The sequence below is a fragment of the Arachis hypogaea genome, chromosome 19 (assembly GCF_003086295.3).
Source record: "Arachis hypogaea cultivar Tifrunner chromosome 19, arahy.Tifrunner.gnm2.J5K5, whole genome shotgun sequence".
In the NCBI taxonomy this organism is placed as follows: domain Eukaryota; kingdom Viridiplantae; phylum Streptophyta; class Magnoliopsida; order Fabales; family Fabaceae; genus Arachis; species Arachis hypogaea.
The window spans coordinates 15748982-15891107 of record NC_092054.1 but is presented as its reverse complement, the minus strand read 5'-3'; the positions used below and the strand labels follow the sequence as shown (position 1 = coordinate 15891107).

The window sequence follows — 142126 nt, the reverse complement described above, 5'->3', positions numbered from 1 at the left end:
GATGCTCAAACAGCACAGGGAACTAAGCATGTCCATTCATCGTACGATAGAGAATAACGAGGAGGCCGGTATCAGACCAAGCAAAACCTACCAATCATTTGTTGCGGCTGCCGGGGGCCACCGCGAGTTAAATTTTATCGAAAAGGACGTGAGGAATTACATTACCAGGGAAGTGCGGAATGTTTCTGAACAAGAAGATGCAAAGGAATTCGGGAAATATTTGTTAAGAATGAAAGAGAAGAATCCGAATTTCTTTTTTGAGCTCGAACTCGAGGAGGATCAATCGATTAAGCTGGCTTTTTGGGCCGATGCAAGAAGCAGAGCTGCCTTTGAGTATTTCGGAGACGTCATTTCATTCGACACCACCTATAATACAAACAGGTAACAAACTGCCCCTGTTTATGATGCTAAATTAATTTATTTTTACGAATCCGCAGCAGAGGTGTATATTGGCTGTTTCATTGGGTGTATACGAAGCATTTGTTGGGGTGTACCTAATGATTTTGCATTCTGGACTATGGTAATTTGTTTCAGGTATAATTTGGTCTGTGGTTCTTTTGTCGGGGTGAATCACCACGGTCAGTCAACACTTCTCGGATGCTCTTTGATGAAGAACGAAGAAATTGAATCATTCAAATGGTTATTTCAATGCTGGCTTCGTTGCATGGGAGGAAACGCTCCGAAAGGGTTTCTCACCGATCAGTGTGCATCAATGAAAAGGGCTTTAGAGGCCTGTATGCCAACAACAGTTCATCGTTGGTGTATTTGGCACATCATGAAGAAGATTCCAAGCAAATTAAACGGGTACAAGGGACATGCTGATATCGAACAAGAAATGAGCCAAGTTATTTGGAACTCTCACAGCAAAGACTCATTCGATAGGAATTGGAATGATTTTCTGCTGAATTTTGGTCTTGCGGACAACAAGTGGCTTTCAGGTAATGTCTTTTTAAAATCTGCAGCAGAGGTGTATATTGCATGTCCCCTCGGGTGTATTTATAGTCTATGTTTGGGTGTATTATGCAGATCTGTACGAACACCGTCACATATGGGTTCCTATCTATCTGGATCACCACTTCTGGGCAGGGATGAGAAGCACACAAAGGAGCGAGAGTATGCATTCATTTTTTAACAAGTATATCACCCAGAACAGCTCGTTTATTCAGTTCGTCAAACAATACGATAATTGCCTCAGAAGCAGGGAGCAAGCAGAGAGAGAATCAGATGCTGCAGATTTTCATACGGTCATACCGTGTGCAACCAAATCCTCCATTGAAGCTCAGTTTCAAGATGCGTACACTCATGCAAAGTTTAGGGAAGTCCAAGCGCAACTCAGAGGAAAGGCGAATTGCATCACCAGATTAAAGAATTCCGCTCTAGGCTATTCAGTATATGAAGTCGGAGAACAAGTTTCCAGCTCAATATTCAACAAGTTCGTGGTTACTTACGACTCAGTTGCAGCCAAAGTAAAATGCCAATGCTTATTATTCGAGTCGAGAGGGATACTGTGCCGTCACGCACTAAGCGTGTTAAGCTTCGAACAAGTAAGCCAAGTGTCCCCTAGATATATACTGGAACGATGGAGCAAGAAGGTAAAGAGGCGACATACACACATCAAGAGCAGCCACGACGAGCCACTGATGGAGCCAAGAAGCAAGAGGTTCGACCAATTGGTTTTTCGTTCGCAAAATATTTGCGAATTTGCATCCGAATCGGAGGAGCTGACTGCAATTCTGCACCGTGCGTACGATAACGTCATTGCCGAGATGGAATCTTTAAAAGCCAAAAGGAAGGGGACATCTTCTTTATCCCACGAAAACGCCAACTTGGAATCCGTTAACGAGCTTCAAAGCACGCCAAGGATTCGAACAAGAGGACGTCCAAAAAATAGGCTAGGTTCAAAGTTGGACAAACAGATCACAAATGCCACAAAGAAGAAGAAGACGAGAGTTTTAAGCGAGGTAAAAGTAATGTTCTTTAAATTTGTGGCGATTGAGTTTATTTTTCTCGTTAATAGTTTAGCTAATGTGTGAGTGTTATATTCAGATAAACCTGTTTGATGCTGCATCAGCGGTGCATTCAAATTCCAGCCAATATCAAGCACACGTTATGAATTATCAGTTCAGGGTACTAGGAGCAGGGGATAACTCTTTGGGTGTATAGTTTTAGAGAATATGGGTGTAAAAGAACTGTTCTTTTGGGTGTATTTTTGTTCATTGACAATTTACATATAGATATATATATAGATACATATAGAACAAAAGCTGTAAAAATTCGCAGGTTATGGGTGTATATTTGATTTGATGTTTTTCTTCATATTTTAGTACATGTAATTCATACATTTTAAATACAGCACAGATAGTTTGGGTGTATATTTTATGCAATCTTGGGTGTATTATTAGGCCTGCGTTGGGTGTAACAGTTTACAATTTGCGTTTATATATGTCTTGATTTTTTCCTTCATATTTTACCACCTGTAATACAGCTTTTGAATACAACACAGACAGTTTAACAGCACAGATAGTTTAACTATGGAAAAAAATATACATGCAATAGAAGTTGTTGATAAATGGCAAATATTTACATCATTTGTTCAATTTACAAACTACCCAGCAGTTGGATTACGCAGTTTCTATATCAGCAGAATTTATCTGACAAAACGGACTCAATAATACAGAGGATGGCTTCGACAGCCTTATAGCACTACTCTCTCTAATTGCCCGATCTCTCTGTTTATTCATCTCACTGAATAGTATCCGGGAAGCATACTCCACTCTATAGTGGTCCACCTCCTCCTACAATTAAAAAGTATATTCTGTTTAAACAGCAATATTAATTCAGTAAAGTAATACAGAGTTATATAGTTCTAAAGACAGTTACCTGTTTCCAATTATCCCATTTATACTTCTCCTTTTTAATGTTTTCCGGCTCAATTAACTCAAGCCACTTCATAACGTAGATAGCGCAGTAATAGCTGAAAACGAAGAAAATAGATTACAAATCTCATTTAGGAAAGTTTAATGTTCAGAGTCACAAATTTATACCTTGTTTTTTGGCCTGATATTGTAACATATGATGCTTTAATTTCCTTCTCCTTCTCGTCTTTCTCCAGAGGTTCCCCGCCGGCATATGCTCTCAATCTTGAAAATACATATCCCTTAAATACCAAAACAAATCAGTAATACACCCGAATGAATGCACAAGATACACCCAACTGAATGGACAACATACACCCAACACAACTAACGAAATAGACTTATCTATTAAAGTAAAGAAGACAGAGGCAACTTACAATGAATTTATTAATCTACTTTCTCTCTTCGCTTGGAGCTTTTTTGTGTAGCGGGTCAAGTATATGACATTTCCGCTTCGTTGTATTTATCAGCCATAACCACCAATGCCCCGAGTGGCAAACAGGTGCAAAAATCTGAAGGATTGCCACATTTCAACAGTGCGTTATTTTATTTGGCATATAAGTAAATAAGCGTACTAACAAATTTAGCAAACAAAAACTTACATATGGATGTGAAGTTAATTTTTTTCTATCTATGAAGGGAATAAAACTCGGTTAGCCTTCCACTCTGAATTCCTTATTCGTTTTCGGTGATATGAATTCCCAATTTGGGTGATCCAAAAGTGCCATGCTCTGCAAGAATTGCGAAACAAGAAATGAAATACTGAAAATACACAACTTACACCCAATCGAACGTAAAAAATACACCCAATTCAATACAAAAAATGCACCCAAAGTTCGTAGAAGTAACACTTACCACAATATCGGGGAGGAGACAGTATATTTGTTCTTGAAACCTCTTTTCATTTTTCTGGTTGAGGATGAGGCAGATGGCAGATACAATCTAGAAATATATGCCGAAATCAATTTTACATTAATAAACATTGCAGTTGACTTTGGTGTAAAAACATTAATGTTATTCTAATATTACCTGAGATTCTATATCACTTTTTGCCTGGAGGGATGCAAGGTGCATACTCATCAAAATGTATTCATCTTGGGCAATGAGAGTGCACATCTCCTCATACTCGTTAGTATTGCCATCTGTGTCTTCCTTCAGTCTCGTCCCCCAGATGTAGCACTTTTGTTTCATATCATCCGTAATCTAATTTATTGCCCCAGGAGTTTCAAACTTCGCAGAACTTTCTCCCCCAGTCTCCCTCTGAATTTGTGGACTTTTGTTTTTTCCCTTCGCCGCACTGCTTGCTATTTTTTGGACCAAATCGTCCAATTATTCTAGCAAATTTGCAGTTTCAAGAGATTTTGCCCTTTTTGTCTCCTGCGTTGACGCCCCCTCCTGGCTTGAATCAGTCAATCCAAGGCTGAATGATGGCACCCCTGGATCTGTTTTAGGAACATAGGTTGCTGTCTGTGCCATCATCAACAGGGCAGCAGCGTCTTCTGCGGCTGGATGACTGCGTCATCATGTATAAGAATAAGAATAAGAATAAGAATATACAGATGATAAGCAAAGATTGATTTTAGTCTGATGAACTTACATTTTAGTTGGAGCTGGGGGAATCGTGGGTGTGGTCTCTTGAAGTTGTTTGGGAGTTTCAGGAGTGCTGCACAGTTACAAAAAATTAATCATGGCGTAAAAAAAACTAATCATGAACAATATACACCCAAACTGTTAGCAAATATACACCCAAACTCTAAACAAATATACACCTAATACTATTTCTTACGTTTCTGTAGTCCCTTCAATCTGTAGCATAGGGGTTGGTTCAAAATCTGTCTCAGTAAAATATGAAATATTTAAAATCTGTCACCTTTTTCAAAATACATAATAACTAAATAACACATTTTTCAAACAAGATATGAAATATTTAAAAATAAAAGTTCTCACCTTTAATCAAAGAAATCACAGTTGTTGGATGATCAATTACTGCCAACTATTTCCATCATGAAAAAGCTTCCGCAACCTAATCAATGCACCAAATTAAAAGACAAATCCAATTAGACAATTTCTAAAAAAAAGAACAATTTAACCTGTCATCAACGTCGGACTTAATAGAACAAAAACACTACAGGAAACGAGCTCTCGCCGTATTATACATGAATAAAAAGGCATGACTTTATTGGATAAATCAATTAAATCCCAAAAATTATCATTAACGCTGTCAAATTTACTAAAAAAAATACAAAACTAACGCTAAATTTCATATTCTAATTGATAACTTATATAGTATCAAATGCTTAAAGGCTACTAGTACAAGGATGAGCAAGTTCTTTGACTTTTATAGTTATAAGTTATGACTTCACTTTTTATTTTTTTAACAACAGCAGAAATATTCATCATACACAGCCACATATATATATATATATATATATATATATATATATATATATATATATATATATATATATATATATCAACGGACTAAGAAAGAGTAAGAGTCGAAGAGAAAGAAAGAAAAAGGTAGAATGGGACAGTACGAACCTCACAACTTACATGAAAGATATGGCGATGGATGTGAGAACACAGAACGGCGCTGCAGATCTCACAAGAATGTTTTAGGGTTTGTTAAAGTCTTCATTAAGTTGCTTTTATAGCTGGTGGAGTGGAGGATAAAATTGGAATAATAAAATGCTGTAAAAAGATAAAATTAAAAAATAAAATTATCCATTTTTTACCCATGATATTTTTAATTGAATAGCATGCCTAAAATGATATTTAAATTTTGAGTATATACTCATTTTGGTTCTCAAAAAATTTCAAACTGAATACTTTAGTCCCTAACTAAAATTAATTACTCGATTGGTTCCTAACAATTAATTCCGTCAGTCACTTAGGTTCTTTACTCCGTTAACTCTAACGGAGAACAAAATAATCCCTGACAACTCTGATAGGGGACAAAATGGTCACTGACAACTCTAACAAGGGACAAAATGATCCCTGACCCCTTTATTCGAAAACGACACTGTTCTTCCCCAATTTTTATCATATCTCGCATAATCCTAACATTCATACTCTCCTTCTTTATCTTCACAGTCTTTTTTTCCATCTTTTCCTTCCTCCTCTTTAACTCCAAGATTAAGCTATGGTATAATTGTCACACGTATCGCACCTATTTCAACATATCATGAACCACACACTTCCTAAATCTCTGCACTTCACCCACCAAAAGCATCCACTTCCACGTCTTCGATAACATCACCTCCAACCCCGACACGTCCACGACATCCTCAAGACCAAGTTCCACAACTACTCCAAGAACACGCCTTTCTCCACTCTCCAGCAAGCAATATAGATTGTTGGACATTAGGACATCATGAGAAGATTCTCCTTCGACATCATATGCAAATTCTCATTTGAAATAGACACTGAGTGCTTCATTCATTCTTTTCCAGAGTCCAAGTTGGCAGACAGCTTTGACCTCGCATCCAAGCTATCAGTACAACGAGCAAAGTCGTCGTTGCCGCTCATATGGAAACTGAAGCGATTACTGAACATTGGTTCAGAGAAGAAGCTAAAGGAAGCGATCAAAGTGGTGGACAATGTGGTCATGGAGATGATAGGGCAGAGGAAGAGGGAGATGACAACGACAACGACGGGTTTTAACAAATCAGACTTGCTGTCTAGATTCATGGGATCCATCGAAGACGATAACTAGTTGAGAGACATAGACATTAGTTTCCTGAGTATGAATTAGTTGAGAACAAGTTGAGGATTTTTTTCTTGTGAACATTAAATTTATAGAGTGTGCATTGTGTAGTTTGAAGTTACAGTGTTAGACTGCTAGTGTTATGCGAGATATGATAAAAATTGGGAGAGAACAGTGTCGTTTTCGAATAGAGGAGATCATGAACCATTTTGTCCCCTGTTAAAGTTGTCGGGGACTATTTTGTCCTCCGTTAGAGTTAACGGAGTAAAGGACTTAAGTGACTGACGGAATTAATTGTTAGGGACCAATCGAGTAATTAATTTTAGTTAGGGACTAAAGTGTCCAGTCTGAAATTCTTTGAGGACCAAAATGAATATATACTCTTAAATTTTTGACACTTATTTAATTAGATTAATAAAATAATTATTAAATTAATAAATTAGATAATTATCCTAAAAGTTAACACTAATAACAATATAACAATATAATATAAAAAAAATTTTAATAATTATTTTTATAATATCAATATTTAAGTAATTTTAATTATTATTTTTAATTAATATTATATATTTTATAATTGAGATTAACACTTAAAATCACTAAAACAATAGACAGTAGTAATAAAACGGTTAAAATTCTTTCTTATACTATATAACACTATCATAGTAAGAGTAAGAAACATTATGTATTAGTACTAGGGTCTCAACTGCACATCTCTTGTATTGTTTTCTATTTTTATATGATCATGTAACTTGTTAAATTAAATTTTGAAAATATGTAAATATAACTGATAAGAAAAGTAAGCACCCAAAAAATGGCTTAATAGTAGTGAATTTGTAGCTGAAATATATCCTATGATTTATTATTTGTGTAATTTTTTACTTAAAATTCAAAATTTGGAAAAAAAAATAAAAAACTTGAAAATCTAATTTTTTTTATTAATGGACTTAAAAATGATTAAAAAAATAATTATTTCATAGCAATATAAATTAGAGTAGTGAATTCTATTACACAAACACAGAAAAACAATTTTTGTATAGAAATACAAATTTAATATTTATAAAAATCATTATTCTATTATGACAAATTTTATTAATCTATTATGAAATATTTGATGATTTTTATTACTAATTAATATATATAGGAAAAATTATTTGAAGCATTATATATAAATATATATATTGATTGATTTTATAACTAAATTTTTATATTTACGGAATATCTTTGTAAAACAATAGCATATAATAGGATTTGGGAAAAAAAAGAGTATTGAATAAATATAAGTTAGATGTTGACATAAAAATATGTTAAATGAGTTAGGTGAGGATAGATAACACCTAATAATTAAAGCTACGTTTGGAAGAGAAATTGAAACTGAAAGACAGAAACTAAATTAAATATTTGTATTATGTTTGGTATAAAATATACAGAATTAAATTATATCTCAATATCCTGTTTAATTTAAGATAAATACAATTGTAAAAATAAACAAAATTACTAAAGTACTTTTTTTTCCTTCTCCTTTCTCCTCTTCTTTTATTTTTTTCTCCTAAAATTTCTTGGTTGTTAACTTGTTATTAACATCCTTCAGTTTTTAAATATTTTCCATTAAAATAAAGTAAAAGGCATAGAAGAGATAGTTAAGACAACACAATTCAAATGCCTTTTGTTCAAATTCTAATATATCTAAAAGGTCTCAATCCATCACTACCGCCAGATGGAATCCTTGAATCAATGATCAAACACATATTATACCCACTTATATTCCACTATTTGTGTTGTTCTTGGTGGCGTTCATAGCTTTCTCAACCCTTCATATAGCATTCACCAAATCTATGATAACAAGCTGATATAATTTTTCACGCAAAAAAAAAAAAAAAGAAAAAAAAAAGAAAAAACAATGTAGGTTCTTATTGAAGTCATAAAATGATCTTATTGAAGTCATAAAATGAAAGGCTTCTCATAGTTGATGAAGGTCACCCAAATATCTGGGAAAAAGGAATAGACAACAAAGAAGAAGAGGAGGGCTGGAGGGGAAAGAAAACCAAAAGCAAAGAAGAAGAATGAGAATGAGGATAATTTTGGAAATAAATATTATTAAGACTTCAGTCTCCTGTATCTCTAAAATATTAAAAGTCTCTACCACCAAGCACAATAATGAGTCTAAGGGCCAGTTTGACTAAACTTCTTAAATAAGTTCTTTTGAAAAAAGAGTTTAAAATATAAGGACTTTTATTAATATTAACTTTTAAATAAGTTATTTTGAGTTTGGAAAGTTATTATGGAAGTCATTGTTTTAAAATTATACATTAAATAAAAGTGATAAAATAGCTTTTGAAAATAGGAGAAGTCATATTTTTTAACTTTTTCAAAAACTCTTAAATAACTTTTTGAAAAGTTAAAAGTTTATCTAAAAATTTGTACCAAACATATTAATGTAATTTTTTATAAGTCAAAAGTTGAAAAAAGTAACTTTTTGTCCAAACGGGCTCTAAATCTTCCAATCAGAGCCTCTGAAAACAAACACTAACAATTGCTACGTAAGAGTCTATGTGTATCTGCAATGCACCTTTCATCATAAATCAAATCCATACAATCCTAACAAAAAAGCTACCAAAATTTTTTAAACCCCTTTTTCTAATTCTAATTTTATTCCTAAATCCAATCCATTTCTAACCTTTGGTAAACTCCACTCTACTGCCACAAAGCGATAAATTTTGCTTGACTCTCGATGCCATGTGAGAAGAAAGAAAAACACGAAGAGTCTAGACTACATGATGAAGATTAGTTTATACAAGCATGATGAAATATATGCATATAAATTACATTATATATACAATTAATTATCATATCATTAACTGATTCAATAATATCCTAAATACACTTAATGAAAGAAGCTAACAACCTTGAACTGCTATTACTGTATTCCTTCTCAGTTCTCACCCAATTATGCAGTTGAAGTGCCAGCAGAATCTTTCATCATGCAGTTGAACTGATTCATGCTCTGCTGCAAATGACAATACAGTCGACAAGAGCTCCTTTCTAGATGGTAGCTGTTCTGAAGATGAAGGAGAAACCAGACGCATAAATGGCAACCATATTGCTGCGGGAATTTGACAAGAATCAGATGCCCCTCTTGCCTCTTGGACTGGTTTACTTACGTTGTTATCCACATGAGAGCTACCTTGTAAACCAGTTGAAGCATATCATTCATTGAAGCTTTCCCTGTAAAAACTCAATTTTATACTTTCTGCCGCGGATTGATTTTTACCAGAAATCTCACTGGAGACTAAATCAGTCTGTGGTACCCTTCCTTTTGTTGCATCTTTTAAGGTTGAACTAGTATGATCAAGCAAACTGAAACTTATATTCTGGAGCAGATCAATACTATTTTCCCCATTTACAAGGGAGTTAATAGAACTCTTAAAACTGCACACAGGATCTTTCCCAAAAGCAAGAAAGTTAATTCCCTTTGGAATTTCCACCAAGGTTTGATTTGTTCCAGATGTACTATGTACTTTGGTCAGAAGAGGATGAACCAACTTTGGTCGTGCCTTCCTTTGGCGTAGTAGGAGAAGGCAACAATAGCTTTGCAACATCGACGGAGCTAACTCCTTTAGATGCAAGCTTAAGCTGTTTCTGTACCGTGTTTGTTGCTTTATGTTCCGAATTGATGTCAGAATGAACTCTTGGAGGAATGATCAAATGGTTTTGTTGGATAGAACTACAGCCATGAATGTTAGGTGGCATGTTGGAATTTGTGTTTCCTGAAAAGTGTGGAGATTTCATTCCTAGGTTGTGAACCCTTGAAGGTGTAGCAAAATCTTCTTTTGGCTGGTAACTGGATCAATAAAGCCCATTTTAAGTGAGAATAATTAAAATTATAATAATACACATACATGCATCTGAAAATACCGATTGATAACTATTGAGATTCAAAAACGAGAAAGGCTTTTAAAATGCGTGTTTCAACTTTCAACTACATAGGAGAGGCTAAATTACATAGACACTAAGTATTAAACAATGAAATATATATGAACATACAATTTCACTAAAAACATAATGCAAGAACCTTGGGAGGAGTTTAAGAGTAATCTTAAACGGGACTGTCCCTCTATTTAGGCCGTTCCTTGTTTTGTTTGTTTTGTTTTTCTTTGTTTAATTTATTTCAGTCACCAAAAAAAAATAATGCAAGAAACCACAAACACACAGAATAGAAGTAGTATAGTATCATCCAGATGAGCCTAGAATCTCAGATCACAGTTGAAGAGAAGATAGAGGGGAACTAGAAACAAGCAAAGGGAAACAGGGCACTCAATTCTCCCACTTCCTGATTCTGCTTAATTACAAAACTGTCCCTGAACTTCTTGTGCCTGTATACCTGCTGCCCTTTGGGAAATTTTCCTCAAAGCTAACACATAATGCACAACCTAATTATCCTAATTATATATGCTAACAAAAACCTTTGTATTTGGATTGAAATCACAAGCATTTTACAGGAAGAGATATAGGGTGGATGTGGTATCTGGTGCGAAAAAAAGCATGCATTCACCTCTAACACAAAAACCTCCCTCCGAACACAAAGCTAACACAAGGATACTTGAAGAGTTGATGATCAAAAGGGCAGTCATCCCCTTTCATGCAGGAGTGACAAGCGAAAAAGGAGCATGGCTGCAATTTCAAAATCAATATGGTTCAACAGCAGTTAGAAAGTCTAGTTCACAGGATATTTCTCAAATCCTGAAATGTCTTGATGACACTTATAGATAAGAAAAGTACCTTTGATTTGGTAGAAGGCACTGAATCATGTGAAAAATGGCACATTGTCACCCTGCCAAATTTTTGTATCAGATGAAGCAAAGGATGCAAAAATAATATGATAATTTTGAATATAAAAATATAGCATGTATTGCATAAATTACAAAAATATACTACTTATAAAATAATGACATAGGCATGCTAATGCACAAATTTACAAGGGTTCATGTCAATTCATGTCAATTCATGTCACATAAAAGAAATACTGGAAATGAGGAAATTTTACAGAATTTCTAACTTAACTTTCTAATATAGAAATCTTGTGTAATACCCTAACTACCAAAGCTCACGCTTCCGGCTGCGCGCCTTTGATAGCTCGGACATTACGACGACTTTTACATTATTTAATACTAAAATATGAGCCTGTTTAAAACTTTAACCGCAATACCGCTCCCAAAAATTCTTTCGTTCAATAACGTACATCCATAAATACCATTCAACTTACAACAACTCATAAAGAGTACATCCATATATATATACATAAATATATATAAATAATATTACAACATAATCCAATACAATTCCTATCCCTCTTACAGAATATATCAAGATAAAGGCGAGGGTACAGTAAACCATAACTAAAACAATACAGAGCATCACAACAACAATTAAATAAGCTCTTCGTAGCTTCTACGCCCATATCCTGAAAGGGGAAAAATGTAGGGGGGTGAGAACATCATCCTCGAAAGGGTTCTCAGTAGAGGGTTTTTAGGAATTACTGTAATAGGATACATGAAGATAATCGCACCAGTGATTCATAACCGTCTTATGCCTCTTTTCAAAAACAACGGTTTACAATGAAAGCAAAGTCGGAAATCTTTCAGAAAGAAGAACCGTTCAATTCTCAAAAACTCAAAAGCCTTTCAAAACGGTTTATCTAAGCGAAACCAAAATAGCCATTCATATTTTATTCCAAACCAGAAACACAAGACCGAAATCAACCATCAGTTCATCTCATTCCAACCACGGCCCTAGGCCCAAACAATCCAACCAACAACCAATCACCACAATCCAACAGAGTCCCAGATGCAAACACAGATAGGAAGTTCAAGCACAAACAAACAGTTATTACAAGTAGAACAGTTAGCAATTAATCACATAGGCAAACCAAGTATAATATGCACACCCAACCAATGTCACACAAATGCATATGATGCATGCCTGTCCCTAGTGGCTGATGATATCATCTGTCGGTTATAGAGCCAACCCGACAAGTCCTGGTAGCTAACCATTGGACTGTCCCTCTGTCGTGCATCCCCAACTCGAGTTATACTCATCATAAACTTGATCATAATCATGATCCATATCTATCACCCTCACTGGTGAATATTTATCCATCACCATCACTGGTGAATATTTATGGGGGCGAGCTCATCCGGGCCTTTCACAGTGCCCGGCCACACTTACGACATAGGGTCAACCGAGTATCAAGTCTCGACCTGGAGCACGTGGTGGCTAGCCACTGCTACTACCCAGGGAAACTCGTATCTCAGATAGTGGAAGTGCAACATTCACATTTATCAATGATTCAGCATAAACATGCATTCAATCTCATCCATGGACCAACATCCATCTCAGCCATCCAGCTCACGGTTCAGTCCAGAACCAGCCAATATTCATATCATACACAGCCATTCCGGCTCACGGTTCAATCCAAAACCAACCAATATGTATAATCATACACAGCCATTCCGGCTCACAACAAAACAACACTTCCACCATTCAACATCATTAAATTCATAAAGTCGGCATTTAAGCCATAAATTATTTTCTCAATTCATTTCACTTTGAAATCGAGTTTCAACTCTTTTCAGCCTTGGCTTTAAAGATCTCATTTCTCAAATCATCTTAGGCTCATAAGCCACTTTTACTCAAGGTAAATTCCCCTTTGAAAACAATGCCACTCTCGGCATCCTCTTTCCAAACTTCCATAACCATGGCAAGTTAAAGATTTATTTTGAAACATTCAAAATCATCCATTCAACAATGGGATTTTATAACAAAGTTTCTCGACAGAGTCCCAAGTCTTTAGGGGAGAATAACATATCTCATTTCACCAAATTCATTTAAAATCATTAAAACATTGGCTTTCTGATTTGAGTAAAAAAATAGGATCTAAGCCAAACCGAGTCACGTAATTTTTACTTCTTTCAAAACCATTTCCTTTACTTAAACAAAACCGGCTTCAATTCCATAATTAAATCTGAAGCGTTTCAAACTGATAAGAGAATCATTTTTGTTGTGTTAAACTAGAGTTCAAAAGATACTTTGAATCTTATTTAAAACGTCAAAATAATGAGGCTCATCAATCGAAATCCAATTCCTTTTAAAATCACGAAAACTCTCCCAAGGGACAATCTTTGTGTTTAATAGAGAAAAACATAAACCCGTTTTACCCTTTAAAACAGCCTCAAAGCAAAATTCTCTTTCAAATGACTTGTACCCAAAGACATACTGTTCTTCTTGGAAAATAAGGATAAATCATGATTCTCTTTTCAATAATTCTTTCAAAGCATAACTTCATTGCTTCCTTAATTGTTCTAAGTAAAGGTAATAAAGAAGCCATAATTTCACAATCCTCAAAATAGATAGGAAAGGCATTAAACTCAAAATTCCCCAATTAACATTTCAAATAAGGACTCGGATTCTATAGAAATTTCGGCAGCACCTCCCCTAAAACTTGGACTTTAGCCACCCGGTTCGGGTCCCAACTAAACCGTTTCTCATTCCTTTTCAACAGCTCAAAACCAGAAATCAATTCAAAAGCAAGCTAAATCCAACAGTCGCCTCAGTGGCTTATCTCAAGAAAAACCATTTCAAAAATCAACTCAACATCAACCGATTTAACTCATTTCTAAAGCTTTAAAGAATCGGTTCAGCAATAAATCATTTATCAAAACCAAATCAATTAAAGCAACCCAGGCTGAATTTCAAGAGTATTCTATCTTCCACATCATCAAAATAATTGACTCAATTCAAACCAATCCCCAACGGATTAAACTCATTTCAAATCTTTAAAGAATCAACTTCAAACATTACATTTCACAAGCCACACAACAATTCGGCCAAACCAACATCCATAGTCATTCGAGTCAATCAAATAATACATAAGGCAGATACAATCACCAAATACACAATATCTCACATCAGTACCCATATGTAATAATTCCAATAATAAACTATAGTTTTTGGAAAGCGCCCCTACCTCGAAACGCAAATCCATAACCCAAAAGTCTCATAGAGTCCTTTCTGCCTTAACCCGAGATCAACAATCAAAATTCCGGCAGCCAAAACCTCTGTTCCAAGCCACTTTCGCAACAGTCTCAACAACTCTAATCGCAACATACAACAACCGAAACTCAATCTTATAGCAATTAATGCCATAAACCTCAGCGTGAGATTACAGGACAGTAACGAAAGGGCTTTCAAATCGAAACGCTTACCGAACCGAAGAAGGAACGGCTAAACCGGAACAGCGGCGGTCTCCGAACCGGTTCGGCAGCAGCCCGGCAGCCACCTCAAGTAGTAGCGGTGACCAGACTCCGGCAATGGCGCCTGGAACCCACATACAGAGACGTTAAAGCTTCCAGAATCTTAAACGAATGAAGACCGAATTCAAAAACCCTTACCGGAAGAGTTTTCCGGCGACGGCAGCGAGGTTTTCCGGCGGCCAGGCACGGCGGCGCGACTCAACACAACCAGGCAAAGCGGCGGCAACCTCCAGCAACTCCGACACACCCCCATGATCGGCGACAAGGCTCCTGACAGCTGCTGGGCGCAGCGGCAGGGACAACTCCGCGACGGTTCTTCTCTGGCGCGACTCTCCTTCTCTGACTCTCTCCCTTTCTCCAACGATGGTGGGTCTCCGGCGACAACACCAGCCACAACAAGGACGGCAGAGCAAGTGCGACTGGCGATGGCGCGGTTGGAGGCCACAGCGCGTACGGTGGCGACGTGCGGTAGAGGTGACGGCGACGCGACGCGACGGCAGCTGCGAGTCCCTCTCTGCACGACGCTGACGGCACACCTCTCTTCCTTCGAGTCGGGTCTGACGGCGGACTCCAAGGCGGTGGCAGGGAACTCGACGTGTTCGGCCTCCACGGCGACAACGGTGAGGAACCAGTGATGACAGGCCGGAGGACGGCTGGACGACGACGCAGATGAAGCTCCCTCTCTCTCTCTCTGTGTATCGGTTCGGCGGCGACGGCAGTGGAGAAGCCCACCGGTGCCAGCGCCCCTCCCCCTTCTCTTCTCTTCCCTGCCGCACTCAGTCTCCCCTTCCCTCTGCAGTTTCTTCTCTTTTGTTCAAGAAGAAAGGAAAGCAGCGCGTGCTACTGCTGCTGGTGAGGGTGCATTGTGGGTGCTTGGCTGGGTCTTGGGGGGAAACGGGTCAGGTTAGGGTTTTAGGGTTTCATCTTGAAAATTAGGGTTAAGGGCATTATGGTAATTTCACATAAAATTGGAAATAATATAGTAATTGAAACCCAAATTAAGTCCAACACTAATTGTATATAGGAAATACAATTTGCTCATCAATTTCATAAATTATTTTTCATAAAATGCCCAAATCAAGATAATTAGAAATAATATAATTAAACCCCTTTATTTTTCTAAAGTAGCAGTATTAATATTTAAAATATTACTTATCTAGTCCAAATCATATAAAATCCTTATTATTTCACAACTACCAACTTTATAATATAATTATAGAAAATAATCCAATAATTATCAAATTGGATAATAAATCATAACTTGTCTCAAATTCAATAAATCACAATCTGCCTTAATTATCTTTAATAAAATAATTTCTGAAATTAAGGCTATAAATAACCATATGATTTTGAGACTTGATCATAATAAGACTTTTCAAAAGTTCTGGGTCTTACATCTTGCATAACAAAACATCTATTTCATCATAGGATTTTGTTATCATGTTCTTGTAATGTGTTTACCATTAGTCCTAAATATAAATGAACTTCGAGCAAGTCACCGTGTTATAAGAAATGAATATTTCAATTACCATCTAGGATCACAATTAATTATAGTATCAAAACACAAATATAAAATTTTCTCATGCTCTCATGCGAAGTTCGACAGTAAAATATGGAAAAAAAATAAAGAATGAAAGTGGAAACAACTTTATGCTAGTATAAGGGGGAAAAACATTTAATAGTTGCACAACAAACCTCATAGCATCTTCCAACAAGAAAATAGCGACAATAAGAGATAGTTTTTTGTTTCTGTTGTACTAGAGACAACTTCAACCTTTTTAACACAAAGTTGTTTGTTCTTTTCTGCCCGTTTTTCCGCTTTTTTCCTATATAATGAAGTTCAAAAAAGAATGGGATCAGTCACATATTAAAAAAACAGGTTTATGAATTATTCTATCCAAATAATGTAAAATTGACTAACATTGAGGTGACATAAAAGGATGGAAACTCAATATATCAGAAGAATACCTTCTTTTTCGCTTTCTTTTCCATAGAACCAAGGCTTTTCCTTACCGCTGAATGACGAGAAGACATGTGAGGTATAACTCTCTTAATATCTTTTAAAATTTCATCATCAAGGGAACGAGAAGACCCACGAGAGAATATGGATAGAGTGCCACTTGAACCAAAATGCAATCCTTAAGACTTCAAGATAATTCGATAGATCCATTATTCTACAGTCAATATTAAACTGAATAAAATGACAAAAACAATGTCAAAATCATTTTGTCAATAAACTGAAACTAACATGTAAATCTAACCGTAAGTATCAAAGTACGAAACATCATTTAATTAGATTGACATTATACTAAGATAAAAACATGTTATGCAAAGAAACAAAATAACACATTTTTCAAATAAAATATGAAATATTTAAAAATATGATAAATTATTGACAAAATAACACATTTTTCAAATAAAATATGAAATATTTAAAAATAAAAGTTCTCACCCTTAATCAAAGAAATCACAGTTGTTGGATGATCAATTATTGACAATCATTTCCATCATGAAAAAGCTTCCACAACCTAATCTATGCACCAAATTAAAAGACAAATCCAATTAGACCATTTCTAAATACAAAAAGAACATCCTAACCAGTCAAAAACGTCGGGCTTAATAGAACAAAGTCAGGAAAATCAACAAACACTACAGGAAACGGGCTCTCGACGTATTATACATTAATAAAAAAGGTATGACTTTACTGGATAAATCAATTAAATCCCAAAAATTATCATTAACGCTGTCAAATTTACTAAAAAAATACAAAACTAACGCTAAATTTCATATTCTAATTGATAACTTATATAATATCAAATGCTTGAAGGCTACTACTACAAGGATGAGCAAGTTCTTTGACTTATAAATTATGACTTCACTTTTTATTTTTTAACAACAGGAATATTCATCATACACAGCCAAATATATATATATATATATATATATATATATATATATATATATACAACAACAATTACATAGTACGGCAACACAGTGAAACCTAATCTACAAGATAAAGTGCGACATTCAGTTTCTTTTTCTTTTTAAAAATACAAAACACACTCAAAGGACACAATATCAATGGACTAAAACAGTAAGAGTCGAAGAGAAAGAAAGGGAAAGGTAGAATGGGACGGTACGAACCTCACAACTTACATGGAAGATATGGCAATGGATGTGAGAACACAGAACGGCGCTGCAGATCTCACAAGAATGTCTTAGGATTTGTTAAAGTCTTTATTAAGTTGCTTTTATAGCTGGAGGTAAGGTAAGGGTGTACATGGTCAGTGAAGCATGCTTCGCTTTGATTCGGATTAGATCTTAAATAATAATTAGGTGTTTGAGATTTTTATTTGGTCTTAGATATAATAAAATTATATTTTTGGGTCGCACTAAAATCGAATCTAAATCGGTGGAGTTCGGATCTTATAAATTTTTACGTCAAACAAATTTTGCTGTACTTATAAAAAAAAATATACTTATAATCGAGAAGTTAATATCCATATTTGTATTTAAATTTATTTATAAATTCTAATTTCATACTTCTTTAATCTATTTTCTAATTCAATAAGTGTAATTAAAAATAAAACAATAAACTTATAATTAATATAACATAATATTAGAATCAATTTAAACTTTAAAGTATATATACCATTTTTAATCCCCTTAGGATACATATGGATTGGATGAAGCTGGATTTGCCTTGATTCGGACTTGGTTTTAAATGATACCCGAGTCTATCTTTGAGACTCTTACCCGATCCTAGACCCCGTAAAATCATACCAAATTAGCTCTTAAAGTATTTGGATTCGGACCGGACCGGATCATGTACACACCCCGAGCTGGAGGAGTGGAGGTAGGGATGGCAACATGTACTTTATGCGCAGGTACCCATCCAACCTGCACCTTATATATGTATATGTTATATACTTATATAAAAATATGTTTCAAGTGGATGTTGAATCAAGGATCTCTCACTAAATGCAAAATATCCTTAGCCACTAAAAGAAAATGATTAATTGATAATTTAATACGCTTTTCTTTTACATAAAAAAATTAGTTTTATTTTAAATTATCATCGAGTTATATAATAATATTACATCTTTTTTGTCAATTGCAGGTAGGGGTGTTCATGGTTCAGTTTTTTCATAAACTGAACTGAAACTGCACTAAACCATTTTAAATGGTTTAGAAAATGAACCAAACTATTTTGTCAAATAAGAAACTGGTTTTAAACCAGTTTATAATACAATGCACCAGTTTTGATGGTTTCAGTGGCTAAGAAAAGGGGGGTTGAATCTTAGCCCCCTTTTCTGGTTGCTAACACTTGCTGAACTCAGAGGAGACTTTTCTGTTTTGGCTCGTCTCTGGACACGAGACTTTTTCTTTTATCTCGTCCCTAGCCACGAGACTTTTTGTTTTGTCTCGTCACTTGGCACGAGACATTTTTAGTTTTTGCTCCTGTGCAGTAGAAAACAGAAATGGAGTAGGAGAGAAAAAAGATTACACCCAGATATATCCTGGTTCAGCTGCTAAGTACAGTGCAGCCTACATCCAGTCTCCATCACAACAATGATGGAATTTCACTATAATCAACTTGATTACAAACTGTAAAGTGCTAACCCAACTTACAAGGGGATTCCCACAGAATCATGAAACACAACATAGATGAACAAAGGAACTCTAAGACATCTATGGCTTTTTCTTTTAATTTTGCACTCTCTGCCTTTTTCAGCTCTATGGCTTTTTCATACAAACCTCACTGTTTGCCTTTTTCCATGAGACTCAAGACATGACAAAATTAAACAGAAAAATACTAAACAGAATACATTGAAGGAGAAGAGAAAACTGTTAGCTCAGGTAGCTCTGAGAACACTGTGCCTTGCACTCTCAAATTTTCTCATTGCTCCAAACAGTGGTTGTTCACCCTTAATATAGAAGAGGGAAGCCTCCACTTATTGAAGCCAACAACCGAACCAACTTCTTCCTCCTTCAACTATCAGAACCGGTTCGGCCACATAGAGAGAGAAGAGATAACCATGCAAAACCCAACATGCAATTACCTCTAGTCCTTTCTTGATCATCACCCTTCATCAATTCGAGCTCTCCATCCTTGGCTTGCTCTCCAAGATGGATTTCTGGCCCTTGATGCTTCATGATGATGATGACTTCATCTGCTTCAATCTCTGCCTCAACCATCACTTTGCCACTCTAGCTACTTCCTGTGGTGGTTGAGTAGAATCAAAGACAAGCCATGCTTCAAGAATCTCCCTTGCTGGCCGAATCTTTACCTTCCATTTTTGAGCATGAAGAACTCAAGATAACCTCACCAAATCTAACCTCATTTGGTGTGTATCTTAGCCACAGCTCATTTTTATTTTAGTATGTTTTCTTGCCATCATTAGCTTGATGGTCTTGATGCATGCAGCTTCTTCTTTTTCTTTGTAGATGAACATAGCTTCCATTGTTTCCTGGACAATGACCGAAAAGAAGAGAAGCAAATAGAGAAAGAAGAAAGAGAAAAGAAAAGCTATGAGTGTTATGATAGATAAATTAATTTAGGTGCATTTCTCCATGCTTGTGTAGTAGCGTGTAAGCTACCATTAATTGCCATCATATTACTTGACTTTTTCTCTTTCATATTTCCAAGGACTGCATTAACTTTTCTTTATAAAATTTGAATTCCATAATAAGTTAATGTGTGAAGTCTGTTGGAAGCATACAACCAAAATTCAATGAGTTGGGTTTTCATCATTGTGCCCCAATTCCATTTTTTTTCTTTCGGACCATGCATGCAAAACAAATTGGACTTGTGATACTATTTAAATTCTGGCCCAATAGTAACATTTGCTTTCCTGATGAATTTTTGGATCAAGCATTGAACACATAGGAAAGCTTTCTTTGGGCTTGCTGTATTTCATTTATTTTCGGCCCAATAAAACCTGCACAACAAAATTAATTTAATTAACACATCAATCAAGATTAGCCTAATAATTTTGCTGTTAATAATGTTTGATCATCATCAATTTAGTTTAGAGTTTTCCAAACTCATCAAGTTTAAACCAGTTCAAAAAAATAAAACCAGTTTTAATTGAAAAAACCAGTTTAAACTGGTTTATAGGCTAAAACTAGTTTTAACTTTTAACATATATAAAATTAGTTTTTACATTTTCTCTCTCCCCCTCTCTCTCTCACTCTCTCTCTTCTTCTCTCCCTCTCTCTCCCCCTTTCTATCTCACTCTCTCTCTCTCTCTCTCTTCTTTCCCTCTCTCCCCCTCCTCTCTCTCCCCTTCTCTCCCTCTCTCTCTCCTTCCCCTCTTCCTCTCTCTCTCTTCTTCTCTCCCTCTCTCCCCCTCCTTTCTCTCTCTCCCTCCTCTTCCCCTTTTTCTTTTCTCTCTCCCCCTTCTCTCTCTTTCTCTCTCTCTATCCCTCTTCTCCTTTCCTCTCCCCCTCCTCTCTCTCTTTCTTTCTCTCTCTCTCTCTCTCTCTCTCTCTCTCTCTCTCTTAACATATATAAAATTAGATTTTACATTCTCTTTCTTCTCCTCTCTCTCTCCCTCCCTCTCTCTCCTTCCTCTTTATCTCTCTCTCCCTCCTCTCTATCTATCTCTCTTTCTTTCTCTCTCTCCCTTCTCTCCCCCCTCTCTCTCTCCTCTTTTCTCCCTCTCTCTTTCTCTACCTTTCTCTCTCTCCTTCCCCTCTCACTCTTCCTCTTCTCTCTCTCTCTCTCTCTCTCTCTCTCTCTCCCTCTTTCTCCCCTTCCCCTCTCTTTGTATGCCTCTTTCTCCCCCTTTCCTTTTCTTTCTCTCCCCCTCTCTTCTTATCTTCCTCTCTCTTCCCATCCTCTCTCTCTCTCTCTCTCCCCTGCCCCTCTTTCTCCTCCTCCCCTTTCTTTCTCTCTCCCTTTTCTCCCTTTATCCCTTTCTCTCATTCTCTCTCCCCTATCCCTCCTCCTCTCTATCTCTCTCTCCCTCTTTCTCCTTCCCTCTTCCCCTCCTCTCTCTCTCTACCTCTCTCTTTCTCTCTCACTTTCTCTCCTTTCCTCTTCCCCTCCCCTCCCTCTCTCCCTCTCTCTTTCTCTCTGTCTCTCTCACTTTCTCTCCCTCTCTCTCTTGCGCTCTTTTTCCCCCTCCCTTCTCTCTCTTTCTCTCTCCTCCTCCTCCTCTCTCTCTCTTTTTCCTATCTCTCCTCTCCTATTTTTTCTCTTTTTTTCTCTCCCTCATTCTCTCTCTTATTTTATAGAAAAGAGGGGGGAGAGAGAAGAGGGATATAGAGTGAGAGAAGGTTGAAAGAGAAAGAGAAAAGAGAGAAAAGAAGGGAAGAAAGAGGAGAGAGAGAGAGAGAGAGGAGGAGAAGAAAGAGAGAGAAGAGGAGAGAGAAAGAAGGGAAGGGGGAGAGAGAAAGAGAGAAAAGGGAAAAAGGAGAGATAGAGAAAGAGAAAGAGAAAGAGAAAGAGAGAAGGGAGGGAGAGAGAGAGAGAGGAAGGAGAGGAGAGAGAGAGAGAGAGAGAGAGAGAGAGAGAGAGAAAGAAGGGGGAAGGGACGGAGAGAGAGAGAGAGAGAGAGAGAAAAGGGGAAAAAGAGTGGAGCGAGGGAGAGGGGAGAAAAAGGAAAGAGAGGGGGAGAGAGCGAGAGGAAAAAGAGAGAGAGGAGGGGAAGAAAGAGAATAAGGAGAGAGAGAGAGGAAGAAAGAGGGAGAGAGAGAGAGAGAGAAGGGGAGAGCGTGAAAAAGGAGGGGGAGAGAGAGAAGAGAGAAGGGAGAGGAGAGAGAGAGAGAGAGAGAGAGAGAGAGAGAGATGGGAGGGGGAGAAAGAGGAGGGAGAGGAGAGAGAGAAAGAAAGGGGAAGAGAGAGGAGAGGGAGAAAGAGGAGGAGAGAGAGAGAGGAAGAGAGACGGAAAAGGAGAGGGAGAGAGAGAGAGAGAGAGAGAGAGAGAGAGAGAGAGAGAGAGACGGAAAGGAGAGAGAGAGGGAGAGAGATGGGGGAGCAAGAGAGAGACGAAGAGAGATGGGAGGGGGAGAGAGGAGGGAGAGGAGAGAGAGAGAGGAGAGAGAAAGGAAGAGAGACGGAGAGAGAGAGAGAGAGAGGAGAGAAGGAAGAAATGGAAAAGAGAGAGAGAAGGGAGAGAGGGGGGAGAAAGAGGAGAGAGAGAGAGGAAGGGGAGAGAGAAAGTGAAGGGAGAGAGAGAAAGAGTATGTAAAAATTAATTTTAGAGTTTAAATAAAATCAATTTTAATTTGGTTTAAAACTAAACTGAACCATAAAAACTGGTTTTTAATAAACTGGTTTTCATAAAAACTATGGTTTCAGTTCAGTTTTTTATTTAAAAAAACTGGTTTATTTAAAACAGTTTCAGTTCAGTTTCAATTCAGTTCAATGAAACCAGTTTTTTTGCACACCCCTAATTGCAGGTAGAGTCGGGTACCTGTGGATAGGGTTAGATACCCGCGGGTTAAGAATGATAAAGTTAGGGTTGGGATATTTTCAACTTACGGGTAGGATATAGTTGCGTTTATATAAAAATCCAAGGCTCTGAGAATCGGACCGATCATTGAACCGTTTTAATTACTGATTTATTGGTTCATTGATTAAATTGGTCCAACTGTGATTCAACAAAAAAAATATTTTAAAATAAAATAATAAATAAATTACAAATAAACATCCTAATATAACAGGCACACGCACAACTCGCTTTTTATTTCTTCATAAAATATTAATGCAAACCATGAAGAAATATGGCTAAAATGTAAGCTCATTTGAGGGTAGAAATATATCTTGGTATTGAGTTTTGTGTCTCCACTTCAACTCATTCCACCATCTTTGTTCACCCCTAATGGATCTTAAGTTTTTTTTTTATCCTTGCAAAATGGTAAAGATTTCAACAAGTGGCACCTGTATATATTTATGGCCAATGCTACCATGCTGAACATCAAATTTTTCAACATGTATGGAAATGAGGTGGATACTTCTTATGAAGGATGCGTGCTCGTGTTGATATGATAGAAGGAGACAGGGACTGAGTGGCAGTAATAGCACACAGGAATTTGTCCAGTATTATGAGGTAATTAGATGAAAAAGCTTGTTTAAATTAAGTGCTTAATTATTTACCTAATTTTGAAAAGAGTTGGGTTGGTAATTTTTTATGAAGTTGAGCTTTTTTTGCTAAATACATGAATTGGGCTGATATTGTATGGAAATGATCCAAATTAACTTATACTCTTATATAAAATAAATAACTTAGCTGTGTGCCGAAAAAAAGAAAAAAAAACTTAGCTCATAAATTCTAGAGGGAAAAAACGACTTACTTGATAAATTATTGTTTAATAATCAGTGGTAACATTATATTCAAATAAATTAAATAATTTATTCTTCAAAATATTAATCTGTTAACAATGATTTATTTCAGTTAACCAAATAGTAACATTGTCACTCATTTAAGTAAACAAGATCTAATTTAATTTATTTTTAAATCACAAAATCAATTTTTTTTACGGTATTTATTTTTAAGTAATTTAATTTATAGTCAATATTTTCAATTTAACGTTAATATTCACTAATTTAATAAAGTAAATATTTTTTTAATAACCAAATACACATCACTAACAATATAAGCATATTACATGCTATCCCGTCCCACCAAGCAATGGAGACATAGGCTGTATAGAGTCAGAGGATATGCAGTCCGTGTTAGAGAAGGGAATTTATGTGGTTAGAGTTATTCATCCCTAATGATGATGATTATGATGTTGGGTTTTTTGGTGTAGGCCAAGCAAATGGATTTTGTTATGATGTGGGATGGGCTTTATGGTTCGATTTTTCGGTAGTTAAAATTATGAGTAAAATTTTTTGTGAGTTGGATAGAAAAGAAAAATTTTGGTCAAAATGATTGATAATTATAAAAGTAAAAAACTAAAATACAATGGTAGTTGCTAGTAATTGGTTAATTTAGGAAGGAAAATATATAAGCCAATTCCAAAAAAAAATGAAAAGAAAATATGTAACAAAAAAAACTTAGTCAGGAAAATTATGATTAGAATTTAGAATGTTGTTCAGAGTCAGTGTAAATTTGATAATTTGAAAGTTGATAAGATTTAAGGATTTAAAAAATTAGAAAATGATAACTTTGATTTAAAGAAAGAATTATTTCAATTAAAATATAAGTAGATGTTTATTAAACCAAGTAGAAAAGATAAAAAAAGTATCTACCTATTTTTAGAGACGATAACAATAGTTGCCATTGTTAAGTATGAGTTAATATTTTTTTAATTTATAATTAAAAAATCCTTGAAGAAGTTATGGTTGTTGTCCGTGTATTTTTGTGTATTCTTATATACTGTTTATATATTTATATATTATCTGGAGATGGTGATAATGGATTAAAAAGCGGAATTGAAAAAACTTAAAGCAGAGTTTGCCGCGGGGTTAGGGGAACTATATAAAATTTATAGAGTTTGCCGGAGAATAGGCGAAGTTGCCAATTTTTATAGAGTTTGTCGGGAGTTCGGCAAACTTGCTTAAATGCCAGGAAAAAAGAAAATCGTATTTAAGGAATTAAAGTTCAGAAATCATGTTGGGAAAAATAATACCCTTTTTTCATTTAAAAAAAAAATCCCCTAGGATATGCATTTGATTAAGCAAAATGTAACGCTCAACACAAGACACACCTGGCAAGTGATTTGTGATCATATTTTGCAAAGGCCGTTTGTACCGTGTTGTAGCCCTTATATTTCAGCAGGTGATAAACTGAGCTGGCGGCATCATCTAGTAGACGCGTATTGATATACTCCGCACGTCCGCCGTTCTCCTTTGCGGCCTACTTATGCTTGAGACTGCATATGGTGCTTGATGCTCCTCACCGTGCTTGACGCCGTCAAACTGAGCACAGACAGCAGGGATGGTTGGTGCAGCTAGAGATTGTACTGGAGCGACGAGTAGAGGCTGAACGAACTACAGAAGGGAAGTCCGAATAGGATGGGAGGCAGAAGGACGAACAGGCACACTTTAAGCGGACCTACTGAAGCTACCATCATGGGAAGTAGCTGATGGGTTCAGAGAAGTGTGTTCTGTTAATCCACGTCGAAGGGGCAGCTGACCTCCGTGTACGAAGTACAAGAACGACCGACGAATTACTTGAAGGTTGAGAAGGTTGGCCGGCTAAGAGAGCTTATCCGAAAAATACCTGTTGGCGGTCTTCTGGACGGAGCAGACAATTTTTTGTGCAAAGAAGTTACGGCAGTTAATTCGGTCAGACGTGTTGTGAAAGAATTACCTTTTTGTAACCTTCAATTCTAATATACGGTTTCATTCTGTCTAATTTGTATTTACTTGTAGTGATCAATTATGTCGTTGTTAAGACAATTATATTTTGATTTCACAATAATTATGTTCGTATCCTGACCCGACACCTATGCGCAGGTCCAAGTAGGATAAAAAATTCCGAATCCATAAGTTGGGCTCCCCACGTAATCGACCTCCCTCCAAGAAATTGGACCCGACACAAAGTCCACCCTAAGGAAGTTGGAGACGAAGGTTAGCTGGCAAATAAGACTTATTCAAATAAATAGCTGCCCCTAAAATCTCCCAACCCACTTCCAGGAGTCATATCTCAACTTTCCTTAGATAAAGGGACGGTTATCCTCCTTAAAAGGTGGAGCTTCTCCAAAGGTGTTTATTGAATCACCACTATGAATACACTGACACCACTCAAGTATCTCTAAGTTGCAATATTCTCCAAACTTAGTAAGGGTCTTTCTCGTTCAGACGATTGGCCCATGAAGAAGGAGTCGAGCCCACTATTCTCCGGTCACCCATCGTAAGAAGTTATATAGTCTCATTTTGTTCGGTGTGGATAATTACATTACATTACCCGCAGTAGTGGTATTTTCCAACAAATACTTATACTATTTAATAGTGAAACCGATGTAAACTAATTAAGAAATTATTAAAATTTAACAATGATAGTTATTTCATTATAAAAAGAAATTAAAAATATGTATCCCAGCCTAAATATAACAAAATATATTTTATGCTTCAACCATTTTATTTAATATGCAGTCTGATATTCTCAAAATATTATAAAAAAAATGTATTTTAAAGTTAACTTTAAACCGGTTATTATTTTTGTTTTGTAGTTTTGTAGCCAGATGTATAAGATAATGGTGCTGAAAATCGAATTGGACCGAGCGGTTCAATCCGGTTAACGGAAAACTAGTCAACCAACCGATCCGAGTAAGCATAAAGACCGCATGGCAAAAACCCTGTTATAATACTTCTTTCACATATTATTATTATTATTATTGTTGGGACTAAGCCCACAGAGGAATACAGCATCCCACTCTATTCTTCTTGATGGAATAACACGGCTTCAAAAAAAATATTGGGCTTCAAATCAAAATGGCCCAAACATTTAACCACATTAATTAACATAATTTACTACCTAATTTATTTATTCACTTTTACAACTGAAAGCCTATTGTCTCTCTGCTTCGTTCAGAATTGTTGTTTCTTGGGAAACATCTTTACACGCGTCCAATACCCATCTACTCCACGTTATTTCAGCATGAAAAGAAAATTCTTCCTTTCATCACCGTAGCACTGCCCTATATTTATTTGCTCTAGAGAAGACCATCTCAATGTCATGTTTATAGTTACAAATCTGAGTCTTGACAAGTTAGCTAGCAGTAGTACCTCATTTTGGAAGAACATCCTCATCGGTCTTTGTGACTGGAATAAGTTCTTTTAATTTAAAGCAATTATGAAATTTCAATTTCTGAGATATATTGAATAGTCCCATTGTAAAAAATAGTTCTTAAAAAGGGACAATTTTTCAATGTCAAAACCTTTAATTCAAAAAGAAATCCAGGATTTAAAGGATCTCGAAGCACACAATTCAGTTTAAGCAATTTGTTTAACAGTAACAAAAGTTAAAAAACAGTAACAAATAATCACCCTAAACCCTAAAATCAATAAATCTATCAACAAAAATTAAAAAATAGTAGATTCAGAAATTAAAAAACAACAACAATAACATAACAAAACCATTTTTATCAATAATTTTAACAACACAACTTATCAATGATTATTCAAAAATTAGAAATTCAGAACAGAGTATAAATGATACATTACAGGGCCACATTACATGTGTTTTGTGCATAAAATTTGATTGTGACCATCTTAGAGTCAGAATTATTGTTCACATTACAAGACACTATTATATTATTCTGATTTGAAACTTTGTTATTGTCAGCTACTCCGCATTCTACAAATAGATGCAATTGCAAGATACTATGGACTAGAAAAAGGATAAATAATTAACTTACAGTGGTCATATCACTCGAATACATGTAAAAAAAAAAACACATAAAACAGTAATACAGCAAAACGCAAAATAGCAATTCTCTCGTGAGTTCTCTCTCCCTCTAGTTCTGATTCCCGACACGGCACCGGTGGCATCCCCTTCCCCCTCTTCTTCTTTTTCCTCATCTTCCCTTCCTCCTTTTCCTTCCCCCTTCCTCCTCTTCCTTTCTCTCCCCCGCATTCTTTCCTTTTTTTTTTAATTTTATAATATTTTTATTAGGGATAATTTAGTAATAAAATTAAAAATTTTATTAAAAAGAACGATTTTAATACCAAATGAAATGTTGAAGACGATTTTAAATCCAAAATAAACATCAGGGACGAATTCGATTTTGACCTTAAACCTTAAGGATCAAAACAATACTTAATAAATATATTTTTCTAAATTAGTATAATTATGCATTATTCATTAAATGCTAATTATAATATAATAATTATAATAAAAATATTTCTAAAATAAATTTAGAAGAGATAATAGTACTTTCATTTTGGAGAAAAAATAATTCATAAAAAATTAAAACCTCACTTTCATTAGTTGATAATGCATTAAATATTAATTTTATTTAATTATAATAAAAATAATTTTCTAAATTAATATAATCATGCATTATTCATTAAATGCTAATTGTAATATAATTATAATATAATTATAATAAAAATATTTTTTTTAAATAAATTTAAAAGAGAGAATAGTACTTTCATTTGAGAGGAAAAAAGAGTTTATGAAAAATTGACATCTCACTTTTATTAATTAGAGAAAAAACTCAATTTTAATATATTAAATGGATTGAGATCAACAATTAAAATCGCTCAAATAATAATATTCCAAGAACAGTTAAAATTCTTCCTTATACTATAAAACACTATCATAGTAAGAGTAAGAAACATTATGTATTAGTACTAGTGTCTCAACTACACATCTCTTGGATCGTTTTCTATTTTTGTGGGATCATGTAACTTGTTCAATTAAATTTTGAAAATATGTAAATATAACTAATAAAAAAATTAAGCACCCAAAAAATGGCTTAATGTAGCGTATTTGTAGCTGGAATATAAATATCCTATGTTTTATTACGTGTGTAATTTTTTACTCAAAATTCAAAATTTGAAAAAAAAATAGAAAACTTTAAAATCTTTTTTTTAATTAATAGACTTAAAAATCATTAAAACAATAATTGTTTCATAGCAATATAAAGTAGAGTAGTGAATTCTATTACACAAACACAGAAAAATAATTTTCGTATAGAAATACATATTTTAATATTTATAAAAAAAATTTCTATTATGACAAATTTTATTAATCTATTATGAAATATTTGATAATTTTTAGTACTAATTAATATATAGGATAAATTATTTGAAGCATCATATATAAATATGTATTGACTGATTTTATAACTAAATTTTTATATTTATGGAATATCTTTGCAAAATAATAGCATTTAATAGGATTTGGGAAAAAAAAGAGTATTGAATAAATATAAGTTAGATGTTGATATAGAAATAGGTTAAATGAGTTAATTGAGGATATATAACACCTAATAACTAAAATTGTATTTGGACCAGAGACAAACATCAAAGAGACAGTGACCAAATTAAATCATTGTATTATATTTGATATAAAATATACAAAACTAAATATGTCCCAATAACCGATTTAATTTAAAATAAATACACAGACAAAAACAAATAAATTATTTGAATATTTTTTTCTTTTTCCATTTTTCTCTTCCTTTTTTTTCTCCAAAAATTCCTTGATTGTTATTAACATCCTTCAATTTTTAAGTATTTTCCATTAAAATAAAATAAAGGGCATAGAAGAGCTGGTTATAACAACACAATTTAAATGTCTTTTGTCCCAATTCTAATAAATCTAAAAGGTCCCAATCCATCACTACGATCACTACGACCACATGCACTATATTTGAATCAATGATCAAACACATATTATGCCCATCATAAATCTTTCATTTTCAATAAGCGACTAAAGGACGGAATTAAACACATAAGCAAGTTCGAACAAATAAAAAAAAAAAAGATTCCCATGAGTACAGTCTCTAATCAAAATAGAAATGTCTAAAAATAAGTATGACGAAAAATCCGACGCATCCTAACTAATTTCGTCGAAGAAATTCTCATCCTTGCATTATATCCTATCTTTTTGTTGGGATCCTTCTAACACTTTCGCAAGGTGAAGATCTGGTTCTGATGTGTGGTGAACTAAGATCTGACGGGGTGTTTTAGTAAGGAAACAGGGCACGTACTCCACCTTTGGACTTTTGCGAAAGGTCAATTTTTTTCTCTAAATCCTCTTCTATGCTATAGCTGCTGGAATCTTATTCCTCTGTCTTAGAATCTAACTTGAAGTAGACCACCTTGGTGGCCGTTTCTTGGGTGCTGAAGTGTTCGCATATAAAAAAGTTATAACAGACAGTTAGAGGCCTTTTCCTACGAAGTCTCGACCTAAGTAGATAGTTTGGAGCACGGTAGTAGCGATCGTAACTATCCACGCATCTTTTTTAGGATCATATTTGGAAGTCACCCTCGTGGGAGCTGCGTCGTCTCTATGCGTGCGCTGTGTCATGCTCTTCTAAAAATAGTATGGAAAAGAAAATGGATGAGAACTTAAAAAATCTCGATTAGAGTGCTAGGTGACACTTCTATATCTATCCTTAGCCCACTTATAGAATTTTAAAAATATAGCATGGTATGCATATATAAAAGAAAATAATAACATAATCAATATAGATAAGCCAAACAGAGGAATAATAGCTTATGGACACTCAACATAATTACAACTTAAGCTGGATGCAACTTTGGAATTAATAATACAAACAAACTTTTCCTTTATACTTTTTCTTTCTTAACTTTTAACTTTTATGGAAGGTATTGAGCTCAAACTGGTATAAAAGATGAGAGTCTCCTTCCTTTACCGAAAGTTTTTATTCCAAATATTTTGGTGATCACATTTCTTTACGGAAGGATTATATCGATATCTTGTTTTTGGATATCACCTTCCTTTACCAAACTCAATTTACAAATATGGTTGTTTAGGTATACACAAGAAGAAAATCATGCAAGAAGATATATATATATATATATAGGGGCATGTGAAATAATGATACAATATTAATGATAATGATACTATAATTATATGGCACAAGATAAACATGTACTCTCTAATTAAGGAGATATTAATAATATAATGACACAAGTTAAAAAAATTATATAGTATCATATTTTTAATGCACATAATAAAAATAAAGCATATTAATAATCGAACAAAGTTTATAGAAAGGTATGTATTCTTGATTTAAATGACTTGTAGGGTAATAATAACAATTATAGAAATAGCATTCATCATGAAACTACAAAAATATGCATGCGCTATTGATCAAAAAGTCTTAAATAATGATGGATTTGCGTATGGGAGAAACTTGGATGATAAACATAATACAAACAGTGGCGGAGCTTGAAACAAAATTTTGGGGGGAGCCAGATAGAAGATAATTGTCAAGATGCTTTTGATATGGACTCCGTTTAAGATAAGCTCGTCTAACCCCATCTCTCTTATTTGGGTGATATTGCCAAATTTAAAGCCGTTTTCCAGAGTCTTGTTCCAAAGAATTAAGGTCAAACTCATCAGATGCAACTCTTTGAACTTTTGGAGGTTGTATCTCACTTTTTTCGTGATTTATTAAAATAGAAAAACTATCTACAGGTGTTGATATTGTAAAAGTTATATGTTCTCCTTCTTAAATATTAGCCTTCCTCTTAAAAAATGCATCAATTTTTTGATTTTTCATGATTATTTTATATAAAAATTTGAATATATATCCTGTAAAATATGTAAAAAAAAGTTAGAATGATAAATATTAAAATTTATAATATTTATTGAATTTTTTTAATCAATTTATACAAATACAATAATATCAATACTTATTGAATATTCTAATATTTTTTATGATATAAAAAATTAAATTAGATAAACAGTAAAATGTAAAATATAAAATGTAAAATAATACTAAATTACATAAATAAAAAATACCTAATATTTTATATTTGAACTCAAAGGTAGAGAAAGTGTTGCTTATTGAATAGATAAGAACTGCGAAATACGAATACACTTAGTTAAGTCCAAATCTGACATGTTTTGAATATTTAAAACTAAAAATTATTGTGCAATAAAAATAAAAGATGAAGATTGAACTTTGGTATTTTAAGTCATAGCAAAGTATTTGAGACAGTTGAACTAATTTTTTATTTTTTGAAAAAATATTACTAATTTTTTTACCAAAAGTGACCCCTCTTTGTCTTAACTAAGCTCCGCCCATGAATACAAACGTGTAAGAAAAAGAAAAAAGGGGAATAATACCATAAAACACATAATCATGATAAAAGTATAAGAGCATTATATAGCAGCAATATAGATGATAAATAATAAAATAGATCATAACGCATGCCAAGCATACAAGTAACAAAACATAATTCCCTACTTTTTTTTAATTCCTCTTTATTGATTATGAGATTGACTCTTGTGTTTGAACACAGAATATTTTTGTAGAAAAAGAAGGAGAAAGATTAGTGTTTGAGATGGGCAATCTTCTACCTATCGGTGTACCTTTATTTATATACTTCTAGTAGTAGGTGTAACTGAGGTATTTTAAATTCAAAAGAACAGTTGTTAGATTCCTATCCATAAATTTAAAATTTTAAGTCTATCTCCTTAACTGGTTAAGTCTATCTCCTTAACTGGTTTTTAAATTTCAAATTGAATTTTCTAGAAATGGTGAGAATTACAAGTCTCGTGTACGAGGGTTGCCATGCAGTTGCCATCTTACATATCGAATCACGACTCTGTGCCTAAGATGATAACACGACATATAACTATAGAACGCCACAAAAAAAATATTTTGCTAAACTAACTAAACTATTATTTTCATTTCAACTGGTGAGCCAAATAAGTTTTTGACGTTTCGGTGCTACAAACGTGTCCCGCATACCGAATTTGTACCCGTGAATGAGTCACTAACACAGAAAAAAATTCTAAAAAACTTCTATCTAATGTAGAAGGTAAGAGTGTGTCGATTTTTCTGGTTCAGATATTTAAAAAAAAAAATCAAAAAGGGAGGACTGAGACGGGCAAATAAGAGAGAGGTAAAAAGAGGACAAAGGTGACAGAAAAAAATGAATAAGATAGGTAGCGTTTGTTTGCCGACAAAGACCAAGAGACAGAGACAGAGAGACAGATACCAAGAGACAGAGACAGAAATTCAATTTAGTATTGTGTTTGGTGTAAAATTGTACAAGACTGATTTATCTCTCAGTATCCTGTTTGGTTTAAAATAAAAATAGAGACTAAAATTTTAAAATTACAAAAATGCCCTTTATTTTAATTAAGGGCCCTAACCCCCAAATCTAATTTCATTTTTTTGTCAGCAAGCAACCCTAACCTCCTTTATCCTCTCCTCTACCCTTTCTCCTTTCCTTTCCGGTGAAGGAATCTTCCACCGCCGGTAGCACCTCCAAGGGTCCGAACGACGACGGCGCATCTCCATCAGTTCACGTTCGTGGCACTAGTTGCTCTCCAAAGTTTGTGACTTTGCTGCCGTTTGCGTGCCTGTGGTTTGCGTTGCCACCGTTGCCACCGTTTTGGAGCTGTTTTTCTGATCTCCGTTCTTTCTCTCTTAGCGGATATGGTATCTTTTGTCAATTTATCTTATTTACTTGTTAATTTTATGAAGTTCAAAATTGATAATTTCGTATAGCATTTTTGAATCCCTGATTTTCTGATTTGTGAATCCCTTATTTTTGATTTGTGAATCCCTCATTTCTATTTAGGGAACCATAAATCATTAAAAAAAAAAGAAGTTACCAAGTTGCAGTTACTCTTTGTTACTTGACCTGAGGTGTTAAATTTGTTCTCCTAAACTTGATGTGCATGTTATCGCTATAGAGATCAAAGGTGCAAGTTGTTTTGGTTATTGTTACCACACCAACCTCCTAATGCCACCGGATAATAATATATCCATTGACATCATCATGCATACTACTACTAATTCCTTGAAGAATGTTCTAAGTATTTGCTTGACTATGGTTAATGGTAATTAATGCTAATGGATCTTTTTGAGAAGCATTGATCTTTTCAACGAACCTGCTGATGATCAATCTTCAATAAGAAGAGAGCAAAGGAAGCCATTGCTTGAAGACACTTCATATAAAGCCTAGTTTCTGATCCATTTTGTAGTGTTAGTAATATTGTGCTCAAACAGTTGTATATCCCATATATGTGTATTATCTTTGAACATCCACATTGTTCCTTGAAGAGGGAAAAATTGGTGACATCCACGTTTGATACTCTGTTGCTGAAGATGAGGGTACTGATGGCCTCACCTTTGTATCAAATCAGATTGAATGGTATTACTAGATCAAGTCACCCTTTTCAAATGTTTTTCCATGTAAATTATTGTGCAACTATTGTAATTGTAAAATGTTCGAATGTAAAGATGTGATAACTCAGCAATTTAAGTTGTAGTGTGACCTTTGAATTGAATAGGCAAGCGACACATTGTGTAAATTTTTTTTAAATATAAAATGAGTACATGTTTCAGTATGTGTATACACTTATTTTTAGTCAAATTCGCATGTATGATGCAATTTATTGCTGAAGAAAGTTGTTTTATGTTGTGATAATATTGCAACATGAGTCACTTAGTTTAAGTCATTTACTCGAAAGGGATGAAAAGAGATTTAAGCATAAATGGGTTGGGTATGTGTCATTCTTCTCAATTGTAACTTAGTATATATTCTTTTAAAATTTGAAGGTATTCTCAATTTATCTACTATTCATGCTTTGGCATTTAACTGTTTTGCTTTCCCTTTCTTACTCAGTACTATGTTCAATTAATTGGGTTATAGATCGTAATAAGACCAAGTGTTTTCTCCATATTAGGAGACCTAAAGTTAGAATGAATTAAAGACCTGTTGCTGAAGATTCTGCAAAAGTTAGTTGTGATAGCTGAAATAGTTAATCTAGTTTAGTTAAATCATTTCTGAGAAGTTAGTTAGATGGCCATGGGAGTTATGACACCAAAAATACAGACCATGGGAGTTAGGATACCAAAAATATTGTACTAAGCCAACAAAACTTACTCGATACAGACCAAAATAAAGGCAATACCACACTACTAAAAATATTGTACTAAGCCAACAAAACCTATTCAATACAGACCAAGATAAAGACAATACCAAAATATACAGCCAAATGTATACCAAATATAAGTTTGTACGTTAAATCATGTAAAATATAACCATCTCAAAATAAGCTATCCCTATAGTGAAAAACTTAATACCTTAAGCCAAATCTATATAACAAGTGTCGATCAACAGTCAACTTCAGATAATGGAACGCACAAGGATAATTTTCTGTGAATCTGACAAACCCCAGAAGTGTGCATACACATTCGGACTCTCAGCAAACTTCAAAATTGCCTTCACCACCTCTTCATCATCGAACCCAAGCTGTGTAAGTTTCTCACCGACCTTAAACTTCTCGTTCACACCAACAATGGCATCAGCACGTAGTTGGGCATTCTTCCTTTGGTTAGCGGAAGATTGCTGGATATGATCAGCCATCCTCTCTAAAACATCAGCTTGCTTTCTCTTCCTCCTATATCGCTTTGTGCTTCCTCCACTTGCACCAGCTTCAGAATGTGAGGCTTGTCCTTGCACTGCTGGCCCTCCATCTTATAAACATCACCATTTCTTGTTAGTGTAATTAAAAGGGTACCAAATACTTATATGATAATATCGGTTTTCCTCTCTCGTTTCATATACTGAAAGTGACTTTTTCAGATACTTTAAGCACATCAAACTCTACCAAAAGGCAAAAAAGAAGGAGAAAAAAGAGGAGATGAGAAGTACATAAACAATTTGGGTTTAAATTGAGAAGAACATGAAGCACATAAACAATTTGGGTTCTTTAACTCTATTTGCAATGGGGTTTTAGTATCTTCGTTTAATTCCTTTTCCCACTTTAAAGCATTTGATCCTGTGCGCAAATTACTATATCCCATTTCATTTTCTAGCATTTTCATATATTTTAAATTCCTAATCATGTCATAAAATAATCTTACTGTTTAAAATGATAAATTTGTTTCCACTATTTTAAGAGAAAAAGAGATAGATTAATCATTTCAATGTAAAATTCGTACATATATGAAAGAGGATTAATATACACTCTTTTCCAAATAATGAAAAAACTAGTTTATTTGTTAAGAATATATTCAAATTTTGTGAGACTATGATTCTCCTACTGTTTATATGATTAGAAACTTCAATTGCCATATAGCAAATATTACTCATGAATTGGGAATCTTGGTTTATATGTTAATTGTTAAAAGGTAAAATACCAAACTTGCATTGCTAGATGCAAAATCCTTCTTCTTACTCTGCCTTCATAGCAAATTCTGTTCTCAAGTATACATGTGTCCACACTTGCATGATTAAAGCATATATTAACTAGTACATATTCCTACTTGGGGAGAATTACAATTTACTACCTTATACACACTTCTAGATTAGCAAATAACATTTTATCTTTACGTCTTAGTAGTAAACACTCGCATAAAAGATTTTAAAGAAATAGTAAATATACATTTTTCCCCTTGCTTTAAAAATAAGCTTGTTGTAAAAGAACATTTTCCTATTTTTAGGTGACTGTATCCAGAGTTACACATTCAAAATAAACACTGCAAATCTTATGTCTAGGATATGTACTGATTCCCAATAAAATTCAAAATACTGATTTCCCCTCTTCTTTAAACCTGATTAAGCACTCTATCAAGTACAACTTATGTTTTATAAAAATATATATACATGAATTTAGTTAGCCATTTTTACATAAAAAAGCAGCAATTGCTTTATCAGACTATGATTCGCAAACTATGAGAAGCCTTAATAAGGTCTAGAAACGAATCAGCTTTATGCATGAAAATTTTCACAAGTGCAGTGTAATAGAATAAACCAAGGTAACTAATAACAGTTTGCTTGCAAGTTTGTACTACATATTCAATCATACATTACTCTTCCAATTGAGTTAGGCTAATGAGAGCTTTGTGTAGACATGGAACAATAGTAGTCGCAGACATGAAAAAATTGGAAAAAAAAGTATAATCCAGAATGAAATCAATAAATAGATGTAGTTAGGCTAATGAATTGAGTAATGATCCAATTAGTGACACATAAAAGGAAGTAAACATCATAAACTCATTAAGTATAAAGCTGAAATAAATGGATTATGTTAGGTCACGAACAAATTCACAACAGGGCAAAGAATTTCTTTAACTTCAATGCTACTACTTCACACCATTAACAAAAATAATTACAAACCAAGCAAAGAGGTTCTGAGTACAAATACACCTTTCAAATACAAACAAATTTGATTTAAGCATTACAAAAATAATGGTTAAATCCACAGATCAAATTGATTATCACAAGAAGAGAAAAGTCCCAATGCTAGGTAACGAACAAATCCAAAGATTAGGGCACGACGGAAAAGATGAAAGGAATCAGTAAATTAAACAACATTTGTATAAAACTAACCTGGTTCAGAGCAGTTCGAACGAGGAATTGATGGTTGAGGTGGACAGCAATCGGAGAGAGGCGGCAGCTTCGTTCTTCGATTTTCTTGTGAAGGAGAAAAGGAGGAGATGAGAAGATGGAGGCTACGAAGATGAACTCGCAAGCGGCAAATCACTTACCTAGCGGTGGCGAGGCCAGTGGCGACACGGTGGCTGTTTTTGAAGAAGAATGAGAAGATCAATCACTAGGGTTGATCAAGAAGCCCTGGTTTACATAAGGGTAATTTTGAAATTATAAAATTAGAATGGGGTAATTTAGGTACAAATTATAATTAAAATTTCTGTTCCCGTCTTTAAATTTTTCTGTCTCTAGTGTCCCTACTTTTTGGAAGTATTGAAATACTGAAATTTTGAAGACAGAGACAAAAATTTAAGTAACAGTCTCTAGCTCAACAAACATAATACTGAGTCTCTATCTTTCAGTCTCAGTTCTAATCTCTGCAAACAAACGCTACCATAGAGACAGAAGAGCCCAAAGACAGACGACAAAAGGAACACAACTCAAATCCACATTAACAAAAAAATGTAGATAATTAATCTGCAATAAGTATAAATAAGTAGCCATAATACAATTGTTAAGTTATAAAAGAACCAGCAACGATCAACTAAATAAATAACCAAAACAACGTCAAAATCATTTTGTCAATAAACTAAAACTAACATGTAAATCTAGTAGTAGGTATCAAAGTCTGAAATATCATTCAATTAGATCGACATTAATACTAAGATAAACCACATGCTATTCAAAGAAACAAAATACATAATAACTAAATAACACATTTTTCAAACAAGATATGAAATATTTAAAAATAAAAGTTCTCACCTTTAATCAAAGAAATCACAGTTGTTTGGATGATCAATTATTGCCAACTATTTCCATCATGAAAAAGCTTCCGCAACCTAATCTATGCACCAAATTAAAAGACAAATCCAATTAGCCAATTTCTAAAAACAAAATGAACATTCTAACCTATCATCAACGTCGGGCTTAATAGAACAAAAACACTAAAGGAAACGAGCTCTCCACGTATTATACATGAATAAAAGGTATGACTTTATTGAATAAAACGAGCTCTCCTATCTTCATCCTCGTCGAAATCCTCTATCTCATCCTCCTCATCGTCGTCCTCATCCTCGTTCTTATCGTCCGATTCATCCACTAGATACCCATCAGTCTCTTGTTCAGGTGTGTTATCGTTTTCTTCAATAAGACCCATTGAAACACGATTAGAATTTTGACTATTAAGCATCCCCACGACTACCGTCATTCCTACTAGAGTCAACAGATACAAACCCTCAAAAAGCACCGGACGAAGTGCGACACGAATGCCTTGCATCCAATGAATATCCACCTGCCATAAAGTAATCAGGCTGCTGAGCATATTGTGATTGTCCTGCATCTGCAGCCATGAATCCAAGCAACTGGCTAAAAGAACCTCCTCCTGGATCAAACTGTGGCATACCCCAATGCTACTGATGTATTGGGTACGATTGGATAAACTGTGTTTGAGATACATACATATTGGCTTGAGGACATAGGTTGTTCCTGTGAAAGTGGATTCGGAAGTGGAGGGGATGGTGGAGGTGACTGTGGCTCCTGCTCTTGATTGTCAACATCCATATCCTAATTACCCTCATCATTCTCTTAAACAACAAGGCTAGACAAATTCAAACGGTCCCCAAATTTTGCCCGATACCAGTCCTTGTAAGTATCCAAGGTACCCTGTGAAGGCACGGAAAGCTCAGAACGTGATTATACCTATTTATCCACTGCATCACCTAGAATGAATGAGTCGGGGCCGTGATCCAGTTAAGATTCTTAGGACCAATGACGACTTCTCCGTGTGCCTTGTCTAGATTCTGTTCTTGATGAGGAACTACCTGAAAACACACATGACCTTCCTGAAGATCATCTAAGGCCTTCCTAAAGTGAGCAAGCGTAAGATATCTATAGCGACGGTCTCTACGCTCCCAATTACGCCACCTAACATGACTTATTTCATTAACACAATTGAATTCTAAATAATAAGATACGGGTTGACTGTAAGATAATATTACCTGTTTGCAAGCGGAAAACTGCGGGATTCCCTAGGAAGCGGCGCTAGATATGGCAGGCGGATCCAAGCCCAACCAAATAGAAATGTTAGCAGACCATCGATCTCTTTACAATCATAACGAGATGCCTTACATAACGCCTTGTATAGATGTACCAAGCATGCCAATCTCCAACTGTACTGTCCAATACTCCCAAAATTACAAAGCAGTGGTAGATACTTACAATGCACACCTGCGTCAGACTTGTCCCCAAACAAGATCGTTCCAATCAACAACATAATGTGGCACTTCACGTACCTCTACATGCCGACTTACTAGGTGCCACTCCAAACTGGTGTAAACACTCCGCCTCCAAGGCTTCAAAACTACTCATTGTCATCCCTGTGACTAGAAGACCGTCCGTTGGAAGACCAAGAATTATTGCCACATCTTCAAGCGTCACAGCACATTCACCAATCAAAAGGTGAAAGGTATGTGTATCTGGATGCCACCTTTCGATTAGAGCATTCACCAGTGCTTTCTGACATTGGACTACTCCAATCTGAGATGCATGATAAAAAACAATTTTTGTAAGTGCCCCTCCACCCTTTCATTGTATCGATCCGGTGGAACTGAGTAATCACATGTCAACATCCTTAAATTCTACAAAAACAAAACAAATTATTATTAGTCAACTCGTTAATCTGTTTCCTAATTATAACATATACTAGTAACTATGTACTAACCCACCAATTTATTAAGTCTCATTAATAAAAGATCTTTTACAGTAACTCAACAACATATTGATTGAAACCACACAATTATCATAAATTATTTTAACAAAACCAATTAAAACAAATCCTTTTAACTTCTAAATTAACTTACTAATCCTAAAAATTATTCATAACTATTAACACTAACAACTAATACATAATTCCAATTCTTATTAAACTAAGAACGCTCCTATTTAATTAACAATTCTAGCTTAGTTGTCTATTAATTCACGGTAACACAAAAAAATATTATAATATCTAAAATTATAATCTCTAAAATTAATTATAAAATTCAATTAACTTCTTACTATTTTTACATATAATTCTAAATTTTAAAAAAAATCATTATTCTGTTTAAATTCTTAAATTCAATTTCTAACAATAATAATAATAATTAACTTCCTAACAATAATGATTATAATTATAAAAAACTAGAAAAATTAAAAAAAAATAACATAATCATTTACATTCTTAAGTTTAATTTCTAACAACAATAATAACAATTAACTTCCTAACAATAATAATTATAATTATAAAAAACAAAAAAATTTCCAAAAAAAGAAAATATAATCTAGTAAAAATAATAATAATCATTTACATTCCTAAATTCAATTCTAACAACAATAATAATAATTAACTTCTTAACTATGATAATTATAATTATAACAAACTAAAAAAATTCCAAAAAAAAGATAACATAATCAGATAAAAATAATAACAACCATTTACACTCCTAAACTCAATTCTAACAACAATTAAAAAAATAATTAACTTCCTAATAATAGCAATTATAATTAAAAAATTCCAAAAAAAATATAATGTAATCTCGCCTAAACCAATAATAAACATTCTAAGTTCTCACAACAATAATAATAATAAACTTCCCAATAATAATAATTTTAATTATAAAATATTAAAAAAATTTTAAAAAACTTACATATTTTAAATGACTAAAATAATGTATGATATGAAGTTCAGGACGATCAACATCTCTACATTTTTTTTGGCATTTTGAACTTACTTTCATCATGCAAAGCAAGATCCAGAACGAGTAAGAAAGAAGAAAAAGCAGTGGTTCTTCTTTGGGGGAATGGAGTAAAAGTGAAAACAGATGTTGGGTATGAATTAATGTTGAAAAAAAGTGCACCTTTGGGGGAGTCACTTGCGGGCGACGGAGCCACTAACCGCATGGTCCGTTTCCCATATATAATTCGGACCGTCTGAAAAAGCTGACTCAAAATGCATGGTCCGATTTCTTCCTTACCTGACACCACATACAGGTAAAGCTCCCCCTCCTCTATAACCGAGTCCAACACAACTTTGCCCTCCATATAGAAATTAAAAAGCGGTAAGTTTCTGGCATTTCGATGCCACAAACATGTCCCGTATACCGAATCTGTACCGTGAATGAGTCACTAAAACAGAAAAATATTCTAAAAAACTTCTATCTAATGTAGAAAGTAAGTGTGTGTCGATTTTTTTGGTTCAGGTATTTAAAAAAAATCAAAAAGGGAGGACTGAGACAGGCAGATAGGAGAGAGGTAGAAAGAGGCCAAAGGTGACAGAAAAAAATGAATAAAATAAAGACAGAAGAGCCCAAAGACAGACGAAAAAAGAAACACAACTCAAATTCACATAGACTCAAATCCACATTGACCAAAAAATATAGATAATTAATCTGCAATAAGTATAAATAATTGGCGATAATACAATTATTAAGTTATAAAAGAACAAGCGACGTTCAACTAAATAAATGACCAAAACAACATCAAAATCATTTTGTCAATAAACTGAAACTAACATATAAATCTAATAGTAAGTATCAAAGTCTGAAACATCATTCAATTAGAATGACATTATACTAAGATAAACAACATGCTATTCAACTAAATAACACATTTTTCAAACAAGATATGAAATATTTAAAAATAAAAGTTCTCACCTTTAATCAAAGAAATCACAGTTGTTGGATGATCAATTATTGCCAACTATTTCCATCATGAAAAAGCTTCCGCAATCTAATCTATGCACCAAATTAAAAGACAAATCCAATTAGACAATTTCTAAAAATAAAAAGAACATTCTAACCTGTCATCAACGTCGGGCTTAATAGAACAAAAACACTACAGGAAACGAGCTCTCCACGTGTTATACATGAATAAAAAGGTATGACTTTATTGGATAAATCAATTAAATCCCAAAAATTATCATTAACGCTGTCAAATTTACTAAAAAAAAAATACAAAACTAACGCTAAATTTCATATTCTAGTTGATAACTTATATAGTATCAAATGCTTGAAGGCTACTACTACAAGGATGAGCAAGTTCTTTGACTTTTATAGTTATAAGTTATGACTTACACTTTTTATTTTTTTAACAACAACAGGAATATTCATCATACATAGTAAAATATATATATAGAGACACAATATCAATGGACTAAGAAACAGTAAGAGTCGAAGAGAAAGAAAGAAAAAGGTAGAATGAGACACTGGGACAGTACAAACCTCACAACTTACATGAAAGATATGGCAATGGATAATGGATGGGAGAACACAGAATGGCGCTGCAGATCTCACAAGAATGTCTTAGGGTTTGTTAAAGTCTTCATTAAGTTGCTTTTATAGCTGGTGGAGTGGAGGATAAAATTGGAATTATAAAATACTGTAAAAGATAAAATTAAAAAATAAAATTATCCATTTTTTTACCCCTGATATTTTTAATCCGCGTAAGCGGATATTTAAATTTTTTATATTTATTTAATTAAATTAATAAAATAACTACTAAATTAATAAATTAGTTAATTATCCTAAAAGTTAACACTAATAACAGTATAACAATATAATATAAAAAAAATTTCATAAATATTTCTATAATATCAATATTTAAGTAATTTTAATTATTATTTTTAATTAATATTATATATTTTATAATTGAGATCAACACTTAAAATCACTAAAACAATAGACAATAGTAATAATATTTTAAGAACAGTTAAAATTCTTTCTTATACTATATAACACTATCATAGTAAGAATAAGAAACATTATGTATTAGTATTAGGGTCTCAACTGCACATCTCTTGTATCGTTTTCTATTTTTGTATCATCATGTAACTTGTTAAATTAAATTTTGAAAATATGTAAATATAACTGATAAGAAAAGTAAGCACCCAAAAAATGGCTTAATAGTAGTGAATTTGTAGCTGAAATATAAATATCCTATGATTTATTATTTGTGTAATTTTTTACTTAAAATTCAAAATTTGGAAAAAAAATTAAAAACTTGAAAATCTTATTTTTTTATTAATGGACTTAAAAATCATTAAAAAAATAATTATTTCATAGCAATATAAATTAGAGTAGTGAATTCTATTACACAAACACAGAATAACAACTTTTGTATAGAAATACAAATTTAATATTTATAAAAATCATTATTCTATTATGACAAATTTTATTAATCTATTATGAAATATTTGATGATTTTTATTACTAATTAATATATAGGAAAAATTATTTGAAGCATCATATATAAATATATATATATTGACTGATTTTATAACTAAATTTTTATATTTATGGAATATCTTTGTAAAACAATAGCATATAATAGGATTTGGGAAAAAAAGAGTATTGAATAAATATAAGTTAGATGTTGACATAGAAATAGGTTAAATGAGTTAGGTGAGGATAGATAACACCTAATAATTTAAGCTGCGTTTGGAAGAGAAATTGAAACTGAAAGATAGAAATCAAAAGACAGAGACTAAATTAAATATTTGTATTATGTTTGGTATAAAATATACAGAATTAAATTATATCTCAATATCCTGTTTAATTTAAGATAAATACAATTGTAAAAATAAACAAAATTACTAAAATACTTTTTTTTTTTTTCTTTCTCCTTTCTCCTCTTCTTTTATTTTTTTTCTCCTAAAATTTCTTGGTTGTTAACTTGTTATTAACATCCTTCAATTTTTAAATATTTTCCATTAAAATAAAGTAAAGGGCATAGAAGAGCTAGTTAAGACAACACAATTCAAATGCCTTTTGTTCAAATTCTAATAAATCTAAAAGGTCTCAATCCATCACTACCGCCAGATGGAATCCTTGAATCAATGATCAAACATATATTATACCCACTTATATTCCACTATGTGTTGTTCTTGGTGGCGTTCATAGCTTTCTCAACCCTTCATAGTGAGTATAGCATTCACCAAATCTATGATAACAAGTTGATATAATTTTTTCACGCAAAAAAAAAAAAAAAAAAAACAATGTAGGTTCTTATTGAAGTCATAAAATGAAAGGCTTCTCATAGTTGATGAAGGTCACCCAAATATCTGGGAAAAAGGAATAGACAACAAAGAAGAAGAGAAGGGCTGGAGGGGAAAGAAAACCAAAAGCAACCAAGAAGAATGAGAATGAGGATAATTTTGGAAATAAATATTATTAAGACTTCAGTCTCCTATATCTCTAAAATATTAAAGAGGTTGAAATTTTAGTTTCAGGTCTCTACCACCAACAACAATAATGAGTCTAAATCTTCCAGCTTTGAAAACAAACACTAACAATTGCTACGTAAGAGTCTAAGTGTATCTGCAATGCACCTTTCATCATAAATCAAATCCTAACAAAAACACTACCAAAATTTTTAAACCCCTTTTTCTAATTCTAATTTTATTCCTAAATCCAATCCATTTCTAACCTTTGGTCAACTCCACTCTACTGCCACAAAGCGATAAATTTTGCTTTTGACTCTCGATGCCATGTGAGAAGAAAGAAAAACACGAAGAGTCTAGACTACATGATGAAGATTAGTTTATACAAGCATGATGAAATATATGCATATAAATTACATTATATATAGAATTAATTATCATATCATTAACTGATTCAATAATATCCTAAATACACTTAATGAAAGAAGCTAACAACCTTGAACTGCTATTACTGTATTCCTTCTCAGTTCTCACCCAATTATGCAGTTGAAGTGCCAGCAGAATCTTTCATCTTGATAACTGATTCATGCTCTGCTGCAAATGACAATACAGTCGACAAGAGCTCCTTTCTAGATGGTAGCTGTTCTGAAGATGAAGGAGAAACCAGACGCATAAATGGCAACCGTATTGCTGCGGGAATTTGACAAGAATCAGATGCCCCTCTTGCCTCTTGGACTGGTTTACTTTCGTTGTTATCCACATGAGAACTACCTTGTAAACCAGTTGAAGCATCATTCATTGAAGTTTTCCCTGGAAAACTCAATTTTATACTTTATGCCGCAGATTGATTTTTACCAGAAATCTCACTGGAGATTAAATCAGTCTGTGGTACCCTTCCTTTTGTTGCATCTTTTAAGGTTGAACAAGTATGATCAAGCAAACTGAAACTTATATTATGGAGCAGATCAATACTATTTTCCCCATTTACAAGGGAGTTAATAAAACTCTTAAAACTGCACACAGGATCTTTCCCAAAAGCAAGAAAGTTAATTCCCTTTGAAATCCTAGCTGGCAATTTCTTTGGAATTTCCACCAAAGTTTGATTTGTTCCAGATGTACTATGTACTTTGGTCAGAAGAGGATGAGCCAACTTTGGTCGTGCCTTCCTTTGGCGTAGTAGGAGAAGGCAACGATAGCTTTGCAACATCAACGGAGCTAACTCCTTTAGATGCAAGCTTAAGCTGTTTCTGTACCATGTTTGTTGCTTTATGTTCCGAATTGATGTCAAGATGAACTCTTGGAGGAATGATCAAATGGTTTTGTTGGATAGAACCACAGCCATGAATGTTAGGTGGCATGTTGGAATTTGTGTTTCCTAAAAAGTGTGGAGATTTCATTCCTAGGTTGTGAACCCTTGAAGGTGTAGCAAAATCTTCTTTTGGCTGGTGACCGGATCAATAAAGCCCATTTTAAGTGAGAATAATTAAAATTATAATAATACACATACATGCATCTGGAAATACCGATTGATAACTATTGAGATTCAAAAACGAGAAAGGCTTTTAAAATGCGTGTTTCAACTTTCAACTACATAGGAGAGGCTAAATTACATAGTATCATCCAGACTGATGAGTCTAGAATCTCAAATCACAGTTGAAGAGAAGATAGAGGAGAAATAGAAACAAGCAAAGGGAAACAGGGCACTCAATTCTCCTACTTCCTGATTCTGCTTAATTACAAAACTGTCCCTGAACCTCTTGCGTCTGTATACCTGCTGCCCTTAGGGAAATTTTCCTCAAAGCTAACACATAATGCACAACCTAATTATCCTAATTATATATGCTAACAAAAACCTTTGTATTTGGATTGAAATCACAAGCACAGGAAGAGATATAGGGTGGATGTGGTACCTGGTGCGAAAACAAGCATACATTCACCTCTAACACAAAAACCTCCGGACACAAAGCTAACACAAGGATACTTGGAGAGTTGATGATCAAAAGGGCAGTCATCCCCTTTCATGCAGGAGTGACGAACGAAAAAGGAGCATGGCTGCAATTTCAAAATCAATATCGTTCAACAGCAGTTAGGAAACAAGCATGCATCACCTCTGACACAAAAACCTCCGGACACAAAGTTAACACAAGGAAACTTGGAGAGTTGATGATTAAAAGGGCAGTCATCCCCTTTCATGCAGGAGTGACGAGGGAAAAAGGAGCATGGCTGCAATTTCAAAATCAATATCGTTCAACAGCAGTTATAAAGTCTAGTTCACAGGATATTTTGATGAAAAATCAATAGATAGTAACTTAAAGATAAGAAAAGTACCTTTGATTTGGTAAAAGGCACTGAATCATGTGAAAAATGGCACTTGTCACCCTGCCAAATTTTTGTATCAGATGAAGCAAAGGATGCAAAAATAATATGATAATTTTGAATATAAAAATATAGCATGTATTGCATAAATTACAAAAATATACTACCTATAAAACAATGACACAGTCATGCTACTGCACAAATTTACAAGGGTTCATGTCAATTCATGTCACATAAAAGAAATACTGGAAATGAGGAAATTTTACAGAATTTCTAACTTAACTTTCTAATATAGAAATCTTGCATAACAAAACATCTATTTCATCATAGGATTTTGTTATCATGTTCTTGTCATGTGTTTACCATTAGTCCCAAATATAAATGAACTTCGAGCAGGTCACCATGTTATAAGAAATGAATATTTCAATTACCATCTAGGATCACAGTTAATTATAGTATCAAAACACAAATATAAAATTTTCTCATGCTCTCATGTAAAGTTCGACAGTAAAATATGGAAAAAAAAAGAATGAAAGTGGAAACAACTCTATGCAAGTATAAGGGGGAAAAACATTTAAACCTCATAGCATCTTCCAACAAGAAAATAGCGACGACAATAAGAGATAGTTTTTTGTTTCTGTTGTACTAGAGACAACTTCAACCTTTTTAACACCAAGTTATTTGTTCTTTTTTGCCGGTTTTTCCGCTTTTTTCCTATATAATGAAGTTCAAGAAAGAATGGGATCGGTCACATATTAAAAAAACAGGTTTATGAATTATTCTATACAAATAATGTAAAATTGATTAACATTGAGGTGACATAAAAGGATGGAAACTCAATATATCATAAGAATACCTTCTTTTTCGCTTTCTTTTCCGCAGAACTAGGGCTTTTCCTTACCGCTGAATCAAAGGGGAATGAGAAGACATGTGAGGCATAACTCTCTTAATATCTTCTAAAATTTCATCATCAAGGGAACGAGAAGACCCACGAGAGAATATGGATGGAGTGCCATTTGAACCAAAATGCAATCCTTGAGACATCAAGATAATTCGATGGATCCATTCTTCTACGGTCAATATTAAACCGAATAAAATGACAAAAACAATGTCAAAATCATTTTGTCAATAAACTGAAACTAACATGTAAATCTAACCGTAAGTATCAAAGTACGAAACATCATTTAATTAGATTGACATTATACTAAGATAAAAACATGTTATGCAAAGAAACAAAATAAAAGAATATCTAAATAACACATTTTTCAAATAAGATATGAAATATTTAAAAATAACAGTTCTCACCTTTAATCAAAGAAATCACAGTTGTTGGATGATCAATTATTGACAACCATTTCCATGACGAACACAACCTAATCTATGCACCAAATTAAAAGACAAATCCAATTAGACAATTTCTAAAAACAAAAAGAACATCCTAACCAGTCAAAAACGTCGGGCTTAATAGAACAAAGTCAGGAAAATCAACAAACACTACAGGAAACGAGCTCTCCACGTATTATACATGAATAAAAAAGGTATGACTTTACTGGATAAATCAATTAAATCCCAGAAATTATCATTAACGCTGTCAAATTTACTGAAAAAAATACAAAACTAACGCTAAATTTCATATTCTAATTGATAACTTATATAATCAAATGCTTGAAGGCTACTACTACAAGGATGAGCAAGTTCTTTGACTTATAAGTTATGACTCCACTTTTTATTTTTTAACAACAGGAATATTCATCATACACAGCCAAATATATATATATATATATACAACAACAATTACATAGTACGGCAACACAGTGAAACCTAATCTACAAGATAAAGTGCGACATTCAGTTTCTTTTTCTTTTTGAAAATACAAAACGCACTCAAAGGACACAATATCAATGGACTAAAACAGTAAGAGTCGAAGAGAAAGAAAGGGAAAGGTAGAATGGGACGGTACGAACCTCACAACTTACATGGAAGATATGGCAATGGATGTGAGAACACAGAACGGCGCTGCAGATCTCACAAGAAATGTCTTAGAGCTGGAGGTAAGGTAAGGGTGTACATGGTCGAGTGAAGTTGACTTCGCCTGATTCGGACTTGATGTTAAATAATTAGGTGTTTGAGATTTTTATTTGGTTTTAGATATAATAAAATTATATTTTTAGGTCTTACTAAAATCGAATCTAAATGAGTGGAGTTCGGATTTTGATAAATTTAATTTTGATGTAGTTATTTATTAAAAAAATATATTTATTATTGAGAAGTTAATATTTATATTTGAATTTGAATTTGTCCATAAATTTTAATTTCATATTTTTTTGATTTATTTTCTAATTTAATAAGTGTAATTAAAAATAAAACAATAAACTTATAATTAATATAACATAATATTGAAATTAATTTAAAGTATATATACCATTTTTAATTCTTTTAGAATACATATGAGTCAGATAAAGGTGGATTTGCCTTGATCTGGACTTAGTCTTAAATGATAACCGAGTCTATTTTTGATACTTTTACTCAATTCTAGACCTCGTAAAATCATACCAAATTAGCTTTTAAAGTGTTTGAATTTGGACTGAACCGGACCATATACACACCCCGAGCTGGAGGAGTGGAGGTAGGGGTGGCAACATGTACCTTACGCACAGGTACCCATCCAACCTACACCTTATATATGTATATGTTATATACTTATATAAAAATATGTTTCAAGTGGATGTTGAATCAAGGATCTCTCATTAAATGCAAAATATCTTTAGCTACTAAAAGAAAAATCATTAATTGATAATTTAATACGTTTTTCTTTTACATAAAAATTAGTTTTATTTTAAATTATTATCAAGTTATATAATAATGTTACATCTTTTTGGTCAATTGCAAGTAGAGTCGGGTACCTGCAGATATGGTTAGATACCCGCAAGTTAAGAATGACAGGGTTAGGGTTGGAATATTTTCAACTTACGGGTATAATAGGGTTGCGTTTATTTAAAATTTAAGATTCTAAAAATCAGACCGATTATCAAACCGCTTTAGTCACTGATTTATTAGTTCATTGATCCAATTGGTCCAACAATGATTCAACAAAAAGATCATTTTAAAATAAAATAATAAATAAATTACAAATAAATATTCTAATACAACATGCACACGCACGACTCGCTTTTTATTTCTTCATAAAACATTAATGCAAATCATGAAAAAATATGGCTAAAATGTAAACTCATTCAAGGGTAAAAATATATCTTGGATTGACTCATTTCACCATTCTTGTTGACCCCCTAATGGATCTTAAGTTTGTTTCCTTAGACCATCTCAATGTTATGTCTATAAAACAGGAGCGAAGCTACCTATAAAATAGGGGAGGTAGTGACCCTCCTAAAAGAAAAAAATTTGTTTACAAATATAATAAAAAATAAAAGAATGCCTCCCATCCCAAAAATAATATCTAATCTTTTCCTCTTTTAAAAAATGTATGATTGTCCCTAATTCTTATTCAATACAACAAAGAATAATTAAAAACTTGTGTTATTTAGGCTATAGGTCATATACTTAGTTAAAAAAAATCTTAATTTATATTAGAAATAAAAATTTAAAAGGGCAGCAACAACAAACCAACAAATTACTTCTTCTATTCTTCCCTTTTTTTTTTAATTAGAAAACAAAACATCATTCGATATTTTTATTATTATTACAACTTATAAAATAATAAGTAGTCTTTGGTCTTCGATTATTATCTCTCATTTTTTTTATAAGTTATTTTTTTATTTGTTTTTTTTGAATAATTTATATATTTATTTATTTATCTAGTTTATAATCTTATAATATTAATTTAGGTTTTAAAAAAAATTGAAGATGATGATCATGTAATTATAATGCTATTCTTGTATTATTTTTAATTTTTCTCGTATTAATTGTTTGTGACATTGATATTATTGATTTACAAAAAATAAAATAAATTGAGTTTAGTTAAGTTGCATAAAATTTATCTTATTATCTATGTAAATTCTCAATAATAGATGACTTTGAATCAAAGAAAAAACGTCGAGTTCAATTGTGTATTTAAATTACAAATTTTAACTTATTTCAGCTCTAATAATATTATTATTATTTTTTTCATTGCATAAGTTATTGTTGTGATTTAAATTATTTACATGAAACATAATACATTTTTTTAATAATTTTGTAGAAAATGTCTAAAAAGAAATAGAATAGTATTTGAAGATTCTAAAAGCAAGTATGTAACCTATATTTACAATATTTAAAATTAGTTTTGAGATATTTGTGTTTAATTATTTTAATATATGATATGTTCAATTATCTTATAAAAAGTTAATTCTAAGTTTAAGTTATTATTTTTAATTAAAATAAAAAACTAAAAAAAATATTGTTCCCTATTAAATATTGTCTAGCTTCACCCCTGTGTCTATAGTTACACATCTGAGTCTTGACAAGTTAGCTAGCAGCAGTATCTCCAATTTTGAAAGAACATCCTCATTGGTCTTTGTGACTGGAATAAGTTCTTTTAATTTAAAGCAATTATGAAATTTCAATTTCTGAGAGATATTGAATAGCTCCATTGCAAAAAATAGTTCTTAAAAAGGGGCAATTTTTTAATGTCAAAACCTTTAATTCGAAAAGAAATCCGGAATTCAGAGGATCTTGAAACACATAATTCAGTTCAAGCAATTTGTTTAACCGTAACAAAAGTTGAAAAATAGCAATAAATAATTATCTTAAACCCTAAAATCAATAAATCTATCAACAAAAATTAAAAAATAGTAGACTCAGAAATTAAAAACAACAACAATAGCATAGTAAAATCATTTTTATCAATAATTTTAACAACACAACTTATCAATGATTATTCAAAAATCACGAATTCAGAATAGAGTATAAATGATGCATTACAGTACCACATTACATGTGTGTTGTGCATAAAATTTGATTGTGACCATCTTAGAGTCAGAATTATTATTCAAACACTAATATATTATTCTGATTTTTCCTCTTCCTTTCTCTCCCTCCGCATTCTTTTTTTTTTTTTTTTAATTTTATAATTTTTTTATTAGGGATAATTTAATAATAAAATTAAAAATTTTATTAAAAAGAATGATTTTAATATTAAATGAAACGTTGGGGACGAATTTAAATTCAAAATAACGTTGGGACGAATTATATTTTGACCTTAAACCTTAAGAACCAAAACAATATTTAATAAAGATATTTTTCTAAATTAGCATAATTATGCATTATTCATTAAATGCTAATTATAATATAATTATAATATTATAATATAATTATAGTAAAAATATTTTCTAAAATAAATTTAGAAGAAAGAATAGTGTTTTTATTTTGAAGAAAAAATAATTTATGAGAAATTAACCCTTCACTTTCATTAGTTGATAATGCATTAAATATTAATTTTATTTAATTATAATAAAATATTTTTTAAAATTAGTATAATCATGCATTATTCATTAAATACTAATTGTAATATAATTGTAATATAATTATAATAAAAATATTTTTCTAAAATAAATTTAAAAGAGAAAATAGTGCTTTCATTTGAGAGAAAAAAATAGTTCATGAGAAATTGACATCTCACTTTTATTAATCGAAGAAAAAACTTAATTTTAATATATTAAGTAGATTGAGATCAACAACTAAAATCGCTCAAATAATAATATTCCAAGAACAGTTAAAATTCTTCCTTATACTATAAAACACTATCATAGTAAGAGTAAAGAACATTATGTATTAGTACTAGTGTCTCACATCTCTTGGATCGTTTTCTATTTTTGTGGGATCATGTAACTTGTTCAATTAAATTTTGAAAATATGTAAATATAACTGATAAGAAAATTAAGCACCCAAAAAATGGCTTAATGTATCGTATTTGTAGCTCGAATATAAGTATCCTATGTTTTATTACGTGTGTAATTTTTTACTCAAAATTCAAATTTGAAAACAGAATAGAAAACTTGAAAATCTTTTTTTTTTATTAATGGACTTAAAAATCATTAAAACAATAATTGTTTCATAGCAATATAAAGTAGAGTAGTGAATTCTATTACACAAACAGAAAAATAATTTTCGTATAGAAATACATATTTTAACATTTATAAAAAAAATTTTCTATTATGACAAATTTTATTAATCTATTATAAAATATTTGATGATTTTTATTACTAATTAGTATATAGGATAAATTATTTGAAGCATATATGTATTGACTGATTTTATAACTAAATTTTTATATTTATGGAATATCTTTGCAAAATAATAGCATTTAATAGGATTTGGAAAAAAAAAAAAAGAGTATTGAATAAATATAAGTTAGATGTTGATATAGAAATAGGTTAAATGAGTTAGGTGGGGATATCTAACACCTAATAACTAAAATTGCATTTGGACCAGAAACAAAAATATCAAGAGACAGTGACTAAATTAAATCATTGTATTATATTTGATATAAAATATACAAAACTGAATATGTCCCAATAACCTGTTTAACTTAAGATAAATACAATGACAAAAACAAATAAATTATTTGAATTTTTTTTTATACTCCTCTTCTTTTTTTTCTCCTCAAATTTCTTGGTTGTAATTAACATCCTTCAATTTTTAAGTATTTTCCATTAAAATAAAATAAAGGGCATAGAAGAGCTAGTTATGACAACACAATTCAAATGTCTTTTGTCCCAATTGTAATAAATCTAAAAGGTCCCAATCCATCACTACCGCCACATGCACTATCTTTGAATCAATGATCAAACACATATTATACCCATCATAAATCTAAAGTTGATTTTTCTTTTTCAGTTGTTATATGCTTTTTTCTTTCTTTTTTTGAATATCCTTTGGATCAAAGTTTCAGACTTTACCACCATGCAGAGGTGGAAGTGGAGCAATAGCAGCAGAAAGAAACCCCTTATTTTCCACTATTTGTGCTGTTCTTGGTGGCATTCATGGCTTTCTCAACCCTTCATAGTGAGTATAGCATTCACCAAATCTATGATAACAAGTTGATATAATTTTTCATGCTAAAAACAAACAATAGAAGATCTTATTGAAGTCATAAAATGAAAGGCTTCTCATATTTGATGAAGGGCACCCAAATATCTGGAGAAGAGGAAGAGACAACAAAGAAGAAAAGGAGAAGGAAACGAAAACCAAAAGCAAAGAAGAAGGATGGGAATGAAGATAATTTTGGAAATAAATATTATTAAAATTTCAGTCTCTTATATCTCCAAAATATATCTCCAAAATATTGAAGAGGCTGAAATTTTAGTTCTAATCTCTGTCACCAAACACAATATTAAGTCTCAATCTTTCCGTCAAAGTTTCAGAAAACAAATGCTCATTCACTAAAAACACTAAAAACAAACGCTACATAAAAGTCTAAGAGTGTACCAGAAATGCACCTTTCATCATAAATCAAATCCATACAATCCTAACACCAAAAAACTACCAAATTTTTTCAAACCCCTTTTTCTAATTCTAATTTTATTCCTAAATCCAATCCATTTCTAACCCTTGGTCAACTCAACTCTACTGCCACAAAGTGATAAATTTTGCTTTCGACTCTCGATGCCAAGTGAGAAGAAAGAAAAAGAAGAAAAACACGGAAAGTCTAGACTACATGATGAAGATTAGTTTATACAAGCACGATGAAATATATGCATATAAATTACATTATATATACAATTAACTATCATATCATTAACTGATTCTATAAGATCCAAAATACACTTAATGAAAGATTCTAACAACCTTGTTACCTTGAACTGCTATTACTGTATTCCTTACTCTCAGTTCTCACCCAATTATGCAGTTGAAGTGCCAGCAGAATCTTTCATCTTGATAACTGATTCATGCTCTGCTGCAAATGACAAGACAGTCGACAAGAGCTCCTTTCTAGATGGTAGCTGTTCTGAAGATGAAGGAGAAACCAGACGCATAAATGGCGACAGTGTTGCTGCGGAAATTTGAAAAGAATCAGATGCCCCACTTGCCTCTTGGACTGGTTTACTTCCGTCGTCATCCACATGAGAGCTACCTTGTAAACCAGTTGAAGCATCATTCATTGAAGCTTTTCCTGGAAAACTCGATTTTATACTTTCTGCCACCGATTGATTTTTACCAGAAATCTCACCGGAGACTAAATCAGTCGGTGGTACTCTTCCTTTTGTTGCATCTTTTAAGGATGAACTAGTATGATCAAACAAACTGAAACTATTTTCCCCAATTACAAGGGAGTTAACAGAACTCTTAAAACTGCACACAGGATCTTTCCCAAAAGCAAGAAAGTTAATTCCCTTTGGAATCCTAGCTGGCAATTTCTTTGGAATTTCAACCAAGGTTTGATTTGTTCCAGATGTACTTTGGTCAGAAGAGGATGAGCCAACTTTGGTCATGCCTTCCTTTGGCGTAGTAGGAGAAGGCAATGATAGCTTTGCAACATCGACGAAACTAACTCCTTTAGATGCAAGCTTAAGCTGTTTCTGTACAGTGTTTGTCGCTTTATGTTCCGAATTGATGTCAGAATGAACTCTTGGAGGATTGATCAAATGGTTTTGTTGGATAGAACTACAGCCATGAATGTTAGGTGGCATGTTGGAATTTGTGTTTCCTGAAAAGTGTGGAGATTCCATTCCTGGTTTGTGAACCCTTGAAGGTGTAGCAAAATCTTCCTTGGCTGGTGACTGCATCAATAAAGCCCATTTTAAGTGAGAATAATTAAAATTATAATAATACACATACATGCATCTGAAAATACCGATTGATAACTATTGAGATTCAAAAATGAAAAAGGCTTTTAAAATGCGTGTTTCACCGACAGAGAGGCTAAATTACATAGACACTAAGTATTAAACAATGAAATATATATGAATATACAGTTTCACTAAAAACTTAATGCAAGAAACCACAAACACACAGAATAGAAGTAGTATAGTATCATCCAGACTGATGAGTCTAGAATCTCAGATCACATTTGAAGAGAAGATAGAAGAGAACTAGAAACAAGCAAAGGGAAACAAGGCACTCAATTCTCCCACTTCCTGATTCTGCTTAATTACAAAACTGTCCCTGAACCTCTTGCGCCTATAGACCTGCTGCCCTTTGGGAATTTTCCTCAAAGCTAACACATAATGCACAACCTAGTTATCCTAATTATATATGCTAACAATAACATTTGTATTTGGATTGAAAACACAAGCATTTTACAGGAAGTAATATAGAGTGGATGTGGTACCTGGTGCGAAAACAAGCATGCATCACCTCTGACACAAAAACCTCCGGACACAAAGTTAACACAAGGATACTTGGAGAGTTGATGGTCAAAAGGGCAGTCATCCCCTTTCATGCAGGAGTGACGAGCGAAAAAGGAGCATGGCTGCAATTTCAAAATCAATATTGTTCAACAGCAGTTAGAAAGTCTAGTTCACAGGATATTTCTCAAGTCCTGAAATGTCTTGATGAAAAATCAATAGATAGTAACTTATAGATAAGAAAAGTACCTTTGATTTGGTAGAAGGCACTGTATCATGTGAAAAATGGCACTTGTCACCCTGCCAAATTTTTGTATCAGATGAAGCAAAGGATACCAAAATAATATGATAATTTTGAATATTAAAATATAGTATATATTGTATTAATTACAAAAATATAATACCCATAAAACAATCACAGGCTTGCTACTGCACAAATTTACAAGGGTTCATGTCAATTCATGTCATATAAAAGAAATACTGGAAATGAGGAAATTTTACAGAATTTCTAACTCAACTTTCTAATATAGAAATCTTGCATAAAAAAACATCTATTGAATCATAGGATTTTGTTATCATGTAATGTGTTTACCATTAGTCCCAAATATAAATGAACTTCGAGCAGGTTGCCATATTATAAGAAATGAATATCTCAATTACCATCTAGGATCACAGTTAATTATAGTATCAAAACACAAATATAAAATTTTCTCATGCTCTCATGCAAAGTTCGACAGTAAAATATGAAAAACAAAAAAAAGAATGAAAGTGGAAACAACTCGATGCAAGTATAAGGGGGGAAAAACATTTTATAGTTACACAACAAACCTCATAGCATCTTCCAACAAGAAAATGGCGACAATAAGAGATGGTTTTTGGTTTCTGTTGTACTAGAGACAACTTCAACCTTTTAACACCAAGTTGTTTGTTCTTTTCTGCCCGTTTTTTCCGCGCTTTTTTCTACATAATGAAGTTCAAGAAAGAATGGGATCAGTCACTTGTTAAAAAAACAGGTTTATGAATTATTCTATCCAAATAATGTAAAATTGACTAACATTGTGGTGACATAAAAGGATGAGAACTCAATATATCAGAAGAATACCTTCTTTTTTGCTTTCTTTTCCGCAGAACCAGGGCCACGCTTTTTTTTACAGCTGACATCAACCTTCTGTTGATGAAAAAATTGAACAAGAGAAAACTGAACAACCATACTCTTAAACCAATACAAGTGCCTAATAATCTACCTTTTTTATTTATTTATTGTTAATGGGTAAAATAGTAAACAATATGAGAATACTCAAGATGGAAAGATCTTGAATGTCAATGGTATTGGATTCAAATCCTTTTTATATATAGGTATAGAGAATATCAGTTTTAAATTAATAATGCTTAATATCCTAAATAGTTTAAAAAAAATCAACAAAGTTCATGATAACTGAGAACTACAGGAACCAATTTTCGGATACACACATTACTTTTTGAGGTTTATGGGAATGGAATGGAGATTGAATCACATTGTGGTCCGGGAACAAAAATAACTGTTATGACTTTCTTTGAAATTGCTAAACTAAAATAATAACAGGAAGGGTGGTCATGTCATGTTTCTTGTCAAATATGAGATTTGTTATTGCCAGTGAAAACTAAGAAATTAATTGACTATCTATAAATATAAGAAATGATTGTCATTTAATACCGTAGAAGTGGGTTTAAGCGGTAGTGCACCCAGGTAAAGATCATACCTCTGATGCAGCAGGGTTTCCATGATCTTGGTCAGAGTCTTCTTCCAATACGTCAGTAACCGGTTTACTACCTATTTCTTTGCCTAAACCTTCTTTTTCTGTATTCCCCATATTAATACTTTCGGGGTTCTGAACCTCATCAATTTTCGTTTGAGGAATAAATGAATCTGCAGTAGGCATGTCAAACGAATTACAATCCACTCCAAAGTCTCCAACAAGTTCTCCCTCTTCTATGTCCTCGTTTTCAATATGAATATTTGAAGAAATTGATGCATTGTTTACACAAGTTGACTTTTCTAAATTTCTTTCATTTTTCATTTCACATTTATCTTCCAAATTATCATAATCCAGCAGCCTTTCATCTTCATAATCCAGCTCTACCTTCTCAACTTCAGCTTCTTTAGAATTTGGAAGAGAATCCGTTGAGCCTTGTACTTGCATCTCACCTGCATTGCTGCCATTCTGTTCCTCACCTGACCCTGCACTCAAAGAGATTAAACCACTATCACGAACAATATTTTGTGTTCCATTCACAACCAGTTCCAACTCATCCATTATCCTTTGTTGCTCTTTATCTGCATCGTTACACCTGTCCTGCAGCAGCGTCCTCGAAGTATCCTCAACTTCTTCTATTCCCATCATCTCCTCTATATCACCCAAAACAATATCATTGACAACACATACCCTGCCCTTGTTTCCAGTCCCTTCAACAGTCTCGTCAAACTCCTGTATGCTTTCGATCGGGACAGCACTCATGGGACGTATAAAATCAGAACCAACAGATTCAGGGAACTCGGGTCCCTTTTCCTTTTTTTCTGGCTTCTTTTTACCATTGCCATTATCTTGGAAAAGAAATAACCATAATTTAAAACAAACATGATAGAGGCAAATAAATTTGAAGAAGTGTATAATCAAAGTGAAACCAACAGGAAATTGATCCCTATCCACAACCAAACTTCCATGTCAATTTCACAAGCAATAAGTAAGTTAAAAAAGTAGAGACAACACTTGATGAGTAAAATGTATTGAGTTCAATTAACCAAAATTTAAGCAATATTCAGATTGGATTAAGGGGAAAAAATGTGCAAAGAGGTAAAAATAGTATCAAAATAAGCAAAAAACATAACAAAAAAAAAACAAATACAAAAACCATACAATCCAAAGCACAAGAATAACTGCAAATTTTTAAAACACAACTAATACTTGACCAAAAGAACATGCTACATGAAGCATTTTGATTTAAAATAACGTACCAAGTGTGGCAGGAAGATGAGAGAAAATTCGAGTGAGAGTGAGGTATGTTTCGCTGCGTAAGTGTGATCGGCGGTAAGGAGGAAAACTCGGTGGTTTTGAGGTATCCAATTCAGCTTGCTCCATTGGAACCGACAAAAAGGTTTCAGAGTTGCAAAGCTCTTATTGTGGATTTGGCAAAGAGGCAAGAAGCTGGCTCACCACCTTATAGGGGATGGTGTTGTGGTGTGGCACTGCAACCAAAACCTTGGAAAAATCTGAACAAGTCAATATAAAGGGTAAACCCAAAACCTGAGTTATTATTGAGGGAGAAAAGGGAAAAGAAATACCCCCCAAAAAATTATTAGAAGTTTTTTTAAACACAATTGAATTGAAATTTATTTGATATATATAAATAAAAATAACGCTGAGAAGCCAAATATTAAATGGAACAGAGAATTAGCCCTTTTTAGGAGCTCCATAAAATGTGTCACTTTGAACAGAACATAAACTTTATTTGGTGTCTACTCCATTATTAATGATCAACTACATAATGTATCAGAAAAATCAATGGAGCAAATAAATAAATAAATAAAAAGTTTATATAAATGAAATACAAACTTGCAATCAATCCATATACTTCTGCTGAGAAGATCTGGTTTTTATGAAGAAGCAAATGGTTGACGTTTGACCTAAAAGGTCTATGAACATCAAGAACTGAGGGAACAAGGAACTTGAACTGTAGCAATGTGCTGCGCCTAGCCAGGTACAATTCCCTCGCTCCACTGGAATTCAAAGAGCTACAAGGTACTTCAGTTATAATGTTACATACATGTACAAACAAAATTTCGCACTGTAACACAAAAATTCAAGTTTAATGCATCAATTTGGATAAAGTTTCACAAAAATAATTACTTCTAAGAATATACACACAAAGCAGCTCCTGAAATGGATAGATATCCTATAACTAACTTCTTTTTACATTACTACTGAATCCTGATGCAGCCTAATATCAATTTTAGAATTACTTTCATACGCTCCTATATGCTAGGAAAATTTCAGCCATGAAATGTAAATTTTACACGAAGAAAATAAATAATTTTGCCTTTTAACAAGACAAAAGCAGCTGCTTCAGATCATGCTTTTACTTTTTATCTCTAATTTTTTATTTTTTCAAAAGATTTATTCGATCACCGCCATATTTCACATTTCACAACAATAACAATAAGTTAATAACAGTAATGGAGTTTTAGAATTAAAATCAAGGTTTACCAGTTACCTGCTGAAAGGCTTCTCTGCTGCTGGCAATGAACGACGACGGTGATCGATGAAGAATCGTGGTGGACTGGTAGTAACTTGTGAGGCTGGCAGGCAGGAGAGGAAAAAAGGGAAGAAGGGAGAAAGGGCTGGTTGGCTGGTGCCTGGTGGCTGACCGGCTGAAGGACGAATGAAGCAGCAAAGCACGAAGAAGAAGAATGCAGGGGAGGCGGGAGTGGGAGCTATGCCGCCCTGCCTTAAATTTTTTCTTCAGCGAATTAGGTGTCAGAAGGTTCTGAAAACCGGACCGGTTATCGAACCACAATAATCTCAAAGACAACAATAAATACACAACAATTTAGCAAATAAACAAGAACAATACCTAAATAGAGAATCTAACAAATTAAATCGCAGCAACCTAACAATTGCAATTTAGCAAATTAAAACAACAGCAGCCCAACAATTTAGCAAATTATCAACTTAACAAGTTCAAGAACAGAAAATCACAACAAAATAAAATAAAATAAAATAAAAATAACAGAAGAACAACAGAACAACACAAGAACAATTAGCAAATTAACAAGTTTACAACAACAGTTAAAATTTACCAGAACACTAATGCAAGTGGTATCATCATGCTAATATGTTTTCTGCAAAGATGCTATTTGTGCAGCTAAAATTTCCTAATTACTAAGATCCAATTATTCTAGTTTCACATGCAATCATCTAACTGAATTTCTAAAAGCTAGAAATTATAAAACCAACCAGAATATATTTAAAACATTTCATCAAACATGTTGAGTGCGGTAAAATTAAAACGAAATAAGAGAAATCAAAGCTTAATATCAATGTGAAAGAGAAGAGACCGTTACTATTCTATACTTCAATTCAGTCTATGAAAAAAATCCAAACCACTTCCAAATCAAATAGTTACTTATTGTAATAGAAATCAGAATTTGCAGATTTAGAAGCAGAATATTGGAGTTGTGTGAGTGTATTGTCTGGTGGCGGGTTTAGGGAACTCACGGCGGCGACAAAAGAGAGCAGTTCGACGGCTAGGAGGAGCGCGCGGGTTGGTCGCAGAGTTTGAAGCAGAGCAACGTCGCTTCCAGACGAACGCGAATGCGAACTCGAACGGTGATCGGCGAGTGAACGCAAGCGAACGTGAACGGCGAAGAACGCCAACGAAGACGACGACTGAACGAAGACGCGAACGTGAACGGCAAACAAACGGCGGAGGAAGCGCGGCTGAGCAGACAAAGACGACGGACGCCGAGCTCAAGGAAGCAGCTGCGATCGGTGACAGCGAACCGGGGTTGAAGACTTGGAGCACGAGGGAAGCTAGATGGACGGACGGACGGCGAACTTTGAGTGCGACGGACGGCGGCAGTATGCCGCTCCTTGCGGCGGTGGTGTAGGCTTTACAGTGCTAGGGTTTTTTGGCTGAGTTTCTGTTATTTCTTTCCGAAGGAAAGAAAGAAAGGGAGAAAGGAACGAAGGAGCTTCCGTTTTGCGTAAACCGGCCGGATCCCGATTCTTGGCCGGTTCAACAGTTTTTCACTATTTTTTTATTAACGGTTTTACATGTCTAACCGGATCATTAATGTTGACAGCTCGCACTTGTACCGGTCCGATCCGGTTGACACGAACACCTATTAAACGCTAATAAAAATATACTAAAAAATTAAAATGATAAAAATATTATTTTTAAATATTTATTTTTTTAATAAATGATAACCGAATTTTGTATATAGTAAAAAATTTGTAATTTAATTTATTTTGTAGAAATATTTAAATATAGTATAAAAATTAAAGTAAAAATTGTTTTAACTTTTAACTTTTTTCTTTTTTATAAAATTGTAACCATTTAAATAATTCCAAAATATAGAATTCATTTTTGTATAAAATTATCAAATTTTAACTATAAAAATATATTTTTTAATTAAATTTACAAAACATACATCATATTCCTATATCTAATTTTTTTTAAGTACATCTAATATTTGATTATATTTGTTATATTTTTAATTCTGTTGATCTTTAAAAAAAACCCTTAACAATTTTTGTATCAATAAATTAATTTCTTAAAAATTAATAAATTAATCTCTTATCTTTTAAAATTTTAGAGAATTTAATCTATAAGGTAAAAAATTACGGACTTTGTAACTAAAAAAAAACACTGAACTAATATAGTATTTTAAAAAATAAAATTTAATTTATAAATAATTTTATTAAAACTAATTTATCTAATATAAAAATTATTACAAATTATTTTAAAGTAAGACTACTTATTTTAAAAGGGACGATATATAAGAGTAACAATTAAGAATACTTGTTCATCTTTTTAATTCTTTTTTTAATACTTAATATATATTATTTTTTAAGAACATAAAAAATAAAAGATTCAAAACTTTTTTCAAGAAGCTGAAAAAAAAAAGAATGAATTAGGATATTCACATCATTTTTCAATGTATGATAATAAAGGACCCGTTGGCTACAAAATTAAATAACAAAGTACCCGATCCACATAAACCGATCCACGCATGGCAGCTTTAGAGTTTTAGACACTTCCAGAAACAAACAGAAACGTTTGGCACTCAAAACTGGAAACAATTGCAAGTTAGAACGTAAAACACACTAGTGACACTACCACACACACTAATCAAGTCAGAAAATCACTCTCAAACTCCTTCAGTAACATAAAAATCACATTTGAGATTGCTTGTTGCGATGTCGAAGAACCCCAGAGAGATAAAGCTTCTATGCCCTTCATTGTCAAAGGTAGCAAACATAATTGCTTGGGACGAAAACAAGATTGATCTTGGGTCCATAGCAAAAGCCTTTGGGATAGAGCCATCAACGGTGAAGCTCAACGGTCACTTCATAAGCAGAGGAGTGGACCTTATTTCTTGCTCTGTTACTTGGAAGTCTCTCATATCTTTCTTCTCTTCTAAAGGACTCTCCACTGGAAACAACCTCCGTGATGCTCTTCTCGTCACTGGCAACTTCTCTAAACTTGCCAACAAGCGTATGTTACTTTCCTTTTCTTTTTTTTTTCCTTTTTGATAATAGCCAACAAGTTCGGTCTACGAGGTTTCAAACCGATCAATTTGTTTAGTTTTATAACCATAAGTCAAATTAATTTCTTATAAATTCTGTCTTGACAATGTGATGGTGACGATGTCTTTACCAAAAATGCTACATGTACGTTAAAATTCAGCTGATAATTAAAAAATCAACTACCAAATCAGTCAGCATCAGTTTATTTGTGGATAAATACTTGTGTAGATTATTATCTTTGGTAATCTGTCTGTTGAACTAGGATCTGCCTTGTTTGAAACTGAAATTGCAATCCATAAGTATGCTTTTTCGCCATCGCTCCATATTTTCTCCTTATCTACTCATGTTGTGACTCTGCAGGCGAACATGAACCTCAAGATTTTGAAAATGGGAATGGTAAAGTGATTGAAAGTGAGAATTCTTGTAGCGGAAAAAGGACTCGATTGGAAGCTTTCAACTTGCAACGGAATAAGAAGTTGAAAGATGGCAACTCAGGTATGTCTCAAGAGACTTGTGGAGAATTATGTTTGACCTTGTGATGGTATATTTTCAACTTTTCTTGTGACTAATTTTGTTTAAGCTTTTCTATTTACTTTACAAAAAGGTGAGACTTTGGATGACCTATGCTGTAAGAGAAAGCAACCGTTGGAAGGTTTCAATTTATTTAAGAAATTGAAGAGCGATAACAAGAAGTCAGGCATGTTCTTGTTCTGATCTTTCTTCTCTCTGTCTTAACTGGCTTACTTTTTCATAAAGAGAAATTCACCTCGGTTGGTCATATCTAAATATAGGTTGCATTTGTTTTCGTTTTATATGGGCAAAATATCAATCTTTTAACCAAGAAACAAATGTCAATTTTTATTTTTATATTTGACCCGTAAAAAAAATTCTGCTTTTCATGCCTCCACCTTTTAGAACAAGTAGCACATTTGTGTCTTAAGATACATTATCTCGTAGCTTCAGCTCTAGATATAGTTTTGTTTTTGTTTCAATGCTTATATCATGCCCCAACTACTAAACTTGTAGCATTGGTTTCTTCTCCAAATGTCTAATAATGCATTGTCTCACGGTTGTGGCAAGCTTCATCTACAAAAGCCTCAATATTAACACATTTGGAGGACTTCCTGCAGGACTTCCCGCAGATACTCAAGATAAAGGGGATAACCTCTCCGGCGGCATTTCTCGCAGCCCATTCACATGCAGTCAGACGAGCAAGAATCGGAAGCGGATTAGAGATGATGATGATGCAATTGTAGCAGCTCAGTGCAAAAGGACGAGATAAATTCTGTGGGTTTCTATACCTCTTGATACAATATATGTTTATGAGCAGTGGACTGTTTTTGCATAGTCATTTTCGGATGCTGCCGTTGTATTTTGTTACATGAATGCTGTAAATTCTCTCTCTCTCTCTCTCTCTCTCTCTCTCTCTCTCTCTCTCTCTCTCTCTCTCTCTCTCTCTCTCTCTCTCTCTCTCTCTCTCTCTCTGGATGGTGTATATAAATAGATTTTATTTTAATTCGAAAGATACTAAATTAACATCTAATGGTGTGCTTCACATCATTTGTTAATTTTGTGACAAAATGTGAAATCAATGGAGATTAAACATTGATTACTCAAGCTTTCATGGTCATATTTAAGAAAAAATTGCTTGCCAGATATGGGAAACATTACCCATGATGAATGACAACACTAGTACAAAGAAGAAAAACAGCAAAAAAGGTAGTGTGACTTCTACTGTGTCAAAATAATCAAAAGTAACATCAATCGTCAAAATTTTGATACAATCAATTTGGTGATGTACAAACGTTAACTTGATCAAACAGAAACATAGATATATGAATGAAGTACATTTAGCTGTGGAAGTAAAGGCTTGTAATGTACATAATTTAACACCGAAAGTAGTACCTAGTTATGAGTAGTATTGCCATACAACAGCAATTCCTGCAACTAATAGTACTCTAAGAATCAATTTTGGGCTGATGAGGGATGATGACGATGATGATGATGGTTGAGAGGACACTGCTGATCTCCCTCCAAACTTGGAAGATAATTTACCTAGTACTCGATTAAGAAGCACGTCTTTCTTTCCGCCTACAAACAGAAAGATACATGACACATCAGAAACTTTAAGCAATAATTACACACAAAAATAAGAGGCGGATTGGGAGAAGTAATATAGAAAGTTAGAGATGTAAGCTGTAGAATGCAGTATGAATACAATAAAAGTGCATGGTGTTGCAATATTGAAGATTGGTTTCACTAATTACTACGTTTACTTATAACTAAAGGTTGGCACTGATCACTGATTCCAGTCACAAACACCTTCTCTACCAATGGCAGTAAGCATATTACATCCGTTTGATCCTTCCAAAACCCAAAATAGCAGAAGCCTCATGCTCTAGGGCATCATTCTTTCAAAAAAAAAAAAACCAAAACACACACACAGACACACCCCCCAAAAGAAATTAAAAAATAATAAAAGGAAAAGCAAAACCCCCACATTTCGTGGCTCTTAAGTCACATCGCCTATCATTTTATCAATTACACAGGCATGATATGTAGAAGGCTCATCCGTAGTTATACGAAATTACGTTACTTGTGTCTTAGGATGTAAAAACTGGAAAAGTTGAGTGTTACCTTTATCGTTCAGACGCCTTTCCTCCTCTCCAACACGTCTCCGGAGTGCATTTAACAAAGATCCAAAATACAATGCAAAAACTGTGCATGTAATTGTTATGACATTATAAGGCATACTGAAGTCCGGGGTTGTCAAGGGTACAAGCAAAACTTCTGTGTATGAGATAACAGGACTCCTTTCCTGCATTATAGATTCAGAATTAGATATGACACAAACGTTTTTATGTACCAGAGTCAAGAGTGCAATTCAATTAACCTGTAACTTGGACAACATTGGGGTCTTGCTTATAGAGTTATCAGAAAATTGCAGGCCAGCATTGAAGTCAGGAAAGCTTATTATTGCTGATGGAATGTCAAATCCTTGATTAGCATCTGGAGGGTACTCATCAATGTGCAAGAAGCCCTATTCACACCAGAAAAAAGCAGTCAAAGACCAAGTTTATCTAACCATGAAACTATTGTTTAGAATTCATCCATCCTAGAAGTGTCTAAACTGAAAAAAAAAAAAAAAAAAAAAATCAAGTAATAGCTTCTACCAACTTCTGAAGTCAATCAAGGGGGACACACAAAATACACTACTTATGCCCATAACCACTGTGTTATGCTCTACTTGAAGTATATTTAGGTACTTTTGTTTATTTATATATTTTTCATGCGCTATAGCTATCCCTACTGATTAAAGATTCAATCAATTATAGAAGTCGGACATTTTAACCACCCAACTGATCGGCTCCTACAGAACATTGCACAAATGCATTTGATGACAAAGCTGAGTTAAGAGATCAGTTCCAATTATGAAAAGTTACATTAGTAAAAGCACATAATATATTGCATTCATTCATTAGATTCCGGAAATCTGAGCCGAATTATTTACCAAGAAAAATAATCATCAATTGATTTCCATATTACAATTTGGAGGTTTTTTTTTTCTAATTTAACTTGCAAGGAGGTTGATGTATGTCAAACAACAAAATGTGAGGCAAAAACTCAGAAGAAAAATAAACATTAATAAAAATATGAGCAAACCTTATCAAACTCTATATTCAATACTGCTGACTTAACCTCACAGGGCAATTTGAGGACCAGTTCCATCAACCCTGGTGATACTTTGTCTTCAGAAGGTGAAACACGCATTCTCTCAACAAAGTCTGTGAGTACTTGAGGCTTTTCATCCACAAATAATTGTAAAGTGTGATAATACACCTTAATATACCAAGGCACAATTTGAAGAACATTAACTTGAAAATTACATCTCTGGTCAACATAATTGGCTGCAACTAACCCTTGAGTAGATTCTGTTGACTTCATGCATATTGCAATGGCACCCCTTTCGTTTCCACTGCCCATTAAAAATCTACTGGCATATAAAGGCGCATGTGGGGTTGACCAAATAACAGGATGCTTCCATGTAATGCCTAAATCAAATTGCTCACTGTCTTTGTGCACTTTGATTGGATATTCATACAGAATGGAGGAGCTCTTTTCCACCTCTTTGAGTACCCTGTCAGGATTAACAGATAATTCGAAGCCAACATTCCTTCCAAAATCATCAAGATTTGTGCCATTGGCAGCAAATGTAGCAGTACTGCTCTGGAGATTCTCAAGTTGTGTAACCAGACCTCTCTCAACTTGGAGGTAAACATTACTTGATTTAGCAAGAACACATCTTCCATTGATTTTTCTTCCAAATATTGAACTCAGAGACCAACTTGGTTGCATCTTTGCTTCACTAACATAATTAGTACCACCAGTCAGAATATTGGGTTGAAGTACAACTGTAAGTGTTTGTTCTAGAACAACTCTTGAATTTTTCGGATCTGCACCAGTCTTGGCTTGTGTTAAATGCAACCGCTGGGAGTGATAAAAGCTTTTGTATATAGACGGTCTATCCATTAAGGCAGAGAGTCCAGCTTTGTCTCGACAAGGGAGGAGTTTTAACCAAGGTGTAAGGTTCTCAGTGCAGACAGCTTCTCGTGGCAGAGTCCCATATCTTAAACTACCTAAAGCTGACTGAAATGTCCATTTTGGAGCAGAATAAGTGGTGGAAGACTCTAGGAAGTTGATTGAAGCACAAAACAGACCTGACAGCGCATGGGTTAAATCTTTCCAAGAAGCATCAACTTGATGTGGAGGAACATCAAAGACTGCCCACAATTCAACTCCAGGAGGCTTTGCATTATGGCTTGATATTGGATCAAATCCACCCCACCTTTCATAGTTCCACCGACCTTGTGTGAATGATAACTCCATGGCTTTAATATGAAATTTCTTAACCTGTCCATCCAACACTAATTCACATGTTATTTAGTATAATCAGAAAAATAAATTGAAATCAGAATGTAAAAATAAACAACAGTTGGTAGAGACATGCTTCTGAAAGGAACAAACAAAAGCATTAAACCATAGTAAAACCAAGGTTCCTTAATATTTGATGTCAATTGCTTCAACGCTTTATCAAAATGTTTTAGCAGGTAAAGGTTGTGTTGTAGTTAGAGGCACAATACTCGGTATCTTACATTACATGCATTACTACAACCAAAAAAAAAAAAAAAACCCTTCAAAATGAACTTAAACGGCCTAGAAATAGAAAAAACAAAAAAGCATACAACTTTAAGCTTGTACTTTATATATGTAAACGTTTTTGTACTAATTGAGGGGCTATCTAAGTGACTCTCAGCTCTTCCACATAATGACATGATTCTTCAATAACATTGCAGACTCAAAGGCACTTCTAACATCAACAAACTCCAAAATTTCCCTCTGCTCCACCCAAGAATGTCCCATTAGTGAATTTTCTGACTTATATAACTATATGGAGCATAAAACGCAGGGCACTCACATCTTACTATACATAATATGACAAAGACAATATCAAGCAACTAAAACTTTATTCTCTATCCTTAAGGCTAAGATAAGTCGCTGTCATTGTTCTCTCCCTCTTGGTTTTCACCTTCCAAGTCTCTTTGTCAAATGATCACTCATATGCAGGGCATGTTCTCATCGAACAAGAACACCGGAACAGTAGAATCAGGACTCTTGATTCTCTGCACACTCGATCAGATTGCTCAAGTTTTTTGTTTTTGTTACTTTTTTATCATAAAGAAGCTAATTTGACTCAACACAGAGAAGATAAGGACAATACATAACCAAAAATACAGCTTTATAAATAATCACCAAATCAATTATTCACACTAACGAAACGAGTAAGCTTGGCAACCTTTACATCAAGCATTTAATTTGACAAACTTCAACAATAGTTACATGACGTAGAAACTTTCAATAACTTGAGTCATCAGCATCAGTATCAATAATTCAATATCAAAATCCCAGCAAAAACTCTCAAAAAATAAATTTTTGTTATATCATTATAGAAAGAAAAGGTAAAGAGTGGAAGAAGTGAGCAGGCACCAGCTGAGCGATGGATTTCGGGAAGAGGTGATGGTGACGGGCGAAGGAATCGGAGAGAGGAGCCTCATTCTGGAAGTGAAAATGTGAGAGCACTTTGCGATCGGGCAACGGCTTCAGTAGCAGCTCTTCCCAGAACTCTTCTTCTTCTTCTTCTCCCGAACCATTAGATGCTGATGCCGATAACAAGAAGATCGAGAACAGAAAGAGCATAAAAAGAGTCCCTTTCCGAGAAAGAAGAGCCATTTGCGATGCGAAGCAACACTGAGTCACTAAATTCTATAGTGATTCCGCCATCAACACCACAGTTGTAGTGCTGCGGCGGCGACGGTGGCCGCAAACCTCGAGTCACCACGGCGGTACGGAGGCGGGAGGCGATCCAGCGGACTATTTGCCGTTTTAGGTGGTGGCGGTGAATGATTCAGTTGCCTGCCTTCGCACTTTACGGCGGCGATGGATGGTGGCAGCGGCAGCGTTAGGGCAAGTGAGAATTAGACAGAAAAGTGAAGGGTGAGAGACTGAGAGTCCGAGAGCGAGAAACGAGACGAACAAAGAATTTGCGAGACAGTGAGAGAGCCGTAAAGGGTGTTTTGGGGTTTTTACTTATTTTTGCGTTTTATTGGGATTGCATTTTAGTATGTTACGGGCCGGGGCTAATATTTTTGGATATTGGGTAAGTTTTCGTGTAATGCTCTTTTATTGGATGTTGGAGTGTTTTGCAAAGTTCTTGGAGCCAATAATTTATGGGGGACGAATTGCTTTAGCAAGAATGTAAGATTTTTTTTAAGGATAAATATTTTTTCCGTCCCCTGTCCTTTTTTTAAATTTACTACACACTTCTTAACCTTTACAAAATATCAGATCGACCTCTGTTCATATATTCTGTGAGACCAATAAATCATTTCGTTGGTTTCTCCGTTCATAGTCGTCGGAAAACGCTGAGGTGTAACGTGCAGTCCGGGACATGGCTTTGGCACGTCCTACGTGGAATGATATGTGTTCATTAGGACCATTAAGCCCTGTACAATCAGCAAAGCGACGTCGTTTTGGCCTGAAGCCTTTTTGCGTGTTATTGTGAAATCTCATTCTTCCTCTTTTCTGAACCCTAACACTAGGGGCTCAAGCATGAGCGAACCAGAGCAATCTTCAACCTCTCACACACGCCATGTCTGGAGGAAGACTATGGTGGGGTTCGAGTAGTCATGCAAGTGAGGAGAAGAAGGCCAAGTTCCAGCACCTTAAATGCAAGTGTGGAACGTATACAATCATGCAAGAATTTGGGACATCGAAGAACTCAGACAGAATCTTCCTTGGTTGTTCCTACTATCACGTAAGTGTGCCTCTATCTTCAATTATGTAATCAACTTCTTCTATGCTTTAACAAGTTGTATTCACTATAATGGCAATTGCAGATGGGGCAACCTCACTGCAACTATTTTGTTTGGCTGGATGAACTGATTTCTAAATATTTTGGGCATGAAGACGAAGATGATGTTGAAGGAAGAATGGTGATGCTAGAGAATAGATTGGAGCAACTGGAATATAAGATTGAGCATGAATATGAAGGAAAATAAAAAAAATGTAGTAATCACTATGGTGCATTTGTTATGCTGGCAATGTTAATTCTGTTAACAGCAATTGTGTTTGTAGTATTTTAGGGTATACTGTGTTGCTGTAAGTGATGCATAGACAAGGTTAAGACATGAGTTAATTTGCTCTGTAATTGCAGGTTCTATATGAATGGAATGTGAATTTTTTTTGTAAGAATCCTAAGTCTGAAACCATGATAAGTCTGCACAATGTTGTATAAGCTAAAAGCATAATATTTATATTCATACTGCTAAGCACAAAGGCCTGATTTTGTTTGTTGATGTATCAGCCAAAAACATCAGCATATGTCTGAATTCACAAAACAAAAAATATGTTCCAGTAGTCTACCAAATTCTATAATTGTAGCCTTAAGTCTATTACATATTGTAACTTGACAACCAAAAAACTTGACACCAAAATATTCATAGTCTCCATAACTATGACTACAAGTATGTCATTTCTGACGTCTTGGTGGCCTAAACCTATATGTTTGCTTGAATCTGTGGGGTGCATTTAGGCCTGGTGTGGGGATAAACTTGAAGGAAGTTGTGGCAGTCCCTGAGCTAGTTGCTCCATCAGTTGTGTGTTGCTGCTGACTTGGTGTTTGTGTGGTTGGGGCTGTTGCCTGCTGGAGAGGGGGCTGAAGTATTGGGGCTGTGGCCTGCTCAGAGGTTGCTGAGCTGTTGGGGCTGTGGCCTACTGTTGAGGGTGGTAAAGTGTAGGTGCTGATGGCCTAGTTATTGCTTGCTTGGGTCTAAAATTTGGCCCCTGGTTGAGTGTAGTTGGGGTAGTAGGGGTTGAGTGCTCAGTGTTGAAACTCATACCCTAAAGCACATGAAAACAACAGAATTCAGAGTCTATGCTCTTAGGATAAAATATGTTATAGTTGCTAGACATGAATCTGTAAAATAAAATTACCTCTGTTGGTGGTGGGGTAGACTGTGAAGATTGGATATCAACTCTTGCCTCTTCTTGGATTGAAATAGGGGTGGATCTCTTTGGAACCTTCTTCTTTTGCTTTTTTGCTTTAGCCTGTGAAGTACACAAGAGAAGCAAAGTTGTTCATCCAAATCGAAAAAAAAAAACTAAGTAACTATAGGATGTAAGACAGTGGGCTACTACTGGATCCAGTGGTGTGGCAATAACATTCTGGGGATTATTTGGTTGAACTCCTTCCCCGGCCTGTGCAAATGAAAAATAACATCTCAGCTACTTTCATGCATATGGTAGTATAACTATTCTGCTCAATTAATGGAAATAATAATAACTACAATGTAACAAAAACATGAAGAACTCCTTTAACACGTGCTTGCTGCTGATCTGCAGGTGTCTGTGATAATTAGTTTTCATGTTGTTGTTGCTTTGCCTTCTTTCGCTTTGGCTGCCAATTCGGATTTGCAGGTGCGCCTTTGCAAGTCCTATAGTAGTGTCCCTTTTGCGCACATTTACTACATGTTACTTGGAATGACTTCCTCACCTTGTGACCTTTTGGCGGCATTTGAGACTCAGCCACCACATCAACAGCCCTTTTTTTGGTTGGTTTCCTAGGGGGTCTCTTAATTATTGGTACCTCTAGACGCAGCCTGTTGGTTTTCTCCCAAAACTCTTCAGAGTTCACTGACTTTATTGAGTCCCCATAAGTAGCCCTTACGGCTTCTATTGTAAGCCATTTGTGTGCAAAATCCTCTGGCTTCAGTTGTTGTTTCCTTAACCTTGATATAGCAGCTACTGCATGTTTGTATGGCAACCCTGGTAGGAAAAATACATGTATCAACATTTACTAAATCAATATTTACTGAATTCACATTACTACAAGTTAATATACAATGCTAGACACTAAGTAGATGATTAAACCTGTTAGTTGCCAAACATTGCAAGCACATGTTTGTCTTTGCAAATTGTGTTTGGTATCTCTGGACTTCAAATAATACTCTGGCTTCATCCTCAGCCCACTCTGTCGTCCACTTGTTGCTCTCAGGGATGTGTACTCATCCAGCCTGAATTGTTGAACTAGAGCCAATTTACTCATCCATTGAGTCCTTGAATTCTCTCATTGTTGTGCTCTTAGCAGCCTTCCAAACTAGTCCTTTTGTTTGCTTGTCCTTGAAGTGTTTGATGAAATTTTTCCATATGTGTAGGACACAATTTCTATGATGAGCTTGTGGCATTACCTTATGCAAAGCCTTAGCCAACCCCTTCAATAACATGTCAACCAAATATTGAATTAACAAATGAAAACAACACACAAACTAACACAAAAACAAATACAACAAATGAATGCATGTTAGCTTCTGCTGATCGGACATGAAGTTCTACCCATTAGCAGCCACTGGACCAAGATCATCGTGCAGGATTGAAAGAAACCATTTCCAGAAATCAGTGTTCTTAGCTTCAACTATAGCAAATGCTATTACAAAGAAACTGTTATTGGCATCCTGCCCCCCAGCCAACAAAAGATGACCACCGAAGTACCCTTTTAGGAAGCATCCATTCAATCTGATAAGAGGGCGACAACCAGCCTTGAAGCCCTTCTTGCAAGCATCCAGGGAAATGTACAACCTATTGAACAGTGGACGACCCTCCGGTTGAGGAGTTACATCAATCATCCCAATGGAACTTGGATTTCTTCTATGAATTTCATTCAGGTAGTCATGGAGCTTTCCATATTGTTCTCGCTCGTTTCCAATTGTTTGCTCTCTAACAGCTTTTAATTATAGTCATGTTTCATGTGGTCGAGTGCCTCTTTAGGAGTCATTAGAGGTTGAGTTAGCAACCTTTTCACTAATTTACTTGTTACCCAAGCTCTATCAACCATGTTACTACTCAAATTTCTGCCACAGTTGTGCTCTCCAATGAATGTCTTGATTTGGAAACATAGACTCTGACTATTATGAGAGCATAACACCAGCCATGGACAACCCTCTTCAGCACACCTTGCTCTAATCTTCTTCGGCTCATTCTTCAAATACATCAGCTCTTTACCCTCAAAGACAAAGTAGTCCTTAAATGCTTGCTTGAACATTGCTATGGTCTCAAATTGTTGTCCTACCTGAAACTAAACCTCACCATATTCGGCCTCCTCATTGAAGTCAGGATATCTTACCTTATGCTCCTTATCTGAACTGGATATTGGAGAGTTAAATGCATCAAACTCATATTGATATGACTTGTCCAGGTTTGAGTCCAATTCCTCACCCACTGGATCTAAATTGAGCTTATCCCTTGCCTCATCAGTTGGGTCAACCTCACTTGGCCCATTAACTTGTTCTCCACTAGGCCCACTGTTTGGCACATTGTCTCCTTCTTGTTGGGATAGGATATGTTTTCTTTTTCTTCCAACATACCTTTTTGACTTCTTCTTCTTAGTCCTAGGAGACATGTCCTTATCATCACCTCTACCAGGTGGCACATTCTTCTTATGCTTAGGTGTTTCTTGTCTAACACAACTCTTATTCTTAGTACACTTTTGTCCAGCATCCATTGCCTCTTTCATCCTCACACTAGGCTGCTTCTTCCTCACACTTTTCCTCTTTACATTAACTTCCTCATCACTACTACTTCTATCATATTCGAATACAGGTGGGGGGGTTTGTAAGGTTCGTCTTCAGTGGTCTCATATAAATCATCAGAAGAAGAAGAATCAACCTCAACAACATCTGGCCCATATACTGGTTGACTAACATGATGCTCAAAATAAATAACCAGCAAATCTGACTCCACATTCTCCATTTTTTATCGCACATTTTGTTGATCTCCTTATCTCTTTTGAGAACATTTAACCCATACTCTAAATCAGGGGCACTGCAATCATACCAATACATCTGTTTGTAGCTTGTATACCCTAAACCCTTGAACATTTTCTCCAAATCCTTGAAATTAATATAATCTATGTCTAATGGAAGAAATGTCTCAACACTTCCGTCATGGTAGTATAATACACCATCTTCATCCCATTCAAACCAACCCCCATAGTGAAAAACAGGAACTATTTCATACGACATCTATTAGAACAACAATGTGCAACAATTAGAACTTAAATAACTACTTCCATCAGATTTTAATCATTAACACAATAATTTTTAGACCATGCATGGGATGATCACTAAGCGAAATCATCATTAACAAAAATCACATTAAGCAAAAAAATTTGGAGCAACACCAACTAACGAAGCTGCAAAATTAGATAGCAACACTAACCTTAGTAGCGCCGTCAGTTCCTCCGTCTGCAGCACCGTCACCACCTCCCCGTTGGATGTCTCTGTCAGCTTGCCTTGGAGGGAAACATTCCGTTTTCTTAGGTTTTCTAGGTAATTTTGAGTTGAGAACGAGGGTGATGTATGGTTGCTGAAATGTGCACAAGGGGGAGAATGGGATTTCACATAAACACGTAAAAAGGAATCCAAGCAAAATGACGTCGCTTTGCTGACTGTACAAGGGCTTAATGGTCCCAATGAACACATACCATTACACGTAGGACGTGCCAAGCTCATGTCACAGGCTACACGTTACACCACGACTATGAACGGAGAAACAAATGGAAGGGTTTATTGGTCTTACGGAATATATGGACAGGGGCCGATCTGATATTTTATAAAGGTTAGGGGCGTGTAGTTAATTTTAAAAAATGATAGGGGCCAGAAAGGGTATTTACTCTTTTTTTAAATACAAAAGAGACGTATTATATTAATTTAATATTAAACTGATAATATAAAAGAGGTGTATTGTCAGTATATAGAAAACGAATTGACGTTACACAGGGGGTATATTGTATTTTTCAGATTAAAAAATATACTATGAGTATTATAAAAGAAAGAACGAATTTATTAGATTGAGTATGAGTGTGAGAGTGTTTTATTTCGTTGAGAGAATAAGAGAATAAAAATAGAGGGAAGTATTAGTTTGAAAATATATTATAATAGTCAAATCTTTTTTTAAATATCTAAGAGTGTGAGTTTTGTATGTGAAAATCTATATGATGTTATTCCTTTTGCAATAACATATGAGAAATTTAAAAGTATACTTTATCAATGTGTTGATAATCAAATATTAAAGAGAATTACAAATACTCTATATAAGCATGTGTTAGTATTGGTGGTTTCCTTCAATTTTAAATAATGTATGTGGTTGACGATGCAAGTATGTAAGGGATGTTTTCGATCTACCAGCAAACACAGGCACAAGTGTCAATTATCGAGTTATATGTTGAGTTTAAAGTATTAGTTGAGATTGATTTATAGGAGCCTAACATCGACTAGATGGTTTATAACACTGAAAACGAAGAAAAATTTGAGGACACTTATTATATTGTTGGTCCAACTGAAGATATGAACGAAGATGATATCATAATTAAGTGTGACGTTGCATACGTCACAAACGCACTAACAAACCAACATCTATTTGGAGAACCTTCTTTCATGCACGTTTTGAATCTAGACGCTATAAATATACCAAGATTTTTGGAATTTGTCAATGCAAGTAATAGTTTTTTTTTTATTGTTATTAGTATAATAATAATTATCATTAGCCTTTTTATTGTATGCATTATTATTAATATTATTATTATGTTACGGGCTGGGGCTACCATTTTTGAATATTGGATAAGTTTTCGTGTAATGCTCTTTTATTGGATGTTGGGGTATTTTGTAAAAGAGCACCGCTAGGGAGACAATGAGATATGTATACAATGTATACAATGGGCTGTTTATTAAGCTCAATTAATATTAATAGAAAGAATTAACCAATTAATAACTCTAATCCTATTTTGGCTGTTTAGTTTAACATACCACCCAATTTATCATATTTATATTTTTTTCCCAAATCACTCAACCCTTTTGTTTCGGCATTTTTTCCCACCCCCCCCCCCCACCCAAACCCTCCCAATCTTTGCACACACCACTAACGGCGCAGAACCCAAACCCTCCCAAACCTTGGACACAGCCAAATCCTTTTTCAACCGAGGAAGGGCACCCATTAATCCTCATCGTTGGCATCAAGGACGGCACCCTCTTGGTCCAGAACATCCCTCCGTCTCTGCAACGAAGCTGCTATGCGCGACGCCGCCGACCAGGAACGCAATCAAGTAGCGCTCACTCACGAATCGAGCAGCATCAGAGTTCTCATCGCGTGGGCGCTTTTTTCTCCTATCAACGGAGCAGCCGACCTGGGAAAAATACCCACCTGTTCGTCAACACACCGTTCACCGGAAATACAAAGAACATCATCTCTAGAAGAATCATAACCATCCAATGTAAGTGGGTTTTGTTGTTCATTTTTGGATTGGTAATCGCTGTTGCATGTTTGAAAGTAAATATATTTTGTTGATTAAATCACTGATGACCCATGGTGGAAAAGCAGTGGTTGCTACTTATTATCGCAGAGACTGTGGAGTATGTAGTTAGTTTATGATATTGATATGCTTGTTGATTTAATTTTTGCGGGGGAAAGGTCGAAAATATTTTGGATCGTGTTTATATAGCAGTCAGATTTAAATCTTTTTTGTCCATTTCCGTGTGGACCATGTGCATGCAACGTGACGTATACAGGCTGACCATTGTTGAAAATGGGCTCATATTTGTTGGATGGTTACTTTAATAGTATATGGGATAGTTATTCTTTAAATTTTTTCTAGTTCCCATTAATTTTTTTCCTATTGCCACTGCAACCAAAGAATTAGCTGAAACTATTGTTACTGGTTTGTAATAAAGTTAAAGTAATTTTCATAACAGGCCTGGACCGTTAGATTTTTAAACTCGGACGACAAAATTGCATTTAGGACACTATAACAAGGTATTATATGCTGTATGGATCTAAGGAAAGGTTTGATGCACTTGAGGTGCAACTTTTGTGGTGTGCTGTTGGTATAGCTTTTTATCTCTTCTATAGATGGTGACAAAGGAGAAATTGTGAGGTTTGATCTTTGTATGAAACATGCTATAATCTTTGTGTCCAATATTTTCCTAAATGAACTCTTATTCTGTTATTTGTTTTAATTAAAGCGAGATATTAACCCATAATTCAATTGATTATCATGATTATATGTTGAAAGAGAACCTGCTATTTAACCATTCGTGTATGCTTCTTTGGCCATTTGTGGCCTTGTTTTTACATTATAGAAGATGATATTTTTTACATAAAATAAACTATTTTGCATAGATACCTAACTCACTCTTTATTAATAGGAATTTTCTAGTTTCATACAGAAGAACTAGTGCTTCTTTATGCTAGTACATGTACCTACATATTTTCAATTTAAGACTAATAGGATTCTGCACTATTTTGTTAACTACTTTACTCTAATCTCTGAAGATATTATACCATTGTGATGATGATGATGAATCAACTCATCATTAATGTGAATGTTAAACTAAAATGGTAGGGAACATGAAAGAAGCGTGATGAACTTGAATTGGGCTGAACTGAAGTGATTACTATTCAACAAATTTAATTAGTAAACAGTTTTTTTTTTAAAAAGTAAAGCTAATACTACTATTTCTTTGTTGGATTGGTGCAATTTTACCAGATTGAATTTTGCACAAGATTGTCCCAAGCATCTAAGTCAGTAGGGTTTTGTATTCTACTATACATCTGCTACCCAAGATTTTCTTTATATGAAAATTGCTATAATCTTTGTGTCCAATATTTTATTATTTGTCTAGATACATAAGTATGATATTGTCATGCCATATAGCGTTCAATGATTAAGTTTACATCAATTGCAATGTAATATAATGCTATTATTTACGTTATTTTGCTGCAGTTTACCAGCTTCTTTTGTAAGACTTTACGACTTAGATTGTCGGCTGAATATTGCGTGTGTAAATTATCACGGTGCTCGACCAAACCAATCCCTAAACCGGCCGACGACACACTCAGATGGGTAAAAAGGTATCCCATTGATTACATGAATAAATGAACATAGTTGGTTATTTTTTATGAAAATATGATGATCCTTTTTTGTTTTGCTCAACAGAAACTAGTTGAGATGCGATGCTCACCCTGCTACATTAACAATTTATTTATCCATTTGGAATGACATAATGAGCAGTCTAAGTTAACGGAGATTGAGGCCATTGGATTTGACTTCCTGCGCCGGGTACCACAATGGCATGTGAAGCAGAGCATCATGCTCTAACTAGCTAGGGCCTATGACGTGGAAACAAACACTCTAAGGGTCGACGCCGGGGACATTCGCATTACCGCCGAACTTATCGGCAATGTATTCGGCATACCTTTTCAAGGTTAGTGTAAGTTATGTAAGATGTAAAACTCCCGGTTCGTGGTTATGCTTTTTCCCATTTTGACACGTACTGATTGTGGTAAATTTTTCCTTTTTGCGCAGGTGACCCAATACCGGTATTGTAGAAAAAAATGAATCGCATTTGGCAATAAAGAGAGAATTTCAGAAGAAAACTACAACCCAGTTGCGGGACTTTCTCTTTGCCAGTCCAATGGAGACCGAGCAACAGAGGATGACCTTTAGAAGATACTTTATCTTGATTGTATTGAAGATGTTTCTTAACCCTACAAGCCAACAGACTATTTCTCCATGGCACGTCCCTCCGATATTGGACATCTCTAACCCAAGAAGATTTCATTGGCCGTATCAGATATTAAAGTGGCTGCGAGATGCGATAAGAAAATTCCAAGATGAGAACCGGAAAACATGCGGCGGGTGCATGTTCGTGTTGCTGGTATTGCAAATAAATTACGTAAATTTAAAAACGATCTATGGCTTTATGTTTAAGTCCTAATATTCAAGTTACTTGTGTATAGGTTTTGTACTTTCACCGCCTAAAGCATGGTCCGTTGCATGCATGTCGTGTGCCCGAGCCTTGGATTGTTGAATGGACCACTAATGACTTGACAAGAAGGCCGACCATGTGATCTCACAGGTTTAATCTCTACTACTCCCTTTTTAACAGTACAGTATAACACAGATGCAATTGGAGGTTCACGTTGTTTTTTTTCCATGTATTTGTTGTCCCATGTTGAACACACAGGGTTGCAAAGTCAACAATGCAAGGAAACAGAAAAAAATAGAAAACAGCCTACTAGTGAAGCAGTTAACGAGAAAGGAAGGAGTAAAAGGCCTTACAAGGACGCTGACCAATCACCGTCTATCAAAGGCAGTACTACATCTCAGCCAAGCTATAAGGAGTCGGATAAGGTGATCCACTTTCTTTATGATATGTTGTGCGCTCATTTGATTGGATCCTTACTTATCCGAGCGGTTGGTTGATACTTATCATATAATTTGCGTGTACAATTTTGGAAAGTTACTTCAGTATGTGGCTGCATGGTTGTTTTTTATGTATGGTGTTTATAAATAGATGCAGCTAACATGCTCAACTTAAGTTCTAATCTGAACTAGATATATAACTTGTGATTTATTTATTTACATGGCTTTTTATGTTTGAAATAATTTATTTATGCGGCTGCCAAGTTGATGGAGTGTGTGAAAATAGTTTGCATTGATGATTGGTGTGGTTGTATGGTATGATTTTATCTTGAATGCTTGTTTGAACACATTTGTTGTGTTTATATTTGTTAAGTTCTTAGTTCGGTTGAGTTAGGTAATTGAACAGATGCAGCTAACATGCTCGACTTAGGTTCTGATCTGAACTAGATATATAACTTATGATTTGTTTATTTCCATGGCTTTTCGTGTATGAGATAATTGATTTATGCGGCTGCCAAGATGATTGAGTGTGTGGAAGTAGTTTGCAATGCTGATTAGTGTGGTTTTATGGCATGATTTTATTTTGAATGCTTGTTTGAATACAGTTGTTGTGTGTTACTTTTGTTAAGTTTTTATTTGGGTTGAGTTTGGTAATTAAATAGATGCAGCTAACATGCTCAACTTAGGTTCTGATCTGAAATAGAAATATAAATTATGATTTATTTATTTCCATCACTTTTCGTGTATGAAATAATTGATTTATGCGGCTGCCAAGATGATGGATTGTGTGAAAATAGTTTTATTGATGATTTGTGTGGTAGTAATTGAGAGCTTTGATGCTCCACGATGGACGTTCATTTTTTTTGTAGCCCTTTTAGATGTTCACTTTAGTGGTGTTGTTGATGTTCGTTTTAGTAGGGCTTTTGGATGTTCACTTTAGTGGTGTTGTTGATATTCGCTTATGCTCATGTTTTTCATCCAAATGACTATCTATTACAAAAGGTTGTAGTATTCTTAGTGCAAGTGACGATATGTATGAATATACACCACAGGAATACAGGCCTGGTACGAGGAGAAAGTTGCCTGTCCGCAGAAGCCGATCTAGAATCGGCACCAAAAAAGCAATTCCAAGAGAAAAAAACCTAGTAAACAATCCTTCAGCATTGGTGGTCCCGGACTCTGATGAGGATGACCACATGCCGCTTGCTAGAAGGATACGGTTATTCCAATAGTGGCCTCGGCCACATGATGCAGAACAAGCAGAGCCCGTGTTCAAGGGCAATCATAAAAGTCCGCAAGGAGAAAACACTAAACACACGGATGCATCTCCACACATGCCACCAGCAGCACATGTCCAGCTTAGTGACTATGATTTCGATCGGTTAGTAATTTCCAGCTAACCATGCTGTATGTTTCTCTTCTTTATTTGTCATACCCTGCCTTGTGATTAGCCGTCTAGCTAGTCATAAATTGTTGTTTTAGCTAACTTCATGTCGCATTCCTTTGCAGCGAATTTGACATCTCGATCGTTCAGTGTCCTAAATTTGAGGAAGTTTTGAATCATGTTGAACAGGGGTGGGAATCAAAGGCCATAGTTATGTAGCCCTTGTAAATTGTATTGCCAAACAAATTAGGCTACCATATACCGAGTCCAGGGAGACCAAGCTTTTCACTCGGTTTAACTCAGTTTGAGAAGACTCCAACCCCTTCCCCGATTCAATCAATTCATCCAAGCCTAAAGAAAATAAGGTTGGGAGAGACTAAGGAGAAACGAATCAGAATATGGATAGTGGACTCGTCCTTGAACGAAGATCAAGAATTAGCTAAGTATGAAGGACGGGACTACATGGTATTACAAAGGAAGGACTTCTAGTCTTTGAAACCCCACAATTGGGTCAACAGCTGCGTAAGTATATGATCTTGATCATGCATTTTAATTCCGTGTCTTTATATCGGGATATAGTTTACAACTGCTAGAAAAATTGTTTAGATAATTCAATGGATGTGCTACTCTTTCAACGACACCGACTTATCTAGGTTCAAGCGAGATTTCTATTGCGTGTCTTCAGGCATCTTGGTAATTACATTCTTCTGATTACACAGCCGGTTAGTTTTTGTTTGGATTCTGACTATGTGTGTGGGTTTGCAGGAATCAGTGACACGAAATAATAGTCTGGCTTCCTTTATTGACGGTGTGAGGCCAATTTATGCTGGTCTTAGTCCAAGCTTCGGTGAGGATACAAGGTTCTTTGACAAAGTAGTAGCAGCAAAGAGAAAATGAGTAAGTTGCTTTTTTAGTTATGAAATAGTTTATCACGATTTGTATATGTGGCCTCACGCTATCTTTGGATTCAAATATTAAATACATGGTTAAAGTTGATTCAGTTTACTATACTATGCTGTTGGAAATGGCTTATCCTATGATGTGAGGATGTTGTGGTTCTTGAAAGCTCGAGGTAGATCAATATGCTGTTTTTTTTCTTCAATTTTTTTTCTAACGAGATAGAGCTATTCACATGCACTGTTTGCTGCAGTGGTTATTTTCTTATTGTCGGGGGGTCATTGGTGGGTATATGCATTTGAGGTGAATGCGAAGCAAATAGCTATACTCGACAATTTGCATTCTACACCAGTAGATGATGAACGAGATAAGCTCGATGCGTATGTGGTAATATACTATACTTCTTTTATTTAGTATACAACTATACTATCTAATATGATAGCATGTTATAGGCAATTTTTTGGTTCCATGATTTCAGGGGAGACTGTATGAGGATATGGCAAGCATTGCTATTCCTGCCTTCGTTCGCAGTACGTATGGCCCAGCTCGTTCCTACGCCAAGGTCCCAATGCAACCGAACATGTGAGATGAAATTATAACCTAAATTTGAGAATTTTTATGTTTTCTTTAACTAATGTGGCATAGCACGTTACAGGTTTTTGACATCCTAATTGCAATAGTATTTTGTTTTCATGTAGCTTTGACTGTGGCATGTGCGTTATTAAACTAATGGAAAGGTGGACAGAAGATTGTGAACTTTACGAATGGGACGAGATTTGTTAAGTAAACATTTGTCCGGATGTCATCATTCATGTTGTATGAATATCACTGTAACGGTTCTTAATACCAAATCGCCTGATAAATATTCTCTCAGGATTCACTCAGTTTATACAGGATGGAGTTGATGCTTGACATTATTTGTTCCCAACACAATGCATTGATTTAGTAGCTTATTTCATTTTTGGAGGAAACGGTTAAACATGTTCGGCGCAATGCACCATGGAACAAGAAGAAGGACGTTAGTTCACCATACACTGCACCTAGCACGAGGTCATTGATTGAATGTGCAGAAGGATTACCGAAGGGGGCAATGCGCAAAGGGAGGAAGCGGTTGCTTACTTAGGCTTAGCTCCAGTGAATTGAACTACCTTATTGTGATTATTTTACTTGCTGACGATATGCCTACGGATTTATTTATGTCACATTAGAATTACATGATTCTAGGATGAAATTTTTTTGGCTTGACATTAAAATGATACGTTGGTTATGTTACCGTGTAAGGGTCTTTGTTTTCTTGCAGCTTAGATTCCGGAGTTATCAAAGCTGTATAGTAAAGTAGGCATATTTGTTAATACTGGACTATGGGAACAATAATCATCCACAGATATAGTTAAAATAAACATCTTATAATGTACTATAATGAACATCCATGCGAATAGTGAAATTCAACTTCCGCTCAAGAATAAGAAATTGTTTTTTTTTTTTTTAACTTTGATTCAAAGTCTTGATAAAAATCCAAATATTTATAGTCACCCCGAGTGTAGAAACAAATAATAAATAATTTTTTATATAATGTTTTACATTTTAAAAATGTTTATAAAATAATATAATAATCCTAAGTGATAATAAATATAATATATATTCCTTTTCTTGTTAATTTATAACAAGGTAAATTATTTAAATTAACAATAGAATATTAGTTAAAAATACATTTGAAGTTAATACCATAAATATAAGTTTTTATTAAACTAAGATAATTATGTTTCGTGTTACTATTAAAAATTAATGAATACTATGTATTAAACAGGCAAATATTGTAATTTACTTCTTACAGGCATATTATGCAAATCATTAAAAAATTAGGAGCTTATGCACTTTTAGAACATAATAAAAATGCATTTAAAAAAATAATGACCTTTTATTAATTGAATAATGACCTTTCACGTATGGCTACCATACTATAGTTATGAAAGTTGCTGCTGATATGCTTAGCGATTTAGTTATGCCACATTAGAATGACATGCTGATATTCCTAGGGATTTATTAAAAAAAGTCACCTTAGAATGACATCAGGATGAATTTTGTTGTTGCACAGGAGAAGAATTTAGTGGTTATGTTACCATAAAAGACTCTATGGTTTTATTTCTCTTGCAACTTAGATTCCTGTGGTTATCAAAGTTGTTTAGTAAAGTAGGCATGTGTGCGCATATTGAAGTAGGCGATCAATGACCATCCACGGATATAGTTAAACTAATCTTCCTATACTTTACTGTAATAAACATCCAGTGTAACTTGGTCAAAATTAATGAAAACAAACAAACGCTGCACACAGAAATATTCACGGATACCCATCCATGCTTAGGGTGAATACCGATACTCCAAAGTAAAAGAAAAACCATGGTATATACTTATTATGCATTCAATTTATTGGAATAAAATAATGCAAAAGGGTTCACTCGGGTGACATTAACATGCTTCATGTAATCAATCCAATCTTATTCTCTGATCAACTGCATAGAAACTTAAACCCTATATATTTATCCCATGAAACCAGCCTCTTCCACTAATCTTGAAAAAAAATGAATGCATTGTATAACAAATCTTAACTTTTGCTAAAGGAGCTTAACAAAGACATGAAGCCACCAACTTGATCGGGATCAGCCTGGCCTACAACACCACCGAATCTTACATCTTGAGTTGACTCCGGAAAAACCACCTGGTTAACAAAACAAAAGGTCAACAGTTAACTTCTTCCATAGTACTATACCAAATAAAGATGCTAGGTCGAGGTTGATACACACATTTACCGGGGGGTCATGCTTGTTTTTCCTCCGAGCAGATTTTTTAAATGACTTCTCCAGGGCAGCGCCGACCCTCTTACTCTTTGGCTGGCCCTTTGTGTTGACCTTCGATGGGGCTTGGATGTCCATCACAGCGGCAACGTTCGAAGTTGTTGAGCCATTATTGTTGTGGGAGTCCGCCACAGTCTCGAACCTCTTCTTAACACGGTGAGCAGTCAACTTAGCTCTTGTTTCTTCCAGAGCAGCATGAAGCAAGGCTGTTTCTTCATCGTCATTTACAAAATCCTGAGCAATGTTGTAGAAGTGTGCACATAGTCCCCTGAATGCAACATGACTCTCATCCGACCGACTGATGTTGTGACTACTCTTGACATAAATATGCTTGCGCTTTATGTTCTTGTTCCAACGAGGGAGTACATATCGATTAGGTACTTTATACACCTTGTAAGAATGGAAGACTTCAAGACAATGACAGCATAACACTCCTAAACTCTCAAATAGATTACACTCACAACGAATCTCCTGTGTGGATCGATCGAAGTGGACGTCGTACGGAACACAAAGAATAGTATCATTCACTAGTTTTTCCTCTTCAACCTTCATGCATACCATTGGCCCCTCTTCAGCAACAACAGAGACCCTACAATTAGCCTTCTTGACAAACTCAATTTGAACATCCCTAAACATGCAGGTAGTGTACTCCTGCTAAAATTGTCTCTCCATAGGTGAGGTCGTTGCACAAGGGATAACCCCCTTGAGTCTGCTGCATCATCCTCCAATTTCCTTTGCTCCTTAATTCCAAGCACATTGTCATATTCGTGAACAAATTGGACCAAGCTAGTCTGACTGTGTAAGAAATTTTCGTAGAATGAGTGCATGCTCTCACTCCTTTGCGTGCTCCTCATGGCAGCCCAAAATTCACCCTTGAAGAATATTGGGACCCACATGCATCGGTCATCAAAGAGGTCTACATAAAGAAAAATAAACTTCTTATTAAATCATATAAAGCCACCTACCAAAAAGATTTCAATTAATGAGCAAAAAAATAATTGTACACTAACAGACCTGACAGCCATGTGTTGTTATGTAAGTTGTGCTCGTCTATGAATTCATACCAGTTATCCTCAATTGACTTCTCGGTCCGAGAGTTCCACACAATATCATTGAACTCATCATACAACTCTCTGTACCGGCAATAACCTCCAAGCTTGTGCGGTAACTTCTTCGTAATGTGTCAGATACACCACCGGTGGCGTGTATCGGGTAACACATTTTTTATTGCACGAAAAATGGATTTGCATTGATCGGTAATGATCCGATGTGGAGCAGTTTCCATGCACTTGACCCATTGGCGGAAAACCCACTCATAACTTGGGATTTCCTCATTTCCAAGAAGAGCACAACCAAGGATGGTCGACTTACCATGGTGGTTGACACCGACGAACGACACAAACGGTAATCCATGCCTACATGCAAAAACAGCGACAAAAAACAAATATCAGCCACGACCAAACTAGGAAAAAAAAAAGGAAGAAAACTAACCCCATAGTAATTACTCCATACTTGTTTGTGTTGTATGTGCTATCAAGTGACACAACATCTCCATAATATTTGTACGACACCCTACACCTTGCATCCACCCATACTGCACTCCGAAATTTACACTCATTGTCCAAATTTATCGCGTAGAAGAAGTTTGGATTGATGTCCTTCATTCTCATAAAATAGTTTATCATCTCTCTGACATCCACGTTGACGTTGCTAGTTCGGAGCCTAGCTGTAATATAGTTTCGTAAATCCTTTTCTGAGTATCCCAGGTTAGATGGGCCCCTAGACTCATTTGCCAAAGCTAGGAAAGTCTTGTTTGGTCGAATCTCAGCCTCATCATTATCCTCGATCACGCACTTCGCATGCATGGTTAGCTTCCTATACTCATGGTAGTGCACCGCCTTTTTCGCTGAACATGGGTGCGAGTGACTCAACTTCACCTTGAAGAAAAACCAGTCTTGCGTCTCCTTGTCAAACTTCACATATATCCTTGCCTTGCACCCAGCGGCTGAGATCCTGTTCTTCCGCGTTGACGCTTTGACACGAGACACACGAAACCCATCCCTATTACAGTGAATAGCTTGGTTAATAGGTTGATTTGTGATCTTATCACAAGTTGTCGTCCGTATCTTAGTAGCAAACCCGACTTTCTTTGCGTATGTCACATAGAATTCATGAGCCATTTACAATTGCTCAAACCGCATTCCAACACATGGTATTTCATCTTCCCGAAGGCCATCGTCATCCGGTACCTAAGTTTCAAATTTATTAAAAAAAACAAAAACAAAAAAAAACAAAACAAAATAAAACCGTTAAAGTTCAAATCAACCATGCGGTTCAGGACTACCAAAAATTAAACTTGAGACCAAACCTGGTGACCATGATCCATCTCTTCACTTCCAACCTGCGAAAGATCCAAAAGCGGCATGTCCTATAATCGCAAAATAAACAAACAAAATGCAAAATCACGATGGTTATTGTCCCAAGCATTATAATACAGGATGAAACTAGAATCCAAACCTCGTAACAAATATCCATCTCTTCACTTCCAACCTCAGTAACATCCAATCTTGGAATGGCCTATAAACACGAAAAAAAAAAACACCGAAAATCATATTCACGAAAACTATTTAGATAATCCACTAGTAAATGAGATGCACAAAAATTCTTTCCAAACTCCATATATAAGGATACAAAAATATAACTAGACCACATCATCCTACCCATATTAATTTGAAAAAAAATGCATCGGTATCACCTATTGATAGAAACTATTATATTTAACCTATTATATAAGCATTTTAACTACTAATATTCTCTGTACTACATCACACTGTCTACCATTTCATTCAAAAAGCAGCACATACAACCAACATGCACTTATTTCATTACCGAGTTTGTGAATTCAATGTCACTAAAGTGGCATCTTTAATGCATATGCCATCTATCATGTATACTCATATATATAATATGTATCTAAACATGCATGACTCTTATTATTGTATTTAGCTTACATTTTCAGGAAAAGTCTTAACAATAACAATGCAGTTATTTTTATCTTATTATATTTAACAATATAATAATCTCCTCATCGTTTTATTCTCTAGGCATCAAACACATCATGGGTGATTACTTCTAAACTAGCCACTTGTCCAGTGTACCAATTAAATTGCTTATACATGCTGGTTTAAATTTGCATATTAATATTCCATGACTCATTAACGCACTCATATCCTCCATGCAAAGATGAACATCTAAATCTTATATAAATAAGCATCCATGGTGTGTTAATCTTTGTGTCCAATATTTTCCTAAATGAACTCTTATTCTGTTATTTGTTTTAATTAAAGCAAGATATTAACCCATAATTCAACTAATTATCATGATTATATGTTGGAAGAGAACCTGCTATTTAACCATTCATATATGCTTCTTTGGCCATTTGTGGCCTTGTTTTTACATTATAGAAGATGATTTTTTTACATAAAATAAACTATTTTGCATAAATACCTAATTCACTCTTTATTAATAGGAATTTTCTAGTTTCATGCAGAAGAACTAGTACTTCTTTATGCTAGTACATGCACCTACATATTTTATTCATTCCAGGTCAATTTAAGACTAATAGGATTCTGCACTATTTTGTTAACTACTTTACTCTAATCTCTGAAGATATTATACCTCCATGCAAAGATGAACATCTAAATCTTATATAAATAAGCATCCATGGTGAACAAATTCAACTAACAATTCTCACCTTATTAGGCTGCTGACCGTCGGCGACAAAATGTTCTGGAGCTTCTTCCGGTGGTTTCGATGGATTGTGGTCAGGAATGGATGATGGAACATGACACGGAGACTGCACGACCTTACACGCCATTTACGAACTACCACGCGGTGATGGACGTATCAAAGGAGAGACACTATTAACTCCTTTATCTTGCACGATGAATAAACCGAATAGACCGCAGGCCAGTTGGGCAGGTGGACTTGATGCGGTGCCGCCGAAAGGAGCCACACGCTGGGAATGCGCTTCTGGGCGTTCACCGGTGCGGATCTCGACGTCTCCGGGAACGACTTCCGGTGATAACACACGAGCCAGTGAGAAGATGAGATAGTAACGTCGGCGAGAAGGGTTGCGTTCTTGGTTGTGTCGGCGCTGTTCATAGAGAAATGATCATGGTTTGTGTTTTGGTTTAACTGAATCCTAATTTTTTGAACCATTCAAATTAGCAAATCTTCATAATTAATGATTATAACTATAATTCAGTATTAATTTCAATTAAATCCCTAATACCCATAATTTAATTTTAATTTCAATTAAACTCCCATTGTATGCATTGTATAATAAGAGCATTGGTTCCTCATACTTTTCCTTTGTAAAATTTTGGAGCTAACAATTTGCAAAGACCAGATTGCTTTTAGCAATTTTTTTTAAATCGATAAGAACAGATATTACACTTGATCTTAGCCAAATTTTTGTTTTTTTAAATACAAAAACACAATATAAGAGAAATGTATTACATTTTTAAAAATTTAAAAAGATAACACAAATGGGTGTATTGTATTAATTTAATATTAAATTGACAATATAAGAGGGTGTATTCTCAGTAAGCAAGGAGCGGATTGACATTACATAGAGAGCGCATTGTATTTTTTAGATTAAAAAATATATCTTGAGTATTATAAAAGGAAGAACGAATTTGTTAAATCGAGTGTGAGTATGAGAGTGTTTTATTTCATTGAGAGAGTAAGAGAATAAAAATAGAAGAAAGTGTTAGTTTGAAAATATATTATAATAGTCAATTTTTTTTTCAAACATTTGAGAGTGTAAGTTTTGTATGTGAAAATGCATATGATGTTGTTATTCCTTTTGTAATAATATATGAAAAATGTAAGAGTATACTTTGTCAATGTGTTGATAATCAAGTATTAAAGAAAGTCACGAATACTCTTTATAGTCAATCTGTGTTAAGATTTGGTGGTTTCGTTCAATTTTAAATAATGTATGTGGTTGACAATGTAAGTATGCAAGGATCTTTTCGATCTACCAGCAAACACAGGCACAAGTGTCAGTTATCGAGTTATACGTTAAGTTTGAATAATTAGTTGAGGTTGATTTATCGGAGCCTAATATCGATTGGACGATTTATAACACTGAAAATGAAGAGGAATTTGAGAGCACTTTTTATATTGTTGGTCCAATTGAAGATGTGGACGAAGATGATATTATAATTGAGCATGGCGTTACAGACGTGACAAACACATTAGCGAACTAACATCCATCTGGATAGCTTTTTTTTCATGCACCTTTGGATCTAAAAATTATATATGCACCAAAATTTCTTGAGTTTGTCAATGCAAGTAAATAGTCTTTATTATTGTTTTTAGTATTATAATAATTATTATTGCCCTTTTATTGTACGCATCATCATCATCATCATCATCATCATCATCATCATCATCATCATCATCATCATTATTAAGTCTGAATTATTTCTTGTTATTATTGGTGTAAATCTTGTTATTGTTACAGATGGTGGATTTGTCATTGGCGTAGAGTTTAGTTTTAGAGAAAATGTGATTCCAGTAATTAAATATTATATTATTTGTAGGTGTGTGGACTATCGAGCGTATGAATTTGAGCTAATCACATTTTATGCTAAGTGTGTATAATATAAAATAAGTTGCGATTGGCTTATCAACGTTAATCTTATTAAGAGAAAGATTTATTGGGTTATAAAATGGTACAATGAGAGTCACACATGTACTAGAACGACAATTTCTTACGATCATGCCAAACTAAATTCAGACATGGTTGTAGAAGTGATAAAGTCATTAGTTAAAACTGATCAATCTTTAAAGATAAAATCTACAATTGCTGAAGTTCAATCGAAATTCAACTATACGATAAATTTTTGTAAAGCATGATTGGTTAAGCAAAAGATAATTGTAAAAAATTTTGATGATTGAAAAATTTTTTATAAAGTTTTGTCGTTATGATTTAAAATAATGGTATAAAAAAATTCATCAGTAATAGTCGAGATTAAAACTGCGTCAACATACCAAAAAAATAAGGTAGTCCAAGATATTAATATATTGACACGGGTATTTTTTTAAGAAGAATGTTTGATTAAAAGACATTTAAATCTTTTTAGTATTGAGATTACTTTCATACTATTTGATGACTATACTAAGCATTTGTCCTTATGCTCAAACATATTCTAGAAGTTTTTTCGTTATTGTGCTTCAATTTGTCAAAGATAAGATCGTTGATGATTAGTTTTCGAAAATAATTAGCTATTTTTGGATACTCATTTGTCAAATAGAAACAACCATTGATAATGCGAGTACAAAATTGACGATTGGTTAAAAAAATACAGGTGAAATCCGATAAATGGTTGAAAACTCGTTTAAAAATAATATTTGAAGAACTAGTTTCAGAATTTTTTTTCTTTTTCTTTTAGGTCAATGCTATTATAGTTTCGTTTGTTTATCTGGTCCTACTATATAGTTTCTTTTGATTAGAGTGAAAGTCTTTTGATGATTAAAAAAATGTATAAGATATTAAATTTTAAGTAGTTAATATCAGATAATTTTTTTTATTGGAACAAACATTTTTAACCTTTATTGTTAGAGTATAGGATTTAGGATTAGAATTTATGGTATAAAATTTATAATTAAAAAAAATTTTGGTTGATATTAACTAAAAAATTAGTATATACGAGGATGTCAATTAGGGACGGATTTACTTATATTGTAGTGGGGCATTGCCCCTATTATAATTTGGAATTTTTTTGAATAGTACATAATAATAATATTTATTTGTCCCCATTAAATTATTAAATTTGATCTCACAATATTTTTTTATTCAACTTTTGACACTTGACAGTTAATTTAAAAATTTTATATTAAATGTGCATTATAATGATAAATTCTCAAATTTAAATGAGATTGGTGTTCTTTCTTAGAAATCAACTTGAAAGAATATTATCTATCCATTGGTATTTTTTTAAATTAATTTTAATTTTTTCCATAATAATTACACTAATTAAATGAACTTTTTCAACCATAGCTAATTATATGAAAGGTGGATTTTAAATATTTTTAAATAATTGTCTAACAATATATATATATATATATATATATATATATATATATATATATATAAATAACAAAAGAGACATTTTGATTATATTGTCAACGAAAAATTATTCAATTTTTTTAAAATATGAAATATAAAAAGAATAAAATTCTAAATTATATGTTATTATTTAAATTATTATTTTAATCTTTTAATTTGTAATTAGATATTTTGAAGACTAATCATATTTTATAATAACAAAATATAATTATACCAACAATTATATTACGTATACATAAAAAATAATTATTTGTATAAAATAAATCTTAAAATACAAAATATACATTAAAAATAAGTTAAATAATATATATATATATATATATATATATATATATACAAATTTATAATAGATAATTTGATAGCTAATTTTTTATATAAAAATAATATTTTTATTATAAAAATTATCATATTATATATATTTTATCCCATTATCAAAATTTGTTAGATCCGTAAAATGTCAATTATTTTGGCACAAGGTTCTTTCCTTGGCAGGCAAGAAAACAAATCCAAAAGGAAAAGAATAAGAATGAGTTTGAACAAAGAAAAAACATGTGACAAGTCAGAAGAACCTCGAACTTGGTGGTGTTTAGGTTTCTCAATTCCTCTTTGTTCCTTGAACCCAATAATGGAAGTGTTATTATACTTTGAGCTTTCCATTTCATAAGCTTCTTAAGCTTCTCCTCTTCTTTCACCATCCAACACACCCTTCCACTTGAATACGGTATATTTTTTACCATTTAATTTTTTTTTAATTGTTGTATTATGGTTCCAAAATCCCATTTGGACTGAAATGTTTATCTTAAATCCAGTTCTTAAAACATTGCAATGTTCATAATATTTTTTTTTCTTTTATTACTATTTTTTCGGTTGAAGTACATAACTCTATTGATAGAAATACAATGGCTGTTCCAAAAGTGAATGAAATGTTGCTTCTAGACCTTGAAGAAATGGGATTTCCACGGTCACGAGCCACCCGGGCACTTTATTATTCAGGTCAATTTATTTATAGAAATATTACGAAAAATGTTAGAGATTCATTCAAATTTATTATTTTTATCCATCAATTCGTCATTAATATTTAAAAATATGTGATTAAATTATTAAACTAAAAGAGTTTAGACTAATAACTAAAAATAATAAAAAAATATTAAATTCTGATAATTTTTCGAATTTTTTCATATTATTGAGATAATACTCATTTTGTTATATATACTCTACACGTGTGATTTAATAAATCAAAATAGTCATAAATAATAAATATGACTTAAATTAATCTTCGTATTTTAAGACTAATTAATTATTTAAATAGAAAACATCTTTACATATTATAGTTAAAATATAAATATATATTATATTAAATAATTTAGTCAAATATATTAAATAAAATCATTTTCATTTACGAGATCCATCCCATCAAGTGGTTATCTTTTACACAGTACACATGCATTAACAACTAATTAGATGACATGCAATTTTTATATATCTATTAAAAAGATGTTTACTTATCTTATTACATGCCTTCAAAATCATGTTCTTGTAAATATATATATTTTTGACACTGTTCTTTGGGCTTAACAAGGATGTTTTTCTTCACCAGGCAACAAGAACTTAGAGGATGCAATACATTGGACAATTGATCACGAAAATGACCCTGATATTGATGTGTTGCCACTGGTATTTAATTTTTTTTCTTACAAGTTATATTCCTTTGAGAGCTTAATTACTCAAAATTTGTTCATGTTACCAGATTCAATTTATATGATATACAATTCATTTATCAATATTGCAAATAAAGCAAATGAGAGAGAAAGCTTCAACACATTTATCATTAATTAACTCTTTGTTTAAATTTCAACAGGTAGATGTAGACATTGATATTGATTCTCCTCAATCCTTTCCTATCACGGAAGAAATCAGAATCAAAGCTCAGAAGTTAAGGTTTTTTAATCTTTCTTAATCGCTTTCTTTCTCTTTTAATTTCTTTCTTTCGCTTTCTTTCTTAATCAACTATTTCTGAGTTTTCTCTTCATAATTTCATTTAATTTTTTGTTGTTATAGGGAACAAGAGCATAAGAAAAAAGAGGAGGAACTAAAAAGATTGGAGAGAGAACGGGAGAAGGTAAAACCACTTTCGCAACGTTTGATCCATATTACCGACCCTATACACAGTTGACAATGCTTAAATTGTTCTTGTTGTATTGATTATTTGTTTCTTCTCATCTTCTAGACTTGACCTTATGTTTGCTTTATGAGGTTGAACCATGATTGTAGTGCCAATGGAAAATAGTTACAAATATGCTAAACAAATCCAAATCCAACAGGGAAATTAGTGGTTACAAAGAGAAACTAGAGGGTTATTAAAATTTATTATTTTTTATTATTAATTAGCCATCAATATTTAAAAGTATAGAATAAAATATATTATTAAATTAGTAAACTAAAGAAATTGAATTGATGTCACAGTCAAAAATAATAAATACTAATAGTCCTCTAATATTTCTGGATTACAAATGTACTATCAATTTTGATGAAAATACTAGATGTTAGGTTATGCCCTTAGTCCTAAATTCCACATACATAAGATTCAATTACAATACACAACACATTGCAAATTGAGAATATTAAGTCTTATTAATTGGTGTTTATTTTTATTTTTAATTTTCTTATTTTCAAATTTTTTTAAAGTAAACATTGAAAGTAAAAACAAAAGGTATTTAAAATAAATAAAAAAATATTGCAAATTATCAATTTATGAGGAAAGGAAAATTTTGAAAGTGGCTACTTTAAGATATTTTTATGTGAAGATAATATTGTTAACCGTTATATGATTTAGTCAAATACGTTCGACTATACATCTCAAACCATCTAACAATTCACAATATCTTTTTCACGTGAAGATATCTTCATAGAAATAATCAACAATTTTAAAACATAGTGTTATTAGTAATTTTAGAAGGCATTTTCTTTTGGAAATGAGACCGGTTAAACATTATTTTCCTTTGGATACAATATGATTCAGCTGGCAAGGTTTACTATGAAAATTATCATGTTTAGCAAGGGTTTTCCACATATATTACTAACTCACATGTGTTCTTCTCAAAGGATCAACAGATTAATTTAGCTAATATTTCCCAGCTCTCACTAATTCAATCCAATTTATTACATGTTAAATAATAAGTTATCAGAATAATCATACGTGTCATAGTAGAATAATTAAATTTGAAATAAACAAATAATCAAACTTATTTACAGTAATATAATAAAAAAATTTATGAGATGTCAAATATATATTTCTATATATACACAACATGATCGAAATTTCTATTTTCTAGGCACTAGAACCTGTTGTTTTCCACAAGTGGAGATTTTCTGGGGCTTTCTTTGCTGTCTTATGTCTTAGTTAATTAACCTTAGACATGGCAGCATTGATTTTTATCAAAAAAAATTTAATTGCTTTATTGCAGGAGAGGATTCAAGCAGGTAAGAGACTCCTTGAGGCAAAGCGAATTGCTGAAGAAAATGCAAGACAAAGGTATCTTAATGTTTAAAAGTTTTCTTTCTTTTATATACAATAAAAAAAAAAGTTATTCTTATTTCGTAATATTAGGAAGATAAAAAAAATAGTTTAAATTTATTTTATTTAATATTTATTTATTATAAAATATATTAAATAAAATTAAAAATAATAAATTTTGGCAATTTCAAACATTTTCACTTCTTACTTAATGTATTGTCAGGAATTTAGCCTTGAGAAAAGCAGAAAAGGAAGAAGAGAAAAAGGCAAGGGAAAATGTTCTCCAAAAACTACAACAGGACAAGGTATAATAGAACTAATTTTCTTAAATATTGACACTAATGGAAAATTTCCTTTTCATATTATTTGAAGTCTCAGACAGCCCAGCTATTATTGGCACTATTATCATTATCTAAAGCTAAAATTTGTTCCCAATTTATCATTACTATGTCAAATGCTGCTCTCCAATGTCAGCTAATAAAAACACAAGAAATTTTAGTAAATTGCATCCACTTCTAGGGTATTAGTATCAGTTCCAAGAAAATATAAACTAAAAGTCGGTCAAAAAGTTGTTAAACTGGTTGAATCGATTTGGTTTTTTAGAAGATAACCGATTTAAAATAATAAAATACAATAATTTTTTTTATTTAAAATATATTTTTTATATAAATATATTATTTTATTCTATTCAGTTTAACTTCAATTAAATCTTTATACTTGTAGACTTTTAAATTTTCCAATTTTGATAATCGTTTGGTTTTTATTTAAAATATGGGGTAAACCACTAAAAATACACTCGAATAATTTTATCGTTGACAAAAATGCATTCGAATTTGGTTATCGATAAAAATACCCTTCAATAATTTAAAAACGCTACTAAAATGACCAACATAAAATATGTATTCTCAAAAAATGTTTTAGAAATTGAATTTTAAAGCAATTTTTTATAAGCATGATTAAAAAAATGAGATGCTTTTATCATTAAAATTTGATCATTTTCGCTAAGTATATATTTTTTGTGATTTTTTTATCAACAACTAATGATACTTTTAAAAAATAAAATAAAAATATAGAGATCAAATTTTTATTCCTTTTTTTAATATATTTTTTAAATAATTATCTAAATATTTCTATAAAATTTTGTATCAAATACATAAGCGATTTGTGAAATACAGAAATCGTTGGTCACTTACAAAAAAAATAATTTTTTTGAATATTTTTGTTGCGTTTTTAAATTATTTGATTGTATTTTTTGTCAATAATAAAATTTAGATGTATTTTTGTCAGCGACAAAATTATTCTAACGTTTTTTTTATAGTTTATCTGAAATATATTTGCTTGTTTATTATGTTTTAAAAAGCGTTCAAAGTTGTCACCTTAATTACTTTGCAGCCAATATTATTCTGGGTATTGTCCATTATGACAAAACTTACAAATTTAGTTATATTTCTCTATATTTACAGATAAATAGAAGATCTAAGCATGAATCAATATTGCCTATAGATAGCCTAGCCAATGTCAGATCATCTGCTACTACTTTCGAACAGCAAGATAAGGTATCATTAATTAAGATAAGTTTCATTTTAACCCTCAAAAGATTATATAATGTTGATAATTAGGTTGTGTTTGTTTATAATTACAAAACATAAAAATATAAAATTATATTTGATATAAATAAAAATATTATGTTTAGAAATATTGAATTAATGTATTTTGTATTCATTCTAATAGAAAGAATATAGAAATACTAATAAAAAATATATTTTATTTTTTATTTTTTATTTATTAATTTTTTATAATTATATTTTTTATTATTTTATTTTTTCCAAATTTTTAAAAAAATGAAAATAAATTAAATTTTTATAATTTATTTTAATTTATTACTAAACAAAATATAAAAACAATAATTTTTATATCTCTATCTTTGTGTCTTAGTTGTCTTGAATTATTCTAAGAATCAACCGCAGCCTTGAGTCTCTAAAAGAAAGAAATGCACTACTAGTCCTCCAAATGTGAACAATGTTTGAAAACAATGCCCCTTACCAAACATTATATATCTTTGAAGGTTCAGGGGCATGTTTATTGCTTTTGGAAGCTAAATTATTATTGTTGCAGAACATCAATTATCTATCTAAACATTTGTGTGTCTTTTATGTTAGTAGATATTGCAGAATCCAAAACCTGTTTCCACAATTGAAAAGGTTGATTACTTAAGGGAATGTTTGAGGTCTCTCAAGCGTAAACACCAGGTGAATCATTCATATATTCTTTTATTTAAAATATTTTTTAGATTTAATTATTCTATTAGTCTTTATAATTTTATTAAATTTTTAATTAAATTGCTATATTTTTTTTTTTTTAATTGAATTCTTATACTACTTTCAATTTTATAATTAAATAATTCCTAGTGTAATAAATTAAAGATATCTATAATTAAGAACCTAAGTAGATTTTAGACCACATATTTTTAGAGAGAAATATTCTGTTAATTTTAATATTTTTGACATAAAAGTATCTAATTACAAAATTAAAAATAGTATAGAAATTTAATTGAAAAAAAAATATAGAAACCTAATTACAAATTTAGTGAAACTATAGAGACCAATAGAATAATTAAATCTATTTTTTACCAGCTTTTTATCTAATTACACATACGTGTTTTGAATAAACCATCATTTTAAGTTTTTAACACTCCAAGGATTAGTTTACCAATAAAACAGAGAAAAATGATTTTGTTTAATACATAGTTAGACAATATTTGTGTTGTTAATAATTTAATATTCATGACATAGCTGTGTTAAAGGTGTTCTTGATAAACAAACCTAACCTGCAAGATTATCAATAGAATATAACATGTATGTCATAGAACTGAATTACAATGTTGTTTTGTAAATTTTTCTTTCCCCAATTCTTTTAACAAATTTGAAATTCTTAATAGGCCGAGCATGGGAGAGTCAGAAAGGCCTTCGAAACACTTTCAATTTATGTTCGAAATGTTGTCAAGAATCCAAACGAGGAAAAGTACAGGAAGATCAGACTAAGCAATCCATTATTCCAAGTATGAGAACTTCATCACATTAAACTACTCTCAAAAGATTCTATTATAATTCAATTAGGTAGCATTTGTTTTGGACTAAAATTTGGGAATAGGATTTAGTATTGTACTTGGTGGTAAGATATTGGAATTAAAATTTCGGAATTTAAAATTTCAGTTCCTTCAATACCTCCAGAAAATGAGAATAACAGAGACTAAAATTTTTTGGGATAGAGACTGAAATTTTAATAATATTTTTTTAAAAAAATACTTTTAATATATTTTATACCAAACACAATACAGAAACTTAATTTAGTTTCTAATGTAGCCTTATAGAATTTCGTCACATCATGCAGCATCTACATCAACAAAATCACCACCATGCTTAAATTAGGATTCAAATATTCAATAATTAGCATCAAGATTCAGGAGTAGTGATCCATTTTTTTTCCCTACAATGTTTAAACAGGAAAGAGTTGCAAGTTTGAATGGAGGTGTGGAGTTTCTTGAACTCTGTGGTTTTGAAAGAACAGGTGACTTCTTGTATCTACCTCATGAAAAGGCTGATATAGCATTACTAAATTCAGCTGGTGCTGTGTTGCATTCTGCAATCACAAATCCTTTCTTTGGACTTCTAAGTACTTAGATCTTTTCTTTATTATTTTTAGTGATTATCATTCAAAATTAAAAATAGTTCAAGAAATTAAGTGGCTTCCCAATATTGTTAAAAATGAACTTATATGTTTGTCAAGTATTGCATATTGTTAGTAAACAATAATAGCTTGGGAATGAACTCAGCTTACTTTGTTGATAGAACATCTTGTTCATATTATTGTTTATCTTGAATTGGATGGAGAACCGAATAAATACCAATAAAAAACTTACACAAATGGTGCAATGGGTGCTCACAACTGGATCTCTTAAGCAATTCATAAAAAGATTGATTCTTAACAATGTATGAGAAAGTATTGGCAGATTTCAATATTTTTATAATTACAAAGCAGAACAATTTATTAAGTAAATTGTTGTTAAAAAAATAATTTATTAAGTGAATAATTTATACATTAATGTTATTTAAAAGATATGCAGTTTTTATTGAATAAATATGGAAACATTTTAAGCTAAAGAGATGCCGCTTATTATTTTTAGAAGAGTCTTGTTAGGGAGTCAATGGACTACTTATACAATGTGTACAATGGGCTATTGAGTTACAAAATGAACATCTTCCATAGCAAAAGGTAACACTAATGATTATATTTCTAATACTCCCTAATCTTTCATTGTACAAATATTCCATTGGCTCTTCATATTTTTCCTTTTTAGAAAATATGTCCCATGTGCTTGTGTATCACAAAAAAATAAGGCAGAGGATGTGATTTACTGATTTTTATTGCTATGGAGTTCAAAACATTGGATGCGCCGATTTTCTTTTTGGTTATACGGTAGTGTCCAAAAATCATACTCAAGTTTTTTTTTTTTTTAAATTATAAATGGACGGTCTGATTTACAATTTAAAAAATATAAAAAAATTTAACATTAAAATCGAATTCTCAAAAATCAATTTGGGTTGGTCGAGTGGTCAGCTCACTCATCCGCTTAAGCAAGTGTTGGGATTCGAATCCCGCCTTGTGCATGCAGTAACCCATTGACCAGCGATAGACCCTTAAATGGAACTCAGATCCGCGACAGATTAGTCATTGACCTGTCAAGTTGAGGGATACCGTGGGAAACAAAAAAAAATCAAACTTATGATTTGTAGATTGTCTTCCCTCCTCAAACAAATCAGATGGTTTGATTTGATTAATATTAACTTAAACAAAATTAACTCCATCTCAAAGAAAAACATCGAAATTTCCAATAACAAAATACTACACACACGCTTAATCTATATGAAAAGAAATTAGCCAAGAGATGCAGCATCCCCAGTAACCTTGACGAAATTACCGTTTGAGTTTCCATGAATCATAATCATAATGATGAAAAATTGAAAATAGGATGTCTCCGGAATTCATTCCATACACAGCAGCATAAATCAAACTCCATACAAAGTATTTTCTCCATGAGTAAAAGTCGAATTGAATTCTCTTTGAAATTGTAAATTTGGTCTTTTATGAGATGTTGTATACTACTATTACATAATTTAAATCAACTACTTTATGTCGATAGTAAATTTAATCTTTTATTTTAATCATTTTACCCTTTATACAAACTAAAAATAAATTTAAACTAAAATTTCATAATTTTAATTGTTAATTAATTAGTTCCAATCAAGGTTAAATTCCAGTTCTCGAATTCCATAGATAGATTTCCAACAATTACCAACTATATCAGATTGTATTTTACAATAATATATCATTTTACATACTTTGTCAAACCCAAATAATAATAATAATAATAATAATAATAATAACAATAATAATGCTTTTTTTTTTCATTGGAAAGATGAACCTTTTTTTCTTTCATTTTGTTCCAATTCATTTTCTTTCTTCCATTTTTTACTCAACATGCAAAAGAAAACAGGCAGTCAGTATCATTTTTCTAAGTGCACTTCTTAGGTTCAAATCTTGGACAAATTCTAAAGGCAAATTCCCCTTAAATGCATTCATTAATAGGCACATGTATAAGCTCCAAAAGGTTGACAGGTTTTGCCAACATAACTCCAAACTAACCTGCTTCATGTCTAAGATTTTGGGGAAATAATATTACAAAAGAAATTGAAGACAGTCAAAAGAGCTATGCTATTACACTTGGCTTTCAGACGCTGATCAATCCACCACCATTCCATGAACATGTGCTTCAAGCTAAGAGTATCAATATTAGACCTTTGACTCTAGCGCTAAAAGTATCTTCTTTCTTGGCCCCTGGAACCAACAAAGCATGTTCATAATGTGTTCAGGTAAAAAGCAGACCATGTATACTACATAATAACACCTGAAACATACACTATCAGGGAGCTAAAACCCAACATGACCAAAGTGATAATACCATAATCACAAAAATAAATGATGAGCCAATGTCATTTCGTGGTATTAAGCCAACGAGAAGCACTTCCCTTTAATGGACCTAGCTTTCCAGAGGAAAAATCATTATGGCACCATAAAATTCTAGGAACACAACAAATCTGACTACTTCACCCTTTATGGGCAATTACAAGGCAAATGACAGTCAGCTACTTCTGATTTGTGCAATGAACAATAAGTTTGAAAGCTAAACTTACAGCCATCCCCGAGGACAAGATCATTTCCATTTTAGTGTGTTCCAATTAGGGTTTTAATCTCACCAGCTACCAGATAAACTAACTAATGAGGATTTAGGTTTACAAACTAACTAAAATATTTGGATCAACATTAACATCAAAAGGGCCTTAAAATATAAAAAGATGCCATTTTCAAGTTACACAAGTCCACATGACTGATGCTACCGCAAATTATTGCTGCAAGAAACAGAAACAAAGACTAGTTTGATGCATACCATTGGTATACCCATAGCCTTGAGATCCTCATCAGTCATATGATTAAGGGCTGCCATATCAACCTGAAGAAACAGCTTTTATATGTCAATATGAACTCTTATTGTCAAATTAAAACCCAGTTACTTTCAACAAGAGACTTTCTATAATGAGGCAAAAAAGATATAAGTAGATGCAGAGCATACTTCTTCTGCCTGAAAAGTTATGAGATACTTTTCGAGACCCAATGATTGCAAGAAATCATCCACCGAAATATCAGCCTGTATGGCAAGAAGTTAAATCTCGTTACTTTCCTTTAATTAACAAAGAAAAAAAAAATAATTACATAACAAAGGAACAGGCAAACCAAATTTAACAAAATTAACTTGGTTTTTCCTTGAACATACATTAGGAAATTTCATCCACTTAGAGTGAATGAACATGACTAAACACAAAATGAACTAAGTGGATGAACATGACTAAACACAAAATGAACCCCACCAAACGTATTAACAGTTCAGCACCTATGGCTACTATTATCTCAAGTCCATTAGAATAATAGAATACTGAAGAATCAGGCTGCGTCAATTGCATGCATAATAAAGCCAATGCTTCATGCACTTTCAACTTCTTCCACTTGGAAAACTGACTCTGCTTCTTTGCAACATTACAACCCAACAACAATTATATCACATCCCCAAGATCAAAGATGGCTCGCCATTATATGTAAAATTGAGAAAAAATGGCCCCCATGGCAATCAATTCATTAATGCTCTTGGCTCATGAAACTAATTATCATGTAGTTTACCAAAAATATTTGTAACCCATAAAGTACAATAGAGGTACACTAGCTAAAAATTGTCATCAAATTCTAGTGAGAAGATAACAATACCTTCTGTGGCAACCTTTTAGGGACTGAATTAGATGGTCTCTTGGCCTGTACTGCAGGAGCCTCAACACCGACACTTTTACTGCTTGGTTTGGCTACCACCTTTGACTTTGGTGGATCAATGTTTTTAGGTTGCACAGTCATTGTCCCTGATAGCCTTTCACGAAGATCCCGCACATTTGGAGCAGAACTCCTTCCACTCTGAGTTGCCGGTTGAAGACCTTTCTTTTGAAGCTTAAGACGAAGATCATGAGAAGTAACTTTGCGATCTTCACAAGCCATTAACAAAAAGAAGTTAAAACCCAAAAAAGAAGTACAGGAATCCAACAAGAGTGGCAACTTATACTTGCATATGATAATAACATAATCAATCCATACTAGTGATCCGGGATCCATCATCATCATCAAAGAGATCATGTTCCCACTTGTCATCTTGCCTTTGCCTGCAAAAGTAATGACCATAAATATATCATTAAGTTTTCACTTCATTAAGCATTCAAACATCCAAGATGAAATTGCAACATTGGAGGTACAATGTAACTAACTAACTGAAGCAGTTATAACTATCCAGTCAAATAGAGAACATTCTGGAGACAGAAAGGCAGTAGCCAGTATCTCTCCACCAGTCAGCCTTCTAAATTCTCATGACTTTATTTCATCCTTCTTCTTTATCTTTAAGCCGCATAACTACCATTTAAAAGACATTCAATACACGCTCTGAATATCATTTTCACCAAATTTAACCAGCAAAATAAAAATGATCCTACGGAAGCAGATTTAACTTATGCAAAAGAATTTTAGATCGATGGAACATGAGATATTCAACAATACTCCAGTACCTTCCACGCAGTTGAATGAACTAAAGGAAAATGAAGTTATCCTAAAAGTTTAACCTCATATGCTTATGCTTTAAGGAACTAAATTAGAATCCTATGAAAACTTGAACTTAAGAAGTTTGGGAATTAATACATATGGATTATGCCTTTCTTCCCTATCATGGAGCTTCATGAGGTATGCTGCTAATTTGGGACATGAGTCGCAAAGCAAGTGGAAGGTATTAGTTGTTCTTTCTCTCGTTTAGTTCTCTTAAAGTCACTTGACAATGGTAACTGGTGGTGCACCTCGGCCAATGGTCTGAATAGGCCTAGACTTCATTCTTTCTGTTGGGAGGAGCTAAGATATCCCTTTGTGGTTTTTGTTCTCCTTGTTAGTATGAGGGGAATGATGTTAACCATGTGAGATTTCCTATTGAGACTTAGGTGGAAGCTATTACTGTTAACTGTCATTTACAAATAGTTAATGAAATAGCATATCATGACTCCACATGCCAGTAAATTGACAGAAAAACCTAATAATTAGACCTCTCTCCTACAGGACCTTGAATTAACATTGGCAGCTACAAAATCTCCATATCGTCACTAAAACTTTACATCAATCAAACATTACATTGGCAAACAAGTCTGCTAAATTTAGTATATTCCACTACCATGTAACCTTACAAAGTGGCGTAACCAAAAGCCAATTGAGTAATGTAACCCAAAGACAATCCTTGTACAAATCCTCACCGGTCTCTACCAATGTCTACAAGGAATTAAGCCTTAGGGCGGAGAGTTTCAAAGCATCCCATCAAGGTAACACAAAACAGCACCAATTCCAGTGAGTAGCAAATGCCTGTTTCAACTCAAGCAGGTCCCCTCCCTCACAGACCCAATCAAATACACTTCTCACTTGCCTCCACATTCACTTGAATCCAAACACCACGAGTCCACAAGGAGACGTACAATTAAGAACATAAGCAACGCCCAATACTTTGCATTAACTTCAGTCAATTCTTTTATCCCACATTGTAAGTCTTGAGTGGGTGCCGAAGCTAACCCTACTCTCTCCCCAACCCAAAATTTTTGGCAACGATACAAATTGAAACAGACCCTTGTTCTACCATAGCCTCTAACAAGCAACACATGCATGGTGGAATTAATGCGCACTAATAATTATACTACCCAAATGTGAGTTCCAGGAACAAGCCAAATCCACGAACACAATTATCAGAATAAAGGGGAAAATGAAAAGAAAAACAAACCTCTTGCCGGTGATTTGCCGTTGCGGCCGCGAAGAATCAGTGACGGTGTTTCCGTTAAGGCGTTCCTTGGCGGATCTCCTGACTCCACTGTCCACCCGATCAGCATACATCTTGTCTATGATTTACTCACTGTTCTCGGAATCGACGGAACAATTAGCCCCAAAAGCTACTACGAACCCTAATTTCGCAGCAAATCGGAGAAAGCAGATTCAATGGTAGGGAAGGGGGCACACCCCAGTCGCCCACCGAATGCTGAAATGGACGCAGTGGCAGCGAATCAAAACCCTAAAACCCCCGGTCTCCCTTTTACTATTTCTCCTGTTTCCTCTTCCGTTTATGTTTGGGTCGGCGAAGAGAAAACAGAAAGCTTGAGAGAAGTTGAATCTTTACGTCAGCAAGATTATCTCGGTGCGTTTGCGTTGGAGAGAGAGAGAGAGAGAGAGAGAGAGAGAGAGAGAGAGAGAGAGAGAGAGAGTGAGTAAAAAAGGGGCCTCTTCGCTGATTTTGGCCTTTTGGAGTAATGGTTTTTGGCGCCCCACAAGAGAAATGGACAATCCGGAGTATTATTTCAGCAGCAAGGAAAATGTAAATATCATGCAAATGCAATGGATTCATTGAAGGTAGGTTGTTCAAACAGTCAACCCTAAAACCATTTAAATTAAATTATTCATCTAATTTAATTCAAATAGAAAACTAATTAAAATTATAATTTTTGACAAATTGCATTGAATTGAATTTGGATTTATTTTTTAAAATTGATTCAATTCAATTTAATATAATATAACATAATTGTTTATACCTGGCCTAAAATATAAATCAGGCCCAAAAATAGAGAAAGCTTAAAATATAGCTATCCATAACCGATCTCTTTACAGGTCGGACAAAAGCGCTGCATAGTAACACCCTTCATCTCTGAAGGAGTTATAACAAACTCCTAATATCTTTTCCCACTTTCGGAAGAGGGATCTCAACAAACTCTACAAAAAATGGACAGTTATCCACTACAAAGACTATAATTACTTTAACAGTGATTATTGGCTCATCACTTATAAATACACTGATACTCTCATATATACTTAAGTTTCAATACACTAAAACCTGCTAAGACCCTTACTGACTTAAGCATCAGAGTGTTTTGCAGGTACCGTCCCCCATCTCCTCACAAACAACTCGGACAACGGCTGCTTGTCGCAGGCTAAGTCGGAAACCACCTAACTAAGAGTTTGGACCTTACGTTCAAGTCCAAACACGATCCAGTTTCAAGTAACCCTCGGAACATTAGCACCGTTGCCGGAGACCTGAGAATCAGCACTCCATGGCAGCGATCACCTCGAAGATGGACGTACAGCGTTGGAGTCAGATCCAGAGTACTAAGACACAGTACGAAACTTTGGTATTAATCGACTTTTCGAATACGCAATTTATCTGTCAGTCGTGATGGCGAGGGATAACGATAATAAAAATGCATAGAAAAGGGTGAAGAGAGAGATTTAAAGAGAATGAATTTTTGAATTTTGAAATAAACTGACTTATCGCTAAATATTCAATTTAAATTTTGTTTTACAGTTTGAATTGGACATTTGTTGTTCAATTAAAACAAACATTTGTCAAATATATAAAATGCCGGAGGACCAGAATTTATTATTATTGACTATCAGTAAACTATCAATATTTAAAAATATGGAATTAAATATTTTGTTATATTTATAGACTAAAGAAATTAAGTCTATTAAGTAATGCCTAAAATTATAAAGGGTAAACTAACATTTTTATCCATGAAAGTTGAAAACGCTGACATATCTTTTCATAGAAGATAGAAATTACCATTTGTACCATAAAGATTGACTTTCACAAGCAAAATTATCCAAACTCTAAATAATTATATAAAATATCCAAACTACCCTTGGTGAGTCTAATTCTCTTCAATTCTTCATCTACCGTTGTAAACCACCACTATTCTTTTCCTCCATCTTCTTCAATCGTCCTCTTTTTCTTTCTCTCCCCTCCATCTTTGTACTTTTTTCCTTCCTCTTCTCTCCCTATTGATGTTTCTCTCTTATCTGTCGTTTTTCTCTTTCTTCTGTGCATCAATGGTGGCTCCTCCTTTTGCTGCTGCGAGCTCCATCTTCTCATTCCTTCTCTTTCTTCTTCTTCGGAAGGTGTCTGGCTTCAAGAGGTAGCAATTTTGAGTCCTCTATTTTCTGCAACCACAACTTCTTCAGTGCTGAGTCCCTTCCTCTTCCAAACGTCGTGTCTTCGTCTTCTCCTTCCTTCGACGTCACTGCTCTCTTCTTCTCCTCCTGGCGATGTGTCTTCGTAATCTTCTCCTCCTAGTGCTGCTGGAATCGAATTAGTATTCTGTGTTATTTGCAACGAAAATTGTGATTTGAAATTTGATAAATTGATAATTTTTGGTAAAGAATGTTCTAAGAAATTAAGGTTTTATTTTGAATCTATGCATGTTTTATTCTTCGATTTGATCTATGTTTTTTTTGTGATTTTGAAGAGGATAGTCATTGGGTTATGTTGATGTTCAAGAGGTGAGATAGGAAAAGTGAGAGAGAGAGGGGGGAGAGAGAGAAGGAAGGGGAATGGTGCTGCAGTAGTGGTGGTTCACGGCTGATAGAGGTGCTGCAGATAGTGAGTGAGTGAGTTAGAGGATGGGTGAGCGAGAGAATAGGAGGGGGTGAGGAGTTGTGACACAGAGGAAGAGCTATAGACGAAGAATTGAGGAGGATGAGACTCACCAAGGGTAGTTTGAAAATTTTATGTAATTATTTGGAGTTTGGGTAATTTTGCTTGCAAAAGTCAATTTTATATGGGTATAAATAGTAATTAGAATTGAGGAGGATGAGACTCACTAAGGGTAGTTTGAAAATTTTATGTAATTATTTGAAGTTTGGATAATTTTGCTTGCAAAAGTCAAATTTATATGGATATAAATAGTAATTTTCATCTTTTATGAACAGATATGTCAGCGTTTTTAACTTTCATGAATAAAAATGGTAGTTTACTCAATAATAAATTCTGATAATTTTAGCATTAGATTTTTTTCTATTATAAAATAAAAAAACTTTATTTCCAAAAAAATTATCGAAACTTAATTTTCGGAATCTAATTTTTTTTGGAAGCAAGTTCACAACCATTATCATCGCCTGCAGGAGTATATAAGAATAGTACACAAGAGTATACATGAATAAGCCATCTTTAATAGGAGTACATAGGAGTAGCACACAAGCGTATACATGAATAAGCCGTCTTTGACAATGATGTAGTAAGCAATATTTAACAATGATGGAATAAGAATGGTGCTCCTCAACACAAAAAAAACTTAAAAGTTGAAGTTAATTAGAAATACGGCGAATTTTATTTTATAAAATTTATAGAGTTTGCGAGGAGTTACGACAAATTTGCCCCCACATAAAAAAAGGTGAGAACTCAAAGACATTTAACTTCCAGTGAAGTTGATAATTAAGAGCCGTTAAATGATTTGACTAATTTAAATAAATTTTCATCTAACGGCTCTCAACTCTCTATTTACGTGAAATTGACTGATCTGAATTAAAAAAAAAAAGAGAAAATATAGGGAGCCAATGGAGTATTTGTACAATGTGTACAATGGATGTTTAGGGAAGTATTAGAGATATAAGTATTAATGTTATCTTTTTACATCGGCTGAAGTTTTTGGGATGAGTGGTATCATAACATACTATCAAAATTTTAGATCGGTCAAGAGTTCGATCTTTTGGTAAACCCAAAATCAGTTTAAGCTTTTGGGATGAGATGTTTATTATGGTTACATTGTACAAATATTCCATTGGGTAGGACTAAAAAAAAATGAATTCCAAAAATAAAGTTTTAATAATTTTTTTGGAAAAATAATATTTTTTTATTTTATAATAAAAAATCCAAGAATATATATATATATATATATATATACAGAAATAACAGCCTCATCTAACGGCAGCAGGTAGCAGGTTCCAGTGACCGGCGACGGTGAGTGGCGCGTACGGTGGTCCCTCGGACGACGATGTTGGGCGCCACTGTTGGCAAAATCTTGTGCAGAAGGAAATGGAGCCCAAGCAGTTCGAGTGCGCTTTGGTTTTCGTCAGTTCCAAGAACTAAAGCGCCGTTGGAGATGGCTGAAAGAGATGGAGAACTGAGGGTCTTCGTTGTTGCAGGCGAAGTCTCTGGTGACTCCATTGCTTCTCGTGTCATGGCTTCCCTCAAGCTTCTCTCCCCTTTCCCTGTTCGCTTTGCTGGTGTTGGAGGGTAACACAGTTTTCTTCGCTCTTAAATCATCAATAAGAAAAGAAGCAAAGAGAAATTGAAAATGTTCATCTCATAATGATTGATTGTGATCTCTGCAAATCGAGAATTGATGATTGAAGTCATATTGATGAAGAACCTAGAGTTAGTTAGAATTAGTTACATTTCCTTTTCTAGCTGTTGCTTAGCTTGCATAGTTGGTTACACGATTACATTCTAGGGATTTGTATATAAGCTGACTGTGATTCTGTAATCAATGAGAGGATTCGTTATCTCCATTTGTAACTTCGATCACACTCTTTTCTCTTTGGAAGAACTCATTTTGGAGTTCTGTTAACTTTTATGTTACTATCTATCATTTTGATGTTTATCTATTTCAGGGCTAAGATGTCAAGTGAAGGAATGCAATCTCTTTTTCCCATTGAGGATATCTCGGTCATGGGAATTTGGGAACTACTACCGCATTTGTATAGAATCCGAGTGAGTGTGTGAATATTATCTTCCTTACTCTCTTTGCAATTGTTAACATTTCTAGTTAAGAGGGTAGTGTACCCAACCCTTTTATAGTAGCCGAAGTTTTGCTATGACTTTTTTAATTTGAATTTTGAAAAATACAAGCACTAACCTTCTTCTAATAAGCCAATTTTAGGTCACAAGGCAGCAAGCATTCTGTTGTACTCAGGATCACCCTCATTGATTTGAAGTATAATTTTAGTTTTAATTAAAATAAGTAGGACATGTAATTATATTTTGTTATTCTTTAGAATCTTTTTAGATCAACCTCCTAAAGATGAACATTGAAACTGAGTCCAAGGTTTATTGGATTTTGTTATATAGATGTCATGTATGTGTTTGTGAAAGGAGATATTCAGAACATCATTTTTTATTCCTTATTTAAAATTGTCAGGTGAGATTGAAGGAAACTGTAGAAGCAGCTGCTTTATTTGAGCCTCATGTTGTATTAACCGTGGACTCTAAAGGCTTTTCTTTCCGGTTCTTGAAGCAGCTAAGAGGTACTAATGCCCCTGCCTTGCTGGGAAAAGTGCTACATTTATGTTGTTGACAGTTAAGCTGTATGCAAGTGGGGGAATGGCTTTGCAGCTAGATACAATAAGCAAAGATCGCATTGGCCAGTACATTTTCACTATGTAGCACCATCATTCTGGGCATGGAAAGGAGGCGAAGCAAGACTCAGAGGGCTGGCAGAAATTGTAGATCATCTATTGTGCATACTTCCAAATGAAGATAAAATATGTAAATTGAATGGAGTGTCTGCAACCTTTGTTGGCCATCCTGTCCTAGAAGATGTTCTAGAATTGAATTTGGTATCACTCAATTATTTTGTAGTTTTAATAAAGCTTATTTCTGCTTATCATTTAATTTAAATTAAAACTGTGTTATAATTTATCTTTTCATTGTTCAATCAATCAAAATATATATTTATTCGTCTTTGATCTGTGGCAAAACTTTTATTGGATTTTCTCACTGTGCTAAGTCGTTTGGTGAAGTTAAGTTTGTAGTAATTGCTGGATATTTTCACAGAGAAGCAATTACTTAGTCCCTAATTGGAGGGCTGAAGGCAATGCTGAAGATTTCCAAAATAAACATGTGATACCCTCAGGTATGGATAATCAGATGAAGATCCACATGCTCAATATGCTTTTCTCAATTGGTTAGTGTTTGTGGTGCAGGCACATGTAAGGATATTGTTTGATCTTTCACCAATTTTACTATAATAAGTCTCTTTCTCAGACAAGTATTTGTTTTTGCTTTCTTTGCAGAAATAAATAGTAGGTGTGAAAGAAAAGGATATAAAATTGGGTTTTATCATTTTAAAAATGAAAAAAATGAAAAAAAAAGAAGATAGAAATAAATAGGTTATATTTGATAGAACTGGGCTAAAGGTTATTTTTTACAGTCATATATAGTTTTTTTTGTTCAGCTTTTGAAATCATATTTTGATGTAAAATCTCACTGATCTTTAACTTCTAAGGAGCCACTGTTGTTAGCTTGCTTCCTGGAAGCAGGGTGCAAGAAGTCACCCGGATGCTTCCCATCTTTGCAAACACATTGGAACTCCTGAAAGAGACTTTTCCTCAGATGATGACAGTCATTCATGTTGCGCCTAACAAGTATGTGGAAAAATTTATTGCTGAGGCTGTTCATAGATGGCCTCTTCCTTCTGTTTTAATTCCTGGCGGAATGACTCAGCTGAGATATGATGCCTTTAGTGTAAGGTCCCCTTGTACACTCATCTTTTACAAATATGTCGAAGTCGTTGGAATTTGGTTTCATGAACTTATCTTGTAAAGACTTGTCGCAATTTCCAAAACTTGATTCAACAGTTCTATTATATCTTTTATTATATTTATTTTTCTATCAAAAATGGGAAAGAAGAAACAATTCCAGTGTTTCTTTTAGCTCATTGCAGATTCTGACAGAGCCAGCTTTATCAAATTTGTGTGCAGTATAGAAATACATAAATCTGAACTTGCCTTGGCACCATAATTGGTGACAGCATAGGAAAATTTCAGTTTTGTTCCTGCCAATACAAATTACTGGTAGTTATGCTCAAAATGTTTCCTGAATAATGTTTTCAATCTATTCCTTCTGGGTACTTTCTCATGTTCATCTTATTATTACAATATTACTTTATATTAGACAGGACCATAATAGGATAATTTTCTGAACTTGGAAATGGTTTAAAGCTACAATCAACTAACTATGTGAATATAGATAAATTGATTTTAACAAAGCTTTAATATTCATTTGTTGACCCCATATACCTATAAGGCTGCATTCTTGACTTGTTCCTAGTTAACTTCAATTAACTGCATTGCAGGCAAGTAGAGTTGCATTATGCACATCTGGGACTGTTGCTGTGGAGCTGCAGCTTGCACGTCTACCTTGTGTTGTTGCATATCGTGCCAATATTTTGACTGAATGGTATATTAAGTACAAAGCTAAGATACAATACATTTCACTTCCCAATATTCTCTTGGATTCAGCTATTATTCCTGAAGCGCTCTTCCGGTCCTGCACACCAGGGAACCTAGCCTTGTTGCTCACGTAAGAATTACACGCAGAATATTTCATGTGTCTCAAAAGCTTAGTGTATGCTAAAATGCGTGTAAAAATGAAAGCATTGCACTTTACTATTCAGTTGCAAAACAATATTTCTCTGGGACATTTGATGAGGTCTTCGCTCTATACTACAGGAATTTAATACACGATAACAATTTTCGAGAAGAACAATTAGTGGCAGCTGAAAAGTTTGTTAAGCTTCTATTGCCTTCAGAAAGAATACAAGGCAACCTTTCTCAACAAGATTTGATGAGAGCTAATTCTAACTACAGTCCAAGTGTAGTTGCAGCATTGACTATATTGAACTATGGAAAGCCTATATAACAAGTATCTAAGGACATCCAAATATTGAAGGATCTACGACATCAAATTATTTACAACGAAAGTTCAACATTGAGGTGGAGATTGTTACCTAATGTCCCAAACCACATGTAATCTAAAGCACTCGGAAATGCATCAGGTTTTATTTATATTTATAATACATTTTTTAATTATATCAATATGCTTGTTACTGTCTTCTGACCATAATTAGTAAACAGAGGTTCCAAATGTTTACAATCATTCATAGAAGTTACTCATCTAAGAAGTTTTGTTGAGTAGATGTGAGATGAATAGCTTCTATGGAAAGCTTTTTGTTAGAAAAAAACTAAGACAAACATTTCTTTGACTGTCTTATTTTAGCCATTTCCATAACTCAAGATCATTTGAGAAGAGAGATATCCAAAGACTATCTGTTATCTACTATAGTGTGAACACATGTCAGATTTCTTCATTGAACCTGTTGTTTTGGAGGCCAATGGAGTGATACAATCCCTTGCAAGTGATTTTGTTTGAGGTTCAACACTAACTCTTTGATGCTTCCTATTGCATCTAGATGTGAGAGTGAGAGGAGCAAATCTGAGCATATAACCATACATGGATGGTTAGGCTTTAAGTTTTTTAAAATGTCAGATGATCACTTAGATACCTTTCCATTTATGCAATATCTAACTGCTCGGATTTGTTGCTCTCACTCTCGCATAAGCTCACTTTTTGCACTAGATACCGATACGCAAGACTCTTAGATGCCTGGATTAGGCCTATCTTATTCTGGAGATTAAATTTCGAATATTAAACTTGAGATTTGCATCTCAGTTGACAATCTTCACTCTTGAAGTAAAAATAGAGATATTCCATTATGTACTTGATAGGAACTGGTAATTCTATTGTAGAATAAGTGTATACTATATAGAACTTCCGACAAGAAGCTCATGTTATAGGTTATTTCAAGAAAACAAACATAGAAGAACAAGCATATTCTCTAGGTAGGAGAAGAAAATGAAAAGGTAACAAACAAGATAAGCTGTATACAATCTTCATCAGAAATCATAAAACTATTGTCTATTGAATAATTACAAGATGGAAAGGATATTTGAGAACTCTCCACTCTCTTCACTAATCCACTCCTTTTTAGTTATGGAAATTAACTCTTCAAAGTGGAACTAGTTGGGTGTCCTAACACTACTACTTTCCAATTATACATGGAAATTTCAAGCTGATTTAAAAGCTTTATAGCTTGTTGGACCCATAATCTGGAAGTAACATGCATTCTTAATTTATTATTTCTGTGGTCAACAATACTCCACATTTACTAAACCACAAAGAAATGCGTTTCTGGTTACATTTAGCTCCCTAATGACATCCCTCATATTTATTCTTTCTCTTGGAGATTCAACTGAGCAAGCTAGTCCAATTTTGATTAGAGAAAATACACACGACACTATGTTGCCTTCTTTTTCTGCTAATGGTTTCTCTAATTGTTTCAGTAGAAAGGTTGAGTCCACAATCTCCAAAAGCTTCTCTGGATATGCCCTTTCCACATAGTTATGAAGATTGTCACCGTCTTCAAAAAATTCTTCCGTGGGTCTTCTGCCAGTTAGCATTTCCAATACTAGAATCCCGAAAGAATATACATCACCTTGTGTTGACACCTCAGAGCCTATTCCATACTCTGAACACGTTGATTATGGTCAATGATTAGCGATATAACATACCAACAATAATACAAGAAGCATAAAATTCCATTCTAGAAAAGAATGGTCTAAAACTCCTGTTTTTTTAAGAAAAGGAAATGTTAGAATTTAAAGTTTTCAGGTAATGATCATACCTGGAGGAGCATATCCAATGGTCCCTTTGAATCCACTTGTGCTGGATTGGTTATGAGAGGAGCCATTTATTGTTGAGAGAATCCTTGCTAATCCAAAATCAGTCACATGAGCTACCATGTCATCATCAAGAAGGACATTGCTTGGCTTTATATCACAATGAACAATAGGTTGTTCACACTCATAGTGAAGATAATGTAACGCTGAAGCTATATCTATAAGAATATTTAATCTGTGAGCAAGGTCCAAAGTATGTGTTGGATCTGCAGTTTCACCTTGTGGATGCAGCCACTTTTCTAAGCTTCCATTAGACATGTACTCAAAAACTAGTGCTTTGAATTCTTCCCCGCGATAATCTATGCTTGAGCAGCATGTAAGAATCTTCACAAGGTTTCGATGTCTAATAACTCTTAGTGCATTGCATTCAGTGACGAAACTCTTATGAGCTCCTCTCATTTGAAGGTTGATCACCTTTATGGCAACGACCCTGTCTTCTGATTTTAGGAATCCTGTGTACACAGAACCAAAACTCCCAGAACCAATCAAATTGTTGGTAGAAAACCTTTCTGTAGCAGCATATAAGCTTTGGTACGACACTATCGAGCTCTGGTCTGTTGTTTTTGATATCAAAGATGATAGTTGCTTTTGCCTCCTACTCCAACATATAGTAAGAATTGACAACAGTAGAAGACAAATGACCACACAAATTATGATTCTCACTAGCTTCAAGTTATGCTGCTTTTTTTGTTGGTTAGTATTGGGGCATGGTGGCAGGTGGAGCTTTGAGATGCCCCCACAAAGCTTCTTGTTGCCTGCTATTGATATTGCACTTGTATTCTTGAAAACTCCTTCTGTTGGTACCTTGCCATCCAATTTATTGAAAGACAGATTTAAGTATGTTAGTAGAGAAAGGCTCTGCAATGCTGTTGGAATCGATCCAGACAATTTATTTTGTGATAGATCCAATTGGATGAGGCTCTTTAATGAAGCAATTGATGGAGGTATTGTCCCATTGAAGGAATTCCCCTGTAAGTTTAGGTATTCCAAATTTATACACTCTCCTATGGTTGTGGGAATCTCTCCAAACAGATCATTTTTAGATAGATCCAGAGTGCCAAGGTTATTAAGGGTTCCTACCTCAACGGGTATAGTGCCAGAAAATGAGTTATGAGATAAGTTCAACAATGTTGACAAGGTGAAAAGGCTGAATACCTCCAAGGGTATAGCACCACTAAGATTGTTCCCTGAAAGTTCCAGGTATTGTAACTTTTGCCAATTTCCAACTATGGGTGGAATTTTTCCTTCCAACTTGTTGTTTGAAATGCTTATTTGAAGCAATTGAGTAAGATTACCCAAGGAGCTAGGTATCTGTCCTGATAGTTGGTTTATCCCCAAACCTAACAGTTGGAGCTTATGAAGCTTCCCAAAAGTATTTGGAACAGTCCCAGTAAATTGATTGTATTCTAGAACCAAGGCAATTAAATTTATGTAATTTCCTATAGATTCAGGAATAGTTCCATATATCTGGTTATCACCAAGATATAGTCGAATGAGTTGGGTTGACAAATTACCTATGGAGTTGGGCAAAGGACCCCCAAATTTGTTGGTTGACAAAATCAAATTTTCCAATTTGGTACAATTTACCAAAGATGTAGTAAAATCCAAGTCATTATCTGAACCGTTGCCTAGATTATTATAATTTAAGTTTAGCCAGTGAAGGTCTTTCAACATTCCTAGACTTGGAACTTGTCCAACAAAACTGTTAACACCAATATCAAATACTTGAAGTAAAGATGCATTTGTGATGGAAGTTGGGATAAGACCTGACATTTGATTTGCTCCAATGCCAAACACCTGCAGATTGGTGAGGGTGGAGAACATGTTGGCTGGAAGGGAGCCGTGAAATTGGTTTTCTGCAGCTGTGATGAAAAAGAGAGATGACATATTGTAAAGTGAAGCAGGAAGCGTACCGGACAATTTGTTTCCAGGTACTGCGAAAACTGACAAGTTTCTAAGTTGTCCCATTTCTTCTGGTAAATCGCCCTCCAAGTTATTATAGGCCAGAGAGAGAACATCAAGAGAAGAAATATTCCACATGGTAGGTGGGATTTGTCCGGAGAAATTATTTGTGAAAAGATTCAGCTTTTCAAGCTTCCTTAGTGATCCAATCTCTATTGGTATTTTGCCATGGAGATTGTTGCTTGACACATTTAAGTGCCTTAGATCAGAGCAATTTGTCAATTTGATAGGAAACTCCCCTGTTAGTATGTTGTTTGAGAGTGAGAGTTGTTGTAGTCTGAACAAACGACCCAACTCCGTTGGAATTTCTCCATAGAAGCTATTGTTTTGGAGGTAAAGGTTTCTCAAAAAGGAGAGATTGCCAATATAAGGCGATATAATCCCACGCAAATCAGATCTTTTAAGATTCAACATTACAACCCTTTGATGTTTGGTGCTGCATGTGACTCCATGCCAGTTACAAAAGTGGGTAGAGGTGTTCCATGATGTCAAAACTCCGTGTGGGTCATCAGATATTGATTCTTTGAACTTGAGCAATGCCATGAAATCAGTATCATTTCCCAAGGCGGCGGCCGTGGCTGCTGTTGTAGGCTGTAGCCACACTAAGTTTACATAAAAGAGAAGGGAAGCATGGAGGAGGTACATGGACCAGACTGGATATGGGGTGGAAACAAGAGGCATTGTTTTGTTGGAAAACTTGGCTGAGAGTATATGTGCTATGATTTAGAGTATTTAGGCTTTAGATAGAGCGAAATGTTGTAATGCTGTTATAGATAGAAAATAAGAGCTAGGGTGGTCTGCATGAATTATAGAAGGAAGTTTCATGTGAACGATTTCAATTAAAGATGGATTAAAAAAATTGAAACTTTAAGCAGGAGCTTCTTAGAACCTTTGACTTTGAGTTTATAATTGGATAAAATTTAAAATTCACTTATCCATATGGAATCAGAAAAACCAGAATTTTTTAATGGGAATTCAGTAGCTTCATTGACCTATTTCACGTAGTGTGTGTACTTGTAGGTGACGACAGCTTTCTTGGACTACTGTTAATTTCTGAAATATGTGGATTCCCTATCTAGTTTGTTGCATTATTATTGCAATCTGTCGTTGAATTCATTTGTTGCTTTTGCAATCAGAAATCAACTACTAAATACCATTGACTTTTTTTTTTGGGTCGATGAATACCATTGACTTTCTCTTCAAGTATTGGATTTAATTATGTGGAAGGATATCTTATAAAAAGAAAATATGGGTTCCGTATCAGGTACTAACACTCATTTCTTTTTGGGCCGTCGAATTATTAACTCACTTGTATGAATGGAGTCTATTGACAACAACATGGAGGATTTGGATCCAAATCCCAAATCCCAAATCCCAACATGGATGCCGAGTATCCTGGGTGATTGTGGTTTGTGGAGAATTTATGCATTTGATCAAATTGTTGTATCGAATTATTAACACCTCATTTCTCTCTCTCGCCTTTTTTTTTTAATTAATCTTCTGGTTATCTCAAAGTTGCATCTAGAAGCTTGCCCTCATTAATGTTCTAATGCAGCACCATAAAAGTGACTATGAGAACGCGTTTTTGGGACGTTAGTTGTGGAAAACGCAGCCCTGGATAGTCCATCCATGCCGTGCATTATGGGCATATCAAGTATGCATCAAAATCTAAAACTAGGTTACTTTTTCCACTTTTTGTTGCTTATACCGTGTTCACATATTTCTTTCCTCTATTGGACAAGAAATAAGACTATAAGTTCAAATGAATTTCCAATTATTCCGTTTCTTTGGCGTATAATTTAAATTACAATAAAATTAAGTGGCCAAATAATTTTTAAACTAAGTCCAATCAAGTTACGCTTATATATGCGTGAGCTTTTTTGTCGTCGTCTTCTTTTGTTTTTCTTTTTCAACATTCTTCTCTTGTTAGATTTTTTTCCCTCTTTTTTCCTCTTCATCTTCTTATATTATCATTATTGTCGATTTTTTCATCATCTTCTCCTCCTCCTTCTATATATATTTAGCACAATTTCTGAGCACAAAAATTTTAATGCACAACACAGAAAATTTTTAAGAATTATGTCCAGATACTGAATCCAACTAACAAAACACGTACAATATGAAAAATTTGGTGCACAACACATAAATTCTTTAAAGACTACATGTCCAGAATATTGAAACTTAACTAACAAATATGTACAACACAGAAATTTTGGTGCACAGTATAGAAATTTATGAAGGACCACATTTAAAATTGTTTCACTCGATTTTTAGCAATTTCGACAGGGTGTCGAATCGAACTTGTATTAAGATCTCAATTCGAGGAGCAGATACGACTCTTCTGAAAAAAGTGAGATCGACCCGAAAATTACTTAGTGTTCATGTCGAAAACAAACTGTGTCGAATTATTGGTGGCAAATTTCAACAAATGAAATGGAAATATGTGAAATAAATAAAAGAGAACTTTAAATACATGAAAGTGTAAAAGTGAAATGGAAATCAATAGAACAACAAAATAACAATGAAACATTTAAAGCAAAGGAACTAAAGAAAGAAAAATGAAGAACAATAAAAAATAAAATGGGCTTCTAACACTCACATGCACTTGCACTTCATGGTCTTTCGTTGCGTCACTGAGATTAGGAATTCTTGCAGAGTTTTGTGTGATGATATAGTATTTTTTATTGAACTTCTCCTTTTTTTTTTTCTAAAACTTCTTCTATTTATAGATTCTAAGGATAGACTTGTTCTTGAAGAATCTTGCCCACGATTCAATTCCTCCTTTTTCTCAGGCTATGGCCTTGCCTTGACTCTGAAGAATATTCATAGTGGCTTCCCTACGTTCTATCTTGCCTTGGTCTCCAAACCTTACGTTCTTGCATCGTGTTTAAATTTAACCACGTGATGTATCTAGTTTTGACCCATTTCTTCTCATTAAACCCTCGACCTCGACTATTATTCTTATTGTAGTCAAAAGTGTTGTTTCCTGATAGCCAGAGGCCTGATTCGTCGATCTTTTTGAAATTTCGATGAATCATAATTGAATTACTTCATAAGTCGAAATTTATACTAACAAATTGCCCCTTAAAACTTATCTTTTTAAAATGCAGAATGATAAGTCAAAATTTATTCACGTGTCATTTTTCCCAGAAAACTCCTCATCGTCTCCTTCTTTGTTTGAAAAGCCCTTTCAACTTATCTTCATGGACTCCCAATCTGGCCTTCACTCTAGCAGCACTCCGACTATCACCGCTGTATTATCATCCTCTATCACCATTGCTGCTACCACTAATACCACCATTCCCGTCACCACTTCCATTGTAGGAACCCTTATGTCGACTTTTCTTCCTGCCTCTGCTTTTGTTGTGGCAGTCGTTACTTTTGCTCCTGGTGGAGCTTCTGCTACTCTTGGTTCTTCTTCACGAGAAGAAAATGACGACGATGTTCATGTCATAGACCAAGATGTCACAATTTTATAATGATGATGGAACTTGAAGGGCTCCCAACCTTGATGTAGAGACCACCGCATTATGGCAGTGCCAGATACTGCTTCTATTTACCGTCTTCAACGTTTTATATTCATTCCTAGGACCAATTTCTACCCAAGAACAAGTTGAGTCAATTTCTTCTTTCTTTTCATCTCTCCGTGAACACTTTCCTTTGATTTTTTTTTGTAAAATGTCAAGGCCACCTATTTTTCCAGTCCAGTTTTTAGGACTGCATCTCCTAAGGAGTCTAGTTCCTTATTTTCGACATGGCTATCGAGACTCTCTCCAACTTACAAGTCGGTGTGGAGATCCTTAGGTATAATGTCTGCTCTTCGACTAGTCACCCATGATTTGTCTTATACTGCCCTTTACTGGGAGCTAGCTTATGGTGTCCAACCACAAATAATTTTCACTTTCCATATGGGATGATGGGTCTGACCCCAATGAAAATTTCAGCTTTGACTAGGCTATCTCTTGATGGAAAAGATGTTTGTTGGATAACTCCATGTCCTGATGATGCCTTCGACATTAATTTTGACTCGACCTTTGTGTCGGGTTTCATCCAAAACAACATGGGTTCCGAGAATGGCCCTGTTACTGACAGCGAACCTGTAGCCTTTCTTCTTTTGTGGCTCAATGCTTCTATCTTCTGTCCAAAGTCAATTTAGATCCAAAAAAATAATTATCTCCCACTGGCTATTCTGCTCCATCAAAAAAAATGTTAACCTTACTTCTCTTATTTTGGGTCAACTATATGAAACACTTTTCTTGGTGGTCAGTGAAATTCGATGAGGTGAGTTGTCGATCAATCTATTTGGTCCTCTCTGGATTGTTAACTTATGACTGAAGTCTGTGTTTGAGCCTCAACTCACTACCCCTTCTGAATTTTCCAAAACTCCACTTGAAGGTATTCGACTGTCTTCTCTTTCATGGTATGTCATCCATTGATGCCTTTTGCCATTTCATTAAACTTTTTCTTAATATTAAGGCCAACGATGATTCTAACTATCATCCCAATCCCTTAGCCTGTCGAAAAAAATGACGTAGGATATCTTCACTCTCTTAAAAGTCTCAAACCTAAAAATTAAGAGGCTGTCGATAAACTCTGGTCGAAAACTTTGACTCCCCAAATGATTCCCGTAAGGCTTCCTCATGAATCGACCATGGCTCTAAAAAAGAAACTTGTCACTTATTTCTCACAATACGTGTCGAGGCAATTTGGCCTTACACAAGCATTACCTTCTCCACTTTTTCTTGAAGCTGGAGCCCAAACGGTTCACTATGAAGTGTCGGATCTGAAAGAATTCGACCAGATTTTGGATTTGAATAAGCAAAAAGTCACCTCCCAGTACCAAAGATATGACATTAAATTATGCTTACATTAAATTATGCTTCCTTTCAACCTCTGATTTTCACAAATGGTGGTCGACCTATTATCATTCTCATTGCCCCTCAACTGAGCAAGCTCTCTCTAACTTGATTCGTCCTTCTGCACAGACTGCTGCTATGTCGAAGAAAACCAAAGGTGAGCATATCCATGAAATCGTTGCCTTTGAGAAATATTATAAGGTAAAATGGTATTTCAGGAACGTAAGGTATGTTTTCATCGAGGCCTTAGTGGTATGAAAAAAGAAAAAAGAAGCACATTTTCGTTGGTTTCTCGATCGTTATTTTAAAGCTTTAGCACGAGACCCTTTTGTCCAGAAAAATATTTTATGAAAACGTTCAAATTTCTTTCTTTTCCCAATGCTCCCTTTGGTCTTGTTCCTGACCCTCTTAAAGGAGTCTTAGGAGTGGATTATCGACTCCGAAAGAAAAACCTCGTTCCCTGGGGATAAACACAATTGGTGCTATCTATTACCCATGTGCCAGGGATAGAATTCATGGTCGAACGAGGATTGTTGGATATCCTCCGGGTACCATATTTTTTTAAAACTTTAGAAAACATTTAAGTCCTTACTCCTCTTATACATTCTTTGTGTTTCAGCTGCTCGGCCAACAGACCTAGTAGGTGTTGTCCCTGACCCTAAACCAGTCGAGGAAAACTGGGAGTCGGATGAGGAGGCCGCTCCTAAGAAAACAAAATCGAAGAGGGGTTGGGGCAGAGGACGGTTGAGTGAGGCCACTCTATCTTCAAAGAAACGCGGAGCTATCAACATCCTCATGGGGGATAAGCCCAAGCAGGTACAGAAATCTAATTCGACTATTTCTATCAAGGTATTTTTCAAATACTTTACCGTCCTTAATAATCGAGTTCTATCTGGTATGTTTAATAATGCTTTCACCTTTTGTTTCAGTCAAAACCTTTGAAGCGTAGTTCTCAATCCCGAGTCGGACCACAAAGTCACTCTAAACAAGGTGTCGACACATCAGGTGTAGAAGCTGAAGTTACTCGACCTTCTCTGAAGGTGACTGCTTCCCTTCCTTCTTAAGTCCAATTCAAACTGCACCATTAGCTGCTGTTTCTCAAGCTTCGACTGATTCTCCAATAGTGATTATGCTTACCTTTTTCTCTTCTTTCTTTTGCTTATATTCGTATATTCACATAGATTTTTCTCTTTATAGGCAAGTTATATGCTCTTCCTGCGGAGACCCAACAAGAATCTGGTTTTGTTTCGACATCTGCTGCAGCCACTTCGCCAATCTTGCTGACCATGAATTAAGCTGCTAATGTCGAACATTACGACTTACCTATTAATGCTCCTACTCCTGAAGCTGAAGACTTGAATTTTGATGACTTCGACTTTGATCTTGCCAACATCCTCTCAAAGGCTTAACAGGTCTATTCCTCCGAAGGAACGATGATTTTTTCTTCTTCTGGCCAAGAACCAGAAATCGCTCCTTCAGTGCAAGAATCAGAGCTGATTATCTAGACTCACGAAAAGGAGGTTACCTCACCTGAGCCTCAGTTACCACCAGGTCCCGACCTTTCAATCCTTGAAAGGGTCAACATTGTTTTTGAATGTCTCAACCACCCTTTGGAAGAGATTAACAATAATGTGGATCTGAAGGCTCAATTATTGGCAGCCATCGACTTTTTGAATAAAAAAATCTCAGTCACTGCGTTAGCAGCCTTGGAGGCGTTTATGGAAGAGATTTATAATCATCTCTCCAGAATTGACTCGGTTGAAAAATACTTCAACACAACAGTCGAGGTTTTGGCTATTCATGATAAATAATTGAAAAAGTGCGAGACAGCCAAGTCTCAGATCAAAAAGGTCTTATCAAAGGGTCGAACCAAAGAGAAGATTATAGCTACTAAAGTCGATATTCTTGAGAAGGAGTTGGATGAATTGAAATCAAGTAAGCAAAAGTTGAAGCTACTAATGCAACACTTATTCTGCGGCTTCAGAAGATAAATCAAGTGCATGCATCAATGATTTTGAGTCACCCTGCTCTTGTCGAAACTGTCAACCAAACCATCAAGGCCAAAGAAGAAACAGTCGAAGCTTCTGCCATTATGGGTCAAAAACAAGGAGACCTCAAGGTTAAATTTAGGACCTTATTTTAAATTATTGTCGTAGCTTTCATATGAACTTTCACTCTTTGTATATTTTTCTCCATATTTTGTTTAATGTAAATGATATAACTTCAGGTATTTTCCGTTTATATGCCCTAATTGTCGAGTAGTTGTTATATCTCTTAATTCATAAATATGGCCATTAAAGATTTTTTCGACTAGAAAAGGTCATTTCCATAAAAGCGACCACTTTCCTTTAACTTGTTCAGTGGAAAGGACTGATTTTAATACTAAGTCTCCAACTGTAAACTTTTTCTTTTTGCTTTCTTGTTGTATGACTTAGCGATACTTTTTTTCCCTAATCAATTGATTAAGAGCAATCAGTTAAGATTGGTCTAATTTGTCTAATTCAGCATTCATATTCGACCAATATTGTTTGACAAGTAAATCATTTTGTTTTGCCACTCTGATTGTGTGCAAATTTATTTCAAGTGGCAATACTGCTTTATGACAATATACCAGCTCATAAGGAGTCAAACCTATGGCTTCTCGAGGGGAACACCTATATGCCCATAATACTTGAATTAAAGCATATATTATGCCAATTCCGAGGGTGCCTTCCTATATGTTTCTTGATCAAACTAATTAGAATTTTATTAACAGCCTCGACTTGACCATTTGCTTGTACATAATATGGAGTCAAATGTGTAAGTTTAATTCCTCAGAACTCAGTATATACTTTGAATTATCAACATGTGAACATGGTTCCTTGGTCTGTAGTCAAAGTTTCAGAAATGCCAAACCTTTGAATAATCGACTCTTCAATAAAATCAATTATTTTGGCTTGCTTGACTTCTTTCATGGGCACAGCTTCCACCCATTTAGTAAAGTAATCAACAGTAGCCAGAATAAACTTGTTCCCCTTAGTAGAAGAAGGATGGAATTAAATCAAGAGTCCATCCTCTGAATGGCCAAGATTTAATTATAGCATGCAAATCTGCCGCAAGGACTCTTTGGATTGATGCATGTCTTTGGCATTGATCACAATGTCGAGTAAAATTGATACAATCGTTCAGTATTGAAAGCCAATACAATCCCTGTCGATGTAAAGTCTAATATATTTTTTTGACCCGTTTGATGAGCTCCACAAATACCTTCATGTACCTCTGCTATAGCTAAATATGCATCTTGCATACTTAAGTATTGGAGCAAAGAACCATCTACACTTTTCTTGAAAAGATCTCCCCCGACTATACAAAGCTTAATGTTAAATATTTAATTTTTTTGATCTATTTTTTTATTGGGGTTTTTAAGGAAGTCGATGATCTTATATCTCCAATCATTTCGATCGAGAGCATTTGCATAACAAACCCTCTTACTTCTAAAGAAGTTAAGTTAGTTTCAATTTCACTGAACTCCTTTATCAAATTGGGAGATATTTTATAGCCAGAAGCCATTTGAGCTAACTCGTTAGCTTCCTGATTTGCTCTCTAAATATGTGCTTTATTGAAACTGAGTCGAACTCAACTAAGAGTCGAATGGCTATCACAAAATACTTGGCTAAATTTTGACTAATAACTCGATAGTTCTTAGCCAATTGGTGAATTACTAATTATGATTCTCCCAAGATTTCGACTATTCAAGCTCCTTTTTCAATTAATAATTCTAGGCCAATGATTAAAGCCTCATACTCTGCTTCATTGTTTGATAGACCTGGCTCTAGTCGAAACACGAACCTGGTCAAAATATCATCAGGGGTGATTATCAAGATACCCACTCCTACTCTGTTTTGATGTTTCGACCCATTGAAAAATAACCTCCAGAGTTTAAGCTCCTAATATCCAAGTATGGGTCATTCATTAATATCAATACAAGGGTGGTCTGCTAGAAAGTCAGCAATCACTTGTCCTTTGACAGCCTTAGTAGGGATGTAAAATAAAGAATATTCAATTAATCCTAACATCCACTTACCAATTCTTCCTTTTATTATTGGATAAGAAAGAATGTATTTGATAACATCAAATTTCGATACAACATAAATATTCTTTCCAATTAAATGACTTTTAATTTTAGTACAAGATAAATAAAGGGCTAAACAAAGTTTTCAACTGCACTATATCTATTTTCTATATCAGTCAACATTAGACTCAGATAGTAAACTACTTTCTCGTTTCCATCTTCGCCTTCTTGGGCTAGTATGTTTCCTAGAGTTGTATCTGATGCAGTATTATATAATTTTAGTGGTCAACCTTGTTTGATAGTGTATCTGCGGAAAACTCATTAATTATAGTGTCGATGGCTACTCATTTTTTCTACACGATGAATCCCAAAAAGTTTCCCGCAGATACACTAAAAGCACATTTTAATGGATTCATTTTGAGTCGATGATGTCTCATTCACTTAAAAGCCATTTCTAGATTATACAAATGAGCTTGTTTGGACTCTGATTTTACTACCACATCATCAATGTAAAATTTTTATAAACTTACCAATAAAATCATGAAAAATTGAATTCGTCGCTCTTTGGTAGGTGGCCCCAGCATTCTTTAACCCAAAATGGCATGACCAACCATTCATAAGTGCCAATGGCTCTAAGGCATCGGAATACAGTCTTCGACACATCTTCCTAGGATATGAATATTTGGTTATATCCTGAGTATCCATCCATGAAGCTCAGAAGTTCGCTTCTTGCTGCAGAATCGATCAGCATCTCTGTAATTGGCATGCGATACTCATCCTTTAGCATACCCTTATTCAAATCTCTAAAATCAATGCATACTCTTAACTTCCCATTTTTCTTAATAACAGGAATAATATTAGTAATCCATTCGACATACTTGGCTGTTCGGATGAACCCAGCTTTTAGTAAGCATTCGATCTCCTCCTTGATATTAACCATAATTTCAGGAGCAAAAAGTCTAACAGCCTACTTAATTGGTCGAGCATTCTCCATAAGAGGAAGCTTATGTTTGACTAAAACTCTATCCAGACCAGGCATATCCTTATATTGCCAAGCAAAACAATTTTGGTATCTCGTCAAGACTTCTATCAACTCTTCCTTAAACTCAGGATCTAAGCATCGACTGATGTAAGTCACTCGACCCTTTCCACAAATCCCGACTTCGTCGAGAGAATCTTGTACTTCAACTTTTTTTATTGTGCAAATCTTCAAAAACTAAACTGGACTTCTCAAACCCTAAGGGGCCGAGATCATATATACAATCCAGTGCATGTTTTCTCGCGCACTCCTTCCTCTGAGCCATGTAAACTGAGAGTTGAGCCCAATGACTCAATATATCCATCTAAGTGGATTCCGAGGCCAAGTTTGTTTTGACTTTAGGGACCAACTTCATACCATGGGCCCTTATATAGCAATATTTGATAAGGTGGGGTCAAAGGTTCTCACATCAATATCTAGTGGTCGAACACTGGTATGATATTCTTTAAAACTGACATTCATTTGCTCAATATAGCAAGGACTATCGTCAGCGTCAATTTCTTCGATCTTTCTATCGTCATTCCAGAGCATCAACTTTTGATGTTGAGTCGAAAGAATTTTCCCTACACCATGGATCCAATCTCTTCCTAAAAGCATATTGAAAGTTGCCTTGGTAGGCACAACTATAAATACTTTGGGTCGTTCGACACTTCCCACTTTAACCCTGAGTCAGATCATTTCTAAGGCTATTGTCAACTTACCATTGAATATGATAACATCCAAGTTTTTCTTAATCAAATCTTCGACTATTTTCTGGAATAGTGGGAGCATGCTCTCAAGTGGTAAGTTAATCACTGCTCCACCGTTGACCAAGATGTGATTGATCACCAATCCTTCGACCTTAGTCTTAATATGAAAGGTCAAAGGTGACCTTTGGTTATCTCGTCAGACTTTTCAAACAATCATTCTTTAACAAGCCCATTTTCGACAAATCTACATTCGTCTCCTAGGATGATATTATCGCAATCTCCTTCAAGACAACTCCAAGGGTTTTCAGCATCACCCTGAAAGTCAAAAGGGAGTACCGACACTGTAGATACATAACCAAAACCAGTCTCACCAAACATGACATCTAAGTCATCTTTAAATCCGGAGTCAAAAGTCTTTGTCAATGCTTCTTCTTCTTCTTTTCCTTTGGGAATTGACTTGGTCAATGACGTCTCTTTCGACTCATCCTTCACTTGGTCTTTACTCAAGGATGCATTCTCTCTCTCCTGTTTTTGTTTCTGAGGTGACTTACTTTCTTTGCTCAACTCTGGATATGGACCTTGTGAATCAACATAAACATTTTGGGCTTGAGCCATAGCTCTTGGAATGAAGGGATCTCTTTCCTGAAAATTGCGTCGAGACCTTCCTCGACCATTGCCTTTTTTACTTGCCCCTCGCCGAGAGACACCTCTTTTTTGACCTCCAGCCCAATTCCTAAAACCTCCTCTAGGAACATTAAAATTATAACACCTGGAGTAGTTTGGAGCATTGTTCTGTACCCATTTATTGTTTGACACATTTGATGGAGGAACTCTAGTCCGAATCAACACCCCCTGTAGTTTCTGATCGACTGTCACCACAGTGCACATTTGTTGTTTAACAGGAGCTTCTGTAGAATCTCGAGTTTTAGCTCCTTGCTTTAGTCGAGCTTGCCTTAATTCCTCTTAATAAACATGCTCTCTACTCTTTTTGTATGAGTCAAAAAGCCTTCGTAGCTAAGGTGTGGAACAAAGCACTACATCGAAGGTATATGGCAACATTTTCTTCCTCCTCTCTTTGCCTTAGCAAAAAATCCAACAAGTCCTCTTCTACTTTAGGGTAAATAGACCTCTCTGCTTTGAACATATCTACCTCGAACTGATCATATTTTCTTACAGGTTTGACGAAAGCCATGTTGATTGAGAAGGTCATTTCTTTTGTTTTAGCAAAATTCAACGTGACCTGGAAAGGATCAGAGTCGACCTTCATCTCAGGTTTGTCAGCAAACTTTAATAAACCATCCTCAATAGCATTTTGTACCAAATTCCTAAAATGAACACAACTATTAGTATAATGTCCAGAAGCTTGATGAAATTTGCAAAAAATTTTATTTCTCATCTCAGCCATAGATGGCATTCGTTTTTCTTCAAGGGGTACAAGCTGGTTATCTTTTAATAATATATCAAAAATTTTTTCATCTTTTGTTAGGTCGAAGGAGTAATTCTTTCTCCCGAAAAAAATGTCTTATCTTTTGCTGGATTAAGAGATCGACACACATAAGGAGGTCCATCTTTCAATTATGCAGTAAGAGATGATTCATTATTTGACTCTTCCACATTTATGCAATCAATAAAATTCACCTTTTTATTAAAGAAAGGCTTTCTTTTGTTTAACTCTAGTTCCTCTTTTTCTTTATTTAATTTTTTTAATTGCTATACTTTATCAGCTAGTTGAGCCAAGTGAGGAATTGTTGATTCACTAATTTCTTTCGAATATTAAAATCGAGTCCATTGATGGCCATTTTGACTACTTTAGGTTCCAGAATATGAGTGAAATACTTATTTCTCATATTCTTGAACGGATAAGATAGTCATCGATCAACTCACCCTTTTTTCTCTTTTCGGTGAGTAAATCAGACAAGGTCATTGTTCCGAGGGTTACCTGAAATGTTGATTTAGGCCTGAACGTGAGGTCCAGATCCTTTAATACGGCAATGTCCGACCTCTTTGGTTCCGAAGTGCCACCTATCCGAGTTCCTCGTGAGGAGGTGGGGGTGGTACCTACAAGAGACTTCGATGCTTAAGTTAGCAAGGGTTTTAGGCAGATTTTTAGTAGATTAGAACGTGGTTATACCTGGGGCTCTAGTGTATTTATAATAGAGCTGTTAACCACCTTTGTTGGAGTAGTTCTTATCTTTTCTGATAAATAACTATCCCTTTTATCTTGGGAGTCTGTTAAGATCTCCCTTCTAGATGTAGCGAAAAAAATATCCAGAGCCAATTACTGTCCAAGCTCTTTAAGAGGTCGGGTTTTACCATAAAGGGCCACTTTATGAGTGGACCTTTTTTTTATTGGGCCTGACTTTTATTTGTTGGTCCAGGATATGAACAGTCACCTTCATTTTTAATTGAGCCCAGCTATGGATCGAATTAGGTTGCAAGTTTAAAATTTTAGTGAAGACATTTTTTTGTAAGTGAAGAAGAAAAGTATCTCATTTTCAAATATTGATTATTGATTAGTTCACCAATTTTGACTGTATATCGAGCAGTGTGCTCTACAGTTGGCTCTCCACTTTTTTCAACAAATTTTTAAAAGATTTAGGCATTTTGACTCTCCTTGGAAGTTCAGCTTACAAGACATAATCTAGAAAGGGGGTATAAAATATGGTTGATTTGTCACTCTTATATTTAATCCCGTTCTGTTCAGGATTTGCTCGACAGCTTGAGTTATGTTTTGACATAAGCTTGAACAACATTATTTGCTCTAGCTTCATTTAATATCTTGTTTGGATCTTTTTCCTTTTTTAGTATTAGAGGAGGATTATTAGCTTGAATCCCTCCTAGAGGTTGAATGAAAGGTCGATTAATTGCTCTTGCAATATCATCGATTCGTCGAGCAACCTGCTCTATTTTATCATTGTTATTTTTTAGCATGGGGTTTAGCACCATGGCCATTTGTTGGGTAAGAATATTTGCTAAATCATGGTGGTTGCCTTTGATTTGTTGTATGAACACAGCTAAAGATTCGACTGTGTTAGAAGACGACGTTCTGATAGGAATCTATCTCAATATGTCTAGAAAATAGAAGGACGTGTCCCTCCCATGGATAACCTACTTGCCCCCATATCTTATGTCAAAAGAACATTTGGCATTGTGGAAGTGATTTGTGATAAAGGTATTGACCCTAAATAGGGATAATTATTTATTAATATTGGTGTGCACCATAATTTGTCATATAAAAGTAGTACTGATTTGGTATACCCATTGAGGGATAACCCGAAGGTGGTAGTGCAGAATTATACAAAAGGTTATTCCTTATAGTACTAACACCTCTAACATATCCCGTATTAGAATTCTCTAAAAGTGGGAAATAATTCGGAGGTAGCCCGTATGGAAGCCACATGATAGGGACAGATGTTGGGATTCCTTCCGTATTAACAGAGTTTAACCTTCGACTTGATGTACCGGTCGATAGTACAGCCTCCATTTCAAGGCCCCTTATAGGATCCCCATATCATTATTCGACGTATCAGTCGAATTTGAGGCCTGTCTGACATTATTAATTTACCATTGCGTAATCATATACACAGCTTGACACACAAACTTAACCCAGGGTCCCACCGAGCGTGCCAATTTATTTTACTCGATTTTTAACAATCTCGATAGGGTGTCGAATCGGGCTTGTATCAAGATCTCAATTCGGGGAGCAGATACGACTCCTCTAAAAAGAGTGAGCTCAACCGATGAATTACTTAGTGTTCGTGTCGAAAACGAACTATGTCGAACTATTGGTGGCAAATTTCAACAATAAAATCGAAATATGCGAAATAAATAAAAGAGAACTTTGAATACATAAAAGTATAAAAGTGAAATGGAAATCAACAGAACAATAAAATAATAATGAAACTTTTAAAACAAAGGAATTAAAGAAAGAAAAATGAAGAACAGTAAAATAAAACGGGTTTCTAACACTCACATGCACTTACACTCCATGGTCTTGCGTTGCGTCACTGAGACTAAGAATTCTTGCAGAGTTTGTGTGATGACCTAGTATATTTGATTGAGTTCCCTTTTTTCTTCTAAAACTTCTTCTATTTATAGATCCTAAAGATAGACTTGTTCCTGAAGAATCTTGCCCACTATCCAATTCCTCATTTTTCTCAAGTCACGACCTTGCATTGACTTTAAAGAATCTTCATAGTGGCCTCCCTATGTTGTATATTGCCTTAGTTTTCAAATTCCACGTTCTCACATCGTGTTCAAATTTAACCACATGGTGTATCTAGTTTCAACCCATTTCTTCTCATTAAACTCTCAACCTTGACTATTATTCTTATTGTAGTTGAAAGTGTTGTTTCCCGATAGCCAGAGGCCTGATCTGTCGATCTTTCTCAAATTTCGACGAATTATAGTTGAATTACTTCATAAGTCGAAATTAATACCAACAAAGAACATCGACTTACCCAACCAACAAAATATATTTGCGATAAAAATTTATGTGCTATATGAAAAAATTTCTATACTAAATCACTAAGTTTATGTGCTAAGTGCAAAATTTCTATTCTACATCAATAAGTTAGACTTAATTATAAAAAAACTTGTACGTGTAGCATCACAAATTTAATTATTAAGAAATTTAGAATTAAGAGTAATTAAAATATAATATTATTAATTATTTTTTATTAATAGAAAAATAATAATAAAATAATTTTTAATGTTTTTATAAATTGATTATAGAAATGATAATTTAATAATAAATTTTATTATTTGCATAGGAAAATAAGAGTAAATAGATATTATCTGGCAAAAAGACAAGCCAAAGTATAGATAAAAAGAAACGTAAACAGTACTCAATACTCAATAGTGATTGGTAAGTAATATATATGTACAGTTGTACACACAAACATTCTCACAAATAAGAGATTTTCTTCGGAGTCTCTTGCACGTTCATGAAGTCTAAGAAGAAATAACTCTGCATCATGCTCGAATTTTCTTCCGCTTTTGGATTCGCATGAGAAGTATGGTCCACTTATATTAAGTAATTTACAAAGAAGTCAAGAATAGTAAGAAATGGTTTTAGCTAATGACATCTTCCATATTTTCATTTAACATAATATGAACACTAATGTTAGTCTAATGTCCCATTATGGGTCCCCTGATTAGGCTAAAGTTTACACAGTGGTTTATATCACTTTCTTTTCTAGTATTTCCAACCAAGGCTGGCAATATATATTCGAGTTATACTATGTGTACATTAATCAATTATTAAAATCTGTTATTAGTATAAAATATATACTAAAATATAAATATATTGATGACTAATTTTAGTATACAAATAGTATTTTTGTATATATTAACTGATCATTATAAATTCCTTTTGTCATCACTAGCTTGTTGTCTCATGCATTAAGTACTGATCCAATCGGTCATCAAAAACGATGAACAAAATTCTCCAAAGCGCCTTTGACACGCTAAAGTAACCAAAATTATTTCATCTTTGGAAATCAAGAATAGGTTTGGTGCGGAGAAAAATTTTATTTTTATTTTTTAATATCTTTTATTTTGAAGGTTTTATAAAAAAAAGTAAAAATAATAAAATTTTATTTTTATTTGTTATTATTTATTATTTTATTTTTCCAAAAAATCCTGAAAATAATAAATATTAAAAACGAAATACTTAATACCAATAATCTAACCCTAACTCTAACCCACCATCATTTAAACCAAATCATTATATAAGCCAAAAAAAAAAAGAAGCTAATGCTCACTTCGTTTTCTATAGATGTACTGGAATTATTTAATTGATATAGTATGTTTTTTTCAAATTTATTATTATTATTATTATTATTATTATTATTATTATTATTATTATTATTATTATTATTATTATTATTATTATTCATTTAACATCTATAAATTTGAAAAAAAAAATGCAAAAATACATTTTATCAATCACAGGTTCACAACACATTTATTCTGTTATTAACAATTTCCATTACTTAATAAATAATATTTGAAGGGTATAAAAAGTAGAAAAAAGATAAATGGGTTATTGAAATTAAAAAGACAATTAATTTGATGTAAAAATAGAACTAAAAAAGATCTTTATTATGAAAAGAGAATATCATTAATGTTGTGATAAGGATTAATGTGGATGTCCATTCTCAAGAGAAAATGGACTTAAATGCATGTTGAAAATAAAGATCTCATGCATGTATAAATAAATAGGGGTATGGTAGACACATTTTACACAGCAATAAAACATTTCACTCTCTCTCTCTTTTTTACTATAATATTCTTCTCCGCAAATAAACTCTTTCTCTCTCTCTTTATCTCTCTGTGGTTTTAAGCTATAATATTTATACTATTAGAAAATAGATAAATTACTTATATTATAGTGAGATAAGAGCATATTTATATTTCTATATTTTATATTTATTTCTCATCCTTATTTATTTATTTATTTATTTTACAACATGTTATCAGCACGAGACTCTGATCAAATTTTAGGAAGACTCCAGGTAACAAATTTTTATTATGTCGAAACTCTTTCATCTTGAATATAATGCTTTTGATATATCTGAAAATAATTATTTATCATGGATATAGATGTTGAAATCCATCTTGATTCAATGGATCTTAAAGATACCATTGAGGTTGAAAATAATACATTGCGGAAGGATAAAAGTCAAGGCCATGATTCTCCTTTATCGTCATCTTGACGAATGATTGAAAAATGAATATCCCACATTAAAAGATCTTGCAGATCTGTGGAAAGACTTTGAAGAAAGGTACAATCATGTGATACTTCCTCAAGCCCGATATGTTAGGAAAAACTTTCTTGATCTTCCATGTCTCGAATGTGCTCCTACAGCAGCAGTATCGAGAAAAAGAATTTAAAAATATTCTGAATTAATTTCTTGCTTTCTTGTTGCTGAACGCAACAATGAGTTACTTTTAAGGAATCATGAAGTGCGCCCAGTTGGCGCCGCCCCATTTCCTGAAGTAAATGCGGCAATTAACCCCAGAAGAGGTAAATGGAAAGATTTTGATAACAATAAAAATTATGGAAGGAAAAGAAATTATGTTCACAAGAAAGATCTCATCAGAAGTGGGATTAAAAAAAAAGAAATAATGGGCAAAGTATATCAATTGAGGATAAATGCTTCCGTTGTGGTGGAAAGGGCCATTGGTCACGTACCTGTCGTACCCCAAGGCACCTTGTTGATCTTTATTAAGCATCCTTGAAAAAGGATGACAAAGAAAATGAAACAAATTTTGTTTCAAATTATGAAAATTTCACCACTCATTCTGATGTATCTAATTTCTTAGAGAATCTGAAGGAAATATTGGCTATTTGATCAATGATGGAATAGTTTAATATGTGTGTTTGTTAAGTATTAATGTTAATAATTTTACTGTGTATGTACTTCTACTCATTTTATTATTATTATTATTTGTCTTTGAAGAAAAATGGCAAGGACATATCCTGAAGATATTTGCCTTGCGGATAGTACAAGTTCGTACACTATTCTTAAAAGTGATATATATTTTACCCATCTTCTGCCAAAAGATGAATATGTTAATACTATTATTGACTCAGGCAATGTGATAGAAGGCTCCGGAAGAGCTATAATTTTGTTTCCTGGAGGAACAAAATTTATAATAAATAATGCACTATTATCTACCAAGTCCCTGAGGAACTTGTTGAGTTTCAAAGATATTCGCCGAAATGAATATCATATTGAGACTATGAATGAGGGAAATCATGAGTACTTATGTATCACAACTCATGATTCAAATAAGAAAGTTATATTAGAAAAGTTACCCTCACTTTCATCTGGATTGTATTATACCAAGATTAGTGCAATTGAATCACATGCCATTGTAAACCAGAAGTTTACTAGCCCAAATGAATTCATAACTTGGCATGATAGATTGGGTCATCCAAGAACAACCATGATGAGGAGAATTATTGAAAACTCTCATGGACATTCACTAAAGAACCAGAAGATTCTTAAATCTAGTAAATTTGTTGTACTCTCATGGACATTCACTAAAGAACCAGAAGATTCTTAAATCTAGTAAATTTTGTTGTGCTGCATGTTCTCAAGGGAAGTTAATTTTAAAGCCATCACCAGTAAAGATTGGATTTGAGTCCCCTGAATTCCTAGAAAGAATTTAAGGTGATATATGTGGACCCATTCATCCACCATGTGGATCTTTTAGATATTTTATGGTCCTGATAGACGCATCTTCGAGATGGTCACATGTGTGCTTATTATCTTCTCGCAACCTGGCGTTTGCGAGATTACTGACTCAAATTATTCGATTAAAAGAACAATTTTTAGAAAATCCAATCAAAGCAATTCGTCTTGATAATGCTGGTGAATTTACTTCCCAAGCTTTTGATGCTTATTGTATGGCTAATGGAATAAGTGTTGAACATCCAGTAGCTTATGTTCACACACAAAATGGGTTAGCAGAATCACGTATTAAACGCCTCCAATTAATTGCTAGACCCTTACTTATGAGAACAAATCTCTCAACCTCGGTTTGGGGCATGCTATTTTACATGCCGCAGCACTTATTCGTTTGAGGCCAACAAGTTACCATCAGTTCTCTCCTATGCAATTAGCTTTTGGCCAGCAGCCAAATGTTTTTCATTTAAGAATATTTGGGTGTGCGATATATGTTTCCATTGCATCACCTAATCGCACCAAAATGGGACCCCAAAGAAAATTGGGGATATATTTTGGATATGATTCTCCCTCTATAGTGAGGTATCTTGAGATACAAACTAGAGATGTATTTAAAGCCCAGTTTGCGAATTGTCATTTTGATGAATCAAAATTTCCAACATTAGGGAGAGAGAATAAACTTCCTGAAAAAGAACTTAATTGGAATGCATCATCCTTGATGCATTTAGATCCTCGATCAGGGCAATGTGAACTAGAAGTTCAAAAGATTATACATTTGTAAAGAATAGCAAATGAATTGCCTGATGCATTTTTCGATACAAAGAGGATAACCAAATCTTATATACCAGCGAAAAATACCCCAATTCGAATTGATGTCCCAGTAGGACAAGTTGCCACTGAAGCAAATTCATGCCAGAAGCGTGGCAGGGCAGAAAATGCCCCAATTCGAATTGATGTCCCAGTCGGACAAATAGCCACTGAAGCAAATACACGCCAGAAGCGTGGCAGGCCTGTCGGTTCCAAAGATAAAAATCCTCGAAAGCGAAAAGAGGTAAATACTATTCCTGTTGAAAAAGACATAGTAGAGACACTTGCAGTTGTCCAAAATTCTGATATAATGTTAACGCCAGAAGACGTTCAGGTACCTGAAAATTGTGAAAATAATGAGATCTCGATAAATTATATCTTTATAGGAGAGAAATGGGACTGAAATAAGATAATTGTCAATAAAATATTTGCATATAATGTGGCATTAAATATCATGCATGAAAGTAAGGATCTTGAGCTAAGATCAGTCAAAGAATGTCGACAAAGGAATGTCGGCAAAGGAATGATTGGCCAAAATGGAAAGAAATCATGAAGGCTGAGTTAGACTCACTTGCAAAAGGTGAAGTCTTTAGACCTGTAGTCCGTACACCAGAAGATGTAAAACCTGTTGGATACCGATGGGTATTTGTGAGAAAACGAAATGAGAAAAATGAAGTTGTGCGCCATAAAACCCGACTTGTGGCACAAGGTTTTTCACAAAGGCCCAGTATAGATTATGAAGAAACGTATTCCCCTGTAGTGGATGCGATAACATTGCGTTATTTGGTCAGTTTATGTGCATATCATAAACTGCATATGCATTTAATGGATGTAGTAACAGCCTATTTATACGGCTCATTAGATCGGAATATCTATATGAAAGTCCCTGAAGGACTAAAGATATCTAAACCATCCAATGAATATTCACAGGGGTTATACTCAGTCAAATTGCAAAGATCTTTATATGGTCTAAAGCAATCTGGACGAATGTGGTATAATCGTCTTATTGAGTATCTGGCCAAAAACGGATTTAAGAATGATGATATCTGCCCATGTGTTTTCATAAAGAAATCTGCATCTGGATTCATTATAATTGCTGTGTACGTTGATGATTTAAATATGATTGGGACTCCTGAAGAGATTCCAACAATTATAAAAACTCTAAAAGAAGAGTTTGAGATGAAAGATCTTGGAAGAACTAAATTTTGTCTCGGCATGCAGATCGAGCATATAAAAAATGGGATCTTTATTCATCAAACAACATACACAGAAAATATCTTGAAAAGATTTTACATGGATAAGTCACATCCATTAAGTACCCCAATGATCGTAAGATCTTTAGATGTGAAAAAGGATCAATTCCGTCCTAAAGAAGAAAATGAAGATATCCTTGGTCCAGAAGTACCATATCTTAGTGCCATTGGAGCGCTAATGTATCTTGCTAATAATACATGACCCGATATATCATTTGCTGTGAACCTACTAGCAAGATATAGTTCCTCTCCAACCAGAAGAAATTGGAGTGGAATCAAACAAATATTTCGATATCTTCATGGAACGGTTGATATGGGATTGTTTTATCCCTATGGATCCAAGTCACAATTAGTTGGCTATGCAAATGCTGGATACTTGTCTGATCCACATCAAGGGAGATCTCAAACAGGATACCTATTCACATATAGTGGTACAGCTATATCATGGAGGTCCACGAAACAGACGATTGCTGCAACATCCTCTAATCATGCCGAAATACTTGCGATTCATGAAGCAAGTCGCGAGTGTTTTTGGCTCCGGAGTCTGATCCAATATATTCTATCATCATGTGGACTGATTGATCATAAGATAGCTCCAACTGTCCTGTTTGAAGATAATACAGCATGCATTGCTCAACTTAAAGGCGGATACATCAAAGGTGATAGAACAAAGCATATTTCTCCCAAATTCTTCTTCACTCATGATCTTCAAAATCAAGGAACAATTGATATCCAACAGATCCGCTCAAGTGATAATCTGGCAGATTTATTTACAAAGTCACTCCCAAAATCCTCCTTTGAAAGATTGGTACATGAGATTGGGATGCGCCGATTTCGAGACATTAAAGATGTCGGCAAGAGGAGGAGACTGTACTGATTTGATGTCGGCAAGAGGGGGAGACTGTACTCTTTTTTTCTTGGTCAGGTTTTTTCCCATTGGGTTTTTCTTGACAAGGTTTTTAATGAGGCAGTCCACATCACTAAAGGATATTGTACTCTTTTTCCTTCACTAAGGTTTTTTCCCACTGGGTTTTTCTTTAGTAAGGTTTTAACGAGGCAATAATCCTAAATGGATATCCAAGGGGGAGTGTTGTGATAAGGATCAACGTGGATGTCCATTCTCAAGAGAAAATTGACTTAAATGCATGTTGAAAATAAAGACCCCATGCATGTATAAATAGGGGGTATGGTAGAGACATTTTACACAGCAATAAAACATTCCACTCTCTCTCTTTTTTACTATAATATTCTTCTCCGCAAATAAACTCTCTCTCTTTATCTCTCTGTGGTTTTAAGCTATAATATTTATACTATTAAAAAATAGATAAATTAAATATAGTAAGATAAGAGCATATTTATATTTTTATATTTTATATTTATTTCTCTTCCTTATTTATTTATTTATTTTACAACAATTAAATAGTTTTTGGTAAGCTATCAACAAAGTTAATCTTTTGACATAGTTAAGTTAGATTTTTTTAAATAAATAATATAAATTGATTATTTACCAACATGTGATTTTTTTAAAAAAATATTTACATTTTTCTTTTTTTATTTCTCTCATTTGCAGTACAAATAAAATAAATAAAAAGAGAACATATAAATATTTTTAAAAAATACATATTGGTAAACAATTAATTTATTTTATTTATTAAAAAAATCCTAGTTAAGTTAGTGTTTTAAAATATTAATTTTTATTTAATTTCTCAAGCAATATGAAAATCTAAATAACTTTTGCGAGTATATATAGAAACCAAAATAAACGTTAACTAGCTAAGCAATGAGAACAGGGTGGGGTAGGGGGCAAAGAATTCCACAAACTTTAGAAGTATATATAGTAGCACTCCAATATTTTAATCCATAAAGCACTATCACATTTTTCCATTGGCATAAACATTCATATACTCATAGAGTTATAGGTCCTTTTGCCTTTCTTTCTCCAACCCAACAATGCTTTTTTCTACCTTGACAACCATCTTTCTTTTTTGTGTAACATTGCCATTGATTCACCCGACAATAACCGCCGCTACCACCACCTTAGGAAATGAGACCGATTTTATGACATTACTTCAAATTAAAAAATCAATATCAAGTGACCCTTATGGAATTTTGATGTCATGGAATACTTCTAACCATTTTTGCAGCTGGGGTGGAGTCACATGTGGCATCAAACATCAAAGAGTTGTGATGTTGAACCTTAAAGAGTATCATTTGAGTGGGACCATATCTCCTTATATTGTCAACCTTTCTTTCTTGAGAATTCTCAACCTTCTTAGCAACAAATTTTATGGAGAAATTCCAAGAGAGTTGGGCCGTTTGTTTAGACTAAGGAAACTCAACCTTTCAAACAACAATTTGACAGGGGAGTTTCCTATTAGTTTAACTAATTGCTCTAAACTAAGATACTTAAATTTTTCAGCAAATAGTTTTCATGGAAAAATACCAATTGAGGTTGGTTCTCTTAAGAAATTAGAAAAGTTGAGTCTTTTTAAAAACAATTTTGGTGGGAAAATTCCACCCTCCATAGGAAATATCTCTTCCCTTGATGTCTTTTCCATAGCAGTTAATAACTTGGAGGGAAAGTTACCTGAAGAATTGGGACAACTGAGAAAGTTGTCCATGTTAGTGATACTTACAAACAGGCTTTCTGGTATGCTTCCTTCTTCATTTTGCAATATGACATCTCTTGCTTTCTTCTCAGCCGCGGAGAACCAATTTCACGGCTCGCTTCCGGCCGGCATGTTCTCCGCCCTCTCGAATTTGCAAATGTTTGAAATTGGAATGAACCAAATTTCAGGTCCAATCCCAACTTCAATTGCAAATGCATCTTTGCTTCAAATATTTGATATTGGTTTAAACAACTTTGTTGGACAAGTTCCATCTCTTGAAAAATTGCAACATCTTACCTGGCTAAACTTAAATGACAACAATCTTGGCAGTGGTTCAGATGGTGATTTGGACTTTATAACATCTTTGGTTAATTGCACCGAATTGGAAAACTTGGTTCTTGGTTCCAACAAGTTGGGGGGTATTTTACCCATCTCAATAGGCAATTTGTCCACCCAACTCATTGAAATAAGTCTCTTTGTTAATCACATACATGGAACTATTCCTGAAACAATAGGAAATAACATAAATTTAATTTCTTTGTATTTGGGTGACAACCACTTTAGTGGGAATGTTCCAAATTCTTTTGGAAAGTTTCATAAGATGCAATCTCTAGATGTGGGGCAAAACCACCTTTTAGGTGAGATACCTCCCTCCTTGGGAAATCTCACTCAATTGGTTGAAATAAATATTTCAAACAATATGTTGGAAGGAAAATTTCCACCCATTATTGCAAACTGGCAAAAATTGCAGATTCTAGACTTTTCTAGAAACAATTTTACTGGTGAGATACCTCAGCAGATTTTTGGACTTCCTTCCTTGTCAATATTTTTGAACTTATCTCATAACTCATTCAATGGCAATCTATCTGTTGAAGTGGGATCCCTTTCAAGCCTTGACACTTTAGATATCTCCCATAACTATCTCTCCGGGGAGATTCCGGAGACGATTGGCGAGTGCAAAAGCATGGAGTATCTGGATTTACATGGGAATTCCTTCA

At 34.0% G+C, this 142126-nt stretch overlaps 13 protein-coding genes, 1 long non-coding RNA gene and 1 other non-coding gene across 60 annotated transcripts in view; 5 read left to right on the top strand and 10 right to left on the bottom strand.

The window, feature by feature from the left end:
* Positions 1-2544: 2544 nt before the first annotated feature.
* On the bottom strand, positions 2545-5539 carry LOC112779721 (uncharacterized). 4 transcript variants are annotated; one of them, XM_072227978.1, is made up of 11 exons: positions 5469-5539; positions 4863-4938; positions 4702-4747; positions 4513-4578; positions 3945-4428; positions 3771-3857; positions 3518-3646; positions 3293-3427; positions 3045-3157; positions 2881-2974; positions 2545-2795 (listed from the first exon to the last, which is right to left on the bottom strand). In XM_072227978.1, the coding sequence occupies exons 5-7, from the start codon at positions 4104-4106 to the stop codon at positions 3569-3571; spliced, it is 327 nt and encodes a 108-aa protein (XP_072084079.1). In that variant the 5' UTR covers positions 4107-4428; positions 4513-4578; positions 4702-4747; positions 4863-4938; positions 5469-5539; the 3' UTR covers positions 2545-2795; positions 2881-2974; positions 3045-3157; positions 3293-3427; positions 3518-3568. The 4 variants fall into 4 exon arrangements, with proteins under 4 accessions (XP_072084079.1, XP_072084078.1, XP_072084080.1 ...); XM_072227977.1 differs by having other exon boundaries at positions 5457-5537; XM_072227979.1 differs by lacking the exon at positions 4702-4747 and having other exon boundaries at positions 5457-5537.
* A 3827-nt stretch (positions 5540-9366) lies between these two features.
* Positions 9367-18150, bottom strand: LOC140181951 (uncharacterized). Of its 6 annotated transcripts, XM_072227763.1 has the most exons (8): positions 18075-18150; positions 16899-17104; positions 15069-16756; positions 14883-14994; positions 14645-14771; positions 11401-11452; positions 11174-11292; positions 9367-10462 (listed from the first exon to the last, which is right to left on the bottom strand). In XM_072227763.1, exons 3-5 carry the CDS (start codon positions 15181-15183, stop codon positions 14705-14707), a joined length of 294 nt encoding a protein of 97 aa, XP_072083864.1. In that variant the 5' UTR covers positions 15184-16756; positions 16899-17104; positions 18075-18150; the 3' UTR covers positions 9367-10462; positions 11174-11292; positions 11401-11452; positions 14645-14704. The 6 variants fall into 6 exon arrangements, with proteins under 6 accessions (XP_072083864.1, XP_072083865.1, XP_072083866.1 ...); XM_072227764.1 differs by lacking the exons at positions 16899-17104; positions 18075-18150 and having other exon boundaries at positions 11401-11420; positions 15069-15805; XM_072227765.1 differs by lacking the exons at positions 11174-11292; positions 16899-17104; positions 18075-18150 and having other exon boundaries at positions 15069-15816.
* A 17215-nt stretch (positions 18151-35365) lies between these two features.
* Positions 35366-43353, bottom strand: LOC112777985 (uncharacterized). 8 transcript variants are annotated; one of them, XR_011877779.1, is made up of 8 exons: positions 43254-43353; positions 42675-42755; positions 40278-40622; positions 39984-40154; positions 38749-38830; positions 38046-38130; positions 37888-37971; positions 35366-36029 (listed from the first exon to the last, which is right to left on the bottom strand). It is a non-coding gene; the product is annotated as an uncharacterized protein (transcript). The 8 variants fall into 8 exon arrangements; XR_011877780.1 differs by having other exon boundaries at positions 38749-38825; XR_011877781.1 differs by having other exon boundaries at positions 42675-42750; positions 43254-43338.
* A 2204-nt stretch (positions 43354-45557) lies between these two features.
* Positions 45558-49586, bottom strand: LOC112776212 (uncharacterized). Its single transcript, XM_025820275.2, has 7 exons — positions 49471-49586; positions 48800-48867; positions 48487-48564; positions 48351-48397; positions 47507-47557; positions 47089-47230; positions 45558-46620 (listed from the first exon to the last, which is right to left on the bottom strand). Coding segments are annotated over exons 1-7 (483 nt in total). The 5' UTR covers positions 49473-49586; the 3' UTR covers positions 45558-46525.
* A 5531-nt stretch (positions 49587-55117) lies between these two features.
* Positions 55118-62569, bottom strand: LOC112776210 (zinc finger CCCH domain-containing protein 65). 26 transcript variants are annotated; one of them, XM_072227954.1, is made up of 10 exons: positions 62028-62552; positions 61024-61296; positions 60366-60544; positions 59768-60011; positions 58515-59356; positions 57878-57943; positions 57604-57735; positions 57025-57075; positions 56760-56900; positions 55118-56208 (listed from the first exon to the last, which is right to left on the bottom strand). In XM_072227954.1, exons 4-10 carry the CDS (start codon positions 59889-59891, stop codon positions 55330-55332), a joined length of 2235 nt encoding a protein of 744 aa, XP_072084055.1. In that variant the 5' UTR covers positions 59892-60011; positions 60366-60544; positions 61024-61296; positions 62028-62552; the 3' UTR covers positions 55118-55329. The 26 variants fall into 26 exon arrangements, with proteins under 26 accessions (XP_072084055.1, XP_072084072.1, XP_072084057.1 ...); XM_072227971.1 differs by having other exon boundaries at positions 58515-58993; XM_072227956.1 differs by having other exon boundaries at positions 60366-60529.
* A 996-nt stretch (positions 62570-63565) lies between these two features.
* On the top strand, positions 63566-65678 carry LOC112775644 (uncharacterized). Its single transcript, XM_025819425.3, has 4 exons — positions 63566-64029; positions 64422-64556; positions 64666-64758; positions 65192-65678. The coding sequence occupies exons 1-4, from the start codon at positions 63732-63734 to the stop codon at positions 65341-65343; spliced, it is 678 nt and encodes a 225-aa protein (XP_025675210.1). The 5' UTR covers positions 63566-63731; the 3' UTR covers positions 65344-65678.
* A 118-nt stretch (positions 65679-65796) lies between these two features.
* LOC112775643 (uncharacterized) lies at positions 65797-70730 on the bottom strand. Of its 2 annotated transcripts, none has more exons than XM_025819423.3 (5): positions 70107-70730; positions 67725-68972; positions 66955-67101; positions 66699-66879; positions 65797-66152 (listed from the first exon to the last, which is right to left on the bottom strand). In XM_025819423.3, the coding sequence occupies exons 1-5, from the start codon at positions 70347-70349 to the stop codon at positions 65971-65973; spliced, it is 2001 nt and encodes a 666-aa protein (XP_025675208.1). In that variant the 5' UTR covers positions 70350-70730; the 3' UTR covers positions 65797-65970. The 2 variants fall into 2 exon arrangements, with proteins under 2 accessions (XP_025675208.1, XP_025675209.1); XM_025819424.3 differs by having other exon boundaries at positions 67725-68986; positions 70107-70690.
* A 1248-nt stretch (positions 70731-71978) lies between these two features.
* On the bottom strand, positions 71979-74715 carry LOC140182158 (uncharacterized). Its single transcript, XM_072228283.1, has 8 exons — positions 74484-74715; positions 74010-74397; positions 73865-73888; positions 73548-73690; positions 73060-73442; positions 72816-72875; positions 72612-72725; positions 71979-72002 (listed from the first exon to the last, which is right to left on the bottom strand). Exons 1-8 carry the CDS (start codon positions 74713-74715, stop codon positions 71979-71981), a joined length of 1368 nt encoding a protein of 455 aa, XP_072084384.1.
* Positions 74716-85754: 11039 nt separating this feature from the next.
* LOC112777984 (protein FAR1-RELATED SEQUENCE 5-like) lies at positions 85755-89881 on the bottom strand. The gene is made up of 10 exons (XM_025822360.1): positions 89759-89881; positions 88522-88581; positions 88373-88432; positions 88201-88253; positions 87517-88065; positions 87294-87419; positions 87019-87137; positions 86704-86920; positions 85960-86632; positions 85755-85868 (listed from the first exon to the last, which is right to left on the bottom strand). Exons 1-10 carry the CDS (start codon positions 89879-89881, stop codon positions 85755-85757), a joined length of 2094 nt encoding a protein of 697 aa, XP_025678145.1.
* A 3815-nt stretch (positions 89882-93696) lies between these two features.
* Positions 93697-100510, top strand: LOC112776560 (uncharacterized). 2 transcript variants are annotated; one of them, XM_025820762.3, is made up of 11 exons: positions 93697-93866; positions 94038-94138; positions 94743-94819; positions 95004-95083; positions 95204-95264; positions 96610-96677; positions 96883-96964; positions 98123-98215; positions 98822-98908; positions 99598-99717; positions 100163-100510. In XM_025820762.3, the coding sequence occupies exons 2-11, from the start codon at positions 94045-94047 to the stop codon at positions 100337-100339; spliced, it is 939 nt and encodes a 312-aa protein (XP_025676547.1). In that variant the 5' UTR covers positions 93697-93866; positions 94038-94044; the 3' UTR covers positions 100340-100510. The 2 variants fall into 2 exon arrangements, with proteins under 2 accessions (XP_025676547.1, XP_025676546.1); XM_025820761.3 differs by having other exon boundaries at positions 94019-94138.
* Positions 100511-102266: 1756 nt separating this feature from the next.
* LOC112775970 (uncharacterized) lies at positions 102267-106737 on the bottom strand. Its single transcript, XM_025819902.3, has 6 exons — positions 106111-106737; positions 104409-104473; positions 104034-104299; positions 103348-103422; positions 103165-103227; positions 102267-102554 (listed from the first exon to the last, which is right to left on the bottom strand). The coding sequence occupies exons 1-6, from the start codon at positions 106218-106220 to the stop codon at positions 102510-102512; spliced, it is 624 nt and encodes a 207-aa protein (XP_025675687.1). The 5' UTR covers positions 106221-106737; the 3' UTR covers positions 102267-102509.
* A 3322-nt stretch (positions 106738-110059) lies between these two features.
* On the top strand, positions 110060-114650 carry LOC112776337 (probable lipid-A-disaccharide synthase, mitochondrial). Of its 4 annotated transcripts, none has more exons than XR_011877090.1 (9): positions 110061-110382; positions 110760-110859; positions 111287-111392; positions 111481-111704; positions 111922-112000; positions 112373-112511; positions 113222-113448; positions 113598-113923; positions 114145-114650. XR_011877090.1 is itself a non-coding variant. In XM_025820467.3 (8 exons), the coding sequence occupies exons 1-8, from the start codon at positions 110141-110143 to the stop codon at positions 113785-113787; spliced, it is 1407 nt and encodes a 468-aa protein (XP_025676252.1). In that variant the 5' UTR covers positions 110060-110140; the 3' UTR covers positions 113788-113963. The 4 variants fall into 4 exon arrangements, 1 of the variants encoding a protein (XP_025676252.1); XR_003815955.2 differs by having other exon boundaries at positions 112373-112611; XM_025820467.3 differs by lacking the exon at positions 114145-114650 and having other exon boundaries at positions 110060-110382; positions 112373-112611; positions 113598-113963.
* Positions 114651-114789: 139 nt separating this feature from the next.
* Positions 114790-118615, bottom strand: LOC112776336 (uncharacterized). Its single transcript, XM_025820466.3, has 2 exons — positions 115610-118615; positions 114790-115453 (listed from the first exon to the last, which is right to left on the bottom strand). The coding sequence occupies exons 1-2, from the start codon at positions 118305-118307 to the stop codon at positions 115074-115076; spliced, it is 3078 nt and encodes a 1025-aa protein (XP_025676251.1). The 5' UTR covers positions 118308-118615; the 3' UTR covers positions 114790-115073.
* A 4803-nt stretch (positions 118616-123418) lies between these two features.
* On the top strand, positions 123419-124723 carry LOC140181931 (uncharacterized). Its single transcript, XR_011877596.1, has 2 exons — positions 123419-123522; positions 123680-124723. It is a non-coding gene; the product is annotated as an uncharacterized lncRNA (long non-coding RNA).
* A 15656-nt stretch (positions 124724-140379) lies between these two features.
* Positions 140380-142126, top strand: part of LOC112777982 (LRR receptor-like serine/threonine-protein kinase EFR) — a 4552-nt gene continuing 2805 nt past the window's right edge. Inside the window, exon 1 of the mRNA XM_025822359.3 lies at positions 140380-142126. This exon is cut by the window's right edge and continues 1020 nt beyond it. Within this exon, the coding sequence (XP_025678144.1) occupies positions 140470-142126 (1657 nt within the window). The 5' untranslated portion in view covers positions 140380-140469.

What these genes read in the sequence shown, in the direction of transcription:
- LOC112779721 (XM_072227978.1), bottom strand. Translation starts at nt 4,106, where the DNA reads ATGAAACAAAAGTGCTACATCTGGGGGACGAGACTGAAGGAAGACACA. An exon ending in AAAGTGATATAGAATCTCAG is followed by an intron (nt 3,858 to 3,944) that starts GTAATATTAGAA and finishes ATATATTTCTAG; the next exon opens with ATTGTATCTGCCATCTGCCT. An exon ending in GTCTCCTCCCCGATATTGTG is followed by an intron (nt 3,647 to 3,770) that starts GTAAGTGTTACT and finishes CAATTCTTGCAG; the next exon opens with AGCATGGCACTTTTGGATCA.
- LOC140181951 (XM_072227762.1), bottom strand. An exon ending in TGCCTTCTACCAAATCAAAG is followed by an intron (nt 10,463 to 11,400) that starts GTACTTTTCTTA and finishes TTATTGATCCAG; the next exon opens with TTACCAGCCAAAAGAAGATT.
- LOC112776212 (XM_025820275.2), bottom strand. An exon ending in TGCCTTTTACCAAATCAAAG is followed by an intron (nt 47,231 to 47,506) that starts GTACTTTTCTTA and finishes TTGAAATTGCAG; the next exon opens with CCATGCTCCTTTTTCGTTCG. An exon ending in TATGCTTGTTTTCGCACCAG is followed by an intron (nt 46,621 to 47,088) that starts GTACCACATCCA and finishes TCCGGTCACCAG; the next exon opens with CCAAAAGAAGATTTTGCTAC.
- LOC112776210 (XM_072227960.1), bottom strand. Translation starts at nt 59,891, where the DNA reads ATGGAGCAAGCTGAATTGGATACCTCAAAACCACCGAGTTTTCCTCCT. An exon ending in TTGTTGGAAGATGCTATGAG is followed by an intron (nt 57,076 to 57,603) that starts GTTTGTTGTGTA and finishes AAAATTTGGCAG; the next exon opens with GGTGACAAGTGCCATTTTTC. An exon ending in CATGCTTGTTTTCGCACCAG is followed by an intron (nt 56,209 to 56,759) that starts GTACCACATCCA and finishes TTATTGATGCAG; the next exon opens with TCACCAGCCAAGGAAGATTT.
- LOC112775644 (XM_025819425.3), top strand. Translation starts at nt 63,732, where the DNA reads ATGTCGAAGAACCCCAGAGAGATAAAGCTTCTATGCCCTTCATTGTCA. An exon ending in CTCTAAACTTGCCAACAAGC is followed by an intron (nt 64,030 to 64,421) that starts GTATGTTACTTT and finishes GTGACTCTGCAG; the next exon opens with GCGAACATGAACCTCAAGAT. An exon ending in GAGCGATAACAAGAAGTCAG is followed by an intron (nt 64,759 to 65,191) that starts GCATGTTCTTGT and finishes GACTTCCTGCAG; the next exon opens with GACTTCCCGCAGATACTCAA.
- LOC112775643 (XM_025819423.3), bottom strand. Translation starts at nt 70,349, where the DNA reads ATGGCTCTTCTTTCTCGGAAAGGGACTCTTTTTATGCTCTTTCTGTTC. An exon ending in CGAAATCCATCGCTCAGCTG is followed by an intron (nt 68,973 to 70,106) that starts GTGCCTGCTCAC and finishes TTGGATGGACAG; the next exon opens with GTTAAGAAATTTCATATTAA. An exon ending in CAATGTTGTCCAAGTTACAG is followed by an intron (nt 66,880 to 66,954) that starts GTTAATTGAATT and finishes TCTATAATGCAG; the next exon opens with GAAAGGAGTCCTGTTATCTC.
- LOC140182158 (XM_072228283.1), bottom strand. Translation starts at nt 74,715, where the DNA reads ATGTTCAAGCAAGCATTTAAGGACTACTTTGTCTTTGAGGGTAAAGAG. An exon ending in TGATAGAGCTTGGGTAACAA is followed by an intron (nt 74,398 to 74,483) that starts GTAAATTAGTGA and finishes TATAATTAAAAG; the next exon opens with CTGTTAGAGAGCAAACAATT. An exon ending in TTGCCACACCACTGGATCCA is followed by an intron (nt 72,726 to 72,815) that starts GTAGTAGCCCAC and finishes TGTACTTCACAG; the next exon opens with GCTAAAGCAAAAAAGCAAAA.
- LOC112777984 (XM_025822360.1), bottom strand. Translation starts at nt 89,881, where the DNA reads ATGGCGTGTAAGGTCGTGCAGTCTCCGTGTCATGTTCCATCATCCATT. An exon ending in ATACCATGTGTTGGAATGCG is followed by an intron (nt 88,066 to 88,200) that starts GTTTGAGCAATT and finishes TCACTGTAATAG; the next exon opens with GGATGGGTTTCGTGTGTCTC. An exon ending in AGCACATACAACACAAACAA is followed by an intron (nt 87,420 to 87,516) that starts GTATGGAGTAAT and finishes TTTTGCATGTAG; the next exon opens with GCATGGATTACCGTTTGTGT.
- LOC112776560 (XM_025820762.3), top strand. Translation starts at nt 94,045, where the DNA reads ATGGCTGTTCCAAAAGTGAATGAAATGTTGCTTCTAGACCTTGAAGAA. An exon ending in GAAGAAAATGCAAGACAAAG is followed by an intron (nt 96,678 to 96,882) that starts GTATCTTAATGT and finishes ATGTATTGTCAG; the next exon opens with GAATTTAGCCTTGAGAAAAG. An exon ending in CTTTCGAACAGCAAGATAAG is followed by an intron (nt 98,216 to 98,821) that starts GTATCATTAATT and finishes TTATGTTAGTAG; the next exon opens with ATATTGCAGAATCCAAAACC.
- LOC112775970 (XM_025819902.3), bottom strand. Translation starts at nt 106,220, where the DNA reads ATGTATGCTGATCGGGTGGACAGTGGAGTCAGGAGATCCGCCAAGGAA. An exon ending in TAACTTTTCAGGCAGAAGAA is followed by an intron (nt 103,228 to 103,347) that starts GTATGCTCTGCA and finishes CTGTTTCTTCAG; the next exon opens with GTTGATATGGCAGCCCTTAA. An exon ending in AGGCTATGGGTATACCAATG is followed by an intron (nt 102,555 to 103,164) that starts GTATGCATCAAA and finishes TGTTGGTTCCAG; the next exon opens with GGGCCAAGAAAGAAGATACT.
- LOC112776337 (XM_025820467.3), top strand. Translation starts at nt 110,141, where the DNA reads ATGTTGGGCGCCACTGTTGGCAAAATCTTGTGCAGAAGGAAATGGAGC. An exon ending in CGCATTTGTATAGAATCCGA is followed by an intron (nt 110,860 to 111,286) that starts GTGAGTGTGTGA and finishes TAAAATTGTCAG; the next exon opens with GTGAGATTGAAGGAAACTGT. An exon ending in TGAGATATGATGCCTTTAGT is followed by an intron (nt 112,612 to 113,221) that starts GTAAGGTCCCCT and finishes ACTGCATTGCAG; the next exon opens with GCAAGTAGAGTTGCATTATG.
- LOC112776336 (XM_025820466.3), bottom strand. Translation starts at nt 118,307, where the DNA reads ATGCCTCTTGTTTCCACCCCATATCCAGTCTGGTCCATGTACCTCCTC. An exon ending in CATTGGATATGCTCCTCCAG is followed by an intron (nt 115,454 to 115,609) that starts GTATGATCATTA and finishes CAACGTGTTCAG; the next exon opens with AGTATGGAATAGGCTCTGAG.